At 48.3% G+C, this 107,065-nt stretch overlaps 3 protein-coding genes across 7 annotated transcripts; 2 read left to right on the plus strand and 1 right to left on the minus strand.

Moving 5' to 3' along the window:
* The first annotated feature begins 11,009 nt into the window (after nucleotides 1–11,009).
* On the plus strand, nucleotides 11,010–60,901 carry FERMT2 (FERM domain containing kindlin 2). Of its 4 annotated transcripts, XM_052783606.1 has the most exons (16): nucleotides 11,010–11,239; nucleotides 28,490–28,723; nucleotides 41,058–41,192; nucleotides 44,723–44,755; nucleotides 45,206–45,431; nucleotides 45,576–45,678; nucleotides 46,018–46,125; nucleotides 47,975–48,109; nucleotides 50,180–50,229; nucleotides 52,859–52,983; nucleotides 54,216–54,322; nucleotides 54,684–54,905; nucleotides 57,120–57,140; nucleotides 57,660–57,784; nucleotides 58,013–58,154; nucleotides 59,544–60,901. In XM_052783606.1, exons 1-16 carry the CDS (start codon nucleotides 11,083–11,085, stop codon nucleotides 59,715–59,717), a joined length of 2,097 nt encoding a protein of 698 aa, XP_052639566.1. In that variant the 5' UTR covers nucleotides 11,010–11,082; the 3' UTR covers nucleotides 59,718–60,901. The 4 variants fall into 4 exon arrangements, with proteins under 4 accessions (XP_052639566.1, XP_052639568.1, XP_052639569.1 ...); XM_052783608.1 differs by lacking the exon at nucleotides 57,120–57,140; XM_052783609.1 differs by lacking the exon at nucleotides 44,723–44,755.
* A 14,294-nt stretch (nucleotides 60,902–75,195) lies between these two features.
* GNPNAT1 (glucosamine-phosphate N-acetyltransferase 1) lies at nucleotides 75,196–82,698 on the plus strand. The gene is made up of 6 exons (XM_052783611.1): nucleotides 75,196–75,345; nucleotides 78,311–78,498; nucleotides 79,235–79,297; nucleotides 79,975–80,102; nucleotides 80,637–80,698; nucleotides 81,148–82,698. The coding sequence occupies exons 2-6, from the start codon at nucleotides 78,327–78,329 to the stop codon at nucleotides 81,293–81,295; spliced, it is 573 nt and encodes a 190-aa protein (XP_052639571.1). The 5' UTR covers nucleotides 75,196–75,345; nucleotides 78,311–78,326; the 3' UTR covers nucleotides 81,296–82,698.
* Nucleotides 82,699–86,118: 3,420 nt separating this feature from the next.
* On the minus strand, nucleotides 86,119–106,212 carry STYX (serine/threonine/tyrosine interacting protein). Of its 2 annotated transcripts, none has more exons than XM_052783613.1 (11): nucleotides 98,728–99,648; nucleotides 94,878–94,910; nucleotides 93,966–94,019; nucleotides 92,730–92,827; nucleotides 91,965–92,025; nucleotides 90,520–90,556; nucleotides 89,935–89,974; nucleotides 89,802–89,852; nucleotides 89,118–89,190; nucleotides 88,017–88,110; nucleotides 86,119–87,298 (listed from the first exon to the last, which is right to left on the minus strand). In XM_052783613.1, the coding sequence occupies exons 1-11, from the start codon at nucleotides 98,761–98,763 to the stop codon at nucleotides 87,225–87,227; spliced, it is 651 nt and encodes a 216-aa protein (XP_052639573.1). In that variant the 5' UTR covers nucleotides 98,764–99,648; the 3' UTR covers nucleotides 86,119–87,224. The 2 variants fall into 2 exon arrangements, with proteins under 2 accessions (XP_052639573.1, XP_052639572.1); XM_052783612.1 differs by lacking the exon at nucleotides 98,728–99,648 and adding an exon at nucleotides 105,940–106,212 and having other exon boundaries at nucleotides 86,122–87,298.
* Nucleotides 106,213–107,065: the final 853 nt, after the last annotated feature.

Below are 107,065 nucleotides of genomic sequence, written 5' to 3' on the forward strand. Positions count from 1 at the left end.
TCAAACACGCAGTTGAAAGACTTTCCTGTATCACCTCCCCTCCCTCCGGTCCCCTGCCAAGGAGAAGCGTTCGGGACTTGCCCTTCCCCATCTGCGTGACTGCCAGCGTGGGGGACAGTGCTGGATGCCACGGACCTCCGAGGGTCTGGCCAGTGCCAGGCAGATGTCTCAAGATTTGGGCTGTCAGATGGAGATGGGGTTTCCCAAAAGCAGCCGGTGCTTGGTATAGAGAGTTTTGGGGAGCCAAACAAGGTGATAAATGTTTTCTTGTGCTCTCCAGCACCGGGTCAGCATGTGAGCACAGCAACCCAGCGTGGGGGGGCTCATGGTGAACCCCAGGTCTGCACGCCCTGGCCCTGTTCATCACTTGACAGGCCAAGATGGGAGGGCGGTGGGGGTCTGGGTTGGGATCCCAAACCTGCCCAGTGCCCCCGTCCATCCCCTAGAAGGTGGCACTTAACCTCCCTCCTGCTCATCGCTTCGGTTCACGCTCCCCGGGGCTCTGGCTGTGTTTGTGCCGATGCGTTTTTACACTGAAGATGGAGAAACACTGGCACAGGTTGCCCGGAGAGGTGGTAGATGCCCCATCCCTGGAAATGTTCAAGGTCAGGTTGGACGGGGCTCTGAGCAACCTGGTCTAGCTGAAGATGTCCCTGCTCATGGCAGGGGGGGTTGGACGAGATGACCACTAAAGGTCCCTTCCAACCCAAACCTTTCCGTGAGTCTACAATTCTATGATCTCTCTGCCATGGAGACCTCCTCTCACTCAAAGCGTCTCCCCCTGCACTGGTCTCCTTCCCAAGAGCTTCCCAATGGCCCGTTAAGCCACTTCAGAGCGTTGACCTGATTTTCTCCTCTTCCCTGTGCGTCTCCAAGCTGTTCCCTATCATGCTGCCATGGGGCTTGGCTTCTCCTCCCACCCTCCCACAGCTGTGCGCAGCAGCAACTCGCGGTGCATTCCTTCACATCGTAATCTCCGGCTTGCTATCTAAGGAGTTGAAGGATATTTCCAACCCAACGCTGCCAGAAAATACTGGCATCAACCTCCGGCTACCTTTCTCTCGTACACACATCCAGCTCCTCGAGCGCTCTGATACTCTGCCGTGTTTAAACAACCGTCGCTTACAGTCAGCTCTCAGTGCGGCGGGTTATTTTCTGGCTGTTTTTTTGTATTCTTTTCCAAGCCCCAGCTGGTTTCTGCCGTTTCTTGCCCTAGTGACTGGGCTTGACTCTTCGCTGTGCTCGGTGCAGGAAAGCTGCAGCTTTAACTGGGCTGCAAAACATGCAACACAACCTTGTCTTGGCCTCTCCGTTCCCCGGGGAGCAGGAGGTCCAAGATGTGACCAACCTGCCATCGTTGCTGATCCCGTGAGTACCATCCTGCTGCACCTCGGGAGCAATCCCAGACCAGCTTTCTATGGCTCTAGCTGGCAGCAGGGATGAAGGGTCCTGGCCCCGCTTGCCACCTCTCTGCTCCTACCGGGGCTGTGTCACTGGTATTTTTGTTGGCCCATGAGATGGTCTAGCAGCGATGTGCTCTCCGTCCTGAGGTCTTGGCCACACGCAGTTGCAAGGACATGAGCAGACGATCGTCCTCGTGGTGGGGTTGGGACATCCTCGGTGTTGGATCCAGCACACAGTGGATCACAGAGATTTACCTGCAAGCAGGGACTGGCCCAAGTCTGTGCATGGCGCTGATTTCAAGCCTATCTTTGGAGAGAATGAAGCTGTTGCTCTTTAGATCAGGCAGCAGCCCCAGCATCCTCCAGTTTAAGCAATGAGCCACCAAAAGTTTTTACTGATCAGAGAAGCAGGGAGAGCCCCACTGGCACAGAGCAGGCACATAGACCATCTGGGACGCATGTTTTCTGGCTCAGCTTTAAAAACCTCTGACGATGGTGATTCCCCTCCCTCTGCAGTCCTTCACTCCCTTACACGTAAACAGTCTCCCTGAAAAGCTAACCTGAACCTTTCTCTGGGCGATTTGCCCATTGTTTTTTGCCTATCCATTGTGGAAATGAGGAACAGAGCATTTCCTCCCTCTTCCATCCCTCCCTCTCAGATAAACCCTCTTTTATCTACCTGAAGATATTATCAGTCGTCTTTCTTTCTCTAGGGTAAACAGCCTGAATTCTTTTAACGTTTCCTCATCGGTCACCCTCCTGTCTCACCACAAACCGCTGATGAACTGGGAGCAGTGGTCCCCGGCGGGGATCTCATTGAGCTCGCCTGTCCCCAGTTTGCAGGGGATGCGGGGCTGCACCAGAAGCCGTAGGTGCTCGGCGGCACCCTTGGCTGCAGACCACTGTGTGCCTTCTAGGAGCCCGCAAGACACCACAATTTCATGTTTCAGTGGGGTTTGGGGGATTCCCAACATCTCCCCATGTTGCCCATTCCTGGCCACCTGAGAGCCCACCTCTCCTTCCTATGGGAGCTGCCGATCGCTTCAGACCGCTCTGCTCGGAGGCGAAGTTCATCCCACCCGGTTGATTCAATAACGTCTACCTTATTAAACCACTCCGATCTGCTCTGTCTCTATTTTTCCAGCACTAACTGCATTACCATCCCGCTTGCATCTGACCTTTCCGGTGAAGACTGAAGCTGAAAAAGCATAAAACCATCCAGCTGTCTGGGCATCATTCATCTCCAGCTTCCCCCAGCGCAACAGGCTTCCGAATGTGCTCGGCCGCTGCAGGTACACGGGGCATCTCGGGTGTCCAAGAGGAAGTAAAAGGTATTAACCCCCTCTCCCTTTAATAGATGCATTTGTTTTCTGCTTGATGTTCCCCAAAATCCCTTTATTCAGCTCAGAAAACTTCAGCACAGCACTGAGAGCCAAAGCTATCCACAGCAGAGAGATACACGGACGTGGCTGGGAAATCTGAGCCCAGCATTGGCGGGTGCGCTAACCCCCCTGTTTCTCTGCAGCCTCCCGGTGTTATTTTCCCTGCAAAAGGAAGCGGTTTGGAGTTATTTTTGACCTAAACCTGCACACAGGGGCTGTTGTGCTTTTCCGCCGTACCAAACCACCCATGCCGTCCCAGGCAGCATGATACCGGCTCCAGCAGGGAGCTGCATCCTCAGTGGTTCTAAACCACTGCTGTGCGTCCAGCCTCGGCATCTCCATCTGTAAAATGGGAAGAAAATTACTGCAGTTTCCTTGGCTGCAGCCGTTCGTACCAGGATTTGACCAGGAAAGGCCAGCAAACATCCCAAACCCAGTGAGAGGAGCCAGGATATGCTTGTGTTCGGTTAAAAACAAGACAGAAGAGCAGTGGGGGCTCTATGGATGCCCAGGTGAAGCGGTCATAGGGGACGATGCTGGGTCGCTCCCCCTGCACCCACAACCAGGGGTCTGGGCCAAATTCGGGTGATTTGCACAGGATGAAATTGCCCTGTATGATGGCTCCATCAGGGCTGTGCGGCCAAATGCCCCCCTGAGGCACACGTGCCCCCTGTGCCCACATCACGTTGGTGCCTTTGCTCAGCTGCCTGTTATCAGCCCGGCTTTTGCAGAGCTCTGACGTGCGTTTCGATAAAAACCCTTGTTCGGAGCTTTTTGTTCTCCAGCAGCACATGAGCAAAGGTGGCCAAACCCCAGCGGCTCCGTTCTTGGTTCCCTCCTCCAGCCTTCGCAGCTTCCCGCAGCAGGGGTGGGATTTATCAGGAGGCTGTGATTTATAGGATGGGTGTGATTTATGGGGCTGCTGCTATTCTTGTTTGGCCTTTGGGGCTTTGCAGCCTTGGGGAACTCCCTGCTCCCTGCACCAGCATGACTTGCTTTGAGTCCCTTATTCCTGAGGCTTTGGATGCTTCTGCGATCAGACAACGGGAATGAAGCGGTGGTGTTTCTGGGGGGCTGTTGCTGCTGGCGTCTCCTTCCTTCTGGCTGGGCTTGGGGCCAGCGGGCAGCTCCTCCCTGGGAAGCCTGAGACCACATGGCTCCTTCTCAGGATGCCACATGAAGGGGACGTGTGGGGTTTTGGGGGCCAATTGGTCCACGAGTGTGTCCCAGCTGCCCACTGGTGTTTGCTCTCCACATTGCGGGGCGATGTCTGGGTTTCCCCATTCACCCCCCGAGCTGCTGCTGTCGTACACCTGGACATGGGAGATGAAGAATAAACCCATCTCAGAGCTTCTTTTTGGGGCTGCGGGGTCAGACCAGGACACCGGCACCAAGCAAGTCGGTGGTGCAGCTAACATGGACCATCCCAGTACTGGCCAGAGGGGGCGAGTGGTCCAGGCTGGGGTTTCTGGGGTTCCCACAATAGGAAAATAATCCCAGTCCCTTCCCAGCCTCATGTCCCTTGAGCACTGCTGGACAACCAATCCCCAGAGCTGGATTTGCTACTCTATTTCACAATTCGGTGATTTTTGCAGTGCCATGGGGTCAAGCAGTGCCCTTGGGAGCTCATCTTATGCTGAGCAAAATTTTTCACAGGGTGGGGGGATTCAAGCAATGCTTGCAAAGAAAAACTGGTGTGGTGAAACCCCAGACATGGGCAGGACAGGGATCTGCTCTCACTGGACTTTGTCTTTGACCCCCACATGTCTTGAATTCATTTCGACCCCACTCCAGAGCGCATCCATAGGGGTGCGAATGGTCCAGCTTGTCTCAAGGGATGCCCTACGCCTCTGCAGCCCTCGGGCCCCCTAACGAAGCGTGACGGATGAGCTTCACCTCGCTGCTCCCTGTGCTGATAGAGGGAAAACCCACGGGCTGGGAGCCAGTTTCCCCAGACCGTTGGGGAGGGGAGAGCTGGGGCTGGAGAGATAACGGGCAGCATCAGTGCCACGGCTTGGGGTGGGGTGGGGGTTTGATGCTGTAGCACTTGGCAAAGCCAGCCACAGGGCTGCTGCTTTACAAATACACAGGACGGGGGTACGCAGGGTGCTGGGAGCCGTTTTCCTCCCCTCCTTCATGACCTGGGGAGATCTGCAGGGTGCTGGGTGCCAGGATAGGGTGCTTTCCCGCAGCTCCACTTCTCATCAAGTGGCTGCCCCAAAAGGGCCTGAATAGCAGCTGTGAAAAATTGATGGTGTGAATTGGGAATATTTTTTTTTCGCCCACTGCTTCCCAGTAAATCACTTCCAAATAAACACTTTCCACTATCTGGCTGGCTCTGCAGGTGATGGTGTCGGAGCCATCAGATGAATTATTTGGGGATTTTTGTTTTTTCTTCTTGCTGACTAGCAGTGGATAAATGACGCTGGGTGTTTCTTCTAACACCCCAGAGTCACTAGCTCCAGAGCATTACGTGACTTTTGGGTTTTCTTCGAGCCCCCGCTCCATGGGAGAAATTCAGCCTTCCAGCCTGTACTTTGTATTTGTAAAGACAAATGAATAGGAGGCCTTCTGGAGGTGGAGAAAAGCCAGAACGGGAGTGGCAAAGGCTCAAAAAATCTGATGGACAATAGAAAGTGGTTTAATATGTTGTATATTACAGGAGAAGAGGGGAGTTGAGATATTTGAACCTTTGGGCTGGAGTTAGTTACCCCCTTTCTCTTGGGCAAGTGCAAATCAGTAGCGTGGTAAAGTACCCTTCAAAGTCACTTTTAGCCAAAAAACTCTACAGACTGATTGTGTTCTGGGCTCACCTCATCAAAACACAGCATTTTCCATCCTGGGTTTCTAGAAAATGAGTTACACTGACTGCTTGCTGACAGCATCATGCAAAGCATCCGCAGCATCCGCAGGAGAGCACCCTCCAAGAGTCGGTGCAAGCAGCCAGGGAAAGCTATGTTTGGGACAGGTATTTGCCAAAAGAATTTGGAAACCTTGGCAGTGGGCTGGATGGAGGCAATGGTCCAATATCGCTGGGGGTCCTGGGGCTGGTTGAAAGACCGATGGGGATGGCAGCAGCTGAGAGGGACACGTTCCTGCATCCCTGTGCAGCATTTCTGCCCCATCCTTTACTAAAACTCGGGCTATGCAGAGCAGCGTGATTTACTGTGCGAGTCATGAGGTGACATTGAGTCCAGGGTGAGGATGATGAGTGGTACCAAACCCATGATCCAGGCGCAGGCGCTGCGGAGGAAGATTGGTGACAAGAGCGGGGTGCTGGGCACGGCTGTTGTGAGACACTCAGGCACCGGGCAGGGAGCTGGAAGGACATTTTGAGCCCTGGGGATGAATCAACTTTTCAGAGAATTTACCTGGGATTGATCCAAATTCTCCATCACATGGATTCAAGTGTTCAGCTAACAACTCCCTCTGGCTAAAACAGATGTCAGGAGGGTGCTCGAGGACCCACCAGCCCTTTCAGAGAGACACAAAGTTCAAGGACCCTTCTGACCCTGGGGTCAACCGGAGAATGATTTGGGGCACGTTGCCTCCTTTCTGGGCCAAGGCAAGAGTCACACTCGGTGGAGGTCACTCCTGGCAGCTGGAAACTTCAGAAGGACACAACCACATGACAGAAAAAAGGATAAAAGATAAATGACTGCACAGGGATTAATGTCAACAGGAAACTAATGCCTGACACACCGAGTCAGGAGAGGCAGCGGAGTTGTTTGTTGTGAAGAGCTGATTGCAGAGGAAGAGGCTGGGAAACAAACCTCCCAGCCTGAGGCTTCAAGAGCTTAATTGACCCCAATTCCTAGAAAGAAGGTGAAGAGGGGACAGAGAAGAGCCCTGCAGCGGGTTTTGTCCTGTGGCACAAGCCTAGCAGGCTCCGGTGCACCGCGGCTGATGTTAGGCACATGCGGCAAGGAAACGAGATGTGATTTTGTAGCTGTAGGGCAACGAAACCTTGGCTTGACTTATCAAGGGAGGAGGTAGCTCACTCTGGCTCCGTGTCTCTTATCTGAGCGTAGCTATCTCTTGCAAGCTAGGATTTATTCCAGCTGCGGGGATGTATTTTGTAACCTTTGGGCACAAAGGACCAAGCTGGATGGTTATGACAGTCTCGAATCTTGGTCCCTGGCTTCATCCCGTGTGTCCTTGGCCATCGGGAGGAGACATCTGGCCACCTGGCCCTCCTAAGGTCGATGGCTCTCATTTTAGGTAACAATACCCATCTTGGCATGAGCACTCCTTGCCCAGAGCACCCAGCTGCATTGCCGCATCAGGTTGCCTGAACTTCCCTTGGGGTAACTAGGACAAACATCCCAACCTGAAGACGTGAGGACTTGAGTCTACAGACCTACAAGTCCTTCCTGGCCCTCAAACTCTATGAAGATAAGCAGTGCTGCCTTGTGTGTTCAACCCTGGCCCCCACATATCCCTCCAGCTCCAATACGTGCTGTCGTCTCTGTCCTCCCCCACAGCCAGTGGGAAAACCCAAAGACACCACACCAGCTACAAACCTGCCCAGAAAAAGATGCCGAGGTTCCTTTACGGACGGAGCCAAAGATGAGACAAAGTCCTGGGAATTCTTCTGACCTCATTCATCAGAAGCAAACATTACATCCAGCTGAGATGATGAGCCTGGAGGTAGGCTAGATGCGAGCAAAGCAGTGGGACTGCATCGCCGGAGTTGTGTCCTAGGGGACATAAGCAAATATTATTTTACTGCTGGGCAGTGAGGTATGGAGAAGCTGAATAATCTTTGCAAGATCGCAAGAGGGAATTACTACAATCTAGAAAGACTAAACCTCCACATCTCAAGTGCTTCTTCAAGACCTTAATCCCAAATATTATCCATCCTCTCATTACAAGGCTGCTGAACAACTCTATACGTATACCAGGTGATTGCACACTTGTACAATACGTATCTGTGACAGCTTCATTACTCCGCATATACATTCAGAAAAATAAAAAAGCCAAGTCACGTGGACATTTCCGAAATGACAAAATCAGTGAAGAACGAATGTGACCGGGAATAAACAAGGAAGCGGAGTTACCCAGCATGTTTCCTTTGCCAAGAGCACGACCTTCTCTCTGCTGGGAAATGGTCATTTGTGAAAAGTGAACCGTGGCTACATCCAAAAGACGCTCAGAGGTGGAAGGGGATGGAGACACATGGTGAAAACCATCCAGGTGCTTTGAACCTCTCTCACCTGCTGTTATGGGCGTGCTGGAGATGCGGGAGCAGGCAATAAGTGGTTTGTGCTGGTGTTCGGTTGCTGCCCAAGTTTATTTCCAGCAGTTTATTTTTTCACAGGGACTCAAGTAATGCTCCAAGTCCCCAGTCGCTTAAAGGATGGCTGGAAAGAGCTCAGAGTAAAACTCAGGGAGAAGTAAAGAGCTTGCAAACCCCGTGTGAAGAGGAGCAGTACCAGTGGCAGTGAGTTGTAAGGGAACACACAGGCAGGGAGGTGTTAGAGACACAAAAATGCCGGGGGAAAAACAAGCATCTGCATTTCTCCTTTTTTGGGTTTTCTTTTGAAACTTTGCCCTTGTTAAGGAAGAAGTTGCAGACGGGGAGTATCGAAACCGGGGTGAACCGGAGGGGTGATGGGGGCCGAGCAGGGGCTGCCCACCACCGGGTCAGAGCACACTGCGCTCGGCCGCACTGGAGCATTTGAGGAAACGGAGCTTTTGTTTACACGGAGGTTTGGGGAACTTCTCTGCCTCTGTATAAGGAGACGAGCCGGGTGCTCAGTCGTGCTGCTTTTCCTGCTCCAGTCACCCAGCTGAGGCACCCAAATACACGGGGCAGATTTCCGTGGCCAGTCACCCTGGAAAGAGCCAGTCTGACCGGCTTGCCCGCAGCCCCGGAGCAGCCAGGCAGGAAAGCCAGCTGGTTTCAACAACTGCACATAACAGTTTCAAAACCCCCCCAAAAAAAAAAGGTCATGAGCAAAAAAAGGGGCAAACCGAGTCAAATAAACCCGTGACAGGGAAGGAGCCGTTCAGCTTCATCGCTGATTTCCCAAAGATGCCCGTCGAGTCAGTTCATCGGAAAAGCATCCCGGTTTCCTGGGAGCGGGAGCAGAAGGAGCGGCGGGCCGGGAGCTGCGCTGCCGGCAGATCTGGTAGGTATCATCCCTGTCCCGATGGAAGCGGCCGTGCGTTTCGGCACCTTATTTGGCTATTGCTGCTTGCACGGAGTGAGGACTTCTTGCAAACAGTGGGAAGAGCCCCCGGGATGCTTGGCTGCCTCTGACGCAAGAGCCTCGCCGGTGCATTTTTGACCTTGCTTTGCGTCTCGGCCGAGCATTGGAGATCACGCTGCCCGCCTCTCCGCACACCCACCGCGGAGCAGCGGGGCCGGGAGGAAAGGAGAGCCCCGGGGACGGCAGCACCCAGCCCCGGCCGGGGAGGAGAGGGCAGAGAGAGAGGCTTTTCCCCATCCTCAGGGGAAAAAGAAACCCCACAAGTGGTTTTAGGAGCATGAGGAACCAGCAGCCTGTAGCTCACGGCGTGCGATCGGTTGTACTGAACGGGTACTAGCTCCAGCGGAACCGTATTAGATTGCATCAGCTGGGAACCTCATCCAAACCGTTCGGGTTGAGAGTAACCCTTTCTATTTATTGCCCTATTGTTTCACTCTGGAAGAACACCAAGATACAATCTGTGAAAGCTTTATTGTTACAGACCGGCTTTCCCCTGCCCTCCCAAGCTGTCACCCTGTAAATTATGCCCCAGCCTCCAAGTTTGGGGGGATGAAATGGGGGTTACATTGACGGGGATTAAGGCCCTGGAGGATTTGGCAGGGGAGGTCACCTGCTGCCCATTCTCCCACCATTCGGGGCAGCGTTACCCAATTTCCCTCTGGCAGCATCAGTCACGTTAGCCCAAATCCTCCACGCTGTTTATGGGGAAAACCTGGCTTACCCTGCCCAGAGCGGTTAGAGAAAGCTTTTATTAACGCATATGGGAAAACACAGGAACGGCCCTTTATAAATATCTCCATTATAACAGCAAAAGTGCAAAGGTGGCAAGACTTTATCATCCCCATTAAGAGGTTTTTGTTGCCTTCACGACGGCAAAGTTCCCGCTGCCGTTCCCAGCACAGCATGTGGGAACGGTGCTCGTGCGGAAAGCTCCGGGCTGGCAGAACCATCCCCAAGGTTGCCGGGGAGGGCACGGCTTTGTCGGGATGCGGCTTCCCATCACCCGGCACGGTGCGGGACACATCCTGCCCACTGCCACCGACCACCGCGCTGGACCTCAAAATGCAGCTCCTTCCGCGTGACGGTTTTTCAGGAAGCCCGGTTGCCTTGGCGGGATGTATGTATCATTGGGTGGAGAACTGCAGGAAGCGGATAATATTTTTTTTTTTTCTCCATTTGTGCCGGTTCAGACTCTTATTTAGAGACAGTTCCTATTTCCTAGATTCACAGATGATACGGATGGAGGGAACCAGCACATCGCCCAGCCTCAGCACGGGCACGGCGCGGGCCACGGACTGTGATGCTAAGGTAAGGGGTTTGCCTAGCAAGAAATATTTCGCTTATGAATTAGGGGCTTTTAAATGGCCAGCGTTAAAAAAAACCAAACCCAAACCAAACCAAAAAAACAACCCCCAAAAACCCTGAAGGCACCAGAGCGGGCAAGGCTGCGGCGGAAAGGCGCTCAGAGCATCCACGCGTGTTTGGGACACGGAGTTCCCACCGGCCCTAGAGGACGCTCTCCGGGCCGTCTCACGAGTTCCGCACAGCCCCGGGGGAACCGCCGACCACCCACCGCCCCCGCGGCACCGGGACGGGGAGCAGCGGTTCCACCGGCTGCTCCAGCCGAGCCGAGCCGAGCCGAGCCGAGCCGAGCCGGGCCGGGCCGAGCCGAGCCGCCCCCCGGCGAGTCCCGGATGTTGGAGCGGCCCCGCTTGCTCCGTCCTTCGCTTCCATAAAAGGCCAAGGGGCCCGGCGGCGCGGGGCGCGTTTTTCCTTTAATTATTATCCCCCTCCTCCTCCTCCTCCTCCTCCTCCTCCTCCCCCCCCTCCCCGCCCGCCCCTTCTCCTCCCGCGGCGGCCCCGCAGGCAGCGGCTGGGGGGCGGCGGGGCAGCGCTGCACCCCCCGGATCCCGCCCCACCGCGCCCCCATCCCACCCCCAGTCCCGTCCCCGTCCCCGTCCCCGTCCCCCCCCCCCCCCCCGGGCGCGGAGGCGGGCTGCGCCGAGCCGAGCCGAGCCGAGCGGAGCCGAGCCGTGGCGGGCGGGCGGTGAGGCGCGGCTGGCGGCGCAGGAGGCCGGGGCCATGGCGCTGGATGGGATCCGCATGCCGGACGGCTGCTACGCCGATGGGACGTGGGAGCTGAGCGTCCATGTCACCGACCTGGGCCGCGACGTCACGCTGCGGGTCACCGGAGAGATCCACATCGGCGGCGTCATGCTGCGCCTCGTCGAGAAGCTCGGTGAGTTCCCCCGGCACCCCCCGCCCGGACCAGCACCCTGCCCCGGCGTCCTCCCGGCTCCCAGCACCCTGCCCCAGTACTGCGCTTCAGCGCCCAGCGCCCTGCCCCAGTACTGTGCTTCAGCTCCCAGCACCCTGCCCCAGCACCCTGCTCCAGTACTGTGTTTCAGCTCCCAGCACCCAGCCCCAGCTCCCAGCACCCTGCCCCAGTACTGTGCTTCAGCTCCCAGCACCCTGCCCCAGCACCCAGCACCCTGCCCCAGTACTGCGCTTCAGCGCCCAGCACCCTGCCCCAGCACCCTGCCCCAGTACTGTGCATTAGCTCCCAACACCCTGCCCCAGTATGGTGCTTTAGCTCCCAGCACCCTGCCCCAGTACTGTGCTTCAGCGCCCAGCACCCTGCCCCAGCTCCCAGCACCCTGCCCCAGTACTGCGCTTCAGCGCCCAGCACTCTGCCCCAGTACTGTGCTTCAGCACTCAGCACCCTGCCCCAGTACTGTGTTTCAGCTCCCAACACCCTGCCCCAGCTCCCAGCACCCTGCCCCAGTACTGTGCTTCAGTTCCCAGCACCCTGCCCCAGCACTCAGCACCCTGCCCCAGTACTGTGCTTCAGCACTCAGCACCTGCCCCAGTACTGTGCTTCAGCTCCCAGCACCCTGCCCCAGCACCCAGCACCCTGCCCCAGTACTGTGCTTCAGCACCCAGCACCCTGCCCCAGTACTGTGCTTCAGCACTCAGCACCCTGCCCCAGTACTGTGCTTCAGCTCCCAGCACCCTGCCTCAGCACCCAGCACCCTGCCCCAGTACTGTGCTTCAGCTCCCAGCACCCTGCCCCAGTACTGTGCTTCAGCACTCAGCACCCTGCCCCAGCACCCTGCCCCAGCATCCAGCACCCTGCCCCAGTACTGTGCATTAGCTCCCAGCACCCTGCCCCAGCACACAGCACCCTGCCCCAGTACTGTGCATTAGCTCCCAGCACCCTGCCCCAGTATGGTGCTTTAGCTCCCAGCACCCTGCCCCAGTACTGTGCTTCAGCACCCAGCACCCTGCCCCAGCACCGTGCCCCAGTACTGTGCTTCAGCACCCAGCACCCTGCCCCAGCACCCTGCTCCAGTACTGTGCTTCAGCTCCCAGCACCCAGCACCCTGCCCCAGTACGTGCATTAGCTCCCAGCACCCTGCCCCAGTACTGTGCTTCAGCACCCAGCGCCCTGCCCCAGTACTATGCTCGAGCACCCAGCACCCTGCCCCAGCACCCTGCCTGTCCTAGTACCCTGCCCTGGCACTCAGCACCCTTCCTGCCCTCGCACCCCCTCCCAGCACCCAGCCCACCCCAGCTCCCAGCGCCCAGCCTGCCCAGCACCCCATCCTCGCCCCAAGCTGCCCCTCTCCCCCCTGCACCCTTCCGCCCAGCACCCCGGCAGCCCCCAGCCAGCACCCTGTGCTGCCGCCTCCTCGCCGCCTCGGGCCAAAACCAGCCAAAATTTTACACCCCGGGGCCGTTTTGCCCGTCACGGGGCCTCAGCCCCCATCCACCGCCTGCTTTGCACGCAGGATTTTTACGCAGAGCCGGGAAACATCTTCATTTATGGGGTGGGGAGGGGGATTTTTATGGGTGCTCTCCACTTCACAGAAAAATTTATTTCTGAAGTCGTAGCTGGCACCGGTGCTGCTTTGGACAAGGAAGGCGCTTCGAGGGTCCTTTGCGAGCGTGGGGTGATTAACGGGGCGGTGATGGGGGGGCTTGGGCTTGGGACCGGGGACACCGCGGTGTGCGGTGGCTTTGGCCGCGCACCTGGACAAAGAGCCCGTTTGTCTGGGACGCGTGGGAACGCGCGGCCGAAGCCGCCGGGACAGTGAAAAGCGAGCACCCCGATCCGCCGGCGGTGGGGAGCTCTGCCCCGCCGAACCTCCCCCTCGTCTTTTTATCAGCTCTTTATGGTTGGGGTGTGTTTACTCAACGGTGTAGACCGGGCTGATGACTGTAATTGCTCAAATCAAATATTAATTGCGAGGTCCCCGTGCGTGCCTGCGGCTGTGGGAGTAGCGGAGCTGTCAGCTGCGCCTGCAGGTCCCAGTTCAACACAAAGCCCTTGTGCGGCTTTAAAAATACCATCTTCCACCATGCTTAGGTTTTGATTTACTAATTATCTGAAGTTAAAGGAAGGAAGAGAAGGATATAAATATGCTTGTTTCGAAAGGAAGCAAGCGCTCACATCAGAGGGTCTCGTGCTGGAGATAGCCTTGACTCTCCGAAAACTTTATTATTTTTTTGTTGTTGTTGTTGTTATTTTTATGCTGGAGTTGCAGGAAGATTCGCTGAAGTTGAGCACTCAGTAGCTAGGGAAAAAAAATAACGGCTTTCTAGAAATGATAAAAAAATCAACCCATTGATCACGAATGAATAAGCGATGCTCCCTTCGGTTTTGAGCTGCGCTGGGTGTCGGGGCCGGCAGATGCCGAAGCAGAGCCGGGGCCGACTCGTGTGCCAAAAGCCGGGCGCGTGCACGGGGACGGAACCCAGCGAGGACCTAAATTAGCGCTTGACGTAATGCGTCCCCTAAATGTGTTTGCCCGGATCCTCTCCACTTGTTAAATTAGGGATTGTATTAGAGGGAAGGAATGCAGCGGCCGCAGTGCCGGCCCCGGCGGGGGGAGCAGGGATGGTGTCCCCTGGGAGCTCAGCCCCAATGCCCACCTCCCCGGGACGGTCAAGACCCACGGATATCTTCGGCTGTTGCCTTCCCTTTCCCCTTGGCTTTTGTCGCCGAGCCAAGCTATACGTATTTAGTTCCTTTTAATCTTCCTGCGTGTCAGCTCTTCCAGCCCTCTCATTATTTTTATGGCTCTTCTTTGAGCTCCTGCCAGTTTATCAGGGTCGGGTTTAGCAGAGCGGGGTGGGACAGGACTCGCTCCTCGGCCTCGTGTGCCTCCTCAATGCCCTCCTTCATCCAGCCTCTGCCGCTGCTTCGTCTCCAGATCCATGAATTTTGCAATTTTTCCGCGTTGAAACCCTTTCCCTGCATTTTTAACCTGTCCCTCCCCGTCGTTCCTCTGTCCCTGCCAGTGTTCGTTTCCCTTTTTTAACAACTCCCAGCGTTAAAAAAATTATTTGTCTTTTGCAAAGCAGATTTCTTACTGTCAGTTTTAAGGAAATGCCTTCAAAATAAAATTTCCTTGCAGCTCTGGGTTCCCCTATGGACTGCTCCGCTTGCGTATCGTGGGGGGAGGAAGGAAGGGGGGGGGGCTGTGCCTTGGGCAGGGGTTTGCTGGCTCCATCCTTTGGGACAAACCTCCTGTAGACTTCTTCGTGCTGCCAGAGGGCAGGGAAAGCAGATTTCTGTGGCCTGCGCAGAGTTTCAGTGAAGTTTAGGGCATCGCTGTGAATTTGCAGCAGACCGGTCCTGCTCTCATTGTAGGATGCTGGTAGAAGCTCTTCAACCGTTAGTGAGCGGGGGGGAAAAAGCCTTCCCTCCTCCCAGCAGCAAGGGGAGCTTGGGAAAGGGAAATTCTAGATTTACATTAGTATTTTCTGCTGTCTGTAGGAGAAAATGATCGCAATAAATAGCCCTTTGCCTTGGAGAGGGCTGGGGCGCACGGGGGACGCGTGTTGGGGTACCATGCTCAGAGCAGGAACGCCAGAAGGTTTTTTGTCCCTAATTGCAAGGCTGCAGGTATCAGTAAATCTTGTCGACTCGGTCCCTGCCTGCGCAGAGTGGCTGCGGTCGGACTATTTGGGAATAGGCAATTAAAATCTGTCGCTAATGCAGGCAGGGATTGGAAGAAACCCAAGCAGCAGATAGGGATTCTGGTTATTCAAGTGAATTGCAATGACCTGTTCGCTACCCTGTTATTTATCACCGCACTGGATTAAGCCACTTTGTTAATCGAGCCGTGCCGTGTGCTTGGCAGAGTCATCTCTGAAAAATAGGCAAAAAACTGCTGAGGTTTTAAGAGCAGTAGTATTTAGATGGTCCATGCGGGTTGGGGTCTGTACTGGAAACTCCTGGTGCTCACCCAGGGTTTTTTAGGAATTTTGCCACCATTGACTTACAAACAAAAAAATGAGGCTTAAAATCACTGGGAGCAGAGGAAGGAAGGAAGTGAACGCAAGTTATTGTTGTTGTCAACTTAAGGCTGTTTTAAACACATGCAAGAAAAAAACCCATGCTTTTTTGAAATGCACTTGGGAGGAGCTTTGTGGGATATATGTTAAACACAGGATTGTGTTTGGGGGATGCTCTGTACGGTAGTGGGAGTAAAAGAAGAGCTGACAAACAGGGAAGGGGGACAAGTGGTGGCTGGCAGAGGAATGGCTTAAGACAGATGACCTAAATGTGCAGCGAGCAGATTCAGAAAGTCCATGGATAGAAGTTTTGCAATGGAAATGCAGATTTCTCTCTAGGTGTCTTTGACAGGCAGTATGTGTGGGGCAGCTGGCTCCAGCTGCAGGGGCTCGCTGAGAGCACCGGGGGAGGACTGAGCACCTTTAGGGCTTTGTACCTGAAGAAAAGAGATAAGTGAATGAAAAAAAAAAAAAAAAACAAAAAACAGCTGGGTTTGGAATTACAGCAGTCCTTCTAGACCAAAAGTCATTAACGCTTGCTGCATCGCCCAGCCAAGGCAGGAGGATGGCTCGAGGTGCTGCCCCGCGGCGTGGTGGCATCCCCGTTTTCTTGAGCCAGGATGGATGCGCAGGCTGCGCCGGGGATAAACGTCAAAGCAAGCCCCCTGCCCTCCCTAGAGAGTGGCTGATAACGGCAGGCAGTGATGACATCTTCTAAGGCCTTGGGTTTTCTTGTGAATCACTTCTTCGATAAGGGTTTGGGCAACTGGTTTAAACTCCATTGTTCCCCTTGGCAGCTCCTCCACTATCTCTTCTTTATCACTTGGGAGGAGGTGGGATGTCACCTGAGGACTGGCGCAGGAGGTGTCACATGCAAAGTGTTTTGTTTTAGGTGACGTAGCACATCGTAGCACATCAAGCTCTTTCTTTTGCTGGTTTTAGCCTGCAAATGTGTCTGGGATTCACCCCAGGGGCTCTGTTCACCATCAGATGGACTCTGCCCATGTTTCCTTGCCAATGACTTCAGCTGTACTCTTTGCAAGATCTATTGAAAGTATTAGTGTTCTCCCTGTAAAGTCTCTTTTTCTTAATGGACCCCTTAAAGGGTTATGAATAAAACACCAAGAAAGTGCAGCGTCATTGATTTCCCCAGGTTTGCGTTTGAGGTTTTGCAGTGCTTATAAATGCTCCGAGCTGTCGTGAGACTTGCTGGGGAAATACTTTGCCTTGAAACTGGAATGAACTCTGAAACAGCTTAAGGCTGTGTAAGAGAAATGCAGAGTCCTTGCCCCAGCCCATTTCTGTTGCAAACACAAGGCAGGATGAGTCTGCAGTGCTGTCTTGCAGGTGACTTGCTCCTTTTGCTTTGGACTTCTCCAAGGAGACTTGGGTAGGGGCTCACTAGGTGACCAGGTGTGCTTTGCTGTTAGAGGAGGCAAGAGGAATGGTTGGAGGCTAAAGAGAAATAAAGGAAGGGTTTTTATTGTAGCCACGCTTTCCAAAAATACTTATCTGAGCATCAGTGCTTGGTACCTGGAGTAAAGTCGGGGCATTTCCATGCCACCAGGATGACAGCCGAGCATCTTCATTTGCAAGATCTGCAGATACTCGTCTGGCCGTCAGTCGTCGGTCGAGACGAGAAGGATGTTTTGCTTCAAAATCAGCTCTCGGTCACTCTTCAGTATTGCTTTTCAAGTGCGTGGCGTTCACGAGAGGACTCTGAGTGCCATTTAATACGCCGGGAGGCTTGCGAGAAGCTGTTTGTATTCCCTTTGAGGCAGGGTGGTGAGTGGTTGTCTCAAATAACGTGATAAATGGTGGCGGTGTTTGCTGCCGAGGGCGGCTCGGGCTGCTGCGGTTTGGGCAGGCAGGAGTCCTCCGACGTTCCGCACTGACCCCGCTCCAGATTTCCCTGGGAAACCTCATCCCAGGCTTTTAAACAGCAAAACTTGCCCAGCCAGCGGGAGGTGGGATGGTGAGCACAGAGGCTGGGGGAGGATCTGGCATGCTGCTGAGCACAGAAGTCCTTCTGCTCCAGAAACAGGCAGGGTTTTGGGGCATTTTGAGGCAAAAGTGGTACCCTGGAGGCTGCCGGCTGCTGCCCAGCAGAGATGCTCCGGGCACAGATGCTCCCGCTTCAGCAGCATCTTCAAGGAGGCCAACGGAGCCGCTAATGCACCCCGCATTTACGTATTGCCACTTGATTAATATCTTTGCTAGTGACCTGTGCTGAATCCTTGTCCTCTGAATAACACATTTTTAATGACATTTAAGTGAGAATATGCAAGTGCCTATTAACACAGACACTCTCCGGCCATGCACATCGATCCGTGTGGGGCTGGCTCTTTACTTTACATCCAGCTTTTGACTCCAGGAAGCTTCTACGCAGGCTCACGCCAAATTGCAGGATCATGGCTCAAATAATGTTCTCTTTGTTAGCCTAAGTGGAATATTCATCTGAACTGCCAATGACCAGAGGAATTTGGGGTGGGGGGTAGGTAAAAACCATGCGCAGGCAGCTCCAAGCTGCGGTCAGGGCAATTAATATGTCTACCCAGAGTGGCGATGACTCTTTGGAAGCGCCCCCCCCCCCCAAAAAATTTGAATTTTTAAATTTTATTTTTATTTAGGTTGTTTTTTTTTTTTTTTTTCCACTACGAGCCATCTGCTTTGGCTTGAAAGAGCCCGGCCGATGACACAGATCCTGGTCGGAGGGGGAAGAGAGCGGGGCAGGAGGCGGCGGCGGCGTTCCCGCGAATACCAGAGCCTGGGTTTGTTGTACCACAGACAGGAAATTGTTGAGTTTGCTGCTCCCACCCAGCCCAAATCAGTAGTTTCCTCTTCCAGCTCCGTCAGGTTTCGATATGACGTAAGGCGCACGGGGAAGCCGGCGTGGGGAGCTGCACTCGCATGACTCTTGCAGACCAGGTGGGATCTTGGAGACTTCCAATTTTGAGTAAAACGTGACTCAATTTGGACAACAGGTTGAGAACAGCGTTGGGAGGGGGTGCGCGTAAGCAAACAGGCACACCAGCAGTTGCATAAACCTTCCCCTTTATAATTTCGGGTGGTTTTTAGCTTGCAAAGCAACTAGACAGCAACCAAAAATTCATCTTGCCTATTACTAGATTTTAAATCTCTTACCAGCTGATTATACATGTTTGGTGGCTGTTTTCTGTTTTTTTCCCCTCCTCCCTGCAGGCATATGTACTTTTGGAAGGGTTAATTGCCGAAACTCCAAATTCAATTAGAAAGTCTGCATTTTATGAAATTGCCTGGAAGGAGCTATATCGCTGTCTTGCTGAGCTTCCCTTCCTTGCTGATAATACACAGAGCTTTGCTTGACACGATGTCCTGTTTGAGAGCTGTCTGCAGCAGAAATTGTCCTTGCTGCCACCCCCCATGTCTTGCTCTACAGCTTTTGTGCCTGAGCTTGGTTGCGTGATGGGTGAGGTGGATCCAAGCTCAAGGTTAAAGGTCTTAAAGCCCTTTAAAGGTGTGTTGCATGCATCAATGAGCTTGGGCTAACTGATGCAGAAATAAATAAGAAAAATGGTGGCGTTCCATCCCCTCCCCATGGCATCTCCCCGTGGCTCTGCAAAGGAGCTAGAGCAGAGACCAGCTTCTCGCCAAATCTTTCTTTGCCCCAGGAGGTCATCCCAAAAAGTGTGCAAGGGAAGGCTGGTGGCACGTGGAGGACTTTTGGCTGCTGTCACTGCCAGGGAGGGACGAGGCTCCCTTCCTTTATCCTCTGCCCGAAGGGATGCACTTGAGGTGAAACCTGGAAGGTTTGGTGTCTTTCTCCGGCAGACCAGGATCCCACCCGGTCTGCAAGAGAGGGACCAACACCAGCTCACAGGTTTGGTGTGGGATGAGGCTGCCCGAGGCATGGCGACAGTTACAAACCTCGCTTTCCAGGGGTTTAAGCTTTTAATCAGAGAATAACCATCGTTAAGGCACGCTTGGGGAATTGCCTGGTGAGACTGAAGCTTCAGGTGAGAGGTTGGGAATTCAGGGTTGCGTGTTCGGTCCTCCTTTATCCGCCGTACGCATCCATCCCGCCGAACGTCCTCTGGCTCCGTGATCAGGTATGATGTCTTTTTGGCAGGGACCAGCTCTTTTTTGCCTTGCTTGTTCATTGGGGATGAGTCAGGATTGCAAGCTGCTGGAACCGTCACCCTGGGGCACTGTAGCTTTTTGGTGAGGGAAGGGAGGTGTGATACAGGGCTGGAGGGTGAGGGAGCGCCGGGGCTGGTAGTCAAGGCAGTTGAGCGCTCCCTGGAGAAGTGGTTTTCCTTCCTTCCTTCCTTCCTCTGCTGCTGTGTTTCTGTCCAATGCTTCCTATTTTGTGCTGGATGAATCATGGAAACCGCAGTCCTTAATTGAGTTTTCTGCCGTTTCTTGTGATTCCATAGGAGGCAGGGAGCAGCCGGTGAAAGCCTCCTCTGGAGGGGTGCTTGATGACTGGGGGGAAACACTCAGCAAAATCAGGTTGTAAAGAACCTGTTTTAAATAAAATAAAATAAAAAATAAAAAAATCCACCCTTGCTTTCCCTTCATTCCCTCCCATAGAAAAATGAGCAAGCCAAATTGCTCCGGGGTGCTGATGCAAGGATTTAAAGCAAGTCTGCACTGCATTTGCAAAAAAGACCTTCCTGAGCTGATCGGTGCTTATTAGCATGGGGGTGTTGGGGAGCCAAGGTGGCCCTGGCTTTTGGCCCCTCCAGAGAGTTTCCTGACGTTTTGGCTGGGTTCAGCGTGGCTGCAAAACTGCTTTCCCTGCTCAGGGGTTTAAACAGGGTTGGGTATGGCTGTACTTCACAGGGGAGCAGCTCAGAGAAACCCATAGACCTCCAGATGCAATAGATGCTGAGAAATAAAACTGATTTTATTTTATATATATATGTATAATAAACTTATGCATAAAACCATAACAAATGTACGTAGGTACCTCTAGGGCAAACACCATATGCTTGGTTCACAGCTTGTGGTACAGATTGCCTGTGCCTCTTGCATTTGTGGGATAGCATCAGAGGTGTAAAGCAAATTTAAAGGGGGTTTTGCTGTTCTTTCTGCAGGTGAGTGGCATCTGTTCAGGGCAAAGGTGCTTGTCAGTGTGGCCGGCACTGAGATAAATCATTTCAGCCCTAGGAGGAGGAGGAGGAGTATTTGTGTTTCAGTACTAGCAGTGTAAGTACTAGATACTGCTGTGGCATCTTAATGAATTAAATTTCCAAGTGCTAGTTGAGTAATCCTATTAACACTGAAAAGAGCTTCCTTCCTAGAGTTTACTTTAGAAGAAAAGTAACTTTCAGGCTTGTCGGGATTTGCTCTTCCCCCTGAAGCCTGCGTGCGGACCTGGCTCCGGCAGAGATGCTAGAAAGCTCAGCATCCCATGGATCGAGCGGATCGAGCGTGGAGGAGCAAAGCCCTGCGCTGCCAGGAGCAGCGTTTCGGGGGGCATTTGGGTTCGGTGTATCAGCCTCGTGCTTTTGCAAAGATGCTCATTGATGGTGTGGGCTTGTAGAATGTCCCTGCTCCGCACGTGGATTATAAAACAAAACTAGTGATTTAGAAACCAAGCGGTAAAATTTCACAGGGGCCGTGCCTCATTGCTGGGCTGTGTAGGCGGTGGGTTCTTCAGGGGAGGGTGGTGGTTTTGAGCAAAAAAAAAAGATTGACCGCTGCATTTTTTTGTCACCTCTTCGGTCCTTCAGTTCCCATCCCTGCCCCGTGGAGACGTGGGCTTGCCCTTGTAAACCTCACTTACAAACCCCATAAAAGGACACTTCTTTTTCCAGCAGTGCAGCAGCACGTTCCCTCATTAGCAGAAGACACTCCATAATTTTTCTGAGCAAGGACACATTGCACATCTGCATTCAGCGTTGTGTCCTGATGTGCTCAGTGTCCTCCACGGGTTTTGGTTTTTTTTTTTTTTTTCTCCTCCTTTTTTTCATTGCTCTTGAATAGCTCTCTGCGACTACACAGCATGCTTTGACGTCAGGATTTCGCAGCGGTGAACCATGCGTGTCCCCTGGCACGCCGGGACAAGAGGGAGGTCTCCTGCGCTCGGTCGCGCTCACGGGAATCACAGCGTTGGGAACAAGGCTGCTTTTGTCCACCTTTTTTTTTTTTTTTTTTTAACAAGTCAAACTATTTTTCCATGCAAGAAATGTTCTTCTTAGATTTAAATTCCAGCACAGGTCCACCCTGTTTTGGACACCTCTGTGGGTGTGTGTAGATGTTCTTCTGAACATTTGTTCGCCTGAAAACAAAGTAGTGGTGATAGTTGCCCTTGGTGGTAAATAGGGGAGAACTGGGAAATAGGGGAGAATTCGAGGTACCACTTTGCATTCACCAGTGGGTAAAAGCCCTTCCACAGGTGGTTGCTGCAGAGTGGCTGCTGTACACTGTATTTTTCATAGCATGTGTCAGATACATATGGGGCATGCGATTAAAACCCCCTATTAAGTCTCATTAGTACCAAGAGCATCAGATTGCCATGGCTACAGCTTTATTACAGCAGTCTGATAATAATTTTACAGGATGTTTATCTCCGTGTTTCAAAGTATAATTTTTCAGGTGTCGTGACCAGAGGCTGGAAGGACTTTTGTTCCATTTTGAACTTTGCTCTGCAATAAAATCCCCATTGGGGGGTGGAGGGGAGTCTACTCCAGTGCGCACTATACCCCAAAAGACTTAAATCTGCACTAAAATATAGATTCTGCCCCAAGACAGTGACCGCGTCGCACAGCAAAACACATCGGCATTTCTGTTAGACTCAAAATAAATGAAAACAGCTCTGTTTTTAATTTTTTTTTCCATAATTGTCCTAGAAGGAGTGGCTTTGGCATGCTTAAAGGAATCTGGGTTTAAAGAGGTTGGTGCAAGCAGCGAGGAGGCTATGTCCCATCCCTCCCCGTAGGGAGCAATGTGTTCAGCTATATAGATTTATGTCTATGTGTGTATATACATATATTCACCCATAAAATATAAATATATAAACACACACATAGCTGTGTGTTTATATATTTTTATATATACACATATAAATATATATATATAAAAAAAAATCTGGCTTTTTTTTTTTTTTTTTGCCTTAATTTGACCGCAACAATGTTAGCCCAAAATGAGCTGGTCAGCTCGCTGGTATTGTAGGGTCACAGAGCAGCCTGGGCACATCTATCTCATGAAATCCCAATCCCTGCACTGATTGGGAGGATCTTTCAAAAGCAAGCGATGATCTTGCAGCCGTCCCCAGCAAACCGCGTGGGTCTGGATCCGATCTGCTGAGATGCAGAAGCTGATCCCTGTACCAGCGTCTGCAGGTGGGGGAAGGAAAGGCAGCAGTGTTTAATGGTTGTATCAGTAGTTTCTGAAAAGTAAATAATATTAATGACCACGAGAGCAGGTGCTGGCTGGAGCGGGACCTTCAGCAGCGTTCTTGGCTGTAAAACGCTTCTTTATTCTTGCCCTTCCCCAGCGCCTCTATCCTGCTCCATGCACCGGATTAGATGTTTTTTGGTACTTCTGAATGTTTTGGGAACATTTGCAAAATTCTCTGATTTTTTTAGTGATGTGAAGATACGCCTTCAGACCTCATTGACACATACAGCTTGATAGTACGTGGAAAAGGAAAACCTACCAAAGCAACCACACGAGGTTATGTGCAAGGATTTTTGGTGGTGTTTTTCCATTTTTCCTCCCCTCTTTTTTACTTGTAGTCTTAAATGGCCCTCCTTTTCAAGTTTTTAAATACTTCTGCCTTGCTTTCCATGCACGGTGGCCATGCGGCGCATCCCGAGGGGACAGGAGGGCGGAGGAGAGGGTGCATCCCTTCTCAGCAAGCTGGCCCAGGACACACGAGGCACTCCCCAGCTATTTATTGCTGGAGGTCTCTTCTCCTTTGAAGGAGTTTTTCTTCTCCGCTGGCTTCCCAAGAGGGGTGTGGAACCAGCCAACACCCAGCCTCTGGCTTTGAGAGCCCCTGGCCGCTCCTTGGGGCTTGCGAGCCCTGGATTAATGTGTTATCAGCAGGTATTTGAGTTTAAAGGTATTTTAATCTCCCAACTGCCTCTCAAGCTGCCTGCAGTCAGGGTTTTAAACACGCTGTCCCCATCTATTTTTTTCAGTAAAGTGTGTATTGCGTATTACTTAAAAAAAAAAAGAAATGCAACACACTTTTTTTTCCTTCCATCCTTATAAAAACCCTTGAACGATTTCAGCCCATCTGCCCCAAACTCATTGAAAAGCTGGAAAGTTGGGGGGTTTTTTCTCAGTAGATTATCAAGTACAAAAATCACTTTTTGCAAGAGGAAATGCTTGGCCTGTGAGTTGGTTTCAGTCCTTGCACTGTATCTTTTATGTATAGCATTTATATATATATATGTGTGTGTGCGTATAAACATGTTTGTATATATGAAACATATATGTCTATATATATTTTATATATGCATATATTTTATATATGTGTGTATATATGATCTAAGTGTGTATATATGTGCATTTATATGCATAATATATTTTTTTATATATATATGGAGCAATTTGAGGTGTTGTGTGGGTAATGGAAAGGCGTTTTGCTTCCTCAACTTCCCGAGCCTGACTAGATCGGAGCAAGAATAATCATCGTTAAAGGCACCCCTGGTGCACACTCACCACTGGGGAAGAGCCAGGACCGGGGAGGGCTGCTGTGCTAATTCTGCTCCTATGGAAAAACAACCAGTGGGATGGATGGGCTTTGGTTCTGCTGTGTTTTGTACCAGAGGAGGATGGTCCTTCCATATTGCTCCCCCGGGAGGGCTGAAGACTTGAATCTGTTGTTCTAAAAGCCGTGACTTATAATTAAGAAATGAACTGAAACCTCTGCTTTGGCTGCATCCGCTGCCCCTCCTAAGGTGAAGAGTATCGCAGGGAAACCAGCTTCAGCTGCAAATCTTTGTTTCCAAAAATCAAACAAAAAAACGACGATGCAAACCAGACGGGCTTGCAGAAGTTCCCTGTGTACCTACTCAGGCTTATGCAGGAGCTTTTTAATAACCTGCCTCCAATGTTAAGGTGATGGAGGAGTTTGTAGGCTCTTTGCTGTCTGATGGATTTAATCAGGGATGTGTGTGTGAAAGGGGATCTGGTGCTACCCCACAGGAGCCTTTCCCAGAGGTGGAGACCACCACTGCTGGAGTTGCCTGCTCTCCAAATATCCGTCTAGTAGGGTTTAACCGTGTGCTGGAGTTGGGGGGGTGGAAAAAAGAGGTTTATTTGGTCGTATCAGGGCTCCATTGTCCTGAGCGGTGCACGGAAGGAGAGCCCATCTGCAATAGGGGATATCCCGAAATAACAAGGCAAATACAGTGTTTATGTAACGCCGGAGACTTGTATACTATTGCTAGTAAGTCATAAGCTCGCACAGAGAGCCTGCCAAGTAATGCTTCTGAAGAAAGGAGGTTCAACAGCTGCTGCAGAAGCAAGGCAGAAAAGGGACTTTTAAAATCCACGGATCGGCAGAGGGAAAGCACTTGGAGCAGCCGGCTCCTGGGATAAACGGGCCGTCAGGCAGAACGGATGGGGCTGCCTCGATCTGCTTTGCACTTCACCAAAATTCAGCTTTGTTGCTTAAATGGTAATTGTGTATGTGTGTATCTGTGCCGTAGCAAGCCCAGAACTAAAATACGCTTCGTATGCATCTCAATTAAGACTTCCTTTCTGCTGCTTGAATTCTAGATGTGAATTTAGTGGTAGCTGTGGGAATAAAAATCTGCAATTGTAATTACGCTGGACAAGCTGGTGTGAGGTGACAGCGGTCAGGCACCGGCGTGAATTGAAAGCTAAGGATGTTTAAGGTTTAAAACACTTTATTGAGCAGCCCTTCACCTCGTCTCGTAATGTTCTGTCCTCGCAGAGGTCTCTGCAGCCGTCTGGGTGATGTAAGACGCCTCTTGCATTTGCAGGACCGTCTGAACAGCTTTTCAAGGTGAACAGAAAGCTTGCTCCGTGGGTTTTGCTGTACAAAATGTCCTCAGCATCACCCGTGCCGCCTCTCTGCCTCTTGGCACGGGTTTGGGAGGCAAATGCAAAACCAGGATCTTCCTCAAAAAAACCCCACAGCCGGGTTGCCCCAGCCCTGCCGGGCTGGTCTCCCAGCCGCTGAGGTTTCGGTTCAGGCTGTGCGGGGAGGTGGAGGGAGCGGGGATTATTTTTGATGCCGGGAAGGAAGCGCCGTGCTTCCCTTTCCCGTGGGTGCTGCTGCTGGGTTTGGGCTCCCGGAGCTCCCTGTCCCCAACCCGTGCTCCAGCTGATGCTGACAGCTCCAGTCTCCACATCTCCGCAGCTTTCACCTGGCGGGTTCCTTGCCTGGAAGGGGAGCATCGGTGGCAAGGATTTGCTCTGACCCTAGCAGATGTGTGCAGCTCATTTCCAGGGATCCCTCTGTGCTCTCCTTTGCCCGAGATGACTATGGTGGGAGGATGCTTTTTTATTGCACTGAGGACACCAAAGTCCTGGTGGCTCTGGCGTTCTCTCCTCCCGCCGTGCCATAAGCAGGAATCAGCCTGATTTAGACTAATATGGGTGGATTTTCCCATCCCACTGAACAAGCCTGTTTCTTTTCCCGTTTGCTTTGAGATGCTGATGAACACTTGCCGGCTCTGACCATTTCTGCTTCTTTGTGTGACAGCATTGCCATAAGGCTGGTACCCTTCGTGGCTGGAAATGGCAGCTGAGGGATGTGCAAGGAGCATTTAACAGCTCGGAGGAGCTTCTGGATCTGCAAACGGCTCCGCTAAGATTTGCAGCGTGGTTTTGGACCTGCAGTAACCTTTTGAATTTGAGGTCTGGGATCTCTAAAATGAGTTTGCAGGGCTTGGAGACCTACCAGGGCTCTGATAAATATGAAACGGCCGGTCCTGCGACCGACAGTAGGAAACAGAAAAAGACTGAGCCGAAATAATAAGCCTTGTCGTAAAGCTGTAACCCCGACAAATCAGTAACTCGTGAGTTGGGACCCTGGTGAAGATTTATAAACCTTTGATCAGATTTAACCAGGTGGTTGGCATTCCCCGGTGTGCAAGGATTGCTCCAAGCCCTGGGTCGCACCCGCTGCCTTGCAAAGCACCGAAGGTTTCTTGTCAACGTGTTAGTGTTAAACTCAACATCGCAAGTCAGCTGCTAAACATTTGCCAAGCTCTTTTATATATAACTACCCCGTGGGGCAGCCACAAACCTTTACCTTTTTGGCCATAGCCAACATCTCACTGTTAATTCGAAGTGTTAATTACTCTCAGGCCGCAAGACGATGCTGTGCATATTCGTGCCATGGCCTGAAAGGTTAATCTGCAGCGTAAACCCAAATCCCCTTCTGTTAGTGATTCAAAATGCCTTTTTTTTTTTACCTCCCCCCCCCAGACTTGCAGTGCCAATTTGTTCAGCTTTCAGTAGGGCAGAAGTTGGACTTCATTACCAGAGTCCGTTGTAATGATTTCTCAGATTTTTTTGAGAGTAGCCAAGGCTTGTGCAAGTTTGCATGCTTTTCTATATTTGGTTTTGTTTAATTTGATTGTACAAAGCTGTTGAAAAGTCTAGCTGAACATTTCCACTTTCTGGCTGCATGATTATGCCGTTAGACCAGGAGTTCAAAGGAAAAAAAGCTTCTGCTGGTTTTTCTCAGTAACCCTGAGATCGAGATCCCATTTTCAGATAGGGACAGAAAAAAGTTTGTTTGTCAAGCTGTTCTCATTTTCATTAAATTCAGATGCGGCTCGTAGGGATAGTCTTCCTGATGTCTGTCCTGGAGTGTGTTCCTCGGTACCTTCAGGCTGTTTGCTGGTGTGTCTGCTGGGTTTGCCCCCGGCTTTCTGGTTGGTGCCCTGTGATGCATGAGCATCGCTGCCGAAGGATGGAGAAAAGACCTGTTGCGATAAATGTCAGCTGGCAGTTTTAATTTGGTTTAAACTGATGTTTCATGTTGGGAATCCAGGATCACAGGAGGATCTGGAGCTGAAAACTGAATGATTATATTAGTGGTGCTTTAACCTGGAAAGTGCTTTGCTTTCAAGCTTCTTTTTTCTTACGAAAATTAAAATAATCCTCATACAAAGTCCATAAGCTCAAAATTTATTGGTAACTCTATCATTTGCAATATTGAGTGCAGAAGTGTCCCTGTAACTTGTCCTGCAGTCTCTTGAGGTTCTCGCGTGCTTGCCCAGATGACATCCTGCGGAAACATTTGGTTTTTCCTTTGAAATGAGAGCTTTGGCTGTCGCCGTCGATGCTGACACACCCCCCGGTCAGTATTTTTGGAGATGGAGGGTTCAGGCTAAGCAGAGCTTTGCAAAATGCAGCTGCAGTGCTTGGATCATACCCCCCTCCTCTCCTTCCCTTTCTCCTGCATGGTGGGGGGACATTGCACCCTTGAGGCTGGCTGGTGGTTGTCGGACTGGAAGATGCTCTGCAGGAATGGCAGGGAGACCAGGGCAGGTGTTAGCGAAAAATATTCCAGGTGTTAGGGAACATACAGCACAGTGGCTGTCTTTTGGAGTTATCACCTTGCTTTGGTTCCCCAAATGCTGCCCAACCTGGACGTGACTTTCAAAGACCCCATGGTTGCATCCCTGCTGGAAGGAGACGTGGCTGTTGGGTTTCGCGCTGGTGTTCCTTTGGGAAGTAACTTTTAGTTTCATTTGGGAATTTTCCAGTTTTGTTTGTCGAAAGACCTTGAGAAGACACGGTATTTCTATTTAATTCTTCTTGCAAAGCTCCTTCTAGTTCTGCTTCCCGTGTGTGCCGAGGTGGCTTTACTCACCTTCGGGTAGTGCAGATGTCCTACGTGGTGGGGATGGGGAAACCCGAGAATTGATAGTTAACCTAAAAAGCTGTGCAAAATCCCTCCCGGGGAAGGTGTCGGGTCGTTTATGACCCCCTTGGCTTCACGCTTGGCATTGCTGTCGGGCTGAGTGATCCACGGACACATTGTGTCTCATCCTTGTTCTTCTTGGGTTCTTTCCTACTTTTATCTCTGCGGTGGCTTCTAGATGCTATTGAGTACAAGCAATTATTTGTATCTGAAAAGGGCTGTCAGCAGTTTTGGATCAATAGTCACTTCTCAGTGAAACGCATTTAAACTTCTGCTCTTGTCTTTTGAAGGCTAATTCTGGTCCCGGTTTTAACTGGTAAAATGTTTTCTTTGTTCCAGATGTCAAGAAGGACTGGTCGGATCATGCGCTGTGGTGGGAAAAGAAGAAAACTTGGCTCCTTAAAACGCACTGGACGTTGGACAAATACGGGATACAGGCTGATGCCAAGCTCCAGTTCACACCTCAGCACAAGCTGCTTCGCCTTCAGCTGCCCAACATGAAGTACGTCAAGGTGAAAGTCAACTTCTCGGACAGGGTCTTCAAGGCGGTTTCTGACATCTGCAAAACGTTCAGTAAGTAGTGAGTGCCGAAAGCTGCCGGTGGGGAGGTTGTTGTTTGGTTTGGCTCCCGCCTCTCCTTTGGTGCGTGTGCTCGTCTCATAAATTTACTAAATCACTGGTATTTTCTGGCTTCAAACACCCAACAGTCACTGGGGCATCAAACAGCCTGGATGTCCGCTCTTTTTCCCTTGCAAGTCTAACATTTTTTTGTGCAAATACTTAAATAACGGGACCGAAACGTAAGAAGAAATGTATTTTCTGTGCTGAATTCTGTTTCGTAGCAAAGCTGTTCTCAGTTTTGTCTTAGGCGAGGCGGTAGCAGCCCTGCTTTATGTTAAAGCTGCTGGTGTTGGGTCGTAATTTTTTTTTGCAAATTTATGTGCTAGATGAAAAACAAACCCTGAAATAGGAAACCTGCCAGCTCCGTGGGTTCTCTTCCAGTGGAAAATCATATTAGAGATTAAGTGATGATGCTTCACTGTAAAACTGTCTGGTGGAGGAAGGAACTGAGTCTCCCTCTCTCCTCCCCAACTCCTCTTGGCGATCCTTTCTCTTGTTGAGAAGAAGCCCTAGAAGAAAGGATGGATCATTTCCTACTAGGTACACAGGGCTTGTCCCGGGCTGCTGCTTTTGTGCATCACTTTTTACCCATCTTCACAAATTTCTTACCCCAGAAGCCAGTGCTTCTCTCTCCCCCCACAAAAAAACCCAGGACACGGTAACTTCGCTCCGAGGAACTCAAATAAGCACTCGGCATGGCTCCGTACCGGTGTCCTTCCCGCTTGCTCCCCTCTGAAAGGAGCCTGCAACCCGACCTCGGCCATAGTAAATCTATTTCTGCTCTCAAAAAGCAGCTAGGGTTTCTCTTGGCTGACCCAGTTATTTCGTGAGGCAGAAAGAGCTCAGCCATACATGCGGTGTTACGGCGTGGCCTCCGGCGCATCTGTGGTTAGGTCGGTATATATAGCTGATTACGACTTTTTTGCTATTTCTTTCCTGTTTGGTTTTTTTTTTAAACACTATTATTGGGCAATATCTCCTTAAAATAGAAAAGGCTTAGCCAGTATTATTTCCCAGTCGATTTTGCTTCCCCCCTGCCTCCCATTGCCATTTTTAATGCTAGACAGAGAGGTCAAAAGCATCATCTTGGTTGCTGATGAATCTTTCTAGCAGTGAGTCACATCAGGAAATTCTGATACAGTTAATCACGTAACGAGATCTCTCACTGATGCTGCCGAGCAGTCAAAACCTTACATGGGCCTGAAGCAGCTATTTATTCAACTCCAGGACTCTCAGTGTATTTATGAACAAACCAGCAGAATAATGCTAATATTTAAAGATGTGGAAGGGGTAAAAGCGGCTCAGATAGCTGCAGCCCAGCTGTGTAGGAGCTCTCTGCATCAGGCAGGGGGGACACATCTGTTGAGGGTGGTTCTGACTTTCCTTCCATGGCATCCAACGTACTGAAATAGATGTTCCTGATTTTGGTGAAAGCAGGATTTTTGCTGGAAACTTCACTCTCCTTTTAGTGACTCTTACCAGGCTGAGCGGTTTGAGAACGGATGGAAACTACGTGGCCGAATACAGCGATTAAATCTTGTTCAGCCCTTGTCTTTGTGTTTACTGGGGGCCAGATGTTCAGCAGAGCTACGGGGAAGACGGCCCCATCGGCTCAGCATCGGCTTGAGGGAAGAGACGATCGGGATGCAGGGAGGGGGCAGTGCTGGAGCTGGAGGGGCTGGAATACTCTTGCCTGGACCGCAGAGGTATTTGGGCACCTATATAATATACAGGTGTATATACTATTTTCATATAGTATATACTATTTTATTTTATATATAATATAATATCTAATATATCTTAACGTATATATTTAATATATATAATATATGTGTATATTATATATATTTTATATATATGAAATATGTGTCCAAATACCACTATTTTTTCTTTTATATATATATATATATATATATATATATATATAAAATATAGGTGTCCAAATGCCTCTGTGGTCCAAGGAAGAGCTTCCCAGTGGGAAGACGTATATATATGGTTTGGTGTCTGCCCCAAGGAGGTCTTGCTTCATAGATATATATGATGCAAAAGCTCCCTGGGGCAAACACCAAAGCCCTCCATGCAAATCCCGGTCACCGCCTGTCCTTTTCTTCCTCTGCATGTGACCTTGGTGCTGTGCCGTGGGTCACAGACGTCCTCAAGCGCGGGGTCCTGGAGCCGAGCGATGACGATGGAGGCAGGAGCTAATCTCGGCCGGGAGGTCACGCGCTTGCCGGGTGAGAGGGGCTGCTGCTTTCTACCACGCAAAATCATCCCAGGGGTGTCATGCTGAGTTTGCACAGGGCGTTTCATTCCTGGAAGGCGTGGGGGATATCTGTCCGCACCTCGGTGCCCGCCAAAAATTCGTGCGGTTGTAGGGTGATGGGGTGATCCTGGCTTGGGGAGCTTGCATTTTCCTTTTTCTCCAATACAGCCCTCTCTTGGGGTCTTGCAGACCGTGCTATAACACTTTCCCAACCTGCCTGTTTCCCTCTGGATTTTTTCCCCCCCGGTTAGTGTCTATGCTGCCCCATTTTTCTCCATTACCTTTTCCTGCCCTCCGCAGCATCTCTGCACAGGTTAGCTGCAGAGAGCACTCGTACCCCATATTAATCATGCTAATTGTCTCCCCAAGGAAAACTGAGTAGATAATTCAAAGCAGAAGGGGAAAGAAATAGTCCCTGCTCTAACAGCATAGCTCTTGTCTCTGCAAATCCCTTGATTTTTAAAGTTAGGGTCCAGTGTGGCTTGGACCAATGTCCAGCTGACAGAACTGTGCTTGTGAGTTGCTCATATTTTGGCTATAACTGTTTGCTGTCTTTGCCCCTGGAGCATTTAATTACACACTTCAGTAATTTTAGCATATGGCATGATTAATGAGTAATTTAAGTAATTCCTCATGTTGCCGGGACTCTAGCTGGTTGCATTTATAAAACCCTCTATACGCAAGCAAGAACACACTTGGGTGAGTTATTTAGGGTTGTGCCTTTTCTTATATTCCCTTTAAATTGTACCCAGAGGTGTCCCCATTGCAGCATGTGGTTGCTTTTTAAAGAAAAGTCTCTGTTCTTACGCAGAGTGAAGTTTTTGCAAAGGGCAGCTCTCGCTGCCGGCCGGGTCGCAGCTCCCGGGGGGCAGCCCGGAGGTGGCTGTGGGAAGATGCTGGAGCCGCTCGTACATCCCTCGCTTTCTTGGAGGTCATGCGAAGCTGGAAAAAAACACGGTCTCATTCCCAGTCACTGGATTGCAGCCCCTCAATTCCCACAGCAAGCGATCGGGAGGGTTAACGGCACGGATTGACCCTGCCTGCGGTGGGAGCAGGCAGGAGCAGGCAGGAGGAGAGGAATAGGGTGGTGGATGGGATGGGCAGCCCTCGCCCGAAGGGTGGCCTGGAAGCCTGCCCGGGAGCAGCTGCTGGCAGGCAACGCCGTCCTGAAGGGCCAGCTTTGATCTGCAATTAAAGACCAGAGAAAGAGAAAGTAAAACTTCACTTTTTTTTTTTTTTTTTTTTTTGGAGCGGCACAGGTTTTGTGCTACATGCCTGACTGGCAGCGGGATGCAGAGGTTGGGATGGGGTGATCCCTGCAGGGCTCCTGCATTCCCTCCTCCTCTTATTGTCCCACTGGGGAGATATTTCTGCCCAGCAGACAGCCCATCAAATACACAAATGCGATTTGGTGTGGCTGCAATTAATGTTTTATTGGCGTGGGTGGGAATATCCTCGTTGGAAAGTGGGATCTGGGGAGACAGGAGATGTGGCCGCATTGCAAAGCTCCCGCTAACCCATCATCCTACATAACAATGAGCAGAAAAATCCTTTTTTCCTCCACAATAGTTGCATTGCAGAGCTCCCGCTAACCCATCATCCTACGAGGGGAAAAATCCTCTTTTCTTGACAACGGCTTCGTTTGATTCCAGGACAGCGGAGCCTTGCATCTGCTCATGCCCTTAAGCTGCTTTCTTGTAGCATCCCCCTTCTCCTGCTGTTGCCTGAATTTTTTTTCCATGTGTCCTGGGAGCAGTGAGGGACTCCAGGCAGGATCTGCTGCTGCTGTGTGGGCACGTGGGAGAGGAAAAGCAAACAGCGAGCTGCAAGCGTGAAGGTTTTTTCCCATGCCTCGGCGTTTCCTGCCCTGGCGATGCTGCTTCTCGGGGGGAAACAGCGTATGTTGCGGAGCCGCAGGGCGAGGGGAGATGCTGTGATGGCATAAAAGCTTGAATCCTTCTCCTCTTCTTCTGGCTACGAAGATTTGGGACCTATGCTGCCCTGCAGCCTGAGCAGAGGAGCACGGATCATTCCAGTTGATGCTGGTGGGAGCTGGGAGCTCTGGGAGGTGGATGTGGTGCTGGAGCTGGGAGGAGGCAGCTCTGGGAGGAAGCTCTCCAAAATTCATGACTACTCCTTCCCTTACCCACCCTGAGGCTGTGCAAGATGAAGAAATTCCCTTCAGATCTTTTTCTTTTTTTTTTCCCCCAGAGGCTAGTAGGGCATCACACCCAGCTCCTGCCTCGTAATCCTCAAAAAGCTTTGTGTGAATTAATCACCTGTTTTGGAAAACGAAGTCTGCGGAGCATCCTGTGTTGAGCAGCGGCAGTTTCCGTGCCCGCATCCCGTCTCACTTCGGTCCCCAGCTCCCTGGGGGCGAGGGACGCCGGGAAATTGGGACCCCATCTTGCATAGGGTAAGGGTGGTCCCATCCCGGGGAGTTTGTGGGGCCGGGGGAGGAGGGATGGGATGCAGAGAGTCCTGCGAAGGTGATGGGCTGCTTCTCCTCACCTCTCCCTGCCCCAAAATAACGAGGTGCCTGAGGCTGGATGACTGATGGGATGGCGATAGCCAGTCTTCCTTGCTTCAGCCTCCAGCCACCAAACACAACCCGAGACGAGGTGACGGTGGCATTTGGGAGCGGCGTGATGCAAGCCCAGCCCGAGCAAGGCGACACCGTCCAGCAGTCCAGACGCTGAATATGACCCTACCTTTTTTTTTTTCTTTATAAATCGTCTCCGCTCCAGTACAGAACGTCCTCTGACTTCTGAAGTATTTGTAGTATTTCCACGCCCTCAGTTGCCAAAAAAACTTCTATAAAAAGCCGCTGGGTTTTTTTTTTTTTTTTTTTTTGCAAAACTGAAACCCTTTGGTACTCCGAGATGCGCAGCGTTCCCAGGGTTCTGCCCGTGCCCGTTAGCACGTGGAGCCGCAGCCCCGGCACGGTTGCTCTCCAGGAGGCAAAGCTGTCTGGAGTTACTCCTCGCCACTGCAAACCTCTTTAAACCCTTTTTTCTTCCTTCACGCCCTGCTTGTAAATGAATTAGCATTTTTCCTACAATAGTAGAGCTGAAATGGAGTCCTGGTAGATGCATGTGAGCATCTTGGGGGGTATTTGGGGGACCACACCAGCATCTCGTGATACAGTCTCCGGATGCTCAGTAGCACCATGAAGATGCTTGGAGCTGACATGGAGACAGACCCGGTGAAATACCGAGGAAGGGTTTGCTGCTTTTTGCTGCCACGAGTAGAGAGGTTTGGCAGTAGCGCAGCTATTTCTAAATATGTCTAGGGGATGGGTGTGGAAGGAAATCTTACCATTTAGAGAGTCGGCCAAATTGCAACGTACTCAGCTTTTTAAATTGCGAGGCCCAAGTGTACCGCTGCCAACTTCTTCATTTCTCTATTTTCCTCTTTTATTGCTTGCCTACATTCAGCTGCAGCTGTTGTGTAGGACCCAGACGAACACCAGAAACTGGACTGTAAGGGAAATAATGAGATTTAATTGCAAAGTGACTGAAATGGAAAAAAATATTCCCCTTTCTCCCCCCTCCCCACCCCGGTCCCTGTTCTGCCTGTTGAGTAGCATCAGGTTGTATGTCACTGCGTGAGTCACTGAATTTTTTCATCCTTACTCTGCTGTTGACAGAGACCCTTTAAATAGACTTTCATCCTGAAGACATTAGGAGATGGTGGCAAACCCAATGCCACCGCCTTCCTCAAGATTACTCTGATTGCTCTTTATGGGCTGATGCAGAGGGTGTAAGTGGATTTTTTTCTCTTGTTTGTGGCGCTTAATTTGATTGAGTATAATTTGACTTCAGCTGCAGTTCAGACACTTCAGGGGCAAGGCTCAAAGTGCTATCCGTGCTCTGAGAGGCATCCGGTTAACTGGAGTCTGGGGATTTCGTCCCATTTGCGGAAAAAACCATCCAAACATTCAGCGTTTGTTGACTCTGTCTCTCCAACGGTCCTTTTTATTAGCCTTGCAATAACGCTTGGCTTCATCGCCGCTGTCTGCCTCCTCCTCCTCCTCCTGGGTCCCTCCTGGCCGACGGTGCCTGATTTTCGGCTCTGGGTACCGCTCGCGCAGACAGCAGTTGCAAGCAGCGGTCACGCCGCTGCAAACCCCACTGACCTCGGTTTTTGGGTGGTTTTCCAGATTGCTACTGTGGTGGCAAGTCAAGTAAGTCAACGGGCGCTTGGGTTTTCCATGCTGAATTTGGGAAGGCTCTGGCAAAGCCCCTGCCAGGGTCAGCCCCAGTTTGGTCTGCGCCCGTGGCATTCATTGGGCATCTCAGGAGGCTTTGCGGGATGTCCTGACATAGCTGCATGGCCTGGGGCAGCAAATAGAGAACTTGGCTTTTACCCAAATAAATATTTAAGCAACCAGGCAGCTGAAGAACCCATAATAAAATGTTCTGAATGTAGACGGGTGTACCAACCTAGTAAACTGTGCTAAGGGGCTGAGGATCTGCTCCACCATCCGATACTGCCCAGCGTCCAGTACAACCACAGACTTATCTCCAAGCTCTTCAAAAGTTATATAAGTTTTTGTTTTTGTTGGGTTTTTTTTTGCCTCTGGTCTGTTTTGCAAAACCTTATCTCCAGTGAATTTATGTTGAAGATAAGTCAGATAATTCTGTAAACTCAGGAATTCTGTAAATTCAGGAAACACAATCCATAGAATTCACTCATTCCAAAGAAAAATACTTTTTTTTTTTTTCTAGAGTCTGAAATGGGAGAGAAATGGGGTTTGAGGTCTCATTTTTCTAAGAATTGTCATGTCGATGCGCAAAGGCTGTAATTTTTATGAGTCATTGCTTCGAGACAGCGGTGATCCAGTGCAGAGATATCCCACTTCAAAACACATTTCCTTTTGGAGGGTAACTGGACCAGCATTAAAGAGAGGGTTTCCCTTAAATGCTGTCTGTGTTACAAGTAAAATTATGGAGTTTTTATGCTTCAAGAGCTAACCAGGCAAACCAGTCCTCTGGCCTTGTAAGGGAGCCAGAAATCGAGTGGAAAAATGGATGCTGAGAGCGCTTCTTTGGAGCATTAATTTTCCTTATATATCAAAACTGAACATTGAAACTAGTGTGATTTCCCATAATTTTTATTTCTGGGGAAGTTGGTACATATTCACACAGCCCTTCCAGTCAATGATGCCGTGTTGTGTATGTAGGTGGTGCAAGAAAACCACAAATCTGATTTCTTGTGGGAGTTTGAGCCCATCCCTCGGAGCACAGAAATTGTCACCGGGTGTCCCCGGACCCCTTCACATGCTGCTTGGTGTGATCTGGGGACCCCACATCTCGGATGGGGACAAAGCAGCAAAATTACCCCTTCCATGCCGAGACACGTGGATTTTGGTCCCATCTCTGACCACAACTGCTTTCCCATCGCGATACACCTTGGTGGTTAAAAATGCAGCAGCTGCAAGATTTACTGGGTGGATTCAGTGCAAAAGAGCATAAATTGTGAATTTTACACCCTGTAAAGCGGATGTTTTTCTTCAAAGCCAGTTTTCTAGGGGCAGTCGGTGTGGTGTCCTATGAGAAAAAAGACTTTCATTCCAGCTCTGCTGTTTGTCTCTGGGTGGGAGATAAATGGGCACAGCTGGGCTGGGTGACCTGGGCAGGGGTTGGATGAGAAATGAGGGATTACATGGGAAAAAAAAGCCATGGATTTGTCTTCATCAGGAGGCAGCACAGGCACAAGTAGGCTTTTGCAGGCAGATGGAAAAGAAGATGCTGTAGGGAGTAAAATGGCTTCATCCAACAGTTGGAAAAATTTCTCTTGGAGTTTGAAAGCTGCCTTCCCGGTTGCTTTTTTTTAAATGCCTCCCATGAAATGCATATATGTGTGCTCCTCTCGCCAAAGGGCATTTCCCTCACTTGATAAAATCACAGAATATGGAATGGTTTGGGTTGGAAGGGACCCAAAAGATTATCTAGTTCCAACCACCCCCTGCAATGAGCAGGGACACCTTCCACTAGACCAGGTTGCTCAGAGCCCCATCCAACCCGACCTTGAATGTTTCCAGGGATGGGACATCTACAACCTCTCTGGGCAACAAATCCCCTAAATTTGGCGAAGCCCTTCTGCTAGGACGTGGACACGGAGCTGCAGCAATGTTAGGGCTCAGCTGTGGCTGCAGCTGGTCCGGTGTGGGCTGGAGGAGATGTCAAAATACAAATAGTTCCCGCTTGGATCCAGCTGAAAAATGGTTTTGGGACAGATTTTGGGCAGTGCTTTCCCCCCCATACGGAGCACGCTGCGTATTGTCGCAGATGGTTTCTGCTGGCGGCTGCCACCAGTGGCGCCGGGGATGCTCAGTAAGAGGCTGGATAGCTGGGTTTTCATGCGCTTACACAATAAATAGAAATAAAATGCTGAAAGGATCATTTACAGTAATTTCTAGTAGACGTTGCCAGTGCCATCTGTCTCGTGCGTACAGACAAGGAGTCTCTCTTAAAGCAAACACAGCCCCGACCAACGCATCAATTGAAGAGTCAACACATTAGCCTTGTGCAGAAGGTCACTTCTCCTGGTTCACCCACGTTTCACTGACCCTTTTTCCTTCGAAGGGACCTTTGGCAGGAGCAGCCTGGCTTCAGCTGGGAAATGCGGATGAAATAGTTAACGGAGGATTTCAAGTGGGAATTTGGGGCTGAAGTCAAACCCTGGGGAGATGTTTTAGCCCGGGTGAACAATTCCAGCAAATGGGCTCCACCAGGTGCAGTGGGACTTAGTAAAAAGCCCAAACCTTTATAAAGGACTTTAGGTTTTTTGCACCACTTGGATACTTTAAAGATCTTTCTCTTGGTCTTACGACCAGAAAACAGGGGCTGGGGCTCTGGAGCGGTTCCTTTGTCCCAGTTTCCAATTAACTGGAGTCCTACCATCTGCAAGCCCTTACACCCTGGGATAGGCTCTGCTTTAGCTACAGTAACTAAACACCATGTCTGCCAAGCCCAGCTCTGTTCAAAACACGCTTTAAGACCCTTTGTACACTTACTAATCATAAGCAGCAGCAAATATTTTTTTCACCAGCGGTTTACTGAAAGATTGAAACATGCAAAGTTGCTTCTTGCTTTTCCTCTTAATTCTGGGGTGGGAAATAAAAGCAACATTGGTATCTCGCTGCTTTTCTGCCCTCTGCTTTTTAGCACGGCGGGCTTTATTTTTAATTTCCCCTGCAACCCTCAGTTGGCGTCAGTGGGTTTGCAAAGTCTCGGAGACGATGGTATGTCCAGCGGACCGCTGTCCGGGAGAAATTTGCGGCTTATCAATGGGAAACATGCGCGGCTGCAGGGGAGCAGGGATGCTCCGGCATCGCAAGGATGCCGCTGCCTTTGCCGTGCCCCGCGGCCGTGCGCCGTTTCGAAGCAGCTGCCGAAAACTTGCCCGTATCCTTTATAATCCGACGATAGCGTCATGAACGACTGAGGGACTATAAAAAGTTGCTTTGATATCAGATGGTCAAGCTTTGGGCTGTCTCCAACAGATTGCTTTCAGGAGCTGAGCTTGGCCCAGAGCCCTTCTCTTGGCCTCTCTGAATGGTTTCAGCTGAGAGGCTGTATCAGTTGCTAATGCACCATAAATAAACATCAGAGTATAAACCTTGCTAGCAAAATACCAGGGGAACTCCTCATTTTAGGCTGTGCTGCGTGTTGTCCCTTGTGCATGACCCTGGTTGTCCCAGCAGATTTTTTCTTCATGAGGTAAGCTGGCTGTGATAAATGGGAATGCGAATAGCTGTCTGGGTTCATACGCTAGGTATTTATTGCTAGAAATGGTCAAAAAGTTGTGCGGTGAAACTAACTGTTGGTTAGTGGGTGTAGGGATGGAGTTTAGCATGAGAATGTGTATGTAGTAATAATAAATCAGTGTTAAAGCTTAAATTAAACGAAGCTTATATGTATATAAATAAAAGATATAAATATTATATAAATAAATACATATAAATATATAATAAAATTAAAGCTTAAATTCAAGCTGTCCCAGATGATGGTTTGGGATGGCAGACCCACGATGTAAGAGATGGTTAAATCCAGAGGTGCCCAGCCTCTGGATGTGGGAACACCAGGGCTAGCCGGATCCATCCCTGGCGGTCACCTAAAATCAAATCCCCCAAATGTGACAGGCATGGCAGGGTTGGTGGTGGTGCACAGGCTGTTTATTAAAATAGCAGGAAAAAAAAAGGGAAAAGCACAGGTTGTTACTTAAAATAGCATTGCAGGGAGGCTGTCACGGGGGGGGGGTGTCCCCATGCACCGGCCCCGTGATGCTCACCGTGTCTGCAAACAGGGAAATGAAGCCCAGGGATGTGACCTGTCAGGGAAGCCGCGCTTTAATAAATTTTGTGGGGGAAAAAAAAAAAAAAAAGTAATTTTTGGAATGTACTGTTTGTAATGGCAGCCGTCCCCTGACAAATGTGGAAAAGCACTTCAGGTTACTGGGCTCATGGTGTGTCCCTGGACGGGGTGAGGGGGGAGCAGAGCTCACTTCCAGCCTGACGTTTCCCCACTTATTTGCAGTAAGGAAAGATGCTGGCACGGGTGAGCGTGGGTCGGGGCAGACACATCTGCCGTGGGGATGTGTCCCGCTCGGGTCATGCGCTGGGGACCAAATTCCAGGTTTAATTATAATCCAGTGCCTGGGAGTGTGCAGCAAACTCCCACTGCTGCCAGCCCCGGCGGTGAGATACGAACCCTGTAACCTCTCCTCGTTAGAATAATGACTTATTGTCTTGTTCAGCATTCCTCTTGGTGGGAAAATACAGCCTGGCTGCAATGCAGCCAGCTCCCTCTCTGTCTCCCGGTCTCCCTTGCGGCTACAGCCGCAGGCTTCGATGGGGACAGGACCGGTGGCTGCTTTCCTTAGGGCATCCCGAAGCCCAAGCTTTGCACGTCTTCGTGCAGCTGAGCGTTTTCGGGCAATACACACAAAAAACAAGAGCTAGAAACAACGCAGAGGCTTGAACGTGGACAGCCAGCTCTGAAACTCTTCCTTCCAGGCTCAAGCGTGACCCACAATCTCCTTTTTTCTAATCCAAGCCGTATTTCAGAGCTCTCCGATCTTTTTGCAGCCTTTCATCATTGCAGTAGGATGGCTTCGTGCCCAGGTGAATGATTTTCCAGGTCAGTTCCCACATATCGACTGAGGACAGTTCAGAGTAGGTGGAGGGTTTTTTTCTCCCCTCTTGGTTTTTGCAGCGCCGGCGAGGGACTCCTGGCTCCCATCCAGTCCCTCGGTGGTTTCGGTGGTACGACGGACGGCGGACTCCGCTTTCCCGGAAAGTTCCTTCCTGCTTGGAAGCAACGGCAGCAGGCATAAGCAAACCCAAAGCACTGCCTTAGTGGAAAATGGCCCCCCGTACTCCCATGGCTTAAAACACAAACACACTGCGATGCTCTTAATTTTAAGTAACATGGTTTTTAAATTATTCAGGCTGGAATGGGAGAGGCTAGAGGTTTGCTGTGAAAAGGAAACACTTTGGCCAAAATATCTTTAAAAAGTGGGTGCCTTAAATACAGGCTTTAAAATTTCCAGTCTGAAATGTAAATAAATGGCTTGACTCTTGGATTGCTCCTATGGAAATGAGAGTACCTGGCCTGTTACCTAGGTGCCTAAATAGGGGTTTACCTGTTGATTAATGTTAATATTAATATTAATATTAATTTATATTTGTATTTATATTTAAGCTAATGGGTGGGAATGTTACTAGGCTGTGTTGCAGGGTCTAGCAGTGCTTTTATTTGCATTTGACTGGATGTGCCTGGGAAATTCGGCATTTTACCCAAATGCTATGTTACCTCTCCAGCCAAGGACGGTGCTTGTTTCTGACAGGCTTGCAGGGAAAACGTTCTCAACTTGCTTTTTAACTATCGCAAAGCAGAAAAATCAGCCGAGGGAGATACTGCACATTGCTGGGTGTTGTTCCTAAAGGAAGGATACTCTTTTTTCCCCCCTTTTTTTCCATCCTGCCTTTGTAAGAGTGGTCCATTTTCTCCCCAGACATCAGGCATCCAGAAGAGCTCTCCCTTTTGAGGAAACCCAGAGATCCGTCAAAGAAAAAAAAGAAGAAGTTGGATGATCAATGTGAAGACGATGCCTTCGAGCTGGAGGGTCCGTTGATCACGCCGGGGTCCGGTGAGCCGGGGCTTGCAGGGATGGGGTCAGCAGGAGGCAAACAGATAATAAAATGGGGGCGGGGGATGACATAGCAGTATCAGCCTGACGTAATTCTTTAAGGTCTGTGCAAGAAACAGACCCCAAATAAATTCCACAAATCATCCAGGGCTGCAGCACTCGGTCACAGTTGCACAGATGCATGCCTGAAGCTGTCACGCATGTAGGGGAGCACAACAACGCCAGACTTTATAAAATAAAACAGAAACCAAGTGTGACCACTTTAACACTCAGATTGGGTTACTGAAAGGTTTTCTTACCCTATTAAGAAAGGAGTTAAATGGAAAATCGTTCCTAATGTCGAATTCCAGGTGCGTTTTAGGCAGTACCACCGTTCTACTCCTTATTTATAGCCCAGCAAAACCAATATTTTATTAATTGCATTAGTGTTCCCTTATGTTAAGGGCGTAGCTCTGGACTGTAACACTAAAAAAAAAAGCCTTTTATTACTGGGGGTTAGTTTGCCAGTCTGGCTTACAGAACCAGAGCAGCATTGGTAAGAGAATTGCCAACGGAGTAACATCGCTAACGGAGTAACATCGCCGATGGAGTAACATCTCCTGCTGCAGGCAGCAAATTGATGCAGGGAGATGTTTGCAAGCGGAGGGGTTTTTCAGCTCCGATCTGTGGCTGCTGGGGGTCTGCTGTTTGAAAGCAAATGGCAGGAGCTTAAATGATAAAGTCGGTCAAGTGGGAGCACTTTAGCCCAAATGGACTTGGGGAGAAAGCCGCAGCGATGTGCGCTGCCAGGTGGGCGAGACGTGCCTGGCTGCCAAAGCTGTTGGTTTTAAATCCAGCGATGAGAGGGAAGCAGAGCAGCTTTAATTAAAAAAAAAATCTTGGAATTCAGTAAACTTGTATTAATTGGTCTTAAATTAACTGAAGTACAAGTGAAGGTCATGCAGCGTGGTTTAATGCCACTGTTGGCTCTGGGCTTGTAAGCAGAAAGGTTTTGGCTGCGCAGGGCGCGGGTGAGGGTGATGATGCCCTGGAGTTGCCATGCCCAAGTGATGTGCACCACAGGCTCTGCAGCAAACCATCAGCATGGGTCTGTAGCAAGGGAAAAATAATCCTCCTTTTGCTCCTGTCTTGCTCTTTCTCCTCTCAGTTACTTAAAAATACTTCTGGGCTAGTCCTCTCCCACTCCTGGCTCAGGGAGTCTTCCCTGCATCGGGCAAGGCTCCAGTCAATTTTCATTTTCATTTGGCATTTTCATCTTGAAAATCCGTAATTAGCCTTTCCAAAAGTTGGTGTTTGTGGACAGCATCTCCATTAGATTAATAGGAAATACTTGGCCTGCTTTGGGGGAAATGTACGCAAAAGATAGGCTTTTATTTTAATTATTTATTGGTCTTTCAGTGAGTCACTTTGAACTGTCTTGCTGATTTTGCTTTCCTTGTGAATGAAATTACTTTTGCTACAGGTTTAATTACTGCAGCTACCTGCCATGTTTAGGTGCCATTAGTTAAAAGTCATGTTTTTAATCTGAATAAACTGTTTCTAGCGTTATTCCAACATTAGTTTGTGTGCTGAATGCTTCTGTAAAACAAGTTAATATTTCAGGATCTGCTTATTTCAGCGCATGTAGATGTAACGGGCATGTTTTGTCACTGAGCATCCCGTACCTGGCAATGAAACCATTTAAATCACTGTAGGCAGAGCTGTCAATACACCCACAGTAAATGTTGCCCAACACTTTCCATTAGAAGACCTGTATTCACTTGTTTATAAGTTAACCAAACTTTTAGCTATTTAACTGGAACTTTCCGTGACATTGCCTGCCTCAGGCAAATTTTTTAAGGGAAGCTTCTTCTGAGATGGTTCAGATGTTTGAAGAAGGTGATGAGGAGAACACTTGAGGGGAAGCTTTGCTCCTCGAGCAGACACTTAAATGGGGGGATGTCCATGGGAAAACCTGCCCGATTTGGGGCAAGAATTGGGATTTTCTTTTATTGGTCCAGTTAATGCTCAGTCCTGTCTGCTTGAGCCACATGAAGGTTGAGGCTGGCACGCCGCGAAGGCGGATGGGGAGGAGGCAAGAGCATCTTTTGGGATGCGGTTTATGGATGGTGATAGTGGTTTATTGCTGGTTCTTGTTGGACTGCTCTGCTCCTGGTGTATGTATCTGGCAAGTCACCCCTGGCCTTCTTGCAAGTGTGAAGCTTGAAGGTGGATATCTCCATCCCTTGGCCATTTCTGCTGCTTTTTTGCTCATGCCTGTTGGCTGGGTCTGTCTTGATGGCAGGTACCCATGGTGCTTACTGGTCCCCCAGATCATTAATCCAGACTGGGATGCTGGCAAAACTTAACAGGAGAATTAAAAGCATCCCGGTGGTTTTCTTGTTCAGTGGCGACAGACGGTTTTCGCTTACATTTTCCATCCTGTCAGGCAGTTTAGAATCACGTTTCTGTATTATTTTAAGATGTTGGCTGTCATTGGTATGATGCTGCTGATTCAAACCGTTCTTACTGCTCCTTGAGATACCCATGGCAAAAAAAATGTGAGTTTGGAAAGGTTTTTCTGTTGTTTTGGTCTTAGACTTTTCCAGCTGTCTAGCTCAGCTTTCTGTCATTTCTCGCCCGCTCAGGGAGGAGGGATTGTTTGGAGTGAGGAGCTGGAGGGTGGCCCGAGGTGGTGGTTCAGGGCAGCAGCAGGAGGTGGCAGAGAAGACCTTGCTTGTGGCATCTCAACCTTGCCACGTGCCACCTTCAACACCCTTAATAGTGCTCTTGGAGGTGGAGTTTGGGGGCATTGAATTGCACGTCTGAACAGGCTCGTGATTTAAAAAGGACACAAGTCTTTCCCAAAAAGCCAGTTTGGTATCGGTCCTTCTAGGTACTGGTGCACAGATTTATGCCCAGCAAATGATGCTGAGCTCATTGACCGATGGACATACGCATTGGAATTACTGACATTAGGATACGGTCGTTGAACCTCCTTTATTTTGAAAAACTGGATTTTATATTCTTAACATAAAAATCAATGCTCCTGTGAGATGAATAGGGACTATTTAGCTCTCAGCTATTTGGGGGTATGAGATACCAAGCTGGGTCCACTTTCTTCTCTTCAAATTTGTAATTTGAAAGGGTATTTTTTGTCTGCTTTGAGACTGTACGAGCTGTAAAGCTTTAAAAGGCCTGGGAGTAATGTGTGCTTCGGGATCAGTTTTGCACCAAATCGCACCACTTGCTCAGCATATTAATACCAAATTTGTCTGACCGTCTCAGCAAGCTTTTCCGTCCGTGAAATGCCACGTTTCCATGCCCGGCTGTTTCTCGTAACGTGAATAAAATAACCGTGGAGTCACTTTGGTTGCTTTGCCTGCCGAGTCCACCGGCACCACTGCAAACGCTCCATTTGGGTGGTTAAACCTCACCTGTGCTATTCTGCTCTCTTCTGAAAATGCCTGGTTTTGGCTTCTGTCCCTTCCTACTCTCCCGGTGACTTTCTCTCGCCTTCTCACTCCCCTCCTTTCTTTCCCTCTCTATAGGCACCGATATTCTTTACATCGGCCCCGTCAAAGGTGAGCTCCACCTCAGTAGGACTTTTGCGCTCTGCCTCTGGTCTCTTTGACTGCGCCCTTAGTTTATTTTCCTGCTCCTCTAAACTTTTGACTTCCAAAATCTTTAAGCAACAGGTAATACCGGTAAGTTGGGGGCCATTCGTGTCCCAGGTGCCGTAGAAATGCAGGGGCAGGAGTTTCCCGGCATGGGAGACCTGCACCTTTTCCCATGGATTTGGGCTGGAATGAGTTTTCCATCAGTTTTGCTCTTGGAGAAAAGCTGAGAGAGAGGGACAGCTTTTCATGGGAAAACAAGCAGTGCAGTGTTTTCCCATCGTGGAAAAAAAAGTGGTGAAAAAAGGGAAGGTTTCTCATCCGCTGGCTTCGGGTTTGTGTCTGAGTTGGCTTGGTTGGGAGCAGGCAGGGATTGGCCTTGAGCTAACTCCTGGCTTTTATTCCTCTTACTGGTAGGAAACATATATTCAAGTCCAGGACTGTATAGCAAAACGATGACACCGACCTACGACGCTCACGACGGCAGTCCACTGTCACCCACTTCAGCCTGGTTCGGTGACAGCGCCTTGTCGGAGGGCAACCCGGGCATCCTGGCCGTGAGCCAGCCCGTCACCTCCCCAGAGTCCTTAGCAAAAATGTACAAGCCACAGGCACTGCTCGATAAAGCCAAAATCAACCAAGGGTAAGTTAAGGATTTGTTTTTCTGCTATTTTCTTCCCTTTTTTTTTTTTTTTTAAATACGCAGTTTTAAATTGCATTCTTGAAAGCCTCATCATGACTTTGCCAGAGCTTTTTGTTTGTGTTATCCCGTGTTGACAATTTACAGATGGCTGGATTCGTCCCGATCTCTTATGGAGCAGGAGGTGAAAGAAAATGAGGCTTTGTTGCTCCGATTCAAGTACTACAGTTTTTTTGACCTGAATCCAAAGGTACAGACCTATTTATTTTAATTGCATCTTGCAGGCAAAGGCTTTGAGCAAAGGATGCCTGTATCCCTAATGTGCGTTTGTGCTGGTAAATCCTCCACCGCTTTGAAAATTGATTGTGCAGGCATCAAACCCAGGTTTGCGTGATCCCACGTACCTGTTTGCTAATGCTTAGGTATTGCTAGAGATGCTCTAAGGGTTGTTTAGAGCCACTCCACTCTGGTGGCAGAGGCTTCTCAGTCTCGGATTGAAGTGTTGCATTGAAATGAAAGATGAAGTAGTTTGGCTTGAACTGGGCTCATACGTTTTACAACCGGTCCGTGTTTTTGCGCTGTGCCGTAGTACGACGCGATCAGGATCAATCAGCTGTACGAGCAGTCCAAATGGGCTATTCTGCTGGAGGAGATCGAGTGCACGGAGGAAGAAATGATGATGTTTGCAGCGCTGCAGGTAGGAGACAGCCCGAGACGCTTACAGTTTTGGTTGAGCTTGATTTCGTAGCTTTGCAGACTTCTGTGTTGGTGAATATTGATTAACACGATAAGTGAAATCTGCTGTAACTGGTGTTTTAAGCCTCACCTTGTCTTCACTGGGAGCTTGGACTTCTCATGCTGGTAGAATTCGGATTGTTACCCGCCTCCTAATCCTCACTTGAGCTTATTAGGTAATTTAAATATTTGCTGTTGATTACTTCTCATGAAAAGGAACTTGGACTTCTTTTACCAAACATGTTTATGTCTATGTTAACTTTTTGGTTTGCCCTTCTTAAAAAACCCCAGTAAGTACACTAGGTTACTGAACTGTGTTTCTGGCATGCTACCCCTCAAACAGCTGGTGATAATCTGTGGGTTTCCCAGAACTTTTTATTTATCTGTTTTATGAAATACTTGGCGTGATTTGGCATAAATACTCCACCTGCTATTGACTTCTGTGAGACGGATGGCTATGTGTAGTCTGGCGTGCCTTGTTGCTGTAGGATGCAGAAATATCCCCATCAAGAGCAGGGCTGTCTGCTCCTAGGGCCCCTTCCAGGGAAAAAAAGTGAAAACAGAAATATAAAGACTCAGTTTACCTTTCCAAGCCAGCCAGGGTGGGTTGGGCATGGTCCTTCGTGTGAGATTTTATGGATGTTTTGGTTTTATGGGGTAAAACCAGATACAATACATCCTCCCAAACTGGGAGGTGTGGTTGATAGTCCAGAGGGTCGTGCTGCCGTCCAGAGGGACCTCGACAGGCTGGAGAAATGAGCCAACACGAACCTCATGAAGTTCAACAAGGGGAAGTGCAAAGTCCTGCCCCTGGGGAGGAACAAACCCAGGCACCAGTATATGCTGGGAGCCACCCAGCTGGGAAGCAGCTTGGCAGAAAAAGACCCAGGGGTGCTGGCGGACACCCAGCTGAACATCAGCCAGCAATGTGCCCTTGGGGCAAAGAAGGTGAATGGTATCCTGGGCTGCCTTGGGCAAAGCATTGCCAGCAGCTCGAGGGAGGTGATCCTTCCCCTCTGCTCAGCACTGGTGAGGCCACAACTGGAGTACTGGGTCCAGCTCTGGGCTCCTCAGTGAAAGAGAGATGTGGACATAGTGGAGAGAGTCCAGTGAAGGGCCACAAGGATGATGAAGGTCCTGGAGCATCTCTCCTGTGAGGAAAGGCTGAGGGAGCTGCGACTGTTCAGCCTGGAGAATAGAAGGCTCTGAGGGATCTTATTAATGTATTTAAATACCAGGTGGGAAGCTGTAAAGGAGATGGAGCCAGGCTCTTCTCAGTGGTGCCCAGTGACAGGACCAGAGGCAATAGGCACAAACTGAAACACAGGAGGTTCCCTCTGAACATCAGGAAACATTTTTTTACTGTGAGGGTGACCGAGCACTGGCACAGGTTGCCTAGAAAGGCTGTGGAGTCTCCATCCTTGGAGATACTCAAAAGCCAACTGGATATGGTCCTGGACAACGGCTGTAGGTGGCCCTGCTTGAGCAGGGGGTAGGACCAGACGACCTCCAGGGCTCCTTTCCAACCTCAACCTGGCTGTGATGCTGTGAAAAGAGTAGCTCTGCCCTGCGGCGTCCAGAACGGTCCTTCAGGGTCTGTACCGCCGACTCTTGGACTGAAAGCAGCCAAGCCGGTCATTCCCGACTCAACTGCGCTTGGGTTTCAGCACTTGCTGGCCTCTGCTCCCACGGAGGGTACAGCTTCGGTTTTCCACTCCGCATCCCAAGCGTGGTCGTTGTGTCGTGATGAGCCCGCGGCATCCGGCAGATCGCAGGAGCATCCCGGTGAAATGCTGTGCCTTGCCTTTCAGTACCACATCAATAAACTGTCCATCATGTCCTCGGAAAACCACCTGAACAACAGCGACAAGGAGGTGGATGAAGTGGATGCTGCGCTCTCGGATCTGGAAATTACTTTGGAAGGTGGCAAAACGTCGACGATCCTGGTAAGGGTTGCAGGCACGCGGTGGCAGGGTGGCTTGCGCGTCCCCTCCTCACCTCGCACGAGGCAGGAATAATCATCCCGAGCTGGGAATTTTTCCAGGCATCCAACCTTTTCTATTTCCTTCCTCTCCCTTTTTTTCTATTTCTGCTCTTACAGCATGAGAAAGTTGTCCACAGCCCAGTGAAGCAACATAAAACATAGACCCCAATAATATTTTCTTAAAAATAGTATTTTTTTAAAATTCCAAGGGGTAGTTTTGGTGGGAGGGACCCTGGGCAGTGTCTGACATGGGGCCAGCACCGAGCCGGAGCTCTGCTCTGAGCCCAAAGCAGCATAAAAACCTCTTTGAGCACGTGCACATATTGAACCAAAGGCTTCATTTAAGCCGTAAGACCGCCTTCTGGTTTTTGGGTGTTTGCAGTTAATTTAGCAGGGGGAGCTCAGCCCATCCCACATGCCCAGCTCTGCATTGCTGCAGAAGTCAAGTGCAATATTACTTTTTTCCTGCTGGGACCATAAGACCAAATGGTGTTGGAGAAGTCCCAGAGGAGCCAGGATCTTACTGAAACTCCCCTCCTGCATCAAGCCACCTTCCTGGTGAAATAATGGAAGACAAAATTAATTTGGTTTCTGTTCTCGGTACCGACTTTCCAAAGTACTGAATTCTTCACACTGAGGCTTCTCTTCCACCGTTTCTCATTCACGGCAAAGTTTTACAGCACCTGAAACAGCTGCCGTGATTTTCAGAAATAACTTATGCTTATGAAACCCTATTTTTATTAGACTGGATTTTACAGCCTGGAGTGGGCTATGACTGTATTTCAGAGGATTTCATTTTTTTTTTTCTGATATGCTGTTTTAACACTGGTTTTCCACCTTTAGAAATGTAAAACCCAAGAACTAAACTGCAGAAAAAGGACTAGGTCCAGTCAGACTTGGCACGGCAAATCTTTTCCAGGCATTTTGCACATTTATACCATCTCTGAGTTTCATTTTAAGTTCTTTCAAACCCTAAAATCCCTGAAATTTTCCAGTCTTACACTTCATATAATCTTTTTAAGTGTTTATTAAGGGTCTTTTTGAAGTTAACATCCGTACTTAGCCTGCTTTGCTAGCATTAATAACAGCAGAGATTTATAATATTAACTGGTTGCCGCAGGGAGAGCAGCGCTGCTTCGGTGCGACAGAAATAATGACAAGTTTTTATCGCCAAGAGATCTTTTATAATTTCTTTGCAAAAGCAGATTTAAAGCACAGTACTAAGGAACAGTCCCTGCCAGATAGGAGTGAAGACGACAATGATTCATCAAAAAAACTCCATCCCTTTCCATAGGGGTTGCTAGCAGTAGCCATTTCCAGATGCATTCGAGTAATTGAATATGGATAATGGGCAATTACTGGATTGTTTGTTTAGATTCTGCATTTTTTTCCCTGTGGTATCTATAAACAGCATTGCTCACTGCAGATGGAAAGTAAACTGTCTTGCTACTGGAAGCTGTTGGAGCAGTCTTTGCTTTTTCTGGCCTTTGAAAACCCTTTAGTTTGAGCTTGTGGGAATTGCAAGTGCCACCCTATGTATTTTGCTCATGCAAAATGTGAAGATAAACTCAATATTAAAAAAGCTGGCGGGGGGGAAACCTTTCTAGACTGTCAGAAAGCCCTTCCCCAGTCCACCATGGAGGTGCAGAGCAGCATCTTCTCCTTTTGTTTGGAGTCTAAGGAAATAACTAAGGGAGGAGAAAAATCCCTGTGCGAACATGAGCCGGTGTGACCGCCAGTGACCTCGCGGGTGGGAATTGGCTCCAGCGGCAGCAGGAATTCCTCAAAGAAAAATAAAACCTTGTCCTCTGGTTTCCAAACAGCACTTCTGTGCAATAGATTTTTCTCCGCTTGCTTCTCCCGTGAAGTGGATGAGGCTTTCTCAGCAGCATTTTTGTGACCCCTGAGCCCTGATCTTGGCTGATGAAGCTGCTGCCGGCTTCCTCCCCTCTGCAGCACCCCTTCCCTCTCGGACCCACCACCCCGGCTCCGCTCGGGCAGGCGGGTGAATGGGATAATCTTTTATTTTCAGGGTGACATCACTTCCATCCCAGAGCTCGCCGACTACATTAAAGTCTTCAAGTAAGTGCTGATGGGAAGAGGTGCTTGTGAAACTGGTAATGTCTATGAATAATTAATGGTCCTACTGCCTAATATCCTTTTTTTTTAATCTCCTGGCCTTAAGATCTTGCTGCACACCACTATGTTATCTCGTGTGAAAAGCCACCCGGCAATTGCCGCGTAATACCACAGCTCAGCATCTGTGCTCTCTCACTATTAAAACATTTTACTTCTTTATCCTGTAGCACAGTCACTAAGTATTTCACACTATTCGAAATACTGGATATTGAAGTTGATCAGTTCTTAAATATAAAACCCAGGGTGTTTGCCCACGATCACCGCCCCAGCAGGTATGCATCCCTCCGGGGGAGCTTGCTGCATCCCGTAGCCAGCAGCGTGTGCTGGGATATTTCTCTAACACAATTAATGCCCAGGAGATAATCAAGCCATCCTAAAATTAGGATCGAAACCTAGAAACCTTGCTCAAATACTTCTCCTGGTTTGCAAGAGACTGGATGAATTATAAACAGCCGGAATCCCGGTCTGTCTGCCTTCTTGCCAAAAGGAGCAGGTTAAGCTGACTCTGCTCCTCTTCCAGCTCACTCAGGATTTAGGGGTTATTTTAATTTTGCTTTGACTTGGACGGTGGTATGTGGAAACCGGGAACAGCAGCGTCTGGACTTTGAGTAACATTTTGGCAGGCAGGACTGTCTTTTGCAATTTATTGCCTGCTGCAGCGAGGGTTACGGTGAAAGTTCTGGAAACTGGAAATAATGATGAGATTTCACAGCATAGCTATAGGATATAGAAGAAAAAGCTGTAGGCAGTGAAATAGCTCTGGAACAAGCCTTTATTTTATTAATTTTTTGGTTCTGGAGCCAGAACCTAGTACTTCTGTTCTGAAAAACTCTTTCTCCCTCTCCAAAGGCGAATTAACAAGGTCTGCCTGTCTGTCTGGGCTTGTGGTCTGTCTTAACTGGGGCAAAGTTTCAGGCCTGCAGCCTGGGCCCTGCATCTGAGCGTGTGTTCTTCCTTCCTTGAACAAACAAACTAACAAAAAACTTGTTCTTTCCTTCGATGTGCATACTTGCCAATAAAATTAGGCACGACTCAGGGAGCTAATTGCTTGCAAATTGGATGCACCAGTTGGTGGGGCAAGAGATGGAGAAGTGGGAAGCTGCTGGTTCCCTCCCCTCGCCCAGTGCAAGCCCCAAACGCTGGGGTTGGGATTTGAGGCTGTCCTGCCATGACAGGGAAGCACAGAATTGCCATTTGCTCCTAAAAATGAGGGCCAGGGGGTATTTTGCTGCCAGAAACCCAACGTAAATGCCACGATGTTAGGAGCTGGCCCAGCTTTGGACGTGCCTCTTGTCACACTTCAGTTGGGGAGGAGCTGCAATATATGTCCCTAGTATGCCTTGTATATAAGTCCTAAATGTCCCTATACGTGCCTGGTGCTGCTGCAGAGACTTGGGATGTTTCTCTCTCCCCTGCAATTTAAAGGACCCCCCCCAAAAAAGCTCAAGACAGTAAAGATGTATTAAAGCATCTTTAGCAAGGGATACAGAGTGAAGAATGGAAAAGCCTGCATGTGTGGGATGGCTTGGCTGGAGGTTGGTGACTTCTTCTGTAGCGGGAGGCAGCTTTCAAAGGAAATTGCGGTTGTAAAGTTTGCACGGGGCAGGGCTGTGTGTGCCAGGGCTTTAGGAGGAGGAAAACCAGCAAAGGCAGGAGGAGGCAGCAGATGCCCCAAGCTCAGATGTCCATCAGAGGTGTGGGAGCAGCAGGGTTCGGGCAGACGCCGTGTTTCTCCCCCACCTCCCTAATTTCCCCGAGCAGCCCCTAGCACGCTTTTGCTTGGAAATGAAAGTGCAGAGCCCTGAGGACAAGCAATTGGGGCCATCACATATTTGATCCCTACAGGTGAGGGTTCAGCAGCTATTTCTGGGATGGAGATGAGGGAAGTGCATTGCAGTGAGAAACTGCAGACGCAGCCTTTGAACGAGGTTTAGAAGTTAGGGATGGTTAAGAAAAATCAGAAACTTGCAGCTCTAGGAAGGTCCTGGGCTCGTGGTGGGATGAGGAGGCTCAGGATACCACCATGCCAGGTGGTGCTTTGCTTTGCTGCGGGCTTGCAAGGCCATCGCTACTTCCACAAAGTTGGGTAAAATCCATGTTTTCCATAGGAAGGAACTGAACCTTTTCTGATGTGGAGTGTTTAAAAAGAAAACAACAAGTGTACTCATGCATGTGCTTGACTGACAAGTCTTTTAGAAGTACCGCTTCCTTTCAGAGGTTGAGTGGAGTGGTTCCAGTTTAATGTGGCGGGTGAAGAGGCATATTTTGCAGTGGTTCATGGACATGTCTATTTTTGTAATACAGTTCTCCAGCTCCCCCACCTTGCCCCAAATTAGTGGGACCTCCATGGGATTGAAGAGTCCAAATTTGCAACTGTAGCTCAATTTCTTGACCCAAAATTGTAGTGAAGGGATGGCGAGCGGTGGCTGAGCTCCCAGGCAGGGACTGTGCCGGGGGTGGGCATACCCCAGGCTGCTGACCCCAGGTTTTCAAGGGTGAAATGAGTTTTCCAGTGCAGCAGCTTCGTTTAGGAGCTTAAACCAAATGTAACGTCCCTCAACCTGTCTGGCAGGCCCAAGAAGCTGACGTTGAAAGGCTACAAGCCATATTGGTGCACCTTCAAAGATACATCTATCTCCTGCTATAAAAGCAAAGAGGAATCCAATGGGACTCCTGCACACCAGATGAACCTGAGAGGTAAGAGAAGCGTCAGCACTGTTGCGTTTTAATCCAGTAATAGGCTGCTCCTCTTGCATCTTGTTTTCCTACTGCTTTATTTTCTTGGCATGCCATTCTAGGGTTGGGTAAATATGTTTAAAGGAATGAGGGTGACTGGGTTGGATAGCATAGCATATATTTAGACTTCTAGAAAGTGAGTACGTGGTACGTGTGACCCCAAGGGGAAGTGCCAATACCATGGAGAAACAACTTGCCGTTCTCCTTTTTGTTGTGACTGTCCAAAAGAATTGAACTAACTCCCATGGCAGAGAATAAGTTTGAGCACACGCTGCACTGGAGAGAACAGACCATTCTCTTCCTCCACTGCCTTTAAATTTTTTTCCTCCTCTCCCTGGTGCTGGTTGTGAGCAGCCTCGCTCAAGCGCTCCCTGCGAGCCTTGCACATGAGTTTTTAAATTCCTACAGCTGCTGGTTTTTCTTATGTCAAGTTAAACATTCCTGCTCCAGCAGCCACCAAACTGCAGAGCTCATTTTTTTCCCTGTGGAGGCAGGAGCAGATGTGATGCCAAGTGACCTCGGGCTGCAGTCAGAGCGAAGCCCAGCCCTCAGGACCTTTTTGGGAGCTTTTGACATATCTGCTGTGACGGCACTTTTAAAAAATCTCAGAGGCGGCGTTGAAGCGGCGCCCGGGCTAACTTGGCTGGTTCTGTTCATCACCCCCCCGTGTTTATACAACCGCTTGTAGTTCTCTCCAGACACCAAAAGCGGGATGCTCACACCTCGCCACTGATTATAGCAGCAATGCGCCCGGCCGAAATAATGTATAAGGCTTTCAGGGTGAGAGTCAGCACCCGTCCAGCCACCTTTTCCTACACTTTCATGAAAATTCTGGGGACACGGGGTGTTTGCCAGCCATCAGGTCCATTCGTGAGGCCAGGCAGGATCTATGAGATTAATTCTGCGGGCGAGGGTTAGCTTTGGCTTCATTGCTTTCAGATCAGGTCTTGCTTTTTCCCCCTCTTTTTTCCTGTCACTTGGAAAAAGAGACATCTGACACAGTTTTTGTCCCTGCTATGTAGAGTGTTTATCCCATCGGAGATGTGGTGTAAGACCTTTGCAGCACTGAGATGCTGTTGGACGCCCTTTAGTTGGAGAGCTTTGCTTTTTCTTTTCCTTTTTTTGGTTTTTTTTTCCTCTTTTTAAAGCATAGTTCTTCACAACCCTGTTAAACACTGGCTCCCTCTTTGCAGGATGTGAAGTTACCCCTGATGTGAACATCTCTGGTCAGAAGTTTAACATCAAACTTCTGATTCCGGTGGCGGAGGGAATGAATGAAATCTGGCTTCGCTGCGATAATGTAAGTTTATCGCTTGGACCAGCCCTCTCTTCGCCCTTTGCCCACCATCAGCTCATGCTCGGACGTGCCGTGTAGCTGGCGTTAACTAAAAAAAAGTAGAAAATGCACTCACATGTGTCTGATCTTGACGTTCAGAGCACGCGTGTGAATTTGGAGTAGAAAATCAGCCCCTGCTCTTCCTCGGCTTTGTCCCGTGGTTATAATCTACACGTTGGCTGGGTTTCTGCCCATCTTTGTGCATGCTCGAGTCTCCTGGGGCTGGAAGGGAAATAAAGGCTCCCTGGAGTTTTATTTGAGGGGTGGGGGGGCAGGCGGCACCCTCACCTCTCTGACGGGCGCGGGTCTCTGTTTTGGGGGGCAGGAGACGCAGTACGCCAGCTGGATGGCCGCCTGCCGCCTGGCCTCCAAGGGCAAGACGATGGCCGACAGCTCCTACGGCATGGAAGTACAGAACATCCTCTCCTTCCTGAAAATGCAGCATTTGAACCCAGACCCGCAGCTGATCCCAGAACAAATCACCACCGACATAAATCCCGAGTGTCTGGTTTCTCCTCGCTACCTGAAAAAGTACAAGAACAAGCAGGTACGTGCTCGTCCGCTCTCCCGGCACGGTGTTGGTGTTGGTGTGGAGCGGGCTGACCGTGCACCTGTTTCGGCATTAGCCGGCATTTAACACTACGTGTTTCGGATGTTGTCACTTAATCGGATGCACGCGGTTACTAAAATGAGATGCTGACTGAAATGTGTGGTTTCGATCCAGCACCTGGGTATGGCACCCACGACCTTAACTATGCCATATATTTTGCGACAGTGCACCTACACAGCCTCGGCAGCAGGGAAACATTTATTTTAAATACATTTAAAATGTATTTACATTTATTTAAAATACATTTTGGGAACGGTTTTTACCCCTGCTGGTAACCGAGCAATGGTGCAGCAAAGCACGGGTCATCTGCCCCCATCTCTCCCCGCACAGATGTAGCAGCGATGAGATGAAATCAGTCCCCGGTGCTGGGATTAAAACCCGTTCACTTGCACAGAGTCCGTGCAGAAAACCTCAGGATCAGTGGAGTTGCAGTTGCTTGCAGTGCTTTATCCAGACTTGGCTGTAATGTGGTTTGTGTATTTCTGTCTTTGCTTTTCCACTACTTCCAAATGCCAGTCCTTGAAACATTGCTTCATTTTGAGTTGCTGTGACTTGTGCTTGAACTCCACGCTACATTCGATCCGTGCATGACAGGGCTGAACTGTTCTGCGCTGGAAATAAATGCATGACTTTCTGAAAGACATTATATGTCAGGACAGCGGCAAAAATAAGTAAGGCATTGCTCCATGGCCTTTCGGTGACTTAATCGTTCAGCTGTAGCTTCGCAGCCTGTGTACTTCAGGCTGGCTGTGGCTAGATACGATTTCTCCAAACCCAGAAGAAGGCTGCAAGTCAGAGAAGCAGGAAAAATATAACTTTTTATTGGCACAGCACGATGATTTCCTGGCAGTGGAGTTATATTTTATATAGCCCTTATTATTCTTCTGAATAAGCCTTTTTATCCACTTGGATGGAGGAGAGGCTGCATAAATACGATTTCAACATATATAATACCTTCAAGGCTTGAACTCAGTAAAATGGAGGCACCTGGAAAAATATTAGCTCGCAGAACTTGCTTACCGTGCAGGTATCCTCGTTATAAAAATAACCTCCGTCGAAGCGTGGGGATGGGCACGAGCCCTTGCCCTGCTCCAAGCGGAGCCGGGGGCCGCGATGCAAACGCCAGGTCCCCTATAGACATCGGCTAAACAGCAGATTTAGGCTTTTCTTTTATGGCCAGAGGCAGAGCTTGCAGCAGCGAAGGATGTTTGCCGGCGGCATGTGTGCTGGCACGGCTGGGAAGGACGGAGGGATGGAAGCTGCGGGAATGCAAGGAATTCGGCCGCGAGGGTCCCTCCGCACCCCGGCACGGGGGAAGGAGGAGGAGGAGGAGGAGGAGGAGGAGGAGGAGGAGGAGGAGGAGGTCACACAGCCCACAAATGGTGCCGAAATGGCAATTGGCAGTGGGCCTTGCCGGAGGATTTATAGAGGTGCCTGGTCCCACACCAGCCCCAGACCCGCTCGGGTGGTGTTTGCCTCCAACGTGCTCTTGCAGCAGCGTAGGGTTGGCAGGTTGGGTTTGGGGAGCCCCAAATCCTAAATGCAAAAAAAAACCCAACCCAAAAGAAGCGTATTCACAGCTTTCAGGTACCGTGCTGGGGTTCGGTGTCGGATTGGCGTCCAGCCGGCTTGCGAGGGCAGATGCATCCCCAGGAAGCCCAGCTGATGTTATCCTCCAGCCGCCTGTTATCCCGAGCAGCATCCCCATCATTTCTCTGCATATCTCAAATAAAAGGAGCTATTGAGCTAACGGCCCATAGTGAACTGTTGAGCTTCCCTTTCGAGTAAGTGGGCTTGAGTTTATGCAGAGGTGTGGGGAGAATTCTCCTCTGAGCTGGCAGCTTCACCCTCCCCTTTATCCACCAGAAGGACCAAAACCATCTCTACACAACGCTGGCCCGCCGGGACCGCACCGGTGCTCAGGCAGGGACGGCACGAGCGGTGAATATCTGCTCGCTTGTCCCTTCTCCGTCCTTACGTTCACTTTGGCTGCTTTTCTGCCTAAGAAATTGTGCATGTGGTTTTTTTGCTTGAACTTTGGTTTGCAGTTAATTTACACTTTTTCTTTGCTTTGTTGCCATATTTCTGATTGCTTTTTTTTCTTTCTGCCTCCTTTTCTTTTTTTTTTTTTTTTCGCCTTGCCATCTACAGCCAGGCTATGTAAGAGACTTGGTAAGTGACAGCAACAATAAAATTAAGATATATTTAAGATAAAACTTAAAATAGTCTAGAACCCCTTCGGTTTGGAGAGCAGCAATGAAAAATCTAACAAAACCTACATCCCCCCAGAGAAACTTGGGCCCTGTTTGGTTTTTATAATGGTCCCCAGTGATTTATGCTGCGAAACTAGAAACCCTACACCAGAAATTTGCCCCGCCGTTTGCTCACATCCTGCGTCTTAAACTAACCGAGCCTGAGCGGCTCTTAGCCTCCAGACAGCTCAAATCTATATTTGCTTTTGTATGTCTGGAGATACAAAACAAAAGCAGCTCCACGTTTATCAGCCGTGGTCGCAGGCTTTGAGCAGTCGTAGCTGAAATAAGACCTCAGGGCAGAAATTATCGATTATCTGCATTGTTTGTAACCGCGCTGGCTCCCAAATGCCTCCCGAGTTGTTACCCATTCGCGTGACAGTCGAGATGCCACTAACAAACCCCCTCACCTAAAGCCGGTGTGTCTCGCCGCCCGCAGATCACGGCACGCATCCTGGAAGCCCACCAGAACGTCGCTCAGATGAGTCTCATCGAAGCGAAGATGCGGTTTATTCAAGCCTGGCAGTCGCTGCCGGAGTTCGGCATCACGCATTTCATTGCAAGGTCGGTGGGTCTGCTGGGCAGAACAGGAGGAATTTCATGAATAAATATGCACAATCCATTAAATATGCAGCACATCCTTAGCTGTGGAAGTTGCACTGGTACTGGAATTAAAAGCATTAATTGCATCGACTTATAAAACCAAATTTATAAGTTAACTCAGCTGCTGAATTTAAGCCGCGTAGCTGTGTATTGCGGGTGTGCATTTATTAATCCCTCGCCGTGTCGCAGGTTCCAGGGGGGCAAGAAGGAGGAGCTGATCGGCATCGCCTACAACCGGCTGATACGGATGGACGCGAGCACGGGTGACGCCGTCAAAACCTGGCGGTTCAGCAACATGAAGCAGTGGAACGTAAACTGGGAGATTAAAATGGTGAGCTGGTGTTTTACACCTCGGCCGCTTCCCCCGCTCCTGTTACGTGAGACAGGCGTTGCTCTTGGGTTTTTTTTAAGTTGACTCTGTAAGTCAGCTTTTAAAAAGTCAGGTTTTCACATCGCTGTTTTCTAAAGCATGTCCCATCTGGCTGTGTTAATGTAAGATAGTTTCTCCTCACTCCTCTTCCACCCTCCTTGGAGATCTAGCAGAGCTTGTCCTAACTGCCGGTGGAGTTGAGTATGACCCTTAAAAAGAAGAAAACAAACAACTGAATTTTTCTTTAATGCAGCCAGTTACACACTTAATGCGTAACGATTTTCTCCGGTTTCTGAACACCCACTCAAAGGCAGCTAAATAAAATCAAACTTCAGAACAGATGCTTAGGCTTGATCCTAACCAGTAACATAAATGCACTGGGCCTTATCCATACTAAAATTCCTTTTACTTGCAGGACAGCTCAGGTTGTCCTGTAAGTAATGAAAAGCAACAGTAGACACTTCACTAGGCTCCGAGATGGGCTTTTATCCAACCGTTACGTTTGGACACACAAACTTTTTGTGCTCCTTTTCGGGGGAATACATAATTAAAATTGCCAGGGATATGTGAGGGCTGTTCTCCTGCGGTTTGCGGCTCATTAAGAGTTGCTAGAGAAATTATTCAGCTTCCCCTCTGCCTCAGAGTCTTTGTTTTGACCCAGTTGCAAGCCCCGATATCCCAATTATTCGGCTCGGATACTCTGCTGGGAATCCCCCTCCCTCCCGCAGAGCTGTCAGTGATGGGGGGACAAAAAAATAACGGGCATCAATAAATGGACAGTCTATTCAGTCACTCCAAAACGAGCTCCCCCAACCCCCACTAAGTATTTTTACAGCCAAACTTCAACTTACTTAGAAAACCAGAATACACTCGCAGGGAAAACTAGAAAGAAATCCCAGCCCTCGACAGGTCTGTGCCCGGTCTCTGTTTCCCTTGAAGCAAAGAAGATGTCGCCACGTGCTTACCGCCGAGAGGTGCAAACATGCTGGATAATTGTCTCTGAGTCACGGGAGAATAAAAGGTATAATGATAAGTTAAATAAGTAAATAAATAGATAAATAAAATTGAAAATTACATAAAAATGAAATAATAAAAAAAGCAATAAAAGGTATTTCTGTATCTAAACATTTGAACAATAATCCTTGCATCACAAAATATCTCAAGTTGGAAGGGACCCGTAAGGATCATCGAGTCCAAATCATCATTTACATCACTGGATTTTGCTTAGGCAATGGAAAAGGCATCTGGGTTAACAGAAAAGAAAAACAAGGCAGAAAGGAAGAGCGTGCGTCAGTGTAACTCCTTTGGGAAGGCGCCGGTGAGGCTGACCCCTGTGTTTTTGCCTTCTAGGTGACAGTAGAGTTTGCAGATGACGTTCGGGTGTCCTTCATTTGCACGGAGGTGGATTGCAAAGTGGTTCACGAGTTCATCGGCGGCTACATCTTCTTGTCGACACGAGCGAAAGATCAGAATGAGAGTTTAGATGAAGAGATGTTCTACAAACTGACCAGTGGTTGGGTGTGAGTCCCATGTACTGTATACCGAGAGGAAACTCCATGGCCATATTAATATTTAACTTTAAAAAGCTGTTCTTTGAAATATGCTGCTTAATAAAGTAAGCTTGAAATGTATCTTTTTTTTTTATTTTGTATCATGAAAATTTTTGCATTACCAGACCAGTTAATCTGTGTGCACTAATGAGCACTTCTGTTAATTTGCTATAACAAGACCGTATCTGGGCCAGGTGATCGTGCCGCTGGCCTTTAGATACCGAATCTGATGGGCAGATCAGGATAAGATTTGACTGACTTAAAATAGCCAATTTTCTAAGAGAACTCTAAGCCATCTTCTTGTAAAGCCATCCAGGGCTTAACCTATATGAAGTCTATTTATCATGTTTAATGCATGAGTGTTTTCTTTCTTTTTTTGTGTTTTTTATTCTGTACATTTGACCTGTTTTGAAGTCGTCCTACCCATAAGTAGAATTGCCATCTCTCTTTTCACACTACATGCGCCAGGACTGCTACAGGTGCCTGACATGACTTTGGAGATAGTTGCGTGTGGCCTCGAAGATGATCTTCTGTTAGTCTGTTATAGCTTGGTTTTATTTGTTAACTTGCCTTTTGATAATCATTTATATTGTCTTTTTTTTTTTAATTTTATTTTATTTTTACACCATATTGTATTATGACACTTTTAGTATTCACCAGCATAGTCACTGTTCTGCCTATGATATGCAAACTTTTTCATTACAATATGAAGTAAAGGTTTATGAAGTATAGGTTTTGTGTAACTAATGTAAAAAACACAAATTTTATAAAATTGTACAGTTTTTTTAACTAGTCTCACAAGCCAGCTAGAATATTGCATAGATCTGGTGTATCAGCCTTAACTATAGTATGCCTGTAAGGGGTATGGGGAGTAACCAAGAAACAACAAAAAAAAACCAAAACAAATTTCAGTCCAGTAGATTTTTATCTAAGTTAAATGGGATTTCAGAGCTGCGCCACAACACCCTCGATAACTGATACCTGGGGCCAGGACCTCCCCGTTCGTTAAGCCAACGCAGTGTTAACGCTAACGGGGAGGGATCTCCTGCCCCACCTAATGCCGAGGAATAACCAGTGTTGCGTTCCTGTAGTCTGTGGTTTCAAGACTATGTACAAATGCATTTTATTTTAAATAAAAGTCAAATCTTTTATTTAATATTCAGCTGCCGCTCCTGGGTTTTGTGGTTCAACTGCTCTACGGCAGGGCCGTAAGCAGCTCCCATATGATACAGCCACCCTGTGCCAGCCCCGCGCTCCCTCCCGCTGCCTTATCCTGAGTTTGCCGAAACAAAATGCCACCAAAACCCAAAGCAAAGTACAGGAATGGGGCAGGAGAGTCCAAGCAGCGTTGGTCCCGCTCCCTGGCCAGGCAGGCAGTGGGGAAGCATCCCAGGGATGCGGGGAGGGATGCTGCCCGGGACACGTGCAGTCAGTACCCTGCCGTCCCCTAATTTGAAGGCTGCTGATGGAACACTGGGGTATAAAACAGCCTCGGCACGCTGGGCTCAGTTACGTTGGCAAGAAGGAAAAAATCGATCTATTTGCAAGCCGAGCTTAAAATGCTGTATTTCAGCCTTTCAGTTGGCAGTGAAATGAAATTGGGTTTGGTGCCAGCCTGTCCGGAGAGCAGCACCGTGGTGGGAGATGCTGCCCATGGCCGGTGAGAGCCCTCGACCCGCTGCCTGTGGAGCGGGGGTTTGGCAAGCGGCGGAGATGGTGCTGCTGTGCAGGAATATGGATGTTCCCCAGGCAGAGAAGCCAGCAAGAGATTCACCACCGGGAGAGCTCTGTGCCCAAAAACACCCTGATGGAGGGAGCAGGGATGCTGCTTGGCCACGTCTGGTCCAGCTCCCAGCTTTGGTTATCCCATCCCGACACGGCAGAGCCGCAGCGGGGCCGGAGGGATGTGAGGAGGGATGGGAAAGGGGTGAGGATGGCTGCTCGACTGCACCTCCAGGTCTGGGGGGACAGAGAGCGGCAGGCGACAGCAACGCCTGCAGCATCTTCCCTGGGCGCAAGCTGAATTTGCTCCCTTGCGGGCGGGTGCTTGGAGGAAATGATGCATTTCCCCATCACTGCTGTGTTTCTGCAGCGATCCTCTATTTTTCGCACCACGTGCTCTTGGATGGGTTGCACCTTGCTCCATAAAAGCAAGGGGAAGGGGTGGCCTGACAGTGCCGGGCAATTCTTCCCACTCCTTGGTCCCACCGCAAATGGGACCACAGGCCGGGGCAGAGGTGTACTCAGGACGTGACGGGGATGCTCCCAACCCTGTCCCATACCTGCAGGCTTGTTCTTTTGGGTGCTGGCAGCTCCCGGCTGCCTGGCAAGTCCAGGCAGCCCCGGGGAGGCACGCGAACGGAGGAACGGCATGCACGCTCCTGGCAGGCAGCGCCGGGATTTTGGCTGGATGCGGGAGCGGGTGAGGCAGGGCAATAAAAAACGTGCCCGGCTTGGAACAGCACCGAAGCTGGGCGTGTGGTGGGGATGGCTCGCTGAAAAATGTTTACCTCCTATTTCACAGCCTGAGGTTATGTGGGATGGAGAGGTGTAACGTAGAGAGGAAAGGTGGGGGGACAAGATGTGTCCCCCCTGGGTCTGTCCATCCCCAGCCTCCTACGCAGGGCTCTGCTCTGCTGAATCGGGGCCCGATTTTGCAGCTGGGGGAGGTGATAAGGCAGGAAACACTGAGCAGAAAAGCAGAGGAGGTCGGGGAAGGGGCATGGGAAGGCAGAGGCTGCTTTCGACCGCAGACCTTCCCCACACGGCCCCCCGAGGATGAGAGCAGGGAGAAGCTGGGTGGGAAGCGGGGAGCAGTGCGGGCGCTTGCAGGAGGCTGGGAAGCAGCGAGGGGGTCGCAGGGAGCTTCGAGGTGATCCGAAAGAGGCTTCTGGGTGTTCTAGGATGTCTTTCCTTTCTCCCTGGATAAAAAAATGCAAATGAAAATGAGCTGTTGGAGTAGAGGGGGCAGGGAGATAAAAAAAAAAAAAATCTGTGGTTTACCTACAGTCTGGAGAGACACCAGGTAAAATACAGCACGGATGGGAACGGCCGCACGGTGAGGACAGACACGGGGGTGAGGAGGGAGCATGTTGCAAGATGGCTTGGGGAGGGAGGTGGTGAGGGCTGGAGCCTGCGGGGAGGGATGGATGATCCACCCCAGGGACAGGCGGCAGTGACAGCAAGCCAGCGTGGGGACAAGAAGGACCGTAGCTGTTTGCTCTGCTGCTCCTCCCGTAGTCATCAGACATCGCTGGTGGGGCGATGCTGAGTCAAAGGGAACCGGGGTGTGATGGGTGCAGAGGGTTTCCAGTGATCTGCTGGGGAGAGGTGTCAGAAGCCGGGTGGGTTCAGGGGTGTTTGGGCGTTAAAGCCAACAACGGAGGATGAGGAGGGTCTTGGCAAGCCAAGGCAATGCAAATCCCAGTTCCCGCAGCACCAGCGCTGAAGGGAGATGCGGAGGTTTATTCTGCTGATGCAGTGAAATCTGGCTGTGGTTGACCTTTCTGGGTAAACAAAAAAGTAAACGGAATTAAAAACAAAAGCAAAACCAAAGAGAAACCAGTCCATGGGTGTCCACAGCCCCCTGGGGTGACTCAGGGAGGAAGAGCAGTAACTGGCTGGCATCCACGAACTGGTGGCTGCCCTGGGCGGGGGGAAGAAATTATCTCCAACTATTTTGATACGCACACAACGGGGAGGGAGGTTAAGAGCCAACAGGACTGCTTAAACCACAGTTTACCCAAAACAAGTGGCAGAGGTGCCTGAAGACAGAATTACTCCAGCCTTACAACAGCGGGCAAGGCCAAGGGGGATGGATGCTCTTCCCTTGCTGTCCCTGCGCTAGGACGTTTAGGGGGGGGGAAGGAAAAAATAAATCACTTCACCGAAAGCTACTGATGCAAACCGGCTGCCAGGGTGAAAAACCACTTCACTTAATGCACGCAGGGGATTTGCATGCCTGTCTGAGCAAGGTACCGGCTGGGGTGTCAGCTAGGATTCATATGGCTTTTTAAGCCCCGAGTAATTTAATACCGTGCAGATGGGCAAGTCACACAGCGGTTTTAAAGTAGGAACGGCAGTTTTGTACAGAGGAGACATTCGCAGACCCATGGAGATTTTAAAAACAAAGCAAAAAAGAAATATCTCCAAAACAGGCTGTTGCCGGCAGCAAGGAGGGAGGAGATGCACAGCCTGGGTACACGGGCACATCCCGCAGCCGTGGATCGATGGAAAGAGGCCATTTGGGGAAGCCGTTGGGTTTTGGGGGGCAATAACACAAAATGACCCCCAACCACTACAAAAGGACCTGGGTTATTCCCTACAACTGGGACATGTGGGAGCATGGGGTTGTTTTCTGAAAGCCCCCCCCATTCCTCCCACCACGGGACGGCCACCCCAAAACAGTGGGGCTTTTCTGGGGGGGGGCAAGGGCTGAAGAAACCTCCTCAAATTAATCTGTAGTAAAACCAAGCTGGATGAGTCATTTCAGCGTCTCAGCCCTGCAGGAATCACACTGGGGACTTTCCAGCCTTCGGGCCGGGAAGGGACTCCTGGGCAGCCGGCACCAGCTCCCCAGGACCCGCTGGGTGCAAAGGCATCTCCCAAATTCCCAGTGCTCACATCACGGGGCAATGTGAGCGCCTCCCCCTGCCTCGTCCGGCTCCTCCAAGCCCTTCGCTTGGTCAAGCATCGGGGATCGGGAGCCCGGTGGAGCTGGGATCAACAGCATCTTCCACCCCGACCTGCCCCGCATGCTGCGTGAGCTGGCGGAGAGGGGCCCCAGGCACCCCCGAGAGCACTCAGGACCACCGGGAATTTACCCGGCGCTGATCAGGGATGCAGAAAACCCAGACCAGGCGTCACCACCACCAGCCAGGATCTGGCCCAGAGACGAAACCACATGCGGATGTGATTGCCTGCTTCGGTCCAGCTGCCGAGAAACCCTCGCTTCCCGGGTGTATTAAGCCTCGTCTCCGATGCAGGAAAGGATGGTGAAGAGCCAAAGCTCTCAGCAACGGCACCAACTCGGACGGCAGGAGCAGTTTCGTCAGTGTAATTAAATTCAGACTGATCGGTGACAAGGCTCGCATGGCTCAAAACCTTTCTGGAAATCAGTGAGGTTTTTATTTGTTTGCTTTAAGTATCATAAAAGCACCGTATGCTTCTATTTGTGGCACTGAGGCACTAAAGAGATAAAAGACCTATAAATACCTTCTAGATGTTATAGATTAAAAAAAAAAAAAAGTGCCTCCCCGCTTGCATCTTTTCCCGTAAGCACCAGTGCAATGTGGTCCGGGCAGCCTGGCCTCGCGCCTGCTCCCGTTTCGATTGGCATCCCAGTCTTCCCTTTGAAATCCCCTGCATCCCTCCAGCTGTTAGACATATTTCAGTCTTGAGTCTTCCCCCCCATCCAGAAACTGCTCCTTTAGTTTCTCTTAAGCTCCCCCGTCTGGTTTTCATAATTGTCAAAAGCAAACAGGGACTTTTCCCAGGGTGTTATCGAGGCCGTGGGTCCGTGATACCCCAGGGATGCAAATCCAGACCTTCCCCACGCGGGGAGCTGAAAACAGCCGTGCCGATGGGCAAGCGCGGGCTGGGGAGGGAGAGGATGGGAAATGCCAGTTTAAGAAGAATTAAAAAAAGCCAACATGCCAAATTCGCCCTGAAAAAGCTGGTGGGGATCTTACATCGGTTTGATCAGCGTTTTATCTGATCCGTGTAAAAGGCTGCAGCATTTGCACTTTGGGGGGGGTTCTTTTTTTAGCTCGACACAGGAGGATCAAAATATTTTCCTAGAGCCCAAACGACTCGGAAAGGCCAACCCCATATTTCACAGGGACTCAAATATGCAAGAACCTGTCAGATACTGAAATCATTCACTAAGTTTTCTCTTTGATCCATAGTTAAGACAAAGACCTGGAAACGGAGCTCCCCTGCGCTGTCAGCTCCCGGCGAAGCCACAGATCCCCGGCTGGTGAGAAGTCTCTGGCTGGAGGACTCCCACTCCCCCTCCTCTGAGAAAGAGGCAGTTTGAGCAAATAAAGCATTTGCTGTGGGGTTTTGGGTTGGGTTTTTTTTTTTTTTTTTCTGGCTTTTGGTCAGCAGCTGGTCAGCCCCTAATGAGCAAGCTGGGCTTTGATTTCCTGCCTGGGAAAGGGGGTGTAAAAGAAATGGGAGAGGATCTGGGTTAGAAATTTGACTCACGCCAGCGATCCTGGCTGGGAACTGCTCCCTTTCGTCCCTCGCCTGGGGTCATGTCCCAAAGGGAGGCAGCAGATCGGCTTGGGACAAGCCTAACGGGCCACGGGGGAATTACGGTGGTGTCTGGAGAAGGTGAAGCCCCTTGGCCCCAACCTGGCTGGGGAGAGGCACCACGTGCTGCCCTCCAAACGGGGCTTGTGCTGGCAGGCTGGGACAACGGCAGCTCTGGATTCCTCTCGTGCAATTCCTTAATCCCGGGGCAGAGCTCAGGTGTTAGCTCTTCCTCCCCGGCACGCCAGCAGGAGAGGGGGTGCTGGTCCCCTGCAGAATAAACCCGTTTAAATCCTGCTCACACCTTCCACCGCCGTGTTTCCAGCTGGTGCAGAAAGCAGAGGGGTAAGCCCAGCAGCAGGGAGCCCGCAGGCAGCTCCCAAATATCTACCTCTGCCCCCAGCCACCTCCTCACAGGGCTCCTCTCCTTCCATGATCCTCTTAGGGCTCTGGCACTCACGATGTCGAGCATCCCGAAGGCAATCCGCAGTGCTTTATCCTGGCTAGGCAAGGCTGGAGCTACCGGCAAGTCCCGGCCGTGCTCCCCACATCCAGCCCGGGAGCAGGAGTGGGGGGTCTCAGCAGCCCAACTGTCCTACCTGTGTCATGCAATGCATTCAAGGGACTTTCTGGCTGTGTTTAGAGGTGGTGAAGTCTTCCCTTGTCCCTTCCCACAGTAAATGTGTGTATTGTCTCTCCCAGGTGGCAGGGACGGCCGGATCTCCCATGGGACACTTGGGAAAAAAATGAGTTCCTGGTTTCCCTATGGCTCTCAGCAGATTTAGGCAGGAGGGCAAAGAGCTGCTGTTTGCTATCGGTGACCTTGAGGAAAGAGTTTTGGGTGTTTTGCTTTTGCCCTGATGAGGCAGCAAGGGTGAGGAGGGTTCTCAGGAATGGTAAACCTGGAAAGAACCAGTCCAGAAAGTCTTGGAAAGGCTCGAGGTGTAACGCTGGGAGCTTGTCACGCACAGGCTCAAGCAGAGCAGGATGAGGGAGCCGCTGCAACAGGTCTGAGACCAAACACAACCCAAACAGGAGAGGTCCCTACCTAGAGCTTGGGTCCTGGCCCAGTGATCAGACCAGCCCTTCCTCTTCGCCTGGCTCCCCCCACAACAAGAAACATCCCGAGATGCCCCCCCCAAAGCAAACACACAGTAAAAATGCCCTTGGCCAGCCCAGACCCCAAGGTGTCCCCATCCCTGCCCATCCTGTCGGAGGGACAGAGCTGTCCCCAGGCCACCTCCAGCCCCCGTCCATGCCGTGCCCCGTCCTGGGCGGCCATCTGGAAGGACCACATCTGATTCACATCGTCTCACAGCTGAAAATCATGTGTCAGGCGCTTCAAAGGACACAGCCTTATAGCCGAGGGGCTCCCCTTGAACTCAATGGCAAGCTGCCCCACCGCAGGGTCCGGGTGACGGCCGGGAGCGGCTGTTTTATCTCCTGAATGATTTTTTCCCCTTCCCATAAACAGGAGGAGCGGATGGGAACATGTCTGAGACTGATGGGGAAATGACGGGGCGGGGGGGTGGAGGGAGAGGGGTGTTAAATCTTCAAAAGCACCGAAATGCCAGATCCTGGAAGAGACCCTGAGAGCAGGGAATGTCGCTGGTGGGGGAACGAGCTGAGCATCAGGGAGAGCACCAGGCGAGCACTTTTAACATTTTTCTTTTTTGCAGAGTTGCAAAAAAAAGAAAAAGAAAAGAATTTCCATGACCTAAAAGATGAGTGGACTGACCCTCCCAGCCCTGCAGCAGTGGAGACGAAGGGCCATGCTGCCCCGAGGCTGGACATGCCCCTGGGCACAGCGTGGTGCAGAGTCCGGCCCCAGCTGCTCCCCCCACATCCGCAGCCGAACCCTGCGCTATCTCAGATGTCCACACAGCCTGGGAATGAGCACATCTGGAACCGACGCCTCCCAAATTGTCCTTCAAGTCAATCCCCGCCCATTAACGATGCCATTAATTAATCCAGAGTTCAAAAATAGCCCTGCAGGATTTCCTGCCTCCCCTCCAACCATACCACAAGGTAAGAGGAAGGAGGAGAAGCTCATAAAGCAGAATTAAGGGACGATGCCCCACGGAGCCCATGGTACATCCCTGCATTATCACTCTCATTTCATTTGGAGTGACCCCCATCCTTCCCCTGCCCACGCACATCCAAAGCACAGCTCATTCTTTCCGTTCCACACATGCAACGCAGGCATAAGCCCTCCAAGATACACTGGGCTTCGTTAAACTCAGGTCGTTAAATTCCGAGGAAGCGCCCAGGCAATGGGGATGCAGGCAGAATGGCAGGGACCTCATCATCTGCCGGCTGCAGTAGTGCGTCCAGACACGAAGCAAGCTGAAATTTGATGTGTAATAACTCCACCTAGAGGGAAAAGGGATGGCTGGGCAAGATGGGCCACAGGCGACCATGGCACGGCCAAGCATGTTGCCCATCACCTGCCGGCTAGGACCAAGGAGGGATGGCTGCCTGGACATGGAGATGGCTCTGCTGCAGGTGGCTCTGGGACACCAGAGCGGGTATCGCACGATGCTCGGTCCCACGGGTGTATCAGCCACCATCAGCTCTCTGTGAGCCCACAGCCAGCTCAGATCTGAAAGCCCAGCTGTCCCTTCCAACCCCCAGGACCCGCTGCCACTCACTGGTCTCACTTAAGCTTCGCAGCCATCCCACGGGTGACTGACTCTCTGAGTCCTTCATTCAGGGCATTTCCCTCTGTTGTTATTTCCTTGCTGATACCTGGAGTTTCACTCCTCCCCACCACCTCCTAGGGCAGGGACATCTCTGTGGATGGGCCACACAGTTCAAAACTGGTGGGGAAATCAGAGCAAACACATATCTTGTCACAGTCCCCCTCCCAGTGCTCCGATACACCCAGTGCTAAAATACCCCCCCAAATCTGGGAGTTTGTTCTCCGCAACCACGTGCTCTGGCTTGCTTTCATTTCTCTTTTTTTCAATAGCAGATCCATCTGCAGTTTGGCCGGAGATAATGAGAGCTGGGAAGCACCTCCTGTCTCATCCAGACTGACTGCCCATCTCCAGCCAGGACCGAGAGCTGGCGTAGGCTGGCCACAGTCTCCTCACCACATGCAATGGGAGGAGGGGGGTTCCATCAGAGAAAAATTTGGGACTGCTCTCCCCGCTTGTGGCTGCATCTGGCTGAACCTCAGCACTAAAGGATGAGGGATGGAGGATGCAAATACACCCAGGGATGGATGGATGGAAGGAAGGAGGGAAGGAAGGAAGGATGAAGTATGGATGGATGGTCAGGGTGAAGCCACTGGCACAAGCTGTGGTACCTTTTCCCAGCACTCACCAGCTGCCACCAGGTCTGGTTGGTGTCCAGCCAGCCCAGAGCCCAGGAAGAGCTGGAGGAGGACCATCACCCTGGGCAGGGGAGGTGGGGGGGACCACGCAGGAGCAGCCCCCCTCAGCACAGTCCACGCAGAGATATTAGCAACCTATTGAAGTTTTCACGGCCTTGCTGATCCTCTCCAGCCGTGAGCAGGCAGCCAGCAGTCACCACCATGCAATTCTGAGAAACTCCCATATTTTCTCCTCCCGCTCTTCCCAGGCGCCCACCTTTGTCAACCGGCTGCTCAGTCTCTTTCAGGCCCCGCTCACTTCAGCCCTGTTGCCCTTCCCGTGCGACTCCTGCCCGCACCGTGCCGGCTCTGGGCATGGGAATCAGCCAGCGGTTGTTTTTTTTCTTCTCTGTAACCTTGGAAATCGGAGACCGAGGGAACATCAGCTTCTGTTTAACAACCGCCTCTTATCACTGCTCACACAGTGCGGCCCGGGCAGAAGATAAAGCATTTCCACCGCAACGGATAAACAGAGATCAAGCTTGCCGAGCAGCTCGCATAGCAATATCGTCCTCTGCCTGCTCGGATTTGGGGTGTGCTTCTTCCCAGGCCCCATGTTCCCCAGTGTGATGCAGGGTCCGGCATGGCCGGGTAGAGCCTCCCCTTGCTCCCAGCTCAGCTGGTTGTTAACCACTTACTTCCAAACTGCTGCACGCTTTGTCCCGCCAGCCGGCTGCCGAGGGACACGCTGAGGTTTTTCTGCTGGGGCCGCTGCCGAGCCTTCGGCCGGGGTGGCCACAGAGCTGCCGTGCTGGGACTCACGTACAAGCAGGGTGCAAGATCTCCCTCCCGCCTACAGCTCCTCTCCAAAGCCCTTCCCGCTGCTCATCCTGCCAGGGCGGCAATTTTGTCTTCAGGTTTTAGATGACCTGATGGTGCAGGACGGACACTTACCCGTGCCCAAACCCCGGCTACCCCACAGCTGCAGAGAGGCCCGTTTTGTCCCTTAAATGTATCCCCCAGCATCCATGGCAGGGGACGACAAGAGACCAGGGCTGTATTTGCTCTCAGGAAGCTTTGATCCTGAATTTAATTGAGCTCATAGAAATACGACCTTTGGGAAATAGAGAAAGGTCTTCCTTAACTGGCCCACTGATGGGACGTTGGGTAAGACACCGTGTTTGCAGAGACAGTCACTAGACAAATGCCATCTTGGCACCACCAGCTTGTATTTGGTGGAAGGGAAAAAGGTAAAAGCTGTTATTTACTCACTAATCCATCCACAGAAAATGGCTTATCGAATCCACAGTGCGCTCATTTTGTACAGGAAGGCTGGGGAGATCTGTCATCCAGAGTGCTCTGCCTCCTGCTGATGCGAAAACGTCCTTTTACCTGCAGGGACCGCAAATCTCTGGAGTTACCTGCAATGCACCCTCGTACCTGCTGCATGCAGGCTCAGGACACTTTGGGATCAGAAGTACCATTGAGGCTGTGTTCCCCATTTCTCAGCTCAAGGCCAGATCTGTGCTTCATCTGATCCCAGCTCCAATTTTTTTCGGGTGAGCTGCTACTATTTTACTTCTCATAAAATAGCCACATCCAAAGGAGGGTGACAGCAGTAATTAAGTTTCTTGCTGGAGCTGCTTTTGCATGTTTTTTAAGCCCTGACTTGGACTCTGAGCTGGGATATTTGAGTATGAATGAGGCTTGATGCTGTTAGGCTCAGGTGGCGATTTTCTCCATTAAAAAAAAAAGTGTTTCTGGGCCATGGGCAGAAGAGACGAGAAAATCTGAAGACACTGAATACACACTTCTTCCAGCCTCTGTGGATGGCAGGCTGGGGCTGCCTCTGCAAGGGGTGGCCTCTGCTTCCCTCTGAAAGTGACAGCTGGGGCAGGGGGCTGTGACACACCTGCGGTTCCTAACGCTTCCCCTTCCCCTGCAATTAAATTGTATTTGGCTTCTTGGCTAAATATGGGATAATTATTTCCAGCGAGGTAGACACAGTCCAGATGCACTTCTCCTTTCATAACTGCACTGGCGTTATCGTAAATCCCAAAGAAATACCATTTCCAGGTCCCAGGCGGCCATCTGGATGGCGGCAGAGCTTTGCCAAAGACTGTCAGGTTTCCCCTACGACTTTACTAAGTTCGAGCAGGTATTTAGTTTCTTGTTGTCCACCCGTGGGCAACATTTGGGGAGACACGGCAGCACCTTTCTTTCCTCTGGCAGACAGATGGGGGTTAAGCGGGCGCTGGGTCCTCTGCGAAATCCAGGTGCCCAGAGCTGGTTTATGCAGTTCTTCTGCAGGTGTTTCCACCACTTGGGATTTATTGGTGGCTGGATACAGCCTGATCTATGAGAGGTTAAAAAGAATCAAAGAGGCTGGTCCCTAGGTATACCGAGCCCCAAGCATCTGTTTCCAAAACAGAATGTAAACAACTTTATTGTGGCAAGGATTTATTCGTTCTTACTGCCTTGTGTCATACGGCCAAAGGAAAGGCGAGTGCTTTTTCTCTCCTCATAAAGCAGGGTGTGTTTCAGACTCAGACATTTACATCAAGCAAGTGCATGGCTCCCTTCCCATCTTTCTGACTGTCCCGCGATCACGAATTTGCAATTTCCCTGCCTTGTGACCGCCTTGTTCCAGTGCTGGCAAATACGGAGCAGCCAGAGGATATCACTTTCCTGTTTTGGTTTTGGTTTTTTTTTTTTTAAATCTGCAACAAAATACACCGGAGTGGAACTGATGGAGAGGAGATGAACGCATCCGTGACACAAGTGGAAATGTGTCATTTCAACTTTCCCCTTGCTCATCAGCAACCAAATCCTGGCCTCAGAGGTACTGGGGAGATTTATCTGTTGGCTGCTGTGAATCCTCACTGGTCCTAATCACTTGACCTTTAAAAAGCCACTGGGTGGGACTTGGAGGTGTCTCAAGGAGATGTGAGAGCTCATCAGCAGCCACGTGCCTTTCGCCAAGCTTTTGGTAAGAAGCGAAGCCTGTTTCGTGCGTGGACTCTCAGGAGCCTTCGCAAAGTGATCCAGTTTCCCCTTGCTGGGTACGTTAACCCAGTCCTTCCCCGCTGCCCACCTCTTCTTTAAAAGCCCATAAGAGCACTACCACCTTCTTCCAATGTGGTTAAAATTAGAAAAAAAGCTTAAAACTTTCCGTGCGGGGATGGGGGTGGCTGAAAACCCGCTGGCTCCATTCTGCCCTGCCTGCACGGTTGGCCCAGGTTTTGCCAGAGGGTTTTGGATTGGCCCTGGGAGGGTGTAAAGATTAAATCTTTGTGAGAGGCTAATCCCCTCGCGACAGTGGCCCTTCTCCAAAACATCTCTGCGTTCCTGAAATGGAAGAAGGTTTCGGAGGTGCTGACAGAGGCACTGTTCAGCTTAAGCCCCTCCATCGGGGCAGGTTTCTTTGCGCTCTGCTTGCAAATCCAACTGAAGAGGATCTATTCCCACCTCTGCCCACAGCCTGGCAAATTCACCTTTCCTTGGGAAGGTTTTTCCATCCAGATCATTTCCCTGCTCTGCTTTAGACCCACGCTGCTACAAAATCCACGTGCAGAAAGGTTTCTGTCCTCAAGCCAAGCTGAAGTCAGTACCTGTGGTGGTAAACAGGACAGGACTGGTCTCCAGGACTAACAAAAATGGCCCTGCTGGGGCAGGGCAAGAGGTTTAACCAAACCAAAGGATTTTTTCCTCATTCTGCAACATTACGCTGCAGCACATTTAGGAGCTCTGGAGGTCAGAAGCTGAGACACACACGCAGAGGATAGCACTGTTCAGCTATTAAATACCACGGGCCAGATGTACGTTCTGGGTCAGGATGTCTCTACGCGGCCGATTGCCAGAAACCGTGAGGATGTATCTGGATAAGGCTTGTCCAAAACATGCTGTATTCCCTGTGCAGGTCCAGGACCTCTGCTCTGAGTCTCACTGGGGAGAGCTGGGCTGACCCCATGTGGTCACGGCCTTGTTATGGCATGATTTTATTTTTAAAAAGTCACGACTTTTCACAGTTACTTAGGTAAAATGCAAAATCTACCTCGCATCCGTAAAATCTTTCCATGAAGGAAAAGGCACCGTGGAGGGAGTTAAGTAAACCCCCCATCTGTCATTTTTCACGCAATGGAAATGTGTCTGCACTCCCAGTTTCCCCGTTTAACCAGTCCAAGCAGCACCTCCCAGTTTCTTTTCATGCACAGAAGCAAGATACGGTGTTCATTTTTTAGCATGGATGGAACCTTCCCAGTCCTCTTAATCCCTCAAAACAAAGGAAACAGAGAAGGGACAGGAGGGGAAAGCTCACACCCAGTTCATGCCTTTTCCTTGCAATAAAAGGTCAATAGTCACGGTGATTCACCCACGAAGCCCCCAGCCCCGGCTCTGCTGGACAAGCTTGGGGTGAGCATCGCCCCCAGACTTTGGGTGTGCCTGAGCCCGGGGGGGTTGGCGTGTGTCATCTGGTCACTCTGGGCCCGAAGAAGTAAAAACTAAGTAATGTTGATTGTTTCCATGGTAACAGAGAGTGATTCATTCTGAGGGTAAAGTAACAGGGGGAAGAAACATGGAAAATGAAAATCATGTCTCAGAAGCACATTGTGTAATTATCTTGTTCAGCAGGCCTCCTGCTACACGCATGCCTTGACCTCTGCTATTTATAAAACAGTCTCTCAAGATGATCTCCAAGTTGTTTGGTTTTTTTATTGAAAAGGAAGAAAAACCCTCACTCATGCACCCTGCCAGCCTTGGAGGCTGAACAAGACCCATCCCAGCGCAGGACAGCAGGGGACCAAGGGGAGTGATGGAGCCTCCAAAAATAATCCCCCCGAGATGAAAATTATCAAAGCGAGGGACGCTTTCGTGATGAAAGCTGCTGCCACCTGCAATTCCTCAGGAAAAAGAAGAACCTTTGTTTAGCCCTTTCATCCGAGCCATCCCTCCGCAGGTACCCACGAGCCCCTCCTGGGCTGTGGCCAGCTCTGGATTAAAGCGAGCAGCCCTCCAAAGCCACGAAGCAGCTTCCCAGAGGAACTCCAGAGGCCAAACCCCAGTGAAAACGCAGCGAAACGTATGCAGAGCAGCCAGCAATTACACCCTGCGAGCTGCCTAGTGATCCGCTGCTTCTGAAACGCGTCGTAGGGATCTTCACCGACCTCACGTGGTCTGGGCCTCAGTTTTACTTTTCTCCCAAAACCAAGTTCTGCAGTCAGTCCAAAAAAACCAGGGAAATCTTTACAGGAAAGGCAGCTGGCTGAAAAAAAAATACCTGCCAAGCTGTAAAGAGAAAGCAGGCACGGATGAGAGGAAGGTGTGATCCAGCAACCCACCCTCCTGCACCGCGCTGCCAGGAGCAGGGCTCCCCACACCCCACTGAAGGAGAAATCATTCCCTTTGCCGAGGGACACTGCCCGCTCCCCAGCCACCCGCCTCGCTCCTGGGGGGATGCCAGTTCGGGGAAGCGAAGGGATTTTTCTTTCAGGCGTCAAAACCCTGTCAGGGCAAACGCCTCAGCCTTCGCACCCCTGAGACTCGGCTGGCCTCGCTGGCCTTCATCCTTCCTCCCGCCGACCCCATCGGGGCCGCTGCCAGGGTGAAACGGCCCTTCAGGGCGGGGAGCGGAGGGAAGGGCGACGGGGCAGGGGGGGTGCTCCGCGGGAACGCCGAGGCCGGGCAGCGGCAGCGACGCCCGCTCACCGCCCGCCATTTTACCCCGGCTCCGCCATCGGGAGCGCGACGCGGGAGAAGAGGCGGGGCCTCTTCCAGAGAGGGGGCGCGGTCACACCGCTCACCGTCCAATCCTCGCACGGGGGGCGGGGCTGTTCCCGAAGGTCGCCGGGCCGGCGTGGGGGTGGCCCGGAGTTCCGAGCGCTCGGAGATGGGGCGGGGCCGACGGGTGGCGATTGGTTGCGCGCTGGCGTGCGTGCGTGCCGGGTCCCGCCTCCCCCCCCCTGCCACGTCCGTGCGGCGCCTGCGGCGGAGCCGGTGCGGGCGGCAGTTGGCGCCGCGGCCTCGTGCACGGGTGAGTGCGGGCGGGGCGGCCCCCCCCCCCCCCGAGGGCCGGGGTTGAGGTGAGGGCTGTGGAGCCCCCCCCGAGGGGCTGGGGGTGAGGTGAAGGGGTCTGGAGAGCCCCCCCCGAGGGGCTGAGGGTGAGGGGATGTGGAGGAAACCCCCCCCGAGGGGCTAGGGATGAGGGGATGTGGAGGACACCCCCCCCCGAGGGGCTAGGGATGAGGTGAGGGGGTGTGGAGACCCCCCGAGGGGCCGGGGCTGAGGGTGAGGGGATGTGGAGACCCCCACCCCGAGGGGCTGACGGTGAGGGGGTGTGGAGATTTCCCCCCCCCCCCTCCGAGGGGCTGGGAGTGAAGTGAGGCGGTGTGGAGACCCCCCCCCCCCCCCCGAGGGGCTGGGGGTGAGGGGATGTGGAGACCCCCCCCTCCGAGGGGCTGAGGGTGAGGTGAGGGGGTGTGGAGACCCCCCGAGGAGCTGGGGGTAAGGGGATGTGGAGACCCCCCCTCCGAGGGGCCGAGGGTGAGGTGAGGGGACCCCGCTGAGGGCCTGCGTGGGGGGGTGAGGGGATCCCCTCGATGGGTTGGGGGGGTCCCACCCCCCCCCCCCCAAGGGCTGCTTCAGCTGAGGGGAGCTGTGGGGACCCCCTGAGGGACCGCGGGGGGGCTGCTTCAGCTGAGGACACCCCACCGAGGGGCCGTGCAGGGCTGTTTCTCGCCCCTCCGGGTAGGGCCGGGGTTTGTCGCCCTGTCCCTTGCCGCTGGGGAGCCGGCAGAAGTCTGACCGAGCACCTGGGGGGTCCCCTTGGGCAGGCAGCTCATCTCGGGGGGGGACCCCCGGCATACCGTGCTCCCTCCGCACCGGTTTTCCAGAGGAGAGCGGAGCCGAGGGAGGTGGGACGGGTGAGGGGGGCCGAACGTGTCCCGTGGGCACTGGCAGGACCCTGTCCCACTCCTGACACGGGTGGGGAGCCCGGGATGCTCCGGGGGAGACTTCAGGTGTGTACCAGGGCTAGCACCTGGTCTTGGAGTAAGCTCAGCAGGCCTGGAGGGGAAACCGGCGACCCATCGAAACAGGCTGAGCTCTTCTTCCTCACCATACATTGATCCTTTTTTTAATTGGCCACTGCGTTTCTATCGAGTAAGTCATATTCCTGACTCCAGAAAATGGGCGAAGCTTCAAACTTCTTCCTGCTCTGGCTGTGCTGCATGTAGTTTGAAGAATCATTCTTAGTTTGTCACTAACTGCTTGAAAAGCATCAAAAATTTTATTTCCTTCATGTGTTTTTCTACTGTTGTGTGTGCTTGGTATTCTGTAAGCCTGAGCTGAAATTAATTTATCTTATGCTGTACAGTACACTATTTGAATGTTGTTATGAACACTCATGAATTCTAGGAAGGCTTTGTAACAGGACAGGGTAATGGCAACGTTAGAACAATCAAGATCTAGGAACAGAGATACCAAGTGTATTGTTGGAACCAGGGAGACTTCGGTTTTGCTCAGCAGTGACATAATTAATACGCTGGCAATGGGCTTGCGGTTCTCTGCACATAACGGCATGATCTGATCGCTAAAGCTCAGGACTGGGACTCAGAAGACCTGGATTCTCATCTCTGACTCTTCCATCTATGGAAATGTTTTTCTTTGCACTTTGTTTTTCCCACTGTTTCATTTTGAAAATTCATGTGGGATGAGAATTTGTATTGCTGTTTAATTGCTATAACAGCAATTTTTTTACTTTTATATGCAAGATTGAGATGAGAATGGGGATTTAAAGGCCAGTGTATACCAGCAGGTGGCATAAAAAAAGATTTTGTGGTTGCTTTTTTTTTCTTTTTTTAAAGAAGCTTTTTCAGTTGCATTTCCAGAGCCACCTTCAGTTTTGAGGCTCGAATGCTGCAGTTACACTGAGATGCTTCACAGCTAACATCCTCTGTACTTTCTCTGGGCAGCTTAACAGGGCTGTAAAATGTCTTATTTTGAGAAGTATTCATCCCAAATACATTTTTCTTTCTGATGTTTATTTGGCCTGTCCAACAGCTTGCAACTACCATAGCTTTTATGGTGCAACTAAGTTAATTTGAAATTGTATAAAGAACTTAGGAGAGGTTCCCATGATACGCTCTGTTCGTACCAGAAACCTGCCCAGGTATTCCACAGGTGACAAAAATTATTTTCCTGTGTCTAGCGATTAGGAAAATATATCCCTTTGCTGCTTCTTGTGTATTATTCAGAATTAGGGATAATTCCCAGATCTTTCTTTAATCATTAACAGGTGTCTCACCATCATCTTGGCAGTTCTGCGTTTTACCTGTTAATGGACAATGAGCCGCTGTGCTTTACAGCTGAGATGGCATTAGGTTTTGTAAATACACCGAGCAAACACAACTGCATTAGAAACGCAGTATGGGCTGTAAGCGTGCGTGCAGGCTGTCATATCATTTGTGTTTTCCTATGTGTGATGGAGTGCTTCTTGGCTGAGATACTAAATATTTATGTGATGGGACTGGTTGAAAAAAGTGTACTATTCCTACTGCCAGTTTTAAATGGAACACTAATGCAAATGATGTCCTCTATACTCAGTAAACAGTATGTTAGGGAGGTTTCTTGAGACTGCGAGATGCTTTCCTTTTCAGAGGGCTATAGAGGTTAAATATCCCAGTTGATGTCTTATCTGTTTGTTTTTTTCCAAGAGAAAAAACTGCCCAGATGAACATAGAAGTGCCACATGTGTTGACTTTAGATAACGTGTGCGGTGTTGGGGTACGCGCTCTTTTGTTTAACCCAGCGGCCTAGTCCGGTGAAGGTTAAGGAGCTTCAATTGCAGATAAAGTGAACAGCAGTTCTGGTTTCATTCACCTTTCTTTGCGTCCCTGAGAAACATCACGTGGCATGATATAACCAGGGGAAATGGCATATTTAGAGATTAAAGCAAGAACAAACCAAAATGTTCCTTACCCATGTGCATTCTGTTCCAGAACACCTGTTGCAGCCATGATGCCTGTTGCAACTGTGATGCCTGATGACACACCGATGTTTGACCCAAATATTCTGCATGAACTTGACTGGAGCGAGAACATGACGACGTTTTCTCCTGCTATTTCTCCTTTAGAACCAGGAGATGGCCTAGTTTTGAGACCACTTTGCACAGCTGATTTAAATCGAGGTAGAATCCTGTTTAATGATCATCCCAAATGAAAGCTAGGTGCTGAACTAGATCATATGTATTTCTGCATGATCTCTCAATAGATCAGGATTGCTCATTTTATCTGATTTGGGTTATTTTTATCAGTAAGGAATTTGAGTACTTGGCACCATGGATTGGTCATGCTGTGTTGGGTGACCCTCAAAATTGGTTTTACTGTTTTAATAACCTCAAAAACAGTCTTAAAATTCAAGTCAAATTTTCCAAATAATCCACAGCTTCCTACTCACCACAGCTTTAGAGAGCGAGTACAGTTGTTCATACTGTTCCTTTTAATATAAAAGTAATGTGAACCAGCATATTATTCTTACTGCATGAAGACGTCTTCAGTTCTGTAACTTGGACGAAAATGTTGTTCTGAACATACAGCTTAATCTCGCATAATTTCAGGCTTATACTTTTCTTGCTTGAATGTATGCAGCTTCTGCGTTCAAGCTGCAGTTTGCTGCTGATGCATTAGCTGATCCTTCAGCAGCGCTCAAGGTGGGAGTTTGATTTTAAGATTGCGGTCTAGCTCTACAAATGCAGAGCGCAGGCTTTTACATATGACTGAATTGCATGGTGCCATGGGGATGTTAACTCTCCAAAGAGCTGTGTCAGGTTGTTCTGTGCTATGTGGAGCTCTTCGTGTGTCTCTGTCCCTCATTGAGGGTTGTTGTTCTGCCCTGCCCCCCCCCCTTTTTTTTTTTTATAACAGGCTTTTTTAAAGTTCTGGGTCAGCTGACTGAAACTGGAGTTGCAAGCCCAGAGCAGTTTATCAGTGAGTATATCATTATTTCTTGGCATTTCCATAGAGGTTGCTGGGACCCAGAGGATACTGATGCTGACAGCAAATCCACTTGGGTGCGAGGCTCCCAACTGCCTGATGCCAGAGGGATTTAGTAGTTCAGCTCCCCTGAGGCAGCCTTTGGCACTCAGTGTTGGATCCAGTTGCAACTATCCTAAAGGGTTTCTTGGCTGGGACGGGCCTAAATTGTATACCTGCTTTTGAGACTGAGCTTTAGATGCCTGGCAGAAGGGAATAGTGGGTGATGGCTTGTTTTGGCTGAATTAATGCAGCACCGGTAGCGAGGCAGAGGCTTGCCTTTGATCATAGCTCAACAGCGAACCCGAGCTTGCTTCACTGGTTTGACTGAGATTTAAGAAAACTTAAGAGGTGCTGCCACCATCATCATAGTGCCCATCTGCAGAGACTCTGGGGAAGGAGGGCTCTCTTGGCAGCTGAGGAAAAGGCATTTGTTTAATTTCTGCTTTTTCCTGGTTCTGTCTGGTTAGTCTGACTCTGGGGCTTTCAGGTTCTGGGGTCTTGGGTGCATCTTCCTTGTGATCCTGAACCCTGCAGTGATCTGCGTTCAGAATCTGTTGCAAGTGTTAGACTTCAGAGCAATTTAATCTGAGATTAATGGTGACTGTTCCGCTGTCTGCCTGCTCCCACAGAAACCTTTGAGCACATGAAGAGATCTGGAGATTACTACGTTACTGTCGTAGAAGACACCAATCTTGGACAGATTGTTGCTACAGCAACGCTGGTGATAGAACACAAGTTCACTCACTCCTGTGCAAAGGTATATTCTCTCACTGCAGCTGTAAAGTGAGGGAAAAGATCCTGTCCCCTGACTCCGTGCATGTTATTTTTATGGTGTTACTGTGTGACAAAGTACCTTCTGCTGAGTCAGTGACAAAGGCATCTTAAAAAATATCTCCCATCCTTGGGTGCTCAGCTAAATAGTAAAAGGAAACTTTGGCTTTTCTTAAGGAAAAAGAGCAATTTGATCTCTGTCCCGTTCTCCCTCCCAGTGAGCTTTTGAACTAGTCAGACTTGGTTCTGATGGAGCAGATGGCTGAGGATCTCACTGCTGTGGAGTCCCAGCTAGACGCGTGAAAACGGGGAGCTAGAGAGACAGAAATCCCTCAGCGGGGAAGGGCTGTGGTGGGACTGCAGCTCCTGCTGGGTGCTGGAAGGGGCATTACGAGCATGTTGACCACTGGAGGAGTTGTATCGAAACAGACAGCAGAAAATTCAAGCATGGAACAGAGAGCAGTAGGGAAATGAGCACAGCAGTGTTCTGTTCGACTAACACTTGCCTGTATTTTCACAGAGAGGAAGGATAGAAGATGTCGTCGTAAGTGGGGAGTGCAGAGGAAGGCAGCTTGGTAAACTGTAAGTATTTCACCACCTTTGCCATTCCACAGCAGGCAGGGCAGCAGGCCCTTACTCAGTTGCTTTCTGTCCCCCCCCACTTACTGTGCTGATGGGTGCCAGCAAACAAGCTGGCAAAGATAGCTCACCAGACCTCTGAGAGCAGGATTTTAGCTCTGCAGGTTAGCTGCAGGGCAGAGCCTCCCCAGCCAGACAGGTGAAAAGAATTTAGCCAGGAGGTATCACTAACTGGCAGGGTGCAAGCTGAGGTTCTTGTAACATAAAATTGTCTGTGAGACGCTGGTACTTTGTTCTCTTTTTTTCTTGGGATAGCAACTATCCTGTATAGTAAAGGAAAATGCAGAGTTCTGTAAAATTTCAGTATTGTCAGTCTGATAACTTTATCTAATTAAATGTTAATTGATCCAGCGTTCAGGGCTGTTTAACTGTTGGTTTTCTGTCTTTTTCAGATTAACGTCCACCCTGACATTGCTAAGTAAGAGACTGAACTGTTACAAAATTACACTTGAGTGTCTGCCAAAAAATGTGGATTTCTATAAGAAGTTTGGCTATTCAGTATCTGAAGAAAACTACATGTTTCAACGGTTCTTTAATTAAGAACTTCTAGTCTTTTTTTTTTTTTAAAGACTGTTGGTGGAGGAGCTTGTGCTACAAACATTCTCTTCGTGGAAAATTTATATAGTATTGCTGCAAATATTAATGATCCCTATAAATAATGAACATGAAATGTGTAAATCCTGGAAAAAAAAATTACTTATATTTTAGAAGGGTCCTCTGGGTTAGGAAATAAGCGCTTAGAACTAATTTTTACTACTGTTCAGTCTAAGTGAAGCTTTTTTGTTCTAGCTGAGTTACAAAGGACTCTTGTTAAAGGGATGGTTTTTAACCAAAGGTATATATTTTTATCTCAAATTTTTTCTTGCATTGTATTTTTCTAAAGGTTTGCGCTTCTTTTCTTGGTAGCCAAAGTACAGCTCGTGGGATTGTTCTGCTGTCTGTACTTCACGGAAGGATGATGTAGCTCGGGTAGGGATGATGCTTCTCTCATGCAGAATTAGTGATACAGAATGGGCATTTGTTCTGTTCTTTCCGTGAAAGCTCACTGAAGTGCTGTTGATGTTAGCGTACCTAAAGTTTTATAGGCACTATTTTCCAAAACTGAATTTGTTACTATTTGTGCGGGTAGGGGAGAATCCTCACGGGCTATGCTAAAGCTTGATGTTCTGAGTCTAAAAATGGATATGTACTTCTCGCTGCAGGGATCCTGCACTTTAGCTGATAACTTTGTTTTCAGGATAATTACTTTTTTTGTGACAAAAAAAAAGAATAACCCAATGGTTTGTGACAGGGCAAAGGTAATGGGGAGACTGGAATGTCTGGCAGACAGAATACACCCCATCTTGAGTGGGGCTCTGGCTTGTACTCAATGGGAATGTGATTTGGGATTGGCAGCAGTGCATTCAGCTTTACCAAACGCACCTGGCCAACTCGCTGTACTTGAACTCCTGAGGGTCAGGTGGGCTGTGGTTTTGCTGGTAATGGCTTATGTTTATGGCATAGCAAACTGGCAGAGAAGTCTCCCATCCTGGTCCTGAGGGATTGTTGCTGCTTTGGAGCATCCCTCTTGCTATAAGATTGGGTAAATGATTTTAGCACTTTTGCCAGCAATGGCAAGCAAGTAACGTACAAAGCTCTGGTTTCAACAGTAGTGTTTTGTGCGAAGAGAGTGACAAATCCTACATCTATGAATAGGGCATTATAAATACATGAAGGTTCGTACAGAACAGCCAGTCTTGTTTGTGAACAGTTAGGCCTTACAAAATGTTCTTTCATTGTGGTGTGGAGAGCTACTTTAAGCTGTGGTGGGGGTTCTATTTAATGTTCCTGATGGTACTCCACTCAATATAGTGTTTCCTTGGTGATGTCTGTTTTATTTATTGATTATTTTTAGAAAAAAAAAATCTTTGTTTAAGCTGAATAAATGAAGACTGCCAAATGTATCTGGTCTGTTCTTCATATTGCTGCCTTGTGCCTAGCGGTAGGTATCCAGAGTAGGTGTGTACCTGTTGTCTTTCAGAACAGTACTGCCTGCTGCAAATACCTTTGTTTTCCTTTCCCTAGACTGAAAAGAATGCTTTTTGAGACCCCATACTGATTTTAAGCATGTCTGATGCACATTTGCATCTTGGAAAGTATGACTTTGATGAAGCAAGTCTTCAAAAGCAAATCTGGTGGTGGAGCCTCTGCCTGCAGCCACAAACCCCCAGCCAAGGACCTCTCCTGCAACCAGAGGTGGGCCTCCAGACATGGACACAAGCCCAGGGCTGCCAGGAACAAGGCATAGTCCGAGACCTGCGTGTCTTGGAGCCAGGCAGGAGTTTCTAACCCACTTTCTGCTCAGCAGCCACTTGTGTTCCAGCTGCAGCAGCCCTGCAGTTAGGCCTAGGTGCCCCATTTTCTTAGGGGTGTTCTCCCCTAAGAGAAAGCAGAGCTTGTCCCAGATGTGCTCTGCTGACAGAAGATCAAGGTGGCTTGAGCCCCAGCTCTGAACTAATTGTGTAAAATCAGCTGGGTCCAAATGACTGAGGTGGATTTTCTTGCCTTTCATAGTTTTAATTAATTCTGAATTTCCACTACTTTAAAGTGGCTTATTTGAATTCTGTGATATCTACACCATCTAAATAGCTCCAGGCCCTCATTAAGAGTTTATGACAAGATTAGCACAAGTGAGGAGCAGGTGATTGTGTACCCAGCTTAGATCATTGTAAAACAAATGAATTAGGTTGAAAGCTTGGGTTTGTGGCTGCATGACAATGCCTCTGCTGGGCAGAATCCAGCTTGTCAGCATCCCTTTAGCTTTGAAGAGCTCTTTGTTCTGTACCAGAGGTGACATTCCCAACCTTGGCAGGCTACCACCCCTATGGAAACAGCAGTGACAGGAGCTCTGTGTTGAGAGGAAAGGTGCTGCCACACCTGGTTAACAGCTAGGCTGTCAGGAATTCCTCCGGAGGAAGACTGGGCTCAGTGTACATGAGGAAAGGGTTGTGGGTGTGAGCTGCAGGGCAGGAACTGGCCTGTTACCAGCAGAGGCCCTGGAAGTGTTAGCTGGCAAACACACTAAACTCACTCTACAAACTGCAGGCAGGTGCTGTAGAGCTGATACTGCCCAAGACTGGGGACTGACAAACACTGCTGCTGCTGAAGAACACCTAGTACACAGGTTTATGTATTTTTAACTGTCACAGTTCACCAGGAAAATGCCACAAATAACAGCATTTAACAGCAACAGGTGGTATTAAAGTACATGAGGCAGCCCCTAAACTGAAGCCCTGTTAATTTATCTACATTTATTTGGCTCAACAGGAAAGAGCAAGACCCTCCCAGGAAACAAAGGAACCAAGGATCTTGTCCAAAATCAACCATAACATAACTACCAGCTTCTCCAGTGGTGTAACATTACCTCCTCCTTGGGATTTCATTTTTTGGGTAACAGCTCTCCCCCCATGAGGAAGAGATCTCCAGCTCCTTCACTCTGTTTCCCCTAAGCTGGAAAGGGAACTTTAGCACCTGAACATACAGCTGTGGATCCCCAAAGATCTGGGTCCTGCAGCTTTGTGTCTGAACCTGGGGAAGGGAAAAAACCACCAATATTCAACCTCTGCTGGTACTCTAAGGCCACAGGGAGGGACCCCTGCTGCCAATTACCACCTTTGATTCAACCCCAGAAAGCAAACAGTAATTGAAAAACCTACTGGCTGTAAGCTAAATGAGACAGATGTCAAAGTTTTAAATAAAAGGCTTAATAATAGATATAAGAAAACTAAATCTCAGAATCCCTTAGGATCTGAGGCAGTTATCTGCAAGGCAGCAGTAGGGGGTAATGGCATGAAAAAAAAAAGATTGGTGGAAAATCCTTAGTCATGAAGCTTGTTAGTTTGTGAAACAGTCTCCCCAGGGAAGCACCAGGACCCCAGTGAGGTAACCAAACCAGACTGCACATGAACAAGTCCCTCTGGCAGGGGATAGTTAGATGAATCAAGAGTGTTCTTCCATCTGTGTTTCATCTCTACCCCTTCCCAAGGGAGCTGAAATAGAAAGCAGTTTTATGCAGAAGTTCTGGTTCCCATGCGTGTTTTGTCAGAAGCTTGCAGCTGGCAGTATTTGGGGAGCTGTGCAAAAAGAGACAGACATCCACAAACCCCACTGCAGCCATGTGGTAGCCTCGTGGGGTAAGTGGTGAAACATCTGAGATTGTATTTCCCAACAGCCCCAGAAGCATTCTTTTACAGAGTCAGTTAACAGCACATAATAAACCCTACAACTGCAAAACCAGCACTGCATGCTTAGCCAGTCAGCTTAACACTGACAAGTTGTAGTTCTTAAGGAGCTAACAGTCACACTTCCTTTTTTCAAGCTGAAAATTTCCAAACTAAAGCATCATACATTTCTCAGAGATTTTTTTTTCTGAAGGATTTGCACTGCTCCATCACCAACATAGGTGGCAGAGGACAGACAGCAGTAAAGTTCTGCTGAACACAGGTTCAGCTCCACTGAAGCTGTGAACCCTCCCCACACACAGCACTCCAGGGCCTTCCTATTCCACACCAGAAGAGGTTATTAGGCTACAAAGCCTCACCCAGGTGTCCTGGCTCAGCTACAAGCCCTGACTTACTGCAGGAGGATTTCCTCCTCAGGTGACACCAACATCTGTCCTAGCAGCATGCTTTAACCCAGGCAATAGTTTTCAAACCAGAATCTGCTAACTGCTTGTAAAAGCCTTCACACAGGCCAAGAGCCCAGACTTGCTTTGGCAGGACTGCCCCTCAGCAAGCCTTCCCAGAAGCTGCAAGACAAGGCAGAGGATCAGTGACTAAGCAAAGATCAGCAAGTCACAGGCATGGTCAACTTGCCTTGAGTACACAAAGTGAGGCAGAACTCCTACAAAGTAAACAAGCTGCTGGACGATCCTCCACCAAAAGGCAGCATCAGAAGAGATCCTCACAGTACAAAATGGCTTCACTGTTTAGATTCATACCTTCAAACTCAAAGATACCTGCCCTCAGAGGGTCCCCCTCAGCACAGGTTGCTCATTCTGAGACCAACAGACAACATTGGCCGTTCACACACAGCCGTATCAGAGTACAGGGAGATAGCTGGATGCTCAGATCCGCAAATGTCTTTTATATTGATTCAACTCTCTTGAGCCCACCTGTTCCCTGTTAAAATATAGTCTAATTACAAGCTCAGATTTCCCAACTGCACAAGTTCTTCTAACAGCTTTGTAATTTGCTCAGTCACCACAGTGCTCTAAAGGAGCCATCATTTAATTCGTATCTTTTATGCAACAGACTGATTGGCAAATAAAGCAGAGATGCAGAACTGAGACTGCACTTGCACAGCCAGTGGTTATCACAGTGCTTCTGGGAAGGGAGAAGAGTCAAAGCTGCACGAACCACACCTTGGCAATTCCCAGTTTGAAAACTTTAAAGCACTGATAGGTGTGTGGCCTTAATTGACTCTAATGCTTTAGAAGAGCCAAGGTGAATCCTTTAGGTCTTGATGCTATTATGGCCAGTGCTTTGGGCCTCAGTTTTCAGACACCAACCCAATTTTTACCTCAAATGATGCAACTATTGTCTTACGAAGGGAACTACTCCTTCAATACCAGTTTGAAGATGCACTATTCTTGTAGACAGATGAACCATACTGGCTCGGTCAACTTAAATCAACCTATAACTAATTTAACAAGCAGCTTTTTAATGCTAGCTAAAAGAATTCAGTCTTGATGTGTGTAAAATTGGTAGCTGCCCTCTGTATTAATTCAGCACATGACTATTTTATTAGGTAATTAATCAGTACTCTGTTTAACTTGCATAAAACAAGGTGAGATTTTTAGAACAGTATTTTGTCTTAAATTGGTCTCGGAGCGTCAGTCTCAAAATAATTCAGTATATAATGAGGTTTTATAACAAGGTAAAGAGTTAAATACTGATTAGAACACTGCTGTTGCTCAACTGCCAGTAGTAGTGCATAGTGCAGTTCATAAAGCACATTTCTACAAGCATGACCATGATATATACTAAGAACAAGGTGAGTTTTAGCAAACTTTTTCTTTACTAAATTCTCTTGTTATAAATTACACAAATAACTTTATAAACAAATCCCCCCAGCTTGCATTTTGTTTAAAGTAATAACTTTATATCATACAAATAAAGAAATTTCAAGTATGAAAAGTGCATTATTGCAATAATACCTCTTTGCAAGTCCAAAAATCTTGGTTTAGAATAAAACTGTAAAGTGTAAAAAAGGAGTAAAACAATCAGTGCCATCTATTCATTCAAGAAGTCCAACATCTTAAAAATGATGCTTAGTGTGTTGCAGAGGCAGATTTACATCTGAAAGCAACATGTAATTGAAAAGAAGCTAGGTGCGTGTTTATCATTTTGCATTATTAATTCTTTTTCCCTAGTTTTCTTCACCTTTCTTGGCGGGAATTCACAATACAAACAGTGCTTGTCCTCAGGTATCATCTGTTCTGTGCTGCTGCCACTTGCATGGTTCCAAGTTCTTCATCCTCTTCATGCATTCGCTTTAAACTTCCTGCAAAAGGCAAGAGGAAGCAGGATACATCTGAAGAGATCAGCTCTAACAATACACAGCTGTGAGTAGGACAACAGGGCAGTTATTGTCTTCTTGCAGGAACTCTACCCTTTGAAGACATTCAGCTTTTGGACAGCCAGTTGCTGACAGCACTTTTCCCTCACACTTCTCCACATGAAAGAGAAATTTCCTAAAATCCACCATTTTTTGTGTTCCCTTTACATCTCCCCCCAAACTCCATTTTCACTGACCTTTAGCAGGGGCTGCAACTGGCCCACCTCTATATGATTAAGGTAACATTTTTTACATGCCCTAACCCCCTGTTATCTGTTTAAAGGCACAGCAAAACTTCTTTTCAGACCAACTGCCTTAATTTTAAGGGCAGCAATTATGTCATGAATATTGGCCGCTTTCAACCTGTCACTCTTGATTCCCCTAAGGAACTCGGGGCTTTGGAGGGACAGGGAGAGGCAGGGCCCTTCCCCGGTATGGTATGGAAGTGCAGACAACAGCACAGAACAATACAAGCATAGGAGAACAGAATATTTAAATTACTGCAAACTGAAGTTTGAACATAGCTTGCACACCAACTGCAGCTACCCCCTTCCCAAAAGTCTGAGACTCACTGCTGCTGGAGGTTTACTTAGGGAATGCAAAAGTCACCGCACAACACCAGGTAAGACAGGCGGCATCACGCACAACAGGAAAGGCTTCTGACCTGTAGTACCGGGTGGAACTGAGAGGGATCTCTCCAGCTGCAGTGGTGACATCATCTGGATGGTTAATTTTGCTAGATAGATGGCTTCATATTCCTGAAAAAGTATAGTAATACATATTGCTATTAATTTGGCATAATGCTTTGTAAGGATGAGAAGGACTAATTCAGAGAGTTCACTAGGATGGACTAGAGAGTATCTTATAGTAAGGCAGAGATTTTAGAGGAGGAGAGTTCTTTGCTGCTTTGACATGAACAACAAAAACTGTCAGGAAGAAAGAACAAAAGAAAACTTAAAGGATGACAAGAAAGGGCTTTAAGGAAGAAAGTAAACTTTCATTAAAAAAATTCTGTGAGAATGTTCAGAGAACTCATTGCTGCTCTCAAAATGCAATTCAGACAGTAGAAACAAACCAAACTTAGAATACAGTAGCTTCAGCGATTTGTTACAAGCACAAAACCATACACGGCCTTGAAGTTGCATTCTAGTGACCTGTCACGCTTTCAGTGCTACACCACAACTCCTTGCAGGAGTTACTTTCAAAAACAAAACAAAACCCACAAAACAGCAAAAAATAAACCCCAAACAACTCAGGATATATTCAATCATCTTGCTGCCAGCCACTTAAGTAATAGCAGAGACACTGCAAACCTGTTTTAACATACTGTCCTGATGTTTACCCACCATTCGCCCCATAAACTCCTGGAATACGATAAAGCAACTTCATGATACTGCTGTTCATTGTTTCAGACTTGTGAATTTTATCACCACTGAATGCAAGTGTCAGGAAGCATCACTGATGCATATCACAATATTCACTTTGCAGTTTCCTTAGCCACCAGTCAAGCTGTTTCAGAGCCTCTTAATCACTGCACAAAACAGGATTTTTATTTCTCCTCCATTCCTGGATTTGCTTTGTCTAAAGCTTAAGTCTAATGAACTAGGGTACCCACTCATCTTCCTCCCAAGCTCTACTATAGCTTCTGACATTTACTTGAAGCATACTTTTACAGTAAATGTTAAGCCTAAGTAGAAACAGCTGTTCTGCAGGAAGATGATTCATCAGATGGCTTTTGAGTTATGACTAGAAAAAAAGAAGTCACCTGAAGTTGATGGACAAATCCAGCATTAGGATTAATACAGAATCTTCTTTCTTGAACATAAGTAAATGCATCCCTTAAAAAGAGAAGGACAGAGAAAATACTTCAGTGGAAAACAGACTATGATGAAAGTCTCTGTGGTTTCAGGAGTCTTCCTTCTGATTATCAGTTCTTAGGAAATATACAACCTCTAAATGCTCCTCAGAACTGGTTTGTATAACTAAAATTGTTTGGGCAAAATAGGAAGCAGTAGTTGTAAAATACTATTTGCCCACCCCCACCTCCAGTCTTCAGCTTGCTGGCCTGTTTTCAACACACTACTTAGAACAGCCTCTTGGGGCCTCTCCTGTAGTTTTACAGCAAGGCATTAATCCATGTAGGCTGGTATCCTGTTCCCATTAGCAGCAGGTACCTACTTCTTAAATAAAGGATGTAAAGAAACCTGCAGTGAAGTGAAATGGAATAATCAGCCCCATGTAAAGTCTTCACTCAATCTCAGTAGATAACAACTGGCTTATGCATCAATACACAACTGTTTACGTTCCCTCCAAAATTATTCACTTACATCACTTGAATTAAAAAATGAATACCTACAGACATATCAGACTTCTTATCTGTACTACAGTACTCTCTCACTTCAGCCTTTTCAGGCAAATGGTTAACTACATGACCATGCTCTGTTCTCACCTGTACTTCACCCCAAATGTTTCCATTATGTATGCAATAACTAAGGCAGCACTGAAAAGAAAAAAAAAATTAGTAAAATGTATTTCCATTCTTTAAAAAAAAAAATTAATAAGGAGGATGGATAGTTTCCTACCTTCTAGAAATCCCTGCATTTCCATGGACAAGAACTTTTCCTGAGAAGGAAAAACAAAAACAACCAACCATACTTGTACAGACTGAAGAAAATGCTTTGAAATGTAGTTTTTCCTTGTTATGGAGAACTACACAGTAGCAAGGTACATCCTAAGAATAATAGGCATGTCTGTCTTCACTCTAAATTACTAACTACACTCCATCCATTACTACCCTGAGTTACAGAAGCATGTATTCCTGCTCCTCTGAGGATTTTGAGTAACAGAATCTGCATTCCAGGACCACAATGCAAATTTAAGGCCCTACATTAGAGAGGGGACAAAAACAACTCATGCACAGAACACAGTTGTGTTTAAAGGGAAAAAAAAACCCCAGATATACAAAAAAGTTTGTCTTCCAGTCAGAGGCAAAAGGAAAGAACACTTTGCTCTGAACTTGTATAATATAGTTCAAGTCAAGCGCAATAAAAACCCAAATTTAAGAAAACCTCATACTTAGGAGCCTCTAATATATACCACTAAGTTAGCTTTAAACCTTTAACAACAATGTATTAGTAAATGAAGGAAGAAAGTTAATATGATTTTACCTCCACTTTGTAAACTTCCATCAATAAATTCTTTAGTCTAAAAAGAAAAAAAATTACAAGACTCAAAGTTTCAGATTATTTTAGAAGTTACTGCTACTTGCATTTAAATTTGGTAGAATTTTTATTATCAGTCTTTATATACAGTGAGAATAATGCACTCTGTTTATACAGACTTAGGCATCACTTCAACTGGACATTCATATTTCTTTTGTACTTTTAACTATCCATAAAATTGTCAGTGAACAACTAGTGTGAAGCCAGAAACAAAAATGCATAAAAATCCAGTATGTGTGCCTTTTACAATTATTATGTCACATGTTACACCAATACAATAACAAGTAATTTCTAAACATCTTTGCTTAACGATTGGGGGGAAAAAACCCAAACAAACCACCAAAACCACAAATTAAAACCCACATGCATCAACAGCAATGTGGCCTGGGCTGCTCTACAGACACCTATGTCTTCCTAGAAGTTCTCCAATGATTTTTCCATTATAGAAGCAGGTCTAATCAATCTATAAGGCGAGACATGATGTAGTGAGGTCTGCGGAATACTGCCAGGTTGAAACAGCTGATTATATGAAAAGCAAAATCTAAATAATTTATTGTGGGAAAAACTCAGACTAGACTTTTAAAAACATACCAACACTGAGCTACTAAGATGTCAGTAACTGCGAGATTTGCAAAGGATGTTGTTTGATCAAATGGCTTTATACTTTTGCAAAGCTGGGAGCCATCAACTGATTTCCTGCCTTGTTCTGCAAAAACTTGACCACCTCTGCCATACACAGGGAAGCCAGAAGAGCTGTTTCGTGTTTGGTTTCGTTGTTGGGTTTGGTTTGTTTGGTTTTTTTTTTGAGGGGGTAGGGAGGAACAAAATGCTCTTGCTCTGTTGCAAACTAACCTAAAATAAAAATACAAAACCATAGCTCAAAACTAAGGGTTTATTCTATTTCCAAAGGTCAGTATGTAATGGGTACTGTTTAACTTAAAGTTACTTTAATTCCTCTACAGTAAACATGTTTCAAGATGCTGTAAAACTTAGTTACACCAATTAGTTACTATTTTCTGTTGATTTTGTTTTAGTATTTGATACAAGAGATGTAATTACTCTTGGGCTCAAAAAAAAGGTTTCCTACAGGCCAAGTTCTCCAGCACTCTCCCATGACCTGCTTTCTTTGTTTTGAGACCAGCCTTTTTTTCTTTTTTTTGAGACCACAATAAGGTACAGCTCTTACAACTCTGCCTCAGTTTCTATACTTACAAAAAGGAGTTAATTACACTTAATAAAAGTGGTAATAATATGGTCACTTAAGAGTTCACAGCCCTTCCAGGTGCCTCAGGCTGGGTATCCCAAATTTGAAACTGGTATCTGTTAGATCAGAAAACCCTTACTGGGCAACTCCATTCCCAATCCATTCCCATTAACACACAAATACTTACCATAGGGAAAAATCGTATTATATTCTCAACTGGATTATCTGCAATATCCAAGACTAAATACCTACAATGAAAACAGTTGCTATGAGTACACAGTAACACTGAGTTGCTGCCACCGGAACACAAACAGCTGACTCAACCCCACTACAATACTCAAACCTGCAGAAGGAAGCCAGCACTACCCTCCTGACTTTACTTTCTGGTCTGAGCTCCAGAACTTCTACAATCAAGCAACCTCTGGAGCTGTCCTTAGAAGGAAGCAAGCGAGGAACCTTTTCCAACATCCCCTGACAAAATCACCTCTCGGAGTGGAAGAAATTCACAAGTGCCAGCTACAGGTGACTCAACTTTGTTTGAAAGCAGCATACTACATACTCACATGTTCCCCATCAGTTTGTAAACATGGCCAGTGTTCTCTTCTAAGGCTGTATGCAACTTTTTCACAGGTACGCATATTCTGATTAAGTTACCTCAAATGTTTTATTAGCAGGACGAATTAACAGCTTCAAAACTGAAGACAGTTACTGCAAACTAATGGATATTTCTCATTTCCAGACTTTGCCTATGTCTAGAGTTTATCAGGATGAATAAACTACATGGTTTGGATTTAAAAGTCTTTCTACACCTTCGCACATTTTTCAAATAGTTTTGACAACGTGAAAATATTTGGAAAGAACACTAACAAAAAATCTTATTAATACAGAATAAGTTGTTTAAAAGTAAGACCTTTCACTGTTTGCAGGTCTGCATGTTATGATCATTTCTCACCTAAATAACTGTTGGAAGTTTGGTTTAATAAAATTTGCTTCAATGTTTTGCCGTATGCATATTACATGGGTTATTCCATGTTTCTGAAGTATAGGTAGCTGTGGAAAAAGAAAAACACATTTTTTTTTAATTATGGAATTCATCTATTACACAGTAATAAAAAGAAAAACTATACTTAAATACACAATAGGACTATATCATGTCCTCAAGGAAAAATCGGAGCTAGTTTTCTAATATTCAAAGCACAGTGTGAAAAATTTTGTCTTTCAAAAAGACAAAACACAACCATTAGGAGCTGCAAGAAAAAGCATTCCTAGCAATGATAAAAAGAACAGGCAGTAAAGGCAACATTTAATGAACTTGTTTGTCTCTGCCCACCTTTCACTTTGCCTGAAATTGCAAGTCCCTACATGATGTCGTAATTTTCAGCTAGCATTGGATTCTTGCTGGAATCAGACCATTGAAAGTAAGATCATTTAAACTATGAGGTAAGTTTGCAGATACAAGCTTTGTCTTAGCAGTGTTTGACTTCATTGTACATCCAATTTACCTTATTTTACTGCATATGTGTGAGTTCCCAGTTCTGATTTGTGTTGCAACACTTTAGCAAAGGAAATAGATTGCCTGACCAGTAATGTGCGAGTCTCAAACGATTTGTCTTTTTCTAAGAAAAATTATATTCAAGCTTAACTCTAAGACTCAATTTTAATACAGAAAGCTCACACATGAATGCTCACTGCAATTAGCATGCAAGTCACTTCAAACTTGCACTTTTCTCTGGTGTGTAAGGACTAGGTAAAGCTGACTAGCTGAATCGAGGGAGCATGCATGTGTGTGTACACAAACACATGCAGAACTTCAAGCCACATGAAAAAATTTAATCGGGGCTCTTTTTTCATTTTTCTCCTGAAGTAACCTTTTAGCTCACAAGACTGTTACGGAAAACACAGTCTTGTAAGTGTGAACTGCCCCACCGTGTGCCCAAAGCAGTAGTTCAGATTCACGCTGGAAAGGGGAGGCATTGACACTGGCCCCAGTCAGATAATCCTGCAGGCTAAAAAGACCATCCCAGAAATGCACGACCTATTACTACTACTATAGCATCTTTCATGTTCCAGTTCAGGATTGCAACCAAATTTACACCTATATAGATAACATTTGAACATATCACCACAGTAACAAAACAAATCACCACAGCAAAGTTTCCTTATGAGACACTATTCTGAAAAATCATACCTTGCTTTTCATAGCTGAAGAATATGGGCCTAAAAATAACCCAGGTAAAATTTCCTAGGAGGCAGAAGAACAGACATTTAATACCAACTCAAAATTATTTTAAATAATACATTGCACTTAACTCAGACTATGCCCATGGAAACAAGTAATTTACATATTAGTGAGAGATGTGTTATCAAGTGTCATTTATAACAGGACAAGGGAAAAAAAAAATCAGTTTGGCAAAATAAAAGAAACATGATCTTTGTGCAGGAGATCTTGTTTTGGAACAGGAATCAAGTCCTTTATTTGGACTAAGTTCCAGTTTGATTACTGCATCTTACCCAGCCCCAGATCAAATGAAGGGAACTCTAACTTTGTACATAATGGTGTCTTGTAATTAATTCCAAATCACTCTCATGGAAAAAGATACACGCATGGTAAGTCTTCTAGCTTTGTCCTAGTAGTAGGAAAATATCAATTTTTAACCATTTATCTCCCCACCAATAAAGATGTGTAGATCTGTAGATCTTATCTTGTACAAAGATTTGGCTGACACCATGGTAGGAAAATTTTAATTGTCCATCCTACTTGAGAACTCTTACTTCAGACCAAATTTAAGTTAAAAAGCAAAGCTCCAATACATTGTTAACAACCACCTCCTAAAAATATTCATGAAGACAAAAATACAGTATTTTGGGGTTTCTGAAGAAAAGGACAAAATTCATTTTTTTATTTTAGTACTTGCACAACAGAGATCCAAGCACACCTGCACTCTAACCTGGCAATCCTCACACATCTCTCCCATGGTGCTGCCTGACACTTTACCCCTAAACACTAATTTTGATGCCAGCTCTTTTGTAGGGCACTTTCTTTTTCTTATTGAACGCACCACGGGTTTTGACTCAAATGGTAATTGAAAGTGTGTCATACCTGCATCTCTCTCCTCATGGGATAGGTCCAATCCTTAAAATAAAACAAAAAATAATTATATAGGCACATAAAGGGAAAAACAAATTCAGACAGAGATCTTATGTAAAGGAATCAAAATCTATTTTCTGCAGATTGTACAAGCTACCTGCTATGCAACAGGCACATTGCTTATGCTTACTGCTAACTCTCCACATGGATACCAGTAACACTCAAGTGCAAGGAACACTATTTTGAAAGCTAATGTGAAGAAACCTCAACTACCCTACAGCAGTGACGAAGCCTGTGTAGAATAGCTAGTGGTGTACATCCACACCTCAGCTTTCTGCTTAGAAACTTCCCTCTAGAGCCGGGGGGGAGCAGGGAGAAAAAAGAAAACAGCTTTAGAACATTCTGTACTAGCCACAGAAGAAAAAAAATTCCTTTGACTGGTACATTCCTACAGCCACTGAAAAAACAGTTAGGAGATAACAAGTATAGCAGGTAACTCCTAAAAATCCACACTGCCTCACCTAATATATTTCAACTAACTTTATTTTGAATATTCAGGATTTAGCTTTAACAATTGTAGAAATTTATGTTCCCCATGAACACAGCAAGCCACTACAGTGAATCTCCACTTTTCTCCATCCTAGACAGTTACACTGGGAGGGATCCTTGCACAGTAAACACATATGCTTGTGTTCAGCCACAAGGACATGACACTACTTGTCGGTTAATTTACAGCTAGCACATCACACCCTTCCACAGAATCTCAGACCCTCAAGTTTGTGAAGGTTCACCTCTTGGAAACCACCCCTTACCAGCTGTTTGCTATCATCCAACTCAGTCTATCAGAACTGCCCAGAGCAAATGCCAGGATCAATATTTTCATCCTTTGCTCCATTTTACAGAACTGCCAAAGCTGAATAGAAAAATGCTCAGACTCTATTCCTGTCTTTCCTTCTTTGCAACTCCCACTGTCCTCTATTAACAGGCTCTTACTCATTCTTTGACCCTCACACATGAAGGAGTTATATCTGAGATCACAGTTACCCAGCTGGAGAAAAAAAAAGGAAATAGTCAAACATATCAAATAAAATAGACTGCATACATTTATTTACATAGCTTTATTGGTTGCTCCACACACACCGGCAGCTAAGAAAAAACTTTGCCATATGTCGTTCTTGTTGATGTTCCAATCTCCTCAAAACTATGAGAAAGTTAAACTCTAAATATTCAGCCTCTGAAGCGAGCTGAGGATTACACCAAGAAAGATCCAGGACCTTAAACTGCCTTCCTGTCCACCTTAGCACCTGCAGCTGTACCGGTAGCATCAATTTCACATTAACCCCCCTTTTTACTAAGGCACATGAGAAAAATACAGTGGTTCCCCCAGACACACACACAGTTACTTAGTGAGGTTTTGCTAGCTCTTGTTAGTGGAATTAGAAGGGATTTTAGTATCAGTAAAGTTATTCTAGAAACCACTTGAATCTGGGACAGCATTTCTGAGAAAGCAAACAAACACTAAGCCACTCAAAACAATTCTTTGAATACTACCTAAAATGGTAGTACAAACAGGAAAATAAAATACACTGAAACAATCTTTGCTAAAGACAGAGAGGTAAGCTAAGTTACTTCCGTATGTTTCAGCTGTAATAATAAAAGCTCCTGGTAGTAGAAAGTAGAAATCCTGTGACAAAAGGATGATATTTGCAGAACTGTATCCTTTGAAGGTTGACCTAAGAGTGTTTTAGCAAAATCCTGTTGTCTAACTGCATGTATGAAAGCATACTTCATTCACCAAAAAGCAAGAAAACCCCAGTTTTGTCCAAGCATAAAAACAATATTATGAGAAATAAACTCTGAAAAGCTTAAGCTACACTCCAGGAGTATACAAGTGCTTAAGTGGGTTTATTACTCTATCTATATACTTGGAGAATTTAAAAGTCTTCATCTAGAGCATAATGAAAACACAAATTCATCACTACTTTCGTCAAGAGTACTTAACAATACATTACAAATATTCCTTTCAAATGCATTAGAAACAGGAAATCGTGTTAGTCCCAACAGCTGTTAGCTGTGCAAAATAAGTAGGCAAGAATTTAGCAATATACAATCCAAAGGAAACCAAAACCCAAAAGACAACAGATGCCACAGATGTTCTGAACAAGAGAAAAATGTCAGTATTGGCTTCAGACATTAGTCTTCAGTGTTCTTCAAGAAGCCAGAAAGGTACAGTTTCCAATGGGATTTAGTCTGCAAAATAAATACCTGAAAGACTATGTCTCAGATTAAAGGTTTTCTTTATAAAAAGCACACAAACTACTGAAAGAGTGATTCCAGTGATTTCGTGACAGCCCTTCAAGGCTTTTAAAACTAACAATGCAAGATTATTTAAATGTTACCAAAAATTATGTAAAAAAAAAAAATCTATTAATATAGACTGAACCCAAGCAGGGGTCTCATTTTAAGGAATTCATTCATCAGCCATGTTTTCCACACTGTCTGAAGCACCCAGCAGACAAACAACTACTGAAAGTTTCTCTTCTTATCAGACCAAATACAAGAATTTTGCTAAGAAAACAACCGGTGATGCCAGAGCTGGATAGAATAACAGCACTCCTTGCTGCTAAGTATTTGGTAGGTTCTACAGAATAAGTGACAACTCACTGGAAGACATGATCTTCAATACTCATAAGACTAGACTGTGATTCACTGACAGACAAGTTTAAAAGATACCTCAGCTGTTTTGCTGAGGGTGTTCACTGTGCATACCTGCTGTGTTTTGCATTTGCACAAATGAAATGCCAGGGACTATCTAAAGCACTTCAACTGCTGACCCAGAATGGAGCGACTAGCAAAAGAAAAGGGAATAAAGTACATTTTGAAGCCCTCCCTTCCCCATCTACAGCCAATCTCTGACTGAAATAAATTGAAGACATGAACGAATAGGTGAGACTTGTCTACACTACAAAGAGCTTCTTAGTAACTAATATCCAAACTACATCAAGAATAATGCTGCCAACAGTTACGGTTATTTTGTCAATATTTTGCCATAGCTATACCTGTTCTTCCTTAGAACAGTTTAATAGCAAAAAAACCTGACACCTTACATTGACATGTGCAAATGTACGTACATGTGGACTTTTTCCTGAAAGAGTGACCTTGGCTAGGATTTAATATAAAATTCATATTATGAATTGTTTTAAATAGTTTAACAGCCCTGACATTGAGACTTGTCTATGCTCAAGATCTGCACAAAAGCAGACCGTGGTTTTTAAACACAGCACCACAACGTACCTTATGCTATCTGCATATGCTTCACCAGAAGGAATGTAGTGAAATGGATATACATGACATCACTTAACTGGTCCCTATCCGACAGTTTAAGTCTGAAGACCCACCTAATTTTCACATATAAAAGGTATATCCTAGTCTGTGTTTGCCAAAGCTCATCTTTGGCTGAAAGGCAATCCGCAGTACTGCACTTTCATTACTATGGTTAAACTCCTGCTGCCTTATAATTAGTAGAGCCTGCAAACCACAGACTGTCCTAGATGAAGGAAGAAGCTATCAAAGGTGCTGCAAAAAACCACCAGTAAAATAAATCAGATCAGTAGTTTAAAGAAGGAGAATCCAACAACAAGAAGTATCTTTTCTAGATTTTAGCTGCTGCCCCTTACCTGCTCAGCATCGCTGGGCATCAGCCACCATCTGCCATGACTTTCCCTGCTTTCAAGACCATTACTCAAGTCCTTTTGAAAAGCTGCATGCAACTCCCAGTAAAACCTTCCTGACCACTCCAGGTTTCTGACCCTTTTCCAACACTCAGACAGCTCATTTGTTGTTGATTAATAGCAGCACTTACCTCTCTGTACAGCTTTCTCTTCCCACTGCAATTCATCACAGCAAGACTGCTGCATGATTGATTGTTCCTTGCGTACCCCTAAAAATCTAGGGTCTGTCAGAATCCTCTTGCCTAAATTTGTTTCTCTGTCTAGTGGAATATTCATATAAGCTATAACACTCAAAAGTCTCTCCTCCAACATTCTTCCACAAGTTGTGAAATCAAAGCTGAAGACAACTGTTACAGCAATGACAGCCACACATTCTGCTGACCTGCTTCAATTCCTTCATCTGCTCTGGCCAGCTGATCTCTTGGATATAACTTTGTACTGCTCTGTATAGGAAATTAAAAATACAGCTAAACAGTGTTATATCAGAACAGTCAGAGGGCGTGATTATATTAACTGCCAACACTATGACCCCCCCTTAGCAGGCTACAGCTTGGATTGTGGATGGGTTGTGATCCCTTAATGATTACCTTGACACAAAAGCTTTATGCTTCATTCTGAGGCAGTTTTAAGTCTAATTTACACAATGAAATGAGATCACAACTTGGGTTTTGAAAGTATTTTAGACAATATCTTGGAAAAAACCTCCCAGCTGATACAGTCCAACAAAAGGGGGGGGAGAGGGGACATCATCATTAAAGACCTGCACAAAAATAAAGCTAGTTACACCAATGGCCTTTGCAAAACGGAACAACAATTGTCAAAAGAAATCATGCAATACTGAAGTAGTAATAAAGCATACTCATTTGCCATCTTTTAATAAGAAAACAGACAAATTAAATGAAGTACTGAAAAAATATTCAAGAAAAATATTTTAATATTACTGCAACCTGTCATGTCTATCACTGTGAAGCATGCTACTTTAAGGGCCTCAAAATTAGCTACAACAAAGAATGCAATGAAAGGCTGTGTCTTCAGTTTCAGTTATGCTTCATGTTCATGGACAGTTATTCCAGTTAGAATCACTTTATTTTTTTTTTAATATATGTATTTTTTTAATATGTATCTAGAATAGAATTATTTCAGTTGGAAGGGATCTACAATGATCATTTAGTCCAACTGCCTGACCACTTCAGGGTTAAATATATATATTTTTTGGGGGGGGGGGGGGAGTTCTAGTGCAAGTATATAAAATATAAAAATTAAACCCAGTCTTTTCGTTCACTCAAGATGTGGGCATGCCACTAACAAGAACAGAGCTATACTAACAAGGTTAAGGAATGCTTTGACAGTACTGCTAATGCAAAGCAGCGGCTAGTTAAAGGGTGAGGCTACATTCCCACCCTTGCGCAGTTGTTTAATCCTACAGTCACCACGCTCAGGAAACTATAATGGCCCCAAACTAACAGCTTTTTTAGCAAAGCCGGTTGTCTACCAAGTAAGCTCCCTGCTCCAGGTCACCACAGGTCAGATAAGCTCTGGGACAAAAACGGTGACAACACCGGATGGTTGGCAGGACGGGTAAAGCCACTTTTTAGCAAAGCCAGCTATTAGATGGGCTTTGCTGTAATGGCAAGTCCCCCGTCAGTCACAGATCCCACTTCAGTCAGTCTCAACAATGGTCAACATGGGCTGGGAAGCAGTGCTTAACAGCGTTTTCTGCGTATTTGTAAAGAGTACTTGGACAACGGCAAGTCCTCATTATACAGACATTTTTGCTTTTGAAAATACAAAGGAATACAAAAGCAGGAAGGTGGAGAGGAAAAACAATAGCAGGCGGGAATGACAGAGCACACAGAGGAAGGAAGAAGTGTACAACAGGAAAATAAAGGTTATTTTAGCAAAGAGAAACACAAGCCATGGAAAAGGATAAAAAGGTAGACTAAGGCAACTAAATGGAAAGTAGAAACATAATATAGAAGAGAAACAAATGCTTCTTATTTGTCCCATTCTGTAACACTGGTCCAAAAGATACCTCTACTAGCTTAACTACCAATTAGCACACAGGACCATCAGCACTGGCTTTTATTAAAGCACGATAAAGCGGTGAAGACAGAATTCTTCAGCTTATATGAAGCACACAGCCAAGTGGCCGGACTGCCACACTTTTTGTATTGTTTTCTTTTTAAAGAGACTTGCACAGAAGCTGAGACTCATCTGAATTTTTTCTAGTAGTGTTTCTCCTGCGTTCACCCCACGGCATTGCTACCCACTACAATAAAAGGTCGCGTTGATTCGCTTTTTACAAAGAATCTGTAGAATGAGCGATTCACTTTGTAAAAAGAATCTGTAGAATGAGCAGTAATGAACAAGTTTTAATGGTAAAGGAAAAATTGTATTCAGATTATTAGAATTGTTTATAATGGTGCAAGTATGTCCTTTTTCATGGCCTTTGTTTTATTAACTACAGCCTAGTGAGTTGGGCTATATTGAGACAGCCAAGGAATGTACAGGTCTCTACAATCCTCATTTAGATTAAAAAGCCCATGCTTCAAGCCCCCTGTTCTCCAGACTGCTCCAGTTGTGAGCCACCTTCACGTCTGTGTGGATGCCTATGCACTTCAACAGGCTTCCCACGGATGCAAGGCATAAGTTAATCACGACTGACAAGACTGCTCAACTTCAGCTGCCACAGTGCACTTCTTTTGATATATGCAAAGTAGTCTGATAGTATCCCACAGAGTTATGATCAAAATCTGTCACCTGATTTACATTTCCCAGCATAACATAGCATTTTTTTTAAATTTCTTTTGCTCTATTCTGTGGGCAGGTAAAATAAATGTTATAATACCGGCTTCCTACTTATTTTAAAGACTCTGCAGAAGAGAAGACTCACTATGTTTCAGGGGGTTATTTGTGTTTCCTTTCAGAAGTAAAAGTAAAGAAGTTTAAGAAATTTGTTCCACCTTTAGATGGACTGCACTACTGCATAGTTTTAAAAAAAAGCAGTAAAAATACATTAGCATTTCAGACTAAATATAGCTGTTAAGAAATGTAAATTTCTTCAAAAAAACATGTGCTAAAGAGACCTCAGTTTTTACGCATAATAAAGAGGCAAATATGACTGCTTAGTCAATAAGCTGATAATTCCATTACAAAAACCATGGAGAGTCCTAAAAAAATTCTAAATACATCACGAATAGTAGTTTACTCAGCCTGCTTGCAAGCAAATATGCTAATGTTTTAACAAAGAAATGTAATGATTGCTGCGTCCCCATTACATACATCCTAGCACTATTCTTTTTTGTTTGTTTAAAATTTAATGGGAAAATAATTTCCATTAAATTCCTTGAATTATTCCAGTCCTTACTTGCCATCTTTCCAAAAGTGCTACGATGTCTCAGTACTAACATGCCAGCATGCACTAACTGTTGTTAACCCAACCCTCTTTTAACAGGACTTTAGCCATACACATTTAGACTGGGGAAAAGAAACCAAACCCAGCACTTCTCAAATTTAAGAAAGTTTGAGACCTCATCTTGAAAGTAGTGCCAATTTTAGAAAAAGACATATAAATCTAAGCTTAGAAATTATTTTCATGCCATGTACAACCACTATTATTCATAAGACTTTGACATATTCACTATCACTAATCTATAAAAGAACACGTAGAGTTTACAGACATTCATGAAATATACCAGAAAAGCTTTGCAAGAAGAGCAAGTTACATGTTGAATATCCAAAAATTAAAAGTAGAAAACACTCAGATGGCATAAGGACCTGTAAAAAGGAGTTCAGCTTTTAGCTGCCATAGACTCACCAGTGAAAGACGGAAGCTGGTTTATCCCAGACTTCATTAGCTCATCTTGCAGAACTGGACAATTCACCCAGACTGCAGCCAGCACGTAAGAGTGGACTAGAGGAAGCACTGCAAGCCAGCACTGACACACAGTTGTACCGAAGCACGGCAGACGCTGGCAAATACCTGTCTGTGTTTGACCTATAACAAACATGGTTTCACCACCTGAACGAACTTTAAGTACACACAAACTGCAGGAAAAAAAAAAAGTGACACATGTCACTAAGGGTACTCAGAAGAACGAACTTCTGGTCCGTCAGTTGCTGAGATGGTATCAGATAAGGAGTGCAAAGAAGGCGCAACTCTCTCTGGCAGGTAAACATCACTGGCATTTCTTAACATGGCATTTCGCAAGCTCCAAAGAGTACCAATAGCCAAGTAGTTTAAAAATCCAGCAATTTGTAATACTATGTATGGATTAGGGACACTGCAAACAATCTAGAGGCCAGAAAACTGACCTATTTATCTAGAGTACATTCCTGCAGTCTGCCTAAGTCAATCCAACCACAGGCTGCCGTCATCCCCTCAGATAGCCTTGCCCGCTCTCTGACTTTTCCACGTGCCAGCACTAGGGAGTGTGAAGCTGTGCAGTCAACCAGTTCAGCTCACCAATTTGGCTTTTTTAAAAATTATTATTATATTTAAGCTGTCACATGGTTACTAGTGTCAGACAGGAGAAGGGAGCTCGGGGGGTGGCAGTTAGATTGCCTTAAAGTGACCACAAAGTTGCACTTACTCTGGAGCAAGTAAACCAGGGATTCCCCAAGTTCTCTCTCCTTCCCCTCCCCTGCCGCCGCCCAATATCTTGAAATCAAATCTACCAAGACAGCATTAAACCATACATAACCAACTTCCTGAAATAAAATTGGAGAGTACTCCTCATTAAAGAACCTCCTCACTGCAATACACAAGAGATGATCTTCAGCTTTTCAACAATAACTACATTTTGTGGGCAGAATGATTTTAGTTTCCTTAGTTTGCTTTTCCAAAGCATCTTAAAGATGGGGCTGAAGGCTCAAGGCTAGGGTCTCTCAGGCTTTGCTGAAGAAGTTAGCTCCACAAGAACTTTGACATTCTCTACTGGCTTTAACTTTTCTGTTTTCCCCAAATACTCCAACTATAGTGTAATGTAAGCTGTTGAAAAAAAATTAACTTAGGGTTTTTAAAAATAGTCCTTGAAATTCTCCACTATGGTCTTGCAGCATGTGGAGTTGTAACATTCTATACATTATACTATTGAGAGATAGAGCACGAAAAAAGCAAAAAATAAAATCCACTCTGAAGGACACTATTAAAGTTTCAGCTTTCATCAGCTAAGAGCTGTCAGACTGGCAGTAACCTCTGTTTTTAAAACTATTTTAACCGCACACTCCTTTTTAGCCATTCTAGTTATAAACAGGTTCAAAAAGCCATCCAGGCTAATCCAGCTAACCATTTGCACAAGTAACTGTAGATAATATGATTGGTTTCTTGAGAAAGAAAAGATATTTAAAAACAAACAAACTATAAACCTCACAGGGTGGTATATAATTTGTGTTCAGATACAAACTGATTACAACTTTCTGAAAACAACCAAGATGACTTGTAAACACCTCCACAGCTCTGAAGTGAAGAGGGTGTTTAAATCTTGACAACAAAACCAAAAAATAAAAGTACATAGTAACTTCCATCTTTCAGGTAACTTACCACAACAACAGTATTCAACAACTCCATTAATACAGAAATAAAGGCTGATGTTTATGAATTATGCAACAATCTATAGACCTCTGCAGAGCTCAGATACTATCAACTTCCCGCATGAAGACTGTGACGTTTTGCATGAAGTATCTGATGCTATCAAAGCGGGACACTTAAGGCTGTTTGTGACATATGAAAACACACCACCAGTATCCAGGGTCAGAACTGAGAAGCTAAGCCAAGTTCAGAAATCGGACACCACACTGACCCGACTCCTCTAACACCACGCGGGGTGCAGTTTAGTCTTAGCAAATATTGCCACCTGTCTTAGTCTGCAGAGAAGTCTTGGCTCTTCAACACCGTAAAAATGCCTCCCCAACAGACTCACCAGAGCGCCAAATTGTTTCTGGAGTATCTAAGAGTTAGTAGACACCAACTGTTTGCAAGGGGACACGCAGGTACTCACTGCTAGCAGCTCCTTACCTTTCTGCACGTACAAAAAGGGGCAAGCAGGCAGCCAGCAGCAGATGGAGGACAGGACTGGTGACCATACAAAGGGAGAGGGAACGCGCAGCGGAAAGCAAAAGGGCAGCTAACAGACAGGCCATGACACGCTGAAGCACAGAAGAGGGGACACCAGCAACAGCAAGCTGAGTGGGGGCCGCTGTCAGAGGGCAAAAGCCAAGGCAGCCAAGATGAACCGGGGGGGGGGGGGGGGGGGGCTTCTGTGAAAGCAGGCACCCTCACTTCAGCGTGGGGGGGGGCTTCTGTGAAAGCAGGCACCCTCACTTCAGCGTGGGGGGGGGGCTTCTGTGAAAGCAGGCACCCTCACTTCAGCGTGGGGGGGGGGCTTCTGTGAAAGCAGGCACCCTCACTTCAGCGTGGGGGGGGGCTTCTGTGAAAGCAGGCACCCTCACTTCAGCGTGGGGGGGGGGGCTTCTGTGAAAGCAGGCACCCTCACTTCAGCGTGGGGGGGGGCTTCTGTGAAAGCAGGAACCCTCACTTCAGCGTGGGGGGGGGGGCTTCTGTGAAAGCAGGCACCCTCTCTTCAGCGTGGGGGGGGGGCTTCTGTGAAAGCAGGCACCCTCACTTCAGCGTGGGGGGGGGGGCTTCTGTGAAAGCAGGCACCCTCTCTTCAGCGGGGGGGGGGGCTTCTGTGAAAGCAGGCACCCTCTCTTCAGCGTGGGGGGGGGCTTCTGTGAAAGCAGGCACCCTCTCTTCAGCGTGGGGGGGGGCTTCTGTGAAAGCAGGCACCCTCTCTTCAGCAGGCAGGGCTCGCTCACAGCCCCGAAAGCAGGCAGGCGGGGAAAGGCCGGAGGCACCCGCAAGGAGAGGCGCAGGAGGGAAGGGGTTCTGTGAGGGCAATGGAGACGGCAGGGAGCAAAGGACAACGGGCAGGACCGGAGGATGTGGTCGGTGGTCCCCGGAGGGGGGCCGGACCTGCGGGCGGGGGTGTCGCCGGTACGGGGAAGGGGGGGGGGGGGTGTTAGAAGGCGGACCTGCGCCTCGGTGGGGACCGGCGGGGGCGGCCAGCGAGGCCTGCGCTGGGATCTCAGCGGGGGACCCCGCGGCCAGGCGGAGCGGGGCGTACCGGCGGGGGGGGGACACAGGCCCCCACAGCCCCGGGCGGGGGTTGGGGGGAAGGCTGGGGGGAGGCCGGGACCATCCGCGCCACCACGCCGGGCCGGGCGCCCACGAGGCCGGCGCGGCAGCTGCCCCCCCCCCCCCCCCCCCCCCGCGGCGGGCGGCTCTCCTCAGGCGGGGCCGGGGCGGCGGGGCCCCTGATAGCTCTCCCCCCTCCGCCGCTCACCTCAGAGTCCTCTTTGGCCTGCGGCAGCGCGGGGAAGGCCGGCTTGGCGAGCTCCATGGCCGGGCGCTCTCCGGGCGGGGCAGGACCGGGCAGGGCGGCTATTTGGGCAGCGGGCCCGCGGGCTCCGGCTCAGGAGCAGCAGCAGCGGCGGCGGCGGGAGGAGGCGGAGGAGGCGGCGGCGCGCTCAGCCGCTCGCGCCCGGCCGCCATGCTGCTGCTGCTGCTGCTGCTACTGCCTCTTCCCTCCTCCTCCTCCTCCTCCTCCTCCTCCTCCTCCCGCCGCCGCCGCCGCTCCCCCTCCCTTCCGCCCGCCCCCGGGCTCCGCTCCAGCGGCGGCGGCGGCGCCTCCGCTCCCGCCCCGCTCCGCCCCGCCCCAACCGCTCCGCCCCCAACGGCCGCCGCGCGCGGGGGCGGTGCCGCCAACGGCCCGAGGGGCGGGGCGGGGCCCGGCGCGCGGCGGCCGCGAGGCGCCAACCGGTGCGCGCTCTCTCGCTCCCCTCACGGGCCGATGCCGTAGGCGGGGCTCGGGGAGCGCCGTTAATTCTCCCCCCCCCCCCGAATTCTTTAATTAATCCTCGCGACCCTAATTAGAACTTCTTCAACAGGGCCTTTTCCCTTCAACAGGCCCTTTTCCCGCCACAGGTTCACGGCGATCAAGGCCCAGCTTCTCCGGTCGAGGCTCAGGCCTGAAGCGCCTCACGCCTCGGCCACCACAGCGCCTTGGGCGCGCTGGCCGCCATGTCGCGGCCGTTAACGCTTCCCAAGATGTTCTTCTCGTCGCCTTCCCCTCGCCCTGCCATGGCTTGCGGTCTCTTTCTCCTCGCACGCAGAGCAGACCGCTTCCATTTTGGCAAGCAGACACTCGTTTTATCCGTCATCAGAAAGACGCTGACACTGCCTGCCTCAAATTTTAGCTGATGCCGCAAACGAGGTCATTTTCAAACAGGTCCTCTCTGCATGTGGGAGATGCCCTCTGACACACCAGTCTTGGGGCAGGAACTTATTTTTCCTCTTTTTGAGGTTCCCTGTCCCGTGCTCTGCTGGACTCTTAAGATACCACCCCAAACTATTTAAACACTTTGCTCATTTCCCCTTTGAGAAACTTTCGACAACCACACTTCAGCAAC

Source organism: Harpia harpyja, chromosome 3 (genome assembly GCF_026419915.1).
Source record: "Harpia harpyja isolate bHarHar1 chromosome 3, bHarHar1 primary haplotype, whole genome shotgun sequence".
Taxonomy (NCBI): domain Eukaryota; kingdom Metazoa; phylum Chordata; class Aves; order Accipitriformes; family Accipitridae; genus Harpia; species Harpia harpyja.

Bases quoted from the DNA above. Each gene is read 5' to 3' on its own strand.
- STYX (XM_052783612.1), bottom strand. From the start codon at position 105,996: ATGGAGCTCGCCAAGCCGGCCTTCCCCGCGCTGCCGCAGGCCAAAGAG. The intron at 94,020-94,877 runs GTATGACACACT...TCTGCCTCCTAG, and splicing joins CCATGAGGAGAGAGATGCAG to GAAATTTTACCTGGGTTATT. The intron at 92,828-93,965 runs GTATGATTTTTC...CTTTTTCCACAG, and splicing joins CTTCAGCTATGAAAAGCAAG to CTACCTATACTTCAGAAACA.
- GNPNAT1 (XM_052783611.1), top strand. From the start codon at position 78,327: ATGATGCCTGTTGCAACTGTGATGCCTGATGACACACCGATGTTTGAC. The intron at 79,298-79,974 runs GTGAGTATATCA...CTGCTCCCACAG, and splicing joins AAGCCCAGAGCAGTTTATCA to AAACCTTTGAGCACATGAAG. The intron at 80,699-81,147 runs GTAAGTATTTCA...TGTCTTTTTCAG, and splicing joins GGAAGGCAGCTTGGTAAACT to ATTAACGTCCACCCTGACAT.
- FERMT2 (XM_052783606.1), top strand. From the start codon at position 11,083: ATGGCGCTGGATGGGATCCGCATGCCGGACGGCTGCTACGCCGATGGG. The intron at 11,240-28,489 runs GTGAGTTCCCCC...TCTTTGTTCCAG, and splicing joins GCGCCTCGTCGAGAAGCTCG to ATGTCAAGAAGGACTGGTCG. The intron at 54,906-57,119 runs GTACGTGCTCGT...TGCCATCTACAG, and splicing joins AAAAGTACAAGAACAAGCAG to CCAGGCTATGTAAGAGACTT.